The sequence below is a fragment of the Rhopalosiphum maidis genome, chromosome 1 (assembly GCF_003676215.2).
Source record: "Rhopalosiphum maidis isolate BTI-1 chromosome 1, ASM367621v3, whole genome shotgun sequence".
Lineage (NCBI taxonomy): Eukaryota > Metazoa > Arthropoda > Insecta > Hemiptera > Aphididae > Rhopalosiphum > Rhopalosiphum maidis.
Window position 1 is genome coordinate 14,694,818 of NC_040877.1, and position 144,179 is coordinate 14,838,996.

Genomic DNA, 144,179 nt, shown 5'->3' on the forward strand with positions numbered 1-144,179 from the left:
TCATTAATCTCCTGATTTTTAATATTTTTTCTAGTTTCGAAAAAAACTGTGAATTATTTAGTACGATAGTGGTGTTGTTGTATCAAACATATGGCCCACGTACTCGTACGGCCGGCGAACGCTTTCAATGTAACTCGTAATACAATTCTCAGTTTTTCTCAAAACTAGAAAAAATATTAATGCATTATACGTTATACTTTTATTATATATATTATTTTGTACTAAAATTTGTAATGCTGCAATTTACGCGATTATTTTACAATAGCTTATATACTTACTGACATCATTATAAACATAATTCTCAAATATTATCTTATACATATTTTGTCACAGGGGCGTGAAACCCGTGAATATTGTATTAATATGTAACCTGCATAACGTGACTATACATTCCTCTTTTGAGCTTTGTGTCCCGCTGTCCCTAAAGGACTAAAGAACCCATAAATGTCCTGCTCTGAAAAATATTCACAACTAAAAACATAAAGTATACTATACACGTATACTGTATAGTGAACACTGATATACTTATTATATATTTTTTTACTGTAAACAATGTAAACTCTCATAGGTATAGGGCACGGATGTTGTAGTACTAAAAAACTAATAAAATGTATTGCAATATTGCACTAAAATATACCATAATACTTAAAATATTAAAAATTGTATTAAAAATAACAACGTTTTGTTATAATAAATTTAGGTTTATTTTTATTTATCATTAATTCATTAACTTATTGTATACGTTATATATCACTGACTCATTAGTAAAAAAATAATAAATAATATATATTGCTTAAAATATATTGTTGCATTGAACCGTAAATTATTTTTGTGTTAAATGTATAATCTTATCTGTACGCATTGCAAATACAAAAATCGCAGTATAACGAAACAGATACGGCTCTAAAATTAATCAAACTATCGTTTCGACTATACATATACAATAATATCAATAGACAATAAGTCATTTAAACTGCAATATACATCAATACATTATATACTTCAGAATTAAAGCAATTCGACAATTTTATTTCATGAAATTTTTATAAAACCGTTTAAAAAGTATTAAAAAAGTAAAATTATGAAAAAAAACTTAAAAAATTGTTAATTTTTTTTTATAAATAAGAATTCTATAAAATTGCAATAAAAATCCAAAAATTCCAAAAATTGCAGAAAATTGCACAACTTTTAGATTTTAGTTCGTACTTGTATGTACGTATAATATACTTATTCGTACAATTGTTCAAAATATAAATTATTTAACGGAAAAATTGGTTCAGATCCATATGATATAATGAATTTGTTCGACCGGCTTATCGCTGACTACGATTAAGCGGTTATATTAAGTGCGATGCCCAACTTTTTTTCCTCAGCGGGCCACATTGGTAAACAATTATCTTCGAGCGAGCCACCAAGTATAAAAGAACAAATAATTTCAATCTTAATCTAAGAATACAATTTGTAACAGCCCACATAAAATTTCTTCGTGGGTTAGGCATCACTGGGCTATAACGTACTCTGCCACAGCCTTCGGGCCAATCAGTCGGCCTAAAAGATTGTACAGTTTAAGCAAACAAACCTTCTGCTACATCCGTGCGCACGCATATGATGTCGTGATAATGCGTACGAAATGTAAAAGGATACTCGTTCTGCTGGAATTTCGTCAAATTGTGTATCTCTATGGCTCGATGACTTTATTAATAATAAAATAAGGAGGTACACGCACAGACGACGATGCAAAAACTGTTTGAAATGTTTGAAAATCAGTTTTCGCATGTGGTGTTGAAAAAACGATTGGTGATTACTGTTTCATTCACTCCGACAACGGCGACAGTGGAAAGTAATTTTGTGACTACTCATTCGCAAGTATCATTAACGAAAAGTATAACTCGACACCGGTTTATATTGTAAACCAAATTTACCAAATTTAATCTTCAGCTGAGGCGAAACTGTTAAAAAATCTATATAATATCGTGGTGATAAATTTTATACCGCGACCGTCGTACTGCAATATATTTTTCGTAGGTCAGTATTGATAGGAAACAGTGGCTGTCACCGGCTGATGACCGATTTCCACGCGTTCTCGGTGCAATCCCAATAACAATCCGATTCTTAATGAAATCGTTTTCACGCACTATTGCGTACCGACAAAACGTGTCTTGCATTGGTTTACCATATATAGTACATTCCGGCGTTGGGCAAGTTGTTTTACTCATTACTCAAGCACAATTTATTGTAATGAAATTATTTTAATTTATTTAAAAATAAATTTATTAGTTTCAACATAGAGTTTTTACTTAGTGAAGTGAGTGGTTCAGTAGAATTTTTTTTTAAGTCCTTATAAGAACTGTACAGACTCCATGGGTATGTTTATTAAACATATCCTATTTCCTCACTCAAATTTGGAGTCACGCGCTGGGTTTATAATTTTATGTGATTAAAACATGTTCTGTAGTGCGCTCATATATATAAAAAAAAAAAAATTGGTGAATGGATGAGTGGGTTCATTCTTATGACCGAAATATCCATTTAAACTTGAGAATAATAAATGAATGGGGACTTTCTTACTTGTGACAACCAAATTAAATAATAATAAGTATTAAACTGTTTTTTTTCTTTAGTGTAACTCATAGCAACCAAAAATAAGCAAAAAATTTCAATTTAAGTATTTTAAGATAAAATACACGTGTGATTCATTTTATATAGGGCTTAAATTTCAAGATGCAAAATATATCGATGACACGGGTCCTAACGAATTTATTGGTATGGACCTATTTCAGTAAAATAGGTTCAGTAGTTTCAAAGATTAACTGCTGACAAAAACTATTAATTTCACATTGATATGGTTACTGAGAATACGACATAATATCTTTAAAATGAATTGTTTTATCTAAAATGTACGTTTACGTTGATTAGGGGTAGAAAAATTGGCACTAGCGGAACGAAAATTCTACGGCAGCCCTTGTATTTCACATTCTTCTTTTTTCTTTCAACACGATCATCATCGCCATCATTAAATATGATAATATGTTCTTCTTGTCAAATCGTAATTATTAATGTATAACCTTTCGAGGAAATCATATATAATATACTTTATATCAATACGCGTACACGTTTTCTATGGTTTTTGAGGGTGACTCGCGGTGTAGCCCTTCTGCGGGTTACACCTACACAGTGCACATTCACATAGCAACTGTTTTAAGCACACTTTGTTGTCGCCGACACCGAAGACGGTCACACATAGTCGCGGTCAACGTCTTCGGTATCGATTGTATCAACCGCTGTAGCAGTCGTCAGCGGCAACAGTTGTCGATGGCCACGTTACGCACACGTGCGCGGTCCGTGATCTACGCCGACGACGATCACAGGTAAAGTATAACAATCGGGAGGCCGCTCTTATCGCTCAAACACTTGTACGCGCACACATAAGCCCAAATAAACGCGCGTAATATCAGTGCTGTGACCGCCATCCCCGCCAAAGCGGCCCCGGGGGATCGCGAAATGACGGTGGCGGGGGAAACGCCACTGCGTGCGCTCTACCGTCTTCGCCGCGTCTGTCGTTCGCGTTATCATTATTATTAGTAGTGTTATCATCATCATCATCATCATCATCATCATCAATCATCACCATCAGCATCACCATCACCGTCGTTATATAGCCCCAAACGGTGGTGCCGGGGGACCGCTGATAACCGGAACGATTTTTCCGCCAGACGTTTGCCGTCGCGGCCGATCGCATTCGCGCGCAGCGTTTCAAAGCATTCAATAACGATCGACGACGAAGACTGCTACAATAAAGGCGCGCGTACAAGGAGAAGTATATTCATTTGGATACGCGACGACGATAGTTCGTTATAAGCGGCTGCCCGGGGATCCTGTATATCGACTTCTGCTGCTACGACTTCCGAAGTCTAAAAAAATAAATCGAGTGATCTCGCACCGAAATGGGATTCTTCAAAGGTAAGTCTGCAGACCCATGATAGTTGTTACGAAAATTATAACGCCTATATATTATTGTGTGGATATTATTTTACGTGTCTTGCCACTCACTCGACGGGTTTGTTTGTTCGTTTCTGTCATAAAACATATATTAAATGTTAATAGAGGTTTTTAATTTCTATTGTTTTGATTTTGATAATCACGATCTAAAGGAAAACCTACGTATTATTAAGTATAGTATATGAAAAAATATAGACTTCCACGGTTAGTGGTGTGTATTGGAAAGGTTGTTGTGGGTCTTCATAATGGACTATTAGTATCTAATTTTCTAAGATTTTTAGTTGAATACACATTTTTAGTATTATTATAATATAATATAATTTAGTAAATGTATTCTATATACCTGCTAGCCATTAATCTTAAATTTTGAATTCACTAAAACTTGACTGGGGATAAATTACACGTTCGACGAGGGAGCTCATGTCTTCTATACACGCCCAAGTCCAGAGCCTGGTTATGAAAAAATATAACAATAATATTATTAAACACGTAATTCATACTATGATACAACATATTATAGTACAATAACATAGTTTTATAGCCTCCTCGCCGATAGCTTTGGATTTATAAGCAAATGTCTATATTGACTATTTAGCTTACAATAATCCATGTATATTTGCGAGATAATCAGTATTAATTAGTTCAAATATAATGAATTTATCATCGTTCATCAATATGCATGGCTATACTAATTACAAGTACATCGATGTAGAATAAAAATATTTCGTAATTAAAATATACCATATTTTATTTCCGTATCTGTATTTCAATCAACACATATTTCATTTGGTAAAACGTATATTTTATAGTTATATATAGTCAGGTCCAATATTCGTTAAACGCGCCTATATCATTGTTATTGTTAGCTTTATAACCGTTCTTTTTCAATTTGCAAACAGCAGATAAATAGATAGAACGTTTAATATTATTATGTTGCTATTAACTTTTAACATTTCCCTTGATCAGCTGTGAAATTGCGATAGACCTTGGTACTGTTTTGATACGAAACGTTAGTACACGTATTATTTATGCGCGCATTATATATACGTCTATATACATAGACATAATAGACTACAATTATACTTTTAGGTCATAAACAATAAACAAAGTAATAATTATTAATATCATGATATGATATTGTTTTTTTTATGTTGTAAAAAAATAATAATGAAACCGGAACATCGAGTGTTTAGCAATATTATTATGATGTTTACTCCAAAACATTATGTCTTGTAAAAGATTATTATGTATATATTGTATATAATATATATATATATATTAAATAGCTGATATATCTAAACCTACTACGCATACACTAAACATTATAAATATTATACACACGAGCTGCAAAATATTTTAATTTCGAATACTTATAATTCTCCAAATTGTTTCAACGTTAATTAACGAAAATATATTTATTGTTCGGACAACCAACGAATTTCGACTGATGATTTATAATTTGACCTTATAATAATGTAATGCACACAGGTAGGTATAGTTTGTAGTAGGTATAAATAGGTATACTTATAAATGCATTTTTTCTTTCGAACATTAACATCTCATTAATTGCATATAGTTAATATATTATACAGGTACATAAAAATATAAAAACACATATTGTCCTATATACACATAATACGAGTAAATATATCTAAACTGTTCTAATGACATCATTAGAACACAGGTTACCCGTGTTTTTGAAATAATTTCTGATTACAGCAAGTTATTCTATAGCGGTTTTAGAATAAACGTACGTATTGTAAATTATGTTTCATTTTCATATTCATTTAGTCCAGTATAATAATTAATATTTAAACGCGTTGATTTGTGACATATGTGCGTGGATTGAGTATTTGAGTATATTGTTAGTTTGGACTGTTTGGAGAGTTGAAGTAATAAACATTAACCACATTACATGTATTTCATATTTCAGTAATGATAGCTAGATGATATTATTATATTAAAACTTAAAAACCTCTAAATACTATTTAAAATTTAAATAATTTACCAATTTATTTGTAAATACCTTATAAAATAATATAAACAATATTATTAACCGGTTATTTCCGAATATTTAAAATCGTTGACCTTAACTCCTTCCTTGTTTCATTGTTATGGATATTTTGAATTATTTAGATTATACATAAAACAACATATTCAAGGGCTGTACACTACTTGAAATTTATGTTTTAATGACGCACTTTTATATCGATTATATGGTACAGAATTGAAAATTGTAAACACAAAAGTTCATTAATCGCAATTTACAATTCAAGTGATTTGTTATTTTTAAATACTTTTTGTTTTGTTTACTTGGCACTTTGGATACCTACTTATTGACATTTCTCGTATTAATATGTAAATACACGTATTCATAAATATTAGATAGGTAGGTAATAAACAAAATACTTTGTCATATCTTTTGCCCGCTGATTCAATTGTACACGTCAAAAGAAAGTGTTATTCGTAGTGTTATCATAGTTATTATATTTCAAAACAACTAGGTACACCAGTAATCGGTATTCACATTTCGAAACTAACACATAAAGTATTCAATACAGTAATCAGTATGAACTCAGTTGGAAGTAAAAATTAAGTGTACCCCCCCCACCACTTTTGTGTTTTTAATAATGTTGTCTAATACAGAGATCCAGATCTACAGAGGAAAAGTAGTCATAAATAATGTTTTGTTTATAAGCATCAACAGTTTGTTATGTAGTGCCGATTTTGATTCCTACGCCTTATTGAAAACTTCATACTTTAAAGTTGAAAAGATTAAAAGGTTGAAAATAAAAACTATTCAAGTACTTATTTATGTAAATAACAGATATTTTATATAATCATTAATCAGTCTTTGGGATTTTATTAAAAAAAATCAGTCTTTCTATTACATTTTGATGAAATGAATAAAAAATACATCGATTAATTAATGACAACCTTGTAAGTACGTATTTCATAGAATTAAAAAATAATTTTCCTATTTCCAAACGCGTTTTAGAATATCGGGATTAAAGCACTAAACTCATAATAATAGCTATAACACTGTAGATTAATTATTTGTTTGCTATCAATCAATCACAAGGAGCCACGTGGAGTTCGATAATATTGTAATTTTGTAATTGTTGCAGTATCTACTAACAATATAATAATAGTTGTTTTATTAGTCGTCGATAATTGTACCTACATGATAATTGTACACTAAAACAATATTATTGCAAATAATCACATTTTAACACTAGAATACTAGATACACGATAATATATTAATATGACATATACATTTGAAAACACGTCGGGTTTGTATTTAATACAATATAAATTATTGGTATGTTTAATATGTGGCATAATAGATAGTACGTATAATGGTATACTGCGTATTACCGTGTTATTGTTATTGTAATGAGATCGAAGTTCGTCTGATAATCAAACATTATTACTTATTAGATAATATGGTTGACGGTTGTATAATGTATACGTTATACATCTATCATACTCGTATATTAAAATTTATAATAAGTACAATAATTATTATGCGGATCATAATTTGTCAATAACGACCATAAAATATATTATGATTATATTTTATTAGTAAATTTGAAATTTGTCAGAGTGGCTTTATCTATCGTTGGGATGAACGTCCTGCCAGTGATCGGTTAATTTCTACACAATAATTCATATTTTTGTTTTACACAGAAAGTAGTTTTTCTCTAGAAATTTAATAAATTATAAACGAAATAATTATTTGATTGGCGTTGACGGAACGAAACCACGAATGCTGGAATTTATTTTACCGAATAGCGCTATATTTTTGGTGAAAAGGATACCTTAAAAAAATCAGTGTTAACCTCGAGCATTTGATGAAAATATTAATTTTAGAAATCTAATTGGATATGCAAATTATTATTGTTCGCAAAGTTCAGTGTATAGTACCTTCCAACACGCATTTTAATGTATTAATATAAAACATTACATTATAGCAACAAAAAAATATGTGCATTTTTCAATTAATGGCAAATTCGCCTGCAATGTTCAATCGTTGGATTCGCGATTATTAAAAAAAATTGCTTGCACAATGTACTATAATTTATGGTAGTACTGTATTCTACTTATATGTTAAATAAAAGTTATTTATAGTGTATTGTTTTAGGAATAAGGTTTGTTTTCGTTTTAATTTCATAACACTTTCGATATTTTTCGAAACTTAAAAACCCGTTGAGACGGAATTGACATAGCAACATAATATACAGGAATCGTATTCAACGTAATTCCTGTCAAATTTGTAGGAAACTCAAAACTTAGACGACTGCAGTATACTACGCAGTATACGTACGTCATTACATCATATAAGTATTATATGTATTAGTTTATTATTTTTTCGTTTTTATAATTCGTATTTTGAATAGAATACTTAATATTATACCTAATATTCTTAACTATCAGACATGCATGATGTGTATACACATACATATATAATGCAATTATACAAGTAGTAAGATATTTATAAACAAATAATAATAGTATTTATATGCTTGTAAAATCATGTTTTTAATTTTTTATACATATAACGTGTCACTTTTAATCCGTCAATGCGTTAATTCGGTGTCCGTTAAATTATCGATTAATATACGGGACTTTTGATGATTTATGTAATTCGTTATCACGACATGGCGCCACGGGCCACAAAAAATGACGGTCATTCAGGTATTATCATTTGAACATAATATAATACCTTATAATATATTATATTGTCTGCTAAACCGCTGTGTATAAAATACAAAGGTAAAGACTGTTCAGTGATAATCATGTGTCCCTCTCCTCTTCTCTGCAAGTGTGACAAATAATTGAAAGTGCCGCAATTCGTTATTTTCAAACAGTCGTAGAATTAACACTATGGAATAATTTTTGGTGGGAAGAAGGGTGGTTAGTGGTTACATCCCCTATATATGTGCGTAGACCGCATATGTTAATTTAAATCTTCTTAGGCTAAATGACATATACAAGTCGCTTTAGTTATTGTATTATTATTTTCGAACGCGCGTGCCGGACAGAGTACGTAGGTAGGTAGTTTGGACCTCCTCTCCTCCCACCATTAATAAAATTATTAAACGATCGTGTAGGCTTGTCGACCGAGTGTCACAGCAGTGGCGTTACCACAAATTATACGTTCATAGATTCGCGAACGAATCCGTCGGACGGTACATTATCGCTACACACACGATTAACGTGTTTTATTATCGAAAATCCGTATTGAACTCGTACATGCATAATAATAATGTTCAATAATACCTATCATAAATTAGTGAATCTGATAATACGAAACGGTAATGATCGAATTTTCCCAACCCACGCAGCATAACATTAATCGCGCATACGATTTGTGTGCGTTATAATGAATGATATTAAGTTTTCTTGGTTCCGATTTATGATAAGAACGCGTTTTACTTATATATAACCCGAGTCGTTCAGACAGATAGTCTACAGTCAACACTCGAACGGTCGATCGTTCGCATTGTCTCAACAGTCTGATCGATTAATCGATTTCATATAATAAATTAATAAATAAAATAATTTTATCATCCGCGTCACCACCATGGCCAGTCGCCGTGTAAGCATCAACGACTATGACTCCAACGCGCCTAGCAACTTATTCCGGACCAATGGCCAAAGTAAGACACAACTAAGACAACGATTGAATAACAATAATATCTTTTAAAAAAAATTTTAATTCAATTATTATTTTATTGACGTGAGTTAGATTAGCCGTATAAGTGTTCTATTTTGTAAAACATTGTTCATAAAATTTTAATTCGTGTGAAATCATTTATATACTCGTAATATAATATGTATATAGATGTATAAAAGTATATTATAGGTACCTCCCGATAATACCTGTACGGCTTGCGCAGTTACTTGTCGTTTGAACGGTTTTGCACACGATACGCGCGTGTAGAATTTAATTCTTTTTTTTTTTTATCACGTTTACCACTTGTAAATATTTCAAATCTGCTCGGCGATAAAATAGCACACACATTGCACAAAATATAGGCTTGTAGAGAGATAGGAGGGTGTCTACCGGCGTGTACCGCGTAACCTGATCACTTCAGAGGCTCGGCTATCGAGCGTTGCAATATACATTTTTTAATTTAATGTTTTCGTGATTGGAGTGAAAAAAAAATACTATTTCCTAGAGTCTCCTTTCGTCGAGTTATTTGACTTTTGTTTTTTGTTTTCATCGACCAAGTGTGGAGATATAAAAACACGTATTGATTACGAAATTGTTTTTTGTTCAAAAATATTTTCGTATACGATAAATTGTATGCGACGCACGACCATTCGTTGATGAGTTATTGGACGAGAATACATTTTCGAAACGCGCCTTTCATATAAATACCGGTAATTAAAATAATTTCTCGTCAGAAACTATTGTTGTTGTAAATTAATGCTATTAAAATGTATTCAAACTTGAAAACAAGTACAAGAAATAAACGACAGTAAACTTTTCGCGCGTTACGGTCTTAAATTTAAATACAATATATATTATAATGGAGTTATATATGCCGGGTATTATGGTAATATGACCCATCCATTACTCGTAATTATCGCATCATAGTTAAAATAATTGTTATTTTCGAAAATAGCTTACATCGTATTCAATATTTTAGATTTTTAATCGTTTTTCGTACCCAATACGTCTCGGTCGCACCTGTTGTTGATGTGTTTTTTTATGGTCATAAATACATATTCCGAAACTGTTGTGATTTACGTACATGTAATCGATGGTTTATAGACAACACAAATAAGTATATTTATATTAAGATTTTTATGACAGAACTTAAAAAAAATAATAATAATCGCGGTACATCATGACGCATAGTTAATAGGTATATTAAATTGTTTTACAAATAATTGTTCGTAAACTATCACCTTTTTATTTAATATAAAATGATTTGTACATTGTTATAATAATCATGCATTTGTTTATTTATTTAATTAATCATGTGGATAATCGTATAGCGAGAAAACTAGAAGTCCTCGTACTGCGCGTGGTTTAAGTTTCACGTAACAGTTTTATAGCTTATCACATTTTCCGTAATATTCAAATAATTTATTACCTTCTGTTTTAGTACCCAAGGTTATCAAATGACGTCACGAGCCTCCTTACACTATAAAAAAAATTGATATTTAAATTAATCTCTTTGTGTACTGCTCGATATGATTTCAAAATAATTGGTTTCAAACGAATTATTAAAAACGGTTAATTATTATTAATTTAACAATATATTTTGAGAGTGGAACATAATTTATTTCTATATATTGTGATCATTTTATTTTTCATAAGTGATTCATTATGACATTAAGATTTATAAATCGTATACAACATAATTTGCCATATAGATATTATTTTATAGTCACGCAATTAAATGAATGTATTTACTAGTTTGATTATTACTTATTATAAATAATTATATTACTATCTACAAAAAAAGCGGTAAACGTATGCTACTTAGCAATGTACAGAAGTTCAAGTCGATAAATATTAACTTAATAGTTATTCATATTGACTACAATATAGGATTATATCTTGAAATTAATAATAAATATTTGATCGTAACAGATTCGTTTTGAAATTGAAAACTAAACGTATGCTGTGCTCTATGATATCAATTGAAAATTCAATGCCTTACAAAATATTTTATACATATATGTTTTGCTATTCTCATTTTAAATGAACACACTAATTCTATATTAAGAGAAAATACATTTAAAATATAGCTACTATTTTAAGTAGATATATTAATGTGTTATAATTTATATATTATACCTACACACATTTTTATGCACGTTATGTTAAAATTGTGTGGTATCTCATCCTCTAGTACTTGTCAAATATAACTTTCATGTAAATTTGTTATTATTAATTTTATTAAATTTGAACGGGAAATCGAATATGAGTTAAACGCGTAGGTAGTATAAAACTATTCGTATTTTATAAAAAAAAAACATGCAATGTATTTAAATTTAAACAATATAAATTGAAAAATTATTCTCTATTTCGAGATCTCGTGTATAAGACCCTATAAAAGTATAAACAATATAAAATGTGCGTGTGTGTTATACTGCACTACACTACAGGACGCGCGAAACATTGTAGATCTTAATTACTCTTTTATTATTCAAATTAGTGGACTGTTGTGGTGGCTGCTAGTATGTACACCTTGCAATTCGCAGTCGTACATATATATATATATATATTTATTATATTTAATATATGTATAATTTAAGATACGTACATGTATGTGTGCGTAAGAATTCAATTCCACTTTGAACAACGAAACCAAAACGCTGTCTTTGAAAGGCTTCGTCGCAATTTCGATTATAAGAAAAAAAAAATAATAATAATAAATTTCCATTCGACAGGATAAAATGAGGATAAAAGAGCAATGCAATTTCACTCCGTTTTTGTTCGTTTGACTTAAAAGGTGTTTTTCTCAACGGATTTCCCTAAAACTAAGTTCGAAAAATTTATTTGTTACACAGATTTATCCGGCATGGGAAATAAAAAGAGAGAAATCAACGCTCCTCTCATCGTCGTTTCCAATCGACTTCCATTCGTGTTGGGTAAAAACGCAGACGGAGACTTAGTACGGAAACAAAGGTAAGCAATACATTTGGTTATGATCTTCTAGTATTCTCAAAAATAAATAGAATTACAATAATATAAATAATATAATACATATTTGATTATACTATATTATAATAATCGAAAAAATGCCTGCCTATAATATTACCTATTACATTTCTTTAATTTTAGCTAGCTACTTTTTCGTGATTTAAAAAATTATTTTTAAATGCTTACAAATATTAATTTATTTTAATAATATCATAATGATAATCTGTTTAATTTATAGTGCCGGTGGTCTTGTAACGGCCGTCGCACCAGTTGTTGTCGAATGTAATGGCACATGGATTGGATGGTCCGGTTCCTTCGATTTAAAACCAAATGATCCAATTCCGGAATCTGATCCGGAAGACAAAGCTCCAACAGCTGGACTCAAATCTAGTCAAGTACGAACATTTTAATATAAAACAATAATTTATGTATACATTTTATTTAAATAGTATAACAAATACTAGATATAATATCAAATATATTTGATACTTTTTTAAAACCAGTTTTGACATTTTCGAAGGACTGCTTATATCCTTAATAACTGATGTAGTATTATACGTAATGTATAACAATTAATAAACGATGTTTTCTTGTTTCACATCCCCGAACGGATATAGAGTTTTCGCATATTTGTTATAAATCATGTACTGTATTACGTAACTCTTACGAGTTTTTATAGTGATTACTATTGTACTATATTTTATTATTACAGATTATTCCGGTACACTTAGATAAAAGTGAAATCGAAGAATTTTACAACGGTTGTTGTAATGGCACGTTTTGGCCATTATTTCACTCGATGCCCGATCGTGCAAATTTCGTATCTAGGGACTGGAAAGTAATAATTTGTTGACCTTGAGTGTGTAAATTGACAGATTAAAATTTATTTTTATTTTTATTGTTCACTTTAGACATACTGTAAAGTCAACGACAAGTTTGCCGATTGCACGCTGGACGCCCTGCGGGATGCTATAAAAACCCTAGACAACGCCGGAGATTACCATACGGCTCCCTTGGTGTGGATCCATGATTATCAGCTACTGACAACCGCGACTAAAATTCGTCAAGTGTGCGAAGCAGAAAATTTGAGGTGTAAACTGGGATTCTTCTTACATATACCGTTTCCATCGTGGGACATTATGAGACTGTTGCCTTGGGACGATCAAGTTCTCCAGGGAATGTTGGGTAAGTCAACATAATCTATATCAGTGTTTTTTAACCGATAAGTCGTGACCCAGCTTTAGATTACGTAAATTTCGGAAACTCGTCACAATAGGTAGTAAAAATATATTTCATTAAAAAGTACGTAGGTAAAAAAATTGAAAAAATTATTTTAAAAATGGTTAGTTTTTACGCACGTAAAACATTATTTATGTATCCATCATCTTTTTCTTTTGGACATGATATGGGTCGTACAAAGTAAATACTACCTAACTAAAATGGTTCGTCAGTTCAATAGTAGTATTAAAAACTATATGATTTATATCAGATCAGTATCAAATCTTGGATTTTTTTGGGGGTGGGGGAGAGCAAAATTGTTTATGTTACTATATTCATATCATATCATTATTAAGTACAATATTTTGAATTTTATTTTAGGCCTTATATATATAATATAGGGTCAAGGGGATAACCCAGGTGCCCTCCATGAGTTCGCCACTGATCTATATAATAATATAATTAATAAGTACACATACGATGTAATACCTATAGGATAACTGTCAGTGGTGTACTGGTGTTAAGTTTCAATTTTAAAACTGAAACTTTTAGCAGTTCTTCTTTCTATTAACATTTAATGATTGAGAGCTTTAGCGCGTTTATGATATATAATATATAAGACGTACCAAAGTTTTAATTGAGGCTGTGAATTAAGCGTATTCATGAGTATTTTCGTTACTTTATGTTCATAGAAAGTGAAATATAGTTAAAATTTTATAATTGGTTAAATGTTTTTTTATATATTTTCTGTAGAATATATACGAAAATGCTCGTTTTTCTACGCTATGTATGTTTGAGGCTTTGAGCGGTATATTTTAAAATTTGTATAATTTAATAATTTATTGTTTTTATGGCAATGTGGAATAATCGTGATTAGTGAACAACTGTGTTTTATTTCATAAGTATATATTTTTTTGTGAATATTGATTGAAATCGTAAGTTGTCAGTTTGGTTTGAACACTTTGAATTACTTTTTGGTGGCTTTAATAATATTTGTTAATTAATATAAGTTATTACGCACTACATTTAATTATTCTATCTTGTACAAATAGAAATAAAAACATATGCAATTTCGACAAAGATTTATTAAAGTGGTTTTTTAATTTTATTTAATAGCGATAATTTTGTACGTTTATAGTATTTTATAAGCTAAATTAACTTTTTTGAAGTATATATTTTTACTTATTATGGATTTTTAAATAATATCTTACCAATTTTTAATGTATACATTATAATAAATTAAAAATGTACCTAATTGATTCAATAAAATATAGATTAATGTAGATTCATCTTATATACATGCATATTATTAATGTTTCCGAAAAATTATAATTAACACTGATTTCGACTAGCCCACCATCACGATAGGCTTAACTTATATACGATTATACAAAAGTAAATACAAAAAACGGCAGGTTACTCAGTATACGTAAATTATATTATAAATTATAATTAATAATAATAACAATATCTGACATCATATTACTTACAGCTTACGATTTCACCGCGTTCCATATCGAGGACTACTGCTTGAACTTCATTGACTGCTGCTGTCGGCGGCTAGGATGCCGCGTGGACCGGACCAACATGTTGGTGGAGTTGGCCGGTAGGACCATACAGGTGAAAGCGCTGCCGATTGGAATACCGTTCGACCGTTTCGTCCAATTGTCGGAGAAGGCCCCGGCGTTCCTGAACCTGTCGGACGATGTCAAGGTAATACTGGGTGTGGACAGACTGGACTACACCAAGGGTCTGGTGCACCGGATCTTGGCGTTCGAGAAGTTCCTGGACAAGTACCCGGAGCACCGGGAGAAGGTGGTGCTGCTGCAGATCTCAGTGCCATCCAGGACGGACGTTAAGGAGTACAAACAGCTCAAGGACGAGACAGAACTGCTGATCGGCCGCATCAACGGCCGGTTCTCGATGCCCAACTGGTCGCCGATCCGGTACATCTACGGGTGCCTGAGCCAAGAGCAGTTGGCCGCCCTGTACCGGGACTGCGCGGTGGCCCTGGTGACGCCACTCCGGGACGGTATGAACCTGGTGGCGAAGGAGTTCGTGGCGTGCCAGATCCGGACGCCGGGTGTGTTGATCCTGTCGCCGTTCGCCGGTGCCGGGGGCACCATGCACGAGGCGCTGCTGGTCAACCCGTACGAGCTGGACGAGATGGCCAACGTGCTGCACCGGGCCCTGCGGATGCCGCTGGACGAGCGCGAGTTGCGCATGACGCAGCTCAGGCACCGCGAACAGCTGCTGGACGTCAACTACTGGATGACGTCGTTCTTCTCGTCGATGGGCGCGTTGGGCGACGACTCGGGTGACGGCAAAGCCGACGACGGTACCGGACTGCCGTCCAAGAGCATGCAACTGCAGCTGGACGACTTCGACATGTACCTGAGCAACCACATCGCGGGCGCGGGCAAGCTGAGCTTGATCCTGGACTACGACGGCACACTCACGCACCTCACGTCGCACCCCGACCTGGCCGTCATGTCCGAGGAGACGGTCAAGGTGCTGCAGCGGCTCAGCCGCATGCCGGACGTGAACATCGCCATCATATCGGGCCGGACGCTGGACAACGTCAAGTCCATGGTGGGCATCGAGAACGTGACGTACGCGGGCAGCCACGGCATCGAGATCCTGCACCCGGACGGCACCAACTTCGTGCACCCGGTGCCCAGGCAGTACGAGCAAAAGGTGGCCGAGCTGCAGAAGGTGCTCAGGGACGAGGTGTGCGGCGACGGCGCTTGGGTGGAGAACAAGGGCGTGATGCTGACGTACCACTACCGGGAGGTGCCGGCCGCCCGGCGCGAACACCTGGAACGCCGAGCTGTGGAGATATTCGAGGCGGCCGGTTTCGAGCCGCACCGCGGGTTCCTGGCCATCGAGGGCAAGCCGCCGGTCACGTGGGACCAGGGCCGCGCGTCCATTTACATACTGCGCACCACGTACGGCGTCGACTGGTCCGAGCGAGTGCGCGTCGTGTACGCGGGCAACGAGGACGCCATGTTGGCGCTGCAGGGCATAGCGTGCACGTTCCGCGTCGACCCGTCGCCGATGGTCCAGACGGCCGCCGACTTCCGGTTGTCCGGTCCCGACGCCGTGCTCACTATGCTCAAGTGGGTGGAGAAGGAGATGCACAAGCGGCTGCCGACGCTCGGCGGCCGGACGGTCAGCAACAGCCGGTTGCAGAACGCGGCGCTGGCGCACAGCATCCGGTCACAGATGAGCATCGACCAGAAGGAGGAGGAGAAGGAGAAGATGATCCTACTTGCCCGGAGGTCCAAACTCACCACCACTTGAGCGACCGGTCGAAACGACGACTAGCGCCGCCGCACGCAACACCGCTACCGCGTTAAGGACTTTAATTATTAATGATATAATATTGTATAAGTTGTACTCGACGGAATGACTGCGCGTCATACGCGTCATAATAATATAACGGTTAGGAGGCGCCTGTTCCGAGGACGCCGTCGCGTTTCGTTGTAAGTTTATTGTTTAGATTCTATATAGATTTAGGAATATGATATTATATGTGTATTTGAATAATTTTTTGACTATTTGTTTTATTTTTTTATATATGTATTGTTTTTATTATATTATTGAATACGATTATATTATTGTTTGTGATGTACGACATGCCGGTTAAACACTATACATAAGTATAATATATTTTACAGCTATAGACTATATAATATAGTGATTATGATTTACATGTAAACATTATATATATATATATTATACGATATACCGTTGTTGTGCATAATTGTCGACTTAAATATTAAAATTCTTCCGGGAACATAATAGTTAAAAGCTAGCTGGAGTGATGTCGATTTCAGCCGATTATTGTTGTGCGTTGACGTTTCTCATCGTGTTGGCCAAACCTGCTGGAATAGCGCCGTGTCCGTATTTTTCATAGGCAGAGTTCAATACTTGCAAGATCGGTTTGACGTACTCGATGGATCTGAAAATAAAAATAAAATACTTTATTATGCAGGCCGCTGATTTTTTTTAAAACTGATTTTTAGTTCAGTATTTAGTACGTATAGTTCACAAACTATTGATGCACTATTTAAATTATTTTCATATCTAGTAAAAGTAAATAAAAACAATTACAGGGGCCGTTAATGTTTGCATGTAGAGAAGAGAAATTGTATAAAAAAAATCTCTCCAATAATGTGTAAGCGGGTCAACGAATGAAAATTGCGGTTCGACTAAACAGAAAAGTTTGTCGATGTTGGTTTCTCGACTTAAATATAAGTGAATAGTGACGCATAAAAAAAAAACCCGAAAGTTTCGCAAAATTAAAATCGCGTGGCGAAAAATGGTTTATAAAATAAAAGATCATATTGTTATACACAGCGACAAGTGTACTTATATGTATTGAATACAGAATAATACGGTATTATGAGCGGAGGCGAAGTGCTTACCTCTTGTTGTAAGTCGGTGGGTATGATTGGTATGCGTCTGCGCTGTACCCTGTTCCTGCTGCTGGGACATCGCAGGTGCTGAATATCTGGCAAAGTCTGTAGCCGAACAACGGGCTGACAATGGCTGAGATCGCAAGCAACACGACGACTCCGATCACGACCGCTCCGCCAGCTGCCAGAGCCGCGCCATAGCTACTCGGGATTAATGACCAAGTTTCATCTGAAAAAAATTGTTACTTAAAAAGCACCTCAGCCACTATATTCGCTAGTTTTGATGAATGTTATGTGTAAATCACCCACAGAACTGATACTATAATTTTACGTAAATAAAATGTAGTATGGTGGTTATTATATACGAGTACGCATTGTATAATTCATTACAAGTAATGCGATTCGATTTCGAAAAAATATTTTATTTAGGTTTAAATTTTTTCAGCTGAAAAATACCCGTCGCTCATTAATGTTTGTATCTACAGTCTACACCTATTAAAAATCACAACGAATTTATTTTCGATTAAGTTTAGTTACTGTAGCTGTTTAATTATAATAAAATGGCATTTGTAAACAAGCACTAAGTCATGCATTTTATAAAATATGTTTATGGTTATTTTAGTATCTTATGAAATTTTTGTGTATAAAATTATTTTGAAATTTTCATTATTTATTGAAAGTACTCATGAAAATATATAGAATATAAGTAGTCAAGTAAATATTTTAGGCATCAAAACATTTTTTTAAAAACAGAAATTTTTAACTTTTCAAGAGAAATATTAAATTTTTTATTTTTAGATTTATTTATTATTTATTTGATAAAATACTAATTTTATAAATGTATTATATTTTTTAAATAGGTAATGTAAAATGTTTTAAATTTGTAAAAAGGGACCGACGTCACTAAAATGATTACGATATTTATAAAAAAACCTAATACAAATTTTTGTTACCGTTATTTAATCAAAACGTTGATGATAAGTCTATGTTTTACGTCTACAACAATAGTGTTAAATTTATACATATTGCAGTTCACTCTAACAAATATCCATTCAAGTATTTTATAAAAAATCGATTTGAGACGAATCGTTTTATTCTATCATTTTCAGTGTTATAAAACGTAAATCGTCAGATTATAAAAAAATTATAACAAATTTTTTTTTTTAAAAAAAAAACGTATCGAAAAAATGCTAATATTTTAATCACTAAAACTATACTTACTAGTATCGCTTGCAATGGTAGCTTTCGTAACGGCTGTAGCCCGATCGATGGCCGACGAGACTGTTGCCGGGATGCTATCTTTGGTTTCATCGGCGAGAGCGTTCAGAGCCAAAGCTGCCAAGACACCGAAAACTGCGTAGAATTTCATTGTTGTACAGTAGATTTTCGATAGAGATTTGACTAAAAAATTAAAAATATTAATCGTACAATATGATGTTATTAAGATATAAATTAAATAATATGCGAGTGCAAACAATAAACACGACAACGTTCAAAATAGTGTTTATTCGGGTTTATTATTAATATATATAAGTAATATATTAAACTCATGGACAAATCGTATAATAATTATTAATTAATAACAGTATGTTTAGCTTTTAAAAAATTAATTTTACATAGAATATAGTTCTCTCGGACGATAATATAATATTGTAAGAAGTAGGTTCTATAATTGTAAAAGCTTTTAGGACGCGGTATCATATTCCTAACTTGTTGAACAAAATGTATGATGTGCCTTATATGTTTTTATTATTCGATTATTTACTATAGTAATCTATAAATAGGTAAATCCAATAATATTTTAGTATACAACGCGGACTATACCACAATTTTTACTCGTATAAAGTAGCTAGAAGTTGCTAGAATAATAATAAAACTAAAGAAATTTACGAAAAAATGAAGTATAGAATTGTATACTTTAGTTTGCGCAGAATTATATCATAAAAACATCCCCTTAATTTCAGAACTAACGACTGCCAAAGTAGTCAGTGTTCACTGTTACACGGTTTAGTATTAATCCAATAAAATGTCGAATAAACAAATAAATATAATATTACAAACATCATATTAAATATTATTTAAACGAATCAAATATGATATAATAATTAGAACTCGAATGGTAAAATAAATTTAAATAACGTTGTGCACATTTATGATAATAATATACCTAGCGCTCAAGTATAGCTCTAAGTAGATACTTTGTATTTATCGCTGATGCGCAGTTATTATGATATTATAAGCACGTACATAGTACTACTTTGAACGAGAAAAAAGAAAGAATGAAAAAAAAAATCGACTGCAATATAATAGCACACGGAAGATTAAAAAAAACGAACAGTATAAAAAAAAAATGTGCAGATTTACCTCGAGTGTACTTCTGCTACAGTTGTAGTGTCGTCTTCAAAGTCAGGCTGCTCACTGGTGTTCTTGGGGTGGCGAAGTAGCCCTTATATACGGATGTCGGACACGGCCGCCGTCGGCATCGTGTACACACACCGGGGTAGGGTAGTCGACGAGGGAGATGGTATACAACGAAAAGAACATGTAGGTGGTAAGTATGTAATTGTATATTGCTATCTCCGTTGGAATGCGTGTACGGCATCGCGGTGACCAGCAGGGTGATTCGTGGCGGCAAATCCATTAGGACCGTCTCGTCTGCCGCAATGATATTAATATGATAGGATACGACATTATATTATGATAAATGGATAATAATCGATTCGTATACGGTTTTTTTGTTTTCGTGGCGCGAGCGAATGGGGAGAAAAAACTAAACTTCTACGCCGTACGCTGGAAATCGTACAGGTACTTGACACTTGTTAGCGGCGGGCAAATTCGCCCGACTGCAGTTGTGTTATAAGACCTAAAGGTGCCTACATAGAATAATTATAGTGCTTGAATGTTTCGTAACTGTTTAAATACATTTTAAATGCGGTATACTATGATAATCCGATGACGATATAGTATATACGTAGATATATTATATATTATACAATTCAATTGAGTAGGTAATAACGTGTATAGTAATTTTTTGGCTCGTTTTTTGCACAATTGTACCACCATGATCTTAGTGTGTATGATATCGTAAAAAACAAGTGTTTATTAGTTTCTAACTTGAAATAAAATTTAGAAGCAAGCAAATACTTCCGATATAAATTTTTCAGTCTTAAATAATTATGAGGAGCTCCATGATATATATATGTGTGTGATTAATAATAACCAATATGACTACATAAAGGCTTACAAATACCAACAGTTAACTAATTAGTGACTTTAAAATACATAAGACTCAATTCTAAACTTAGCACCTACCATACCTATCATAGAATCATACCTTTATCAATCTATCGAAAAGACTTTTAAGAAAATTACATTGAGATGGTTTTGAATAAAAATGCAAAAAAATATATATCTAAATAATAGTTGATTCTATTGATGAGAAGGTTTCTCACTCGCCATATATACATTATAATCGATCTGTTGTTATCAGTATTATCACATTTAATTATTTTCGTATAGATTGTAAATAAAGTTATATTATAAAAATTAAAAATACAATTTAAACTAACCGTATAACTACAGGCAACCAAACTTGCTTTAGTCATATATAAGTATATAACATATAACACACTCATACCTACTTGTATACGTCTAAATCATTCGTTCGTTAACCATAACTAATGTTATCACAGTATCAAAAACTATACATATTTAAAAGAAAGAAAGAACAATATTTCTTTAAAAAAAATTAAGTTGGATACAGTTAAATAAACAATTTAAAGACATATTAATTATTTGATTATCAATATTATTTATAACTATAAATTATAATTTGATTTGTAATATTTTCCAACTTGAATTGTCGTTTATTTTATGAATACATTTAAAGATTTATACGGCTCTATAAGTAGTTTTAGTTTACTCAATTATGTAGTATACCTACTTGATCAATTTATGTTACATATAATTTCTTTACAAGATTTAAATGACTTACCTTTAGTATATTTTTAATAATAAGTAGTAAAACAATTAAATATTGACTATTGCATAATTTTAAATCATTAAATTAACTAAATTATTTTTTTTTAAATAATAAAGAATAAAAAATAGTGACAAACATATACATTTTTTTAGAAAATTAATTACTTCATATTATTAAAAAAAATTATTTTCATAAACATTAATAGTTTTTTTTACGTTAATCAAGCGGTATATTGTAGCCATATTATTTGTAGTTAAATTTTAAATAGTGGGCTCTTGATATTTACCCCTATATTGAATATTGATCTAAGCAGCTAATAATATAACTTATAAAAATGTATTTCATTGAGGACATGATTATTAATTTATATTATATACTTGATTAAAATACCAAAGAGGCTTCAATAACTTAATCAGTTTTATTTATTTATTGAATATTTTCTAATACAATGTTTCTATTCGTGAGTAATTTAATTAAACAAAATAACTATTTTTTGTTAGCGTAAATATAGGTGGGTACATCATACGCTGTATTTTATGCGTAATATCTTCTATTTAAGCACTTCAACTACACAAATATCAGAGAACGAGTATGCAACAACAGCGATTTATAAATCATAAAAATAGATAGATACATAATATAGAAGTTACCTTCTATATAAATCTATGTAAATGTTCTCGATTATAGTAGCTGCAAAAATTACAATGCCTGTATAATTAAATTGAACAGTATTAGCAATAATCTTATTACTAAAAAAAAGTTACGAAACATATTATATTATAATGTACTATTAAGAATTCCTTACTAATGCACAAATGCAATTAAGTGCCTACGAAGATGTAGCTAAATTATTGACAATCAGATACGTATAGGCTTAAAAATATTTTATAATCTGCTACGTCAATCGAACAGCAGATTTATACGTATATAATGCATTTAGACGAAATCGCGATTAGGCCTTTTATACATTTTGGAATTTTTGTTTTATTATTGTTTTACAAAAAAAATCCATTTAGATGACCCTTACACGCGAGTCTAGACGATGGCAAATAACGATAGTGCTTACCAATATGGTATATTCATTAAACACTGTATATATATGTATCATATAATATCATAATACACTGTACAGTGTACACATGTACTGGTTGACCACCAGTTTTTTCTTCGTCAATAATATTTTTCTAAATAATATTTTTAAGCTATTTTTTTAGTTTATAAATCCTGTAATTACTGTCCAAATGTATAAATCACTAAATCAATCTCCAAAATCACTGTATACCTACATATAATTAGTATACAGGGATATTGCTGAAATTTAAAATTTTAAAACAAATAAAAATTTATTGGAAACGGGCAGGAAAAATCAGTTAAATTTGATAAAATTGTCTTATACGAAAAATGATTCTGATCGAAAACAGTCTATCAGCCTACATAACCAAGTGATTATGTTATTTTGATATTGCTATTTAAGTCATTTATTTTACTTTTATTATTATAATAGGTTGATATAATTTTTTTTGAAAATATTCTATTTATTATTTTATTAGTATTTAATTATTAAAACAATAATATACAACCTTTATATCAACTTGCAACAATAAAATAGATTCATAGTACCTAAATATATATATATTAAAATAAATAAAAAATTGTATTACCTATAATAAAATTCATAATAATATAAAATAAGTACATAAAAATTTAAGTTCCTACGAATGTTTTTAAATTATAAAAGAATAATTAACCTATCGTTAGTAATTTCGTCAATTTGAAACTTAAAATGTCTACAAAAAAAAATTGTCTATATATATTTTTTAGATTTTATGGTTCCATTATAAACTATCTATTAACAGAAGCAAAAATAAAAGTTTTTATAAATTTTTAATTACAAAATCGTTTGTAATTAATTGCGATGATTTTGACGAATTTCATTAAAATTCTAACTTCAGATGTATATAAAAAAGTGTGCCTATGTATTTTTAATATTTTTATACAAATATAAAATTATTGTTTGTGGGATTTTTTTTTAAATTTTAAAGAATTTCGACACAGTGAATAATTTTTTATCGACATTTATAGAAAAAAAATTTAATAAAAATGAAAATTCCTCATGCCTAAAAATAACCAAAAAAAGTTTAAATGATAAAATCAATACATCGCTTCGCTCAGAATGATACGAAAAACGCATTATGTATATAGTTATTAGTTGCTAAACAACTAGTTTTAGGGAAAAAATATTAATAAAATGAATTTCTACATCGAAGAATATGGATACAAGGGCCAATACTGGCACTACATATTATTATATAGGTAAAATAAATAATCATAACTTTTAAAAAGTGTTAACGATAAACATATAATATTATAAAGTATTATCGGTACTGTTAGAAACTGTATAGTATAGTGTTTATACTAAATATAATCAAAGTTTAGTTAGCTTACTAATTCTTACGAGCAAGAACCATTGAAATAGGATCCAAGGGGATGGCTTCATTCCCCTTAATCACCCCTACTTGTATAGACCACTGTGTAATATAATATATTGGTATGCATATAGCGCAATAACGCTTACTGTGGAACACATTTATACCACAGAATGTAACCATGTATAGATACACTATAGCTATAATATATTTGCTAATACTATATATACATATATTTAGATATTTTATGATTAGTTATTGAATGTGTTGCGTAATATATGTATACAGTATACCTTCTTTCATCAATATTAAGTAGCACGCGTTTTAAATGTTAAATTTTGTTCAAACGCCAACGACTAAAATTATTATTATTATAAATTTATAACAATAACTTATTTTAGTCATATTTTTGTTTATCGCAAAAAAAAATTATACAACGGTGTATCGCGTTTAAGTGTTAATAATTTCAGAATTACAGGATACAAGAATTTATTAATGCAGTATATAATAAACGCATAATAATGTATATAAAATAGTAATATAATATAATTATAAACATAGTATTTAATTGTTTTTGCATAAGACTTTACCTATTTTTAGTCAATGTCTATGTTTGGAATAAATAAATGTTATACATTTATTAATTTATAATAATTTCTACATACCTACCTACCAATACAAGAAAAAATCTAAATCCTTAAAGTGAAATGAGTATGTCAACAACAGACGCCATCGCCATACCGATATTCAGATACGAATCATTCCGTGTTTGATAGTCTCGATGTAGTAGTCGTATGTTGAAAAAAACTGACCTTTTTTATCTTTCGGCATACGAAACCGTAAGTATAAGACTAATAATAACATTGTCGCGACGTATTTATTGCATTTTCGTGTTTATATTTTTCGTGAAATGCTTGTTGCATGTATTTGTTTGTCTGTAGGTCAGGGTTCTTGTCTTTAAGGGGCTAACCCGCACTGTGTAATAATTAACAATTACGTACACAAGTATTTTAAGTTGTTTCCCGTGTTCGAACGTCTTTAAATAAAGAACATTGTAACATATCTAGAGTATTATGCAGTAGACGTTAGTATAAAACGGAGGATTGCTTAATGGTTGTACATTTTTACAATACACGTACAACATTAATGATTTTTGTAGCCTAATATTGTTCCTACGTTTTTCTATATTATATAATTACTATTTTCTAATAAATCTGATGAAATAAAATGTTTACGGATTGCGATTAAAAATATATTTTATACTATGCACATAATTATTATAATATGTATTTTTCCTTCGCAGGTATAAAATAGTATTAAATGTTTTAGATATATTTGATTTAATGTTTTCTGATATTCACGAATACAAATAATATTCAATTCCTATAATAGGTACTCGCTGTTCTATAAATTCGTGTTAGTGATATTTGTTAATATATTTAAATAGTATTATATAGTAGTGTCGTAAATAGAATGGAGGGCAACTATACTAATTAATAACAATACAAATAACATTATATCATTAAATATAATTTATTTTAATTATTTGCAAATAAATATATATTTATGTTTAGTGTAGCTTTATATTATAAGAATCAGAACTAAGAAGGGTGGGCAAGTGGGTATCGCTCTTTTATTTATTTTTTACTTTTCACCTCCCAAAGTACCAACTAGATTAATTTTCCTTTTCAAAGAGGGACTGAAGTAAAAAATCAAAGCATTATTTCTACTCCAAAACGTGATGACAGACACAAAAAAAACATACATTATTGTAAAATTAATACATTTCTCACTTCGTTCAGAATCTAAAAATATCATACCATATTTAAACATGTATTCTAAATTACTAAAAACCTAAATTTATTGACATTAAAATTGCTATATAAATTAACTAAACAGATTTGCTTTTTAAAAGATCCAAGGTCATTTTTGATAAGGAAAAAAATAATGTTTACCATAATAAACTAATAAATAATAATCACATGCGACATTTGACTTTTGATTAATGTTTTCCAAATTATATATTGAATAGAATATCATAATAGAATATATAAAGATTATAAATGTTAATGATTGTTTTGTTTTCACAAGTGTTGAAGTTCAATGTTCCGTTTAAACATATATATTATTATGTTTAAATAAAACATTTAGGTAATAACAACTTGAATTAATATTTTAATGAAATAAACATTTTGAATTTAATGTTATTATTATAATTTAATTGGTAGGTATATTATTATTATTTTTTACAGTTCTCAATAACAATAATAAACAATGTATACTGTATTGTCATAACTCATAAATAATAATTCATAATAAAGTAGACATTAACATAAAATATCTATGTAAGTATTTGGGAGTTTAATATATTAAATGGGATACTAAGTAATTATAAAAAAAAAAATTAAATAAATAGGTATCTAAATATCTTGTTTTAAAATTTCAAATAACTTAATTATCATTATTGTTAAAAGTACAAAGTAACAAATTAATCAGAAAAGTTTACCTACCTATAAAAATATATGATGTTTGTAATATTACATTTTGTCTGAGTACAATACCATAGGCGGATGAATTTTATTTTACTATATATTTTGCCTTAATTTTAATTTACTTAAATACATATAATATTTCATATTACATATCTATTATTGAATACATTTAAAAATTCTGATAAAAAAATTAAAATTGTAATACATAGGTATACATATTATAAATATTATTACATATTAATAAAAAATTATAAAAGATGTATGATGTATTTATTATTTATGAAAAAAAATTGTAATTTTGGTTTGAGTTGAGTACTAAAGTTTCGAAAATTTATTTCTTGTACTCTAATTACAATAACCATAATTGCAAAAAATGCGATAAAATTTGTTGTAAACACACACATTGAAAAGCATGAATTAAAACCAAAAATATGTAATTTTTAAAAACCAATTTATTTCTAAATTTTAACCAAAAATGTTTATTTCTTACGAAATTTGAGACTTATAAACGAAGTGGTGAGCCTTATAACCGAATTTTTTTATAATGTATTTGGATAAGTCCGGATCGTTTCAGACGATGTTGAGTCCAATAAGCGACTGAACCTTATATCCGTGAGTCTTATTAATGGCGTCCTCTATATATATTGATATTAGTGAGAGGGTGTGGGGGCTAAGCCCTCACGGCTTATTTTGCAAAGAAATATTTAAGCCCCCTCTAAAATTCAATCAAATCTCCGCCTATGTACAATACTCTACACTCATAAAGACCTTATGATGATAAGGTAAAAATATTTTTTAAAACTTAATTTTAGGTGAAAAATAAATTTCATGATAATTAGTTATGTATATTTTTCAACAATATTTCAAAACAGATAAAGCTTATTTATTATAATAATTTAATCATTCATCCAAAAAAAACTAAAATCAAAATTATCACCAAACTAAACATTTGTAACACATTCTCAAACGCTTATACACGAATTTTATCATTAAATGAATAATTTTAAAACGTATTCAGAAATATGAATAATAGACAATACATACAATATGATATTATATTGTTAATTAAATAATGACACTATGATTTAGTATATCAATCATGTACAATGTACTTTTTAGTTGTATGAAAATATATCACAATAATAATATTATAACAGCTATAGATAACAGTTATTAGGCATTATCTGATAAATAATAATTACCTATATTTCGCGTGAGTTAAAAAAATAAAAGTTTCCAAATATTTATTTTACAAAATATACAGATAGCTTATCTACATGTAATACGTTATGGATTGCTATACATTAAATATTAAAATATAGAGAATAATAATTTATATTACCTAAAAAAAAAAACATTTTTTTGCTCAAATCAAATGGTGTGCAACGGCATTATTTTCTTACACATCTACCTACAATAAGAAAGTTAAATCTTATTATAATCACCGTATTACCTACAATAGTAAGAATGTTTTTTTTTTTTTTGGACAACGTTTATAATTATTGCAATTTTACTTATTCATTCAACACGAAATCAAATATAATTGTTGTTTTTTTCGATATAGTTTTAAATGATTTTCATAATTTACACAGCTTTAATGTCTTACTACGTATAATATATACGCATGCAGCAATATTATCTATTATATTTTTACTTATTTCGTTAGATAAATCCGCGAGGTAATAAATATAATATACCTACGCGATATAATATATGCAATTAATAATATATTTTTGTTATAACTTACAATGAATGAACATAAGTAACTAAAAAAATGTTATACCTATTTAAATATTTAATAAACGAGTTACATTTGTAGGTATTAGGTATGTTTATAAACATTTAACACGTATATATATATACATTATATAATATTTATTTATATACCTATAATAATAAATTATAATACCTGTGCAATGTATTGCTTCGTTATTGTCCTTGACCACGCCTAATTCCGTTGAACACATTTTTATCGGCACATTGGATTCCGCACAAAAACTCAACCGGAGAATACAATGTACAAAATGCGCATGGCACATTGTAGTAGGTAGGTATTTTAATGTACTATAATGTGCAATATTATTAAATCTAATCGTATCTAATTTTAATTAATCAAAACCTCGAAATCGTGAACAATTTAGTTTGACCAACTGTATGTATATTTTAAGGGATCTTTCAAGGTGCCATAATATTATAATTTACAAGATGTTTCTTTCTTTACCTTTACGGTAATAAGACATTGTACTATGTGTAATATAGTATGAAATTTCACTATGTATATAACTATACAAAAATAAAAATGTATTTATTTATATTTATCTATTTTCTAATTAAAAATTATTAACTTTGAAAGTACGCATTTGCAGTAGCACCAGTAGCACATTCTTAAATTATATAGTTAACTTTTAATTTTTTATTGTGCATGTATATTAAACTAATTCTGAGTGATTTTTATTCAAAACACTGTTAAAATTATAAAAAAGAGTTCCCATAACTACTCGTAGTATGTAGGTAAATGCTAATGTTCAGTATCAATTTTTAAGTTATGCAATAATTTAATTAACTATATAGATTTAACTAATGAGACTGTCTATCCAATAAACATAATTATTAAACACCGTCATCGACCAACGGTAATTAGGTTTTAGGTAGAAAGATAGAAGGATTGGATGTTAAGTGTTAAATTTAACGCAGTTACGATAGTTACGTATGGACTGTACGATATTTTAGAAAACATATAATATTCAACTATATAATAATACGTAGGTATACAATAGGTAGTACATTTATATTATCAGATTTTATAATCAACAATAAACTATAATTATTTATGACTATAAAAATCATTTTATTACTTTAGCAGGGTATAATTTAAAGACGGTCGTCATTATTGCAGGGTTTTAAATATTTGAAGGGTTGATAAGTACTATGTAACATATTATTGAACCTATTATTTTCTGGGCACGTTCACTAATATATATATATATATATATATATATATTATATTAGAAACCCCGGGTGTAAAATGCTAAATGTAAATTGGTTTTGATTTTTATATGTCAATGTCATGCATTCTCATCGAAACAATCGAAACTTTCATACCTTTATACTTTAAAACGTTTGACCAGTCACCTTAATATCTATATAACGTACATAAATTCTTAAAGTATATAATAGGTTCAAGAGAAATAAAAAAATTCAGGAAAATTGAAAATATTTTCACAAGAATTCATACATTTATATAAACTAAAAAATAGGATAATATTAATAATGCGTGGTTTAATTAATAATAGCCACTCCTACTAACCCATTTGTCTGGTGTATTATATTATAGCATTAGTAATCTTCCTTTAGAAAAATTCATTGCATAAAGTTTACTGCTGAGACGTCAACTCATAGTGTTTTCATACTATATAGAGAACAATATAGAACGGGCATTAAATCTCAATAAGTATTATTTTTACTATTCTTTGTATTAAAATTAAAATGTGATTATCATTATTGTATTTTTAATTTTTTTTTATTATTATTAAGTTTCCCTGACAGTCATCTAACTTATTGATTACAGTTTTTTTTTTTTACATTGTCATTAAAGGGGTATCTATTTTTCTTGATTTTTGAGACATCGATAATTTCTCCGGGATCAATAACTACTTTTCTATGAATGGTCAACAATCAACAATGTTTATCCATTTGGATGGTTCTAAAAAATGACGTTAAATTAAGAAAAATAATTAGTCAAAATATTAAATTTATACTCCTATATCTTATAACTTCTTACATATCGTTTATGACAATATTCTCTTAGAAGTCGATGTAGTTTTTATTCAGTTTTACCTGTTATATTCTTATAAGTTATAAATGATTAATAATAATGATTAAATTTCTGAGTCAAGGTAAAATTTAACAAGTTTTTTAAGCAGATGCAAAAGTATTATAAAAATAAAATTTTTCATATTACAAAATAATATGGAAATAAACAACGAGCCAAACATTATTTATAACAAAATACTTATTTATTTGTTTGTTACATATAAATGTACGAAAAAAACTTCAATACCAAAAACGCCAATTATTTAGAATTATAAAAATAAAGGTCATATGGGATCTATCCGCCAACGGCCTAACAAGAAAACGTCTATGCCTTGATGAGTGGTACTAAAAAAATTATTAAAAACGATGACTGAAGTGTAAATATTTATTATAAATTATAGTATATATATATATATATTGGTAAAAATGGTTTCAATGGTTTTAATTTTCGAAAAACGTAATAAAAAAAAAACTTACGAGATCAATTATGTATATTTAATAAATATAGCTATTATCTATACATTCTACTCGTCACATATTAGCTTAAAAATCGTATATTCTCTCTGAAATCTGTAAATTTGTTATCCGTTAACGGCGACCACATTGTAACAGTAATACTATTTAATATTATGGGTAGGTAATTAGTATACCACCTACACACGTTTCCTGCTGTGAGTACCTATCTATTTGCTGTACTATTATATATTGTATATTTTATGAAATATGCTTGTTCAAGAAAACACGTAAGACACCGTTTGCTTTTCTTGCATAATCATTAAATACTTATAGATATCATTCTCTCCTCGTAATCAAAAATACACCTATTGGTGTATTTAGATTTTCGACATATTAACAAATAAATTTCCTAATATGGTCTTTATAGGTACGATAGTACCTACTGTGATAGTCGTGGGTGGGTTGTCTGCTGTATCGGTTTATTGTTTATATATACTATAAGTTATTGTCTATTAGCTTATACTACTAAACATAATTATTCTGCTAACGCGGTGGCGTTTAACGATATCGTATAATAATAACAATACAATATAATATATTTTTTACGATCGCGTTTCGATTTATTAATTCACATACGATAAACTGCTGTAGGTAGTTTAGGTGCCATAAAGCCGATAAAATAACAAAAAATAAGACGCGCGTGCAGGAATACACCTAGCTAACCTTGCTACACGGCTAGCTATCTAATATCGCGTTCGGAGACGTTTTAGGTCGTCGCCGACGTAGCTGTATAATCATGACATTGTTATTTCACGCAGACACTTTCTACACAAAGTGTATGCCGGTGCCCACCTATACCGACTAGGTGTACGGTAATACGGCGTACACTGGTGTACTGCGAGAGGTAGGTGCTGCATTTGGTTGTCTGTCCATTACCTACGTACAGAGAGCTGTACGCCCATTTACCGTTTTTTAAATCGTACCTATTGCATAGTCACTGCAGCGTACCTAGTCCGGGCGGCTAGTCGCGCGTCGTTCGATCGTAAGTACCTATACTACATATAATGTATACGTGACGAGAAACTCGAATCGACCAAATTTCGTGATCTACATAGTTTTTTTTTCGTTTTTTCACTTAGATTATTTGTGTCGTAATATTGTTTACCGCGGTCTCACGATTTTCGTTCGGATCACAAACACATATCACTTGCACATCATATTATAATGGAATGTATAATATGTAGGTACTAGGTAGGTAGGTAGGTCGTATCAGTGTATCGCGGCCGTAGTGCGCGGCGATCTCGAAAAATTGTCGATCGTTTCGCTTTCATGTCATACATAGCAAGTACGTATCTACTATATATATATGAAAACGTAGGCGCAACTGAAAATCTATTGAGTTCTTTCGAAATGCATTTATTTTTACATTTTTTTTTTTTTTGTTTTAGAATTTGCAAACGTAAAAAAGAATTCGTTCGACGTATACATAACATTAATATGTTATTATAATATTCACCTATTCGAGGCGGAATGAAATAAATATATTAATGCTGTGCGAAGTGGGACGGATATGCGCGAGTGTACATGAAATCTGGCTGAATCCGCGCAGTCCGGCGGTGGCGGCGACAGACGGTGTTTTCAAAAGAGAAATAAATGGAAAATGGTTCATCATCGATCGTCGCTAACTTCAACAACCGAAACCGTTCCTATTATCAACACCTGTGATTCATGAAGACTAGTGATAATTTTTCGGGTTCTGTTATTATTTTGTAGATATTTAGTCATTGTATAATATTATTATTATTATTATGTGTTTTTTAAATGTCGCGAAAATGTTCTGTTATAGAATTCACTCGACGAGTTTTTTCTTGTGTTAAAACGGATGGTACAACCGTTCCCGCCCTTTCCTTTAGATTACCTGGTCGACCTTTGAACAAAACACCCACCCGTAAGTTATTTTGCCCTATCCAAAAATTCTTCTTAGATCAAATTTACCAGATCTGTTGTGTGCATCCCAATACACAAACGATTTGCCTAGCTTTCGACCGCCTTTTATTATTTTTGATTCTGGTTTGGCCGTCGTTTATATAATTGTATGTATCTAATATTCAAGCCGTTTGCGTCCTTCAACTTAAAACATTTTTTTTTAGGTTAGGCTAAACATTGTTAACCTTGGCTTAAACTGGTTCATCTTGATTGTTGTTACCAAGACGTTAATGAGTTTTTTGTATATATTTCAGGTGAATCACTTACATGGAAAAGCCACTTGATTGGTACACTGAAGCAAAGTCTGTGATTGAGAGCGAGTTATCCCTGTTGAATCACATTAGTATATCGCCCTTGATAGTTACTGACGGTGTATACTTGAATATTGAAACACTTGAAAATCAACAGTTTTGTGTGCTCTTGAACAAACAAGGATTCCGAGTTGTCGCCAAAGCTTTTGATCAAGACACTAATAACTCGCAACTCTGTTACGAAACTCACTTTGCGCTATTGTCTAATATCAGCAAAGGCTATTGTCAACGATTCAATGAGTTAGTAGCTGTTAAATTGAATGAAGTAGCTGGGTCATGCAAAGATAAAGATAATCAAATAGAAAAATCTTAAGCAAAATGGCTACTAATGATATCAGACCCGCTGTTGAAGAACAGATTGAATCAGCACTTGAAAAGGGTGAGTTAAATATTATTGATATGTATAATAATATATTGTTCTTGTATTTAAAATAATTAATTTTAACATTCAATAAGTGACAATTGTTTTTAGTAATTGAGTGATAATGGTATTGGTTGTAATGATTATTACCAAATTTCACATAATTTTATATTTATATGCAGTAATATTTTAATATTATTGTTAGTAACGGTGTCGTAAGTAATCTATTTATTATACTGACAAATATTTACAAATAATTTTACAAAAAAATTAAAAATGTATTAATTATATTAACTGTATTAAATATATAATTAATAAAAATTAATTTAAAAAAAATATTGTTATCTATAATCTATATTAAAATAATAATACCAAATTAATTACTCAAAAGCTTGTTTTCATGTCATTAAGAAAATCTTTGGCTATTGATTCATTTAACAAATGTATAATGCATAGATTTTCAACTGCTTCAGATATGAAGTGTTGTATTAACTCATTAATCATGATTTTGTTTTATAATACTCCATACAATTTCAATGTGCTGGGTATGGGTTCTAGTTTGTTGATCTACATAATTTATACTGTGGTAAATAGTTGTATGGATTAATAAAGTCGATTCAAAATGATGTATGCTTTTCATTTATCCCTGCAGTAGGTGGGCAGACCCTAGTTCTACTTATCTTATCTTACAATGGGAAAAAAGGCTTACTAAATCACATGATTATCGTAGTGGGAGATTACCAATAGATCAATAAAGAACATTCGTGGCAATTATAATAGATCACTTATTACATCTGTTCTCCATTGACCTTTATTTAGTATTAATAAAATTATTTGTATAATTTATTTATAAACAAAATCATAAACGAAGTAGATATTAATTTAGTTTTCCTAGACTACACTTGGTAATTATAATAAGATCGGTAGGCATAAACTAACACAATATAAGCCATTGCCAACAATATTAAATGACCTTACTTTTAAATGTTTATATTATTATACCTATAGGTAAATAAAAAAAATGTTTTATTAAACATAAATCATTAATAGCATTGATTAAACTTATGTGCAACCATGTTTAATCAATTGTTAGATTTTAATAATAGATATTTACTTTTCTCAATTACCTGTATGTCTATACTTATACATATTTTTTTAGCACTTACTATGGGGAATTTGTCAAATTAATAATTGTATACAAAATATTAACTTTATTATTATTTACTATTTGATATAATATTATGATTTATTAAAGTTTTTAATACTAAGCTATATGTTTTCTTTCATATATACGTTATGGGATTGGATATTAAGCTGTTCTTATTATTGCTTTTTCTCATATTGATCAATGGATCATGGATTATTGCCTGGCATTATAGATTAATTAAGATTTCAAAATTTGTATGGTAAAATAAATATAGTGATATATTTTATGGAAATTAGTTGACATTACCACATTTATAATTGAGTTTACATTGTAGGTATCAAATGTTTATTTATAATAAATAGATTAAATTTATTAAACTATAATATACATTTAGAAAATATAAATTAAAATTGAGCTTCAAAATTACAAAGTTCAAATATTATATATTTAAATTTAAAAGTTAATTCAAATTCTAATGACTATTAATAGTAAGTTAATAAATAATAATTTACTAAATTGTTTGTACAAGTTTCATTTATTAACACCTATTAGAGATGAATGAATAAACATTTTAAGACAAATTGTATGCCTATTTTAATATGAAACATAGGTACAACTTAGTAGAAAAAGAGTTTGGTGTTACATATTTTTGTTTTAATTAATCAATTCATAAATTCATCTTGACATAATCTTGTTTGTATTGAAATTGGGGTTTGTGAAAATAATCTTGATCTCTTTGTCATAAATGACTTTTTAATCCTGGAATAGATTTTTTTAATGTATAGGTATTATGTGGGTTGCACTCCTGGTTATAACTACTGGGCATAGAGTTTTGTAAAAAAAAAAAATTCCAACCCCTAAAATATCTATATTTTAATTTTTTCTTAAAAGATGACACTTGTGTTTTATTATTAAAATATTTATGAATAATGGATGTCCTTGAGGATTGATTTTTCTTAATTTTGAGGTATTATGATACATTATAAATATTTTAGATAAATGATTAATTATTATATTTAAAAATGTTAGTGCATTTGAGATAATATAATACTTAAATTATAGATGTATATAGGCCTTTTTTTCAGGGTGTACATAACACCAACATAAAACGTTATTTTAAGAGTTAAATATTCCGATAAAATATATGTGTTTTGGCAATTCTTTTATTATTTCACTTCTCACTTTTTTTTTTATATTTTAGTGTATAGTCTTATTTGTTTATTCCCTTTTTGTATAAACTTAGACCATTCAGTGACATATTGATATCTTTTCTGAGCAACATTTTTTGAGCATAAATTTAATAGTATGTCAGTCAAATTTAATTTTAATGTTTACCATTTCATAGCTTAAAAAAAGCTAAAAAGCTTCACTCTTTTAATACATTTATGTACAGTAGTTTATTTTTATCCAGACTGCCATGTAGCACCAATAAATTGTTTAGACTGATTCAAAAGTTATCCCTAAATACATCTCTTTTTGGGATTTTGCCTTGTATCCTTTGATCTGGACAAACACTTCTACCCAAATTTCTCAGCATACATGGGGATTAATGCATTTTTTGGTACATATTTCATAGATTTTTAAAATGCATGTAAAAGTTGTATTTTCAAAAAATATGATCAAATGTTAAAAGACATGTAACATTTTATACTAATATTAGCACTAAGTATTTTTTTTGTTTTAAACATATCTTTTTAACTTTAATTATGTACAATGTACATATAAAAAATCATTTATAACATATTTTTTATAAATATTAATTATACTTAATGAAAGTCTATACATATTTGTCTTCGAGTCTATTTTCCCAAAAGTAATAGTTTGAAAAAATATTGTATGGGATAATTTATTAATGGTTTAAAATGGTCTCGTGCGTTTCGTATTTTCAAGGTTTAATGGAGGGTAATTGTAATATACTGAATAGTAAGAAAGCTTGAAACTATCATACATTACCTCTTTTATTGTTAAGAAATATTAATCGTTGCGTTGTATTGTTGTATACTTGAAAGCTCGTGTTAACCGGCGCATTTTTCAAAGACAAATTTAGCACATTTTATATTGTTATACTGATCGTTTAGCGTTCTACACCAATACAAGTTGTGTCTTAACACGCATAATATGTGTAGTCTTGAGTTACAAGTATGTGGGTAAGACCGTATTTTTAGAATTTTCCTATAAACCATTATTAATAACAATTTTTGCCATTACTAGATAGTGATTCATTTATATTCGTAGTTAAAATATAATTTTTAAACACTCTTAAAGTGTTAGTGTAAACGTTAAACCAAACAAAACGGTTTTCCTTCAGAGTAGGTAATTGACAGAAGTATTGTAGAAAAAATCTCGTCTTTAATTTCAACTAGGGTCTTATTTTCATGACTGGTATGATTTTAACTATTATTATCAAACGTCTATGACGTAGTATTACTCCCAAATACAGTGTAGAAATATCATGTAATAATAGTTCAGGAATCAGGTTAAACTAAACTATATGATTGATATTTATGATCCTACTTACATACGCATCGTCTTATCTGTCTATGACTACACTAAAAACGACAAGTAATTATTTTCAATTTTATCGAATTTATAAATGATAATTCAGATAAGTCGTTCTGCGGCGTCGAATGACATTTAATCATTTCGACTTCACTGTGTGCTCGTGACCGTCAGTCAACTTTTCTAAGACATAGTTTTTCATTCATAAATCATAAAATGTATTTAAAACTATTACTTCGACTATGATTAATTTCTTTAAATGTCTAATTTTTTTTGTAAGATGCCATAAAATTTCGGGTAAGGCTTTAATTGTACGAGTAGTTTGATACTGTACCTACGAATTATATGTTTATACATATAATATGTTAGCACGCAACACGGCTTTAGAGACACATATAGTATACCGCAGTTGTGTCAGCTATATTCGTCAATTGACATTCGACCTATTGCCATGTTTTCGAGAACGTGGACGGCGCTATACAATTTTCTTTGTTGGGACAGTTGGTCGATGATTGTTTTTTCAACGAGGTATTTATTAATGATGTTTTGGAATGAAATTTACTCTAGTCCAAAAGCACGTAATAATAACGAAAAATTAAGACCGTGTGTTGCATAGTGTTATAAATCACAGACTAAGACTGCAAATTATAATGTGAAACTTGATTGTTTGTGTAATAGAATTACAGTTTTAAATTTTTATTTAGATTTTATACAGTTAGGGGAAGTGAGTAAAGTGAAACAGTCTTATGTGCCGTCCTCGTTTAGAAATTATGAAAACTATTTATATTATTCATTTATGTATAGAACATTTAAACTATTTTGGATATATTAGAACCTTAGAAAAATAGAAATAAAACATGTTTAGAATAGATTATTAAATAATTATAATTTGTATGAGTTCATATTGTACATACCTATGTTTGTTATTTATTATATAATATTTATTTTGTTATAGGTTTTTGACAATTTCTTAATACTGATTTTATTTTATGACTTTTATAGATGTTGCTACTGAAAAAGACATCTCAATTGCTGAACAAGATGATCTCCAAGCCAAAGAAAAAGAAAAGAAACTTGGACATAGAAGAGTGGGTGTTGATGGAGAAATCACCTATAAGAAAATTCAAACTGGTCAAATTATGGGTTCAATACAACTGGGAATACAGCATGCAGTAGGAGGCCTTGCTTCAAAGCCTGAACGCGATTTGCTTATGCAAGATTTTATGACTGTTGAAACGACAGTGTTTCCAAGTGATGGAACTAATCACACTCCAGCTCACCACTATCCAGAGTTTATTTTTAAGACATACGCTCCAATTGCATTCCGTTATTTCAGAGACTTATTCGGTATTCAGCCAGATGATTATCTTATATCGTTTTGTAACTCGCCACTTCGTGAACTGTCCAACCCGGGTGCTAGTGGATCAATATTTTACCTCACACGAGATGATGAATTTATCATGAAAACTGTACAGCACAAGGAAGGTGAATTTTTACAAAAACTACTTCCTGGATACTACATGAATTTGAATCAGAATCCAAGAACTTTGTTGCCAAAATTTTTCGGTCTTTATTGTTATCAATGCAATTCAAAAAACATTAGATTAGTAGCTATGAACAATTTACTACCTTCTAACATAAAAATGCACCAAAAGTATGATCTGAAAGGTTCAACTTACAAAAGAAAAGCTTCCAAAGATGAAAGACAAAAATCATCGCCTACATTTAAAGATTTAGACTTTAAAGAACATCATCCCGATGGTATTTTTTTGGAGCCAGATACCCACTCAGCTCTTCTCAAAACTATGCAAAGAGATTGTCGAGTACTAGAAAGTTTTAAAATAATGGATTACAGTCTTTTAGTGGGTGTTCATAATGTTGATCTTGCTCAGAGAGAGAAAGAAGAACGACGTGTGGCACGGTTACGCAAGGCTGTGGAAACTGATGCAGATACTTTATCAGAAACGTCTACTCTAAGTCGAACAGCTGAAGCCAACCGGCAGCGTTTGATGGCTCATTCAACAGCAATGGAAAGTATTCAGGCAGACACTGGAACTTCGTCAGATGAAGATTGTGCCTCGCCTAGAGGAGGCATACCTGCTAGAAGTGGTAGTGGTGATAGCTTATTACTATTTGTTGGAATTATTGATATATTACAAAGTTATCGACTAAAGAAAAAACTAGAGCATACGTTCAAAGCCATCATTCACGATGGTGACTCTGTTTCTGTACATAGACCTGATTTCTATGCCACTAGATTTTTGGACTTTATGACCAAGTATGTAAAATGTGTATTTAATTATTTATCGACTCATTGAATTCAATTTTTTTTTAATTTTAGATCCGTGTTCAAGAAACTTTTGTGTCCTCTTAAACGTTCACCATCTAAGCGACGTAGTATGTCGCGTACACGTACGCGTGATCAAACCGATGCGGAAGGCACATTTTCTACATGTTCAACACCACCTCCAGCATTTGAGGATGCTATTCGTCGTGACTTTGTATACGACAAACGTTCCAGCATGACTCGCATACGTCGTCCATCTCCAGGAATGCGCAATGATGGTCCTTCTGGCTCGTCGCACGCCGGCGAGAGTAAGTCGTCTACATTGAGTGTGGGATCGGGCAGCACTACATCCGGCATCGGGGGTTCAGCAGGCAGACAATCTGTGGAAGCCACATGGACGGAAGGTACACCTAGCTACACGGAGTCTTCAAGCAGCGCCGACATGGCTTCGGATACCATACAAATGGCAATTCTGGGGGGTGATCTTAAATCATTAGAAATGACACACTTATAAGTTATAGAATGTTACTTATAGTCTAATCGGAACAGATTTTATTGGATTTAAACCTTATAGTTATTTATCTAGATTGAATTAAACCTGAATAGTCAGTATACCAAGATTTAATTAACTATTACTAGTGTAGGATATTTTTCATTTGGATATATATATTTTTACATAAAAATTTTAATTTTTCTTTCGTTGTGAGATGCACTTTGATGATTGCTTATCAGAATTAGAACAGTATTATTATATTACTCATTTGGTATATGCTATTAGATAGTATTGTGCTGACAAGCATTAATGTGATTAATAAACTTGCCAATTTCGAACAAAGATCTGCTAAAGTCATATGATCCGATTGGACTGTGAAATTTGACAAATTGTTTTTATTTATTTTTTAAAAAATTGTATAGCTGCTGAGCCCCTTTTGTTGGATCTCTTAATAATAAGTCCTAAACCCTAAAATATAATTATAAAAGACAATTTTAAACGCTTCTGAATAGAATATTATTTAGCAACAGCACAAAATTCTCACTTTTCAACATAAAAATTAAAAAGAAAAAATTTGTATTAGTTATTATTATTTATATAATGACTAAAAAAAATTCAATATTTTATACACTTATATTGTTTATTATAGATGGTACCACTTTGGTTGAGAACCGCTTCCAGCGGATGAAACTCAATGTGATGGCTCGTGTATTTAGGTTATCACAAACTGAAAAATAACCTAACTTAGGTTTAAATAATAAATGATTATAAATAAATGTTATTTATTACTATTATTACTACTATTATTATAATTATAATTATTATTATTATTATTATTATTATTAAATATTATTATAATTATAAATTACGCCTACCGCCTACGTAATAACATAAGTATACCTAAAAGAATAAACAATTTTCCATTGTGTTCGTATCAACCGCCTAAACGGATTTAGTACAGTATTCATAATTTTAAACAATTTTAGACTCATGTATGATCTTTTGAGAATTAAATGTTTTCAAAAAAAAATAAAAACGCAAAAAAAAAATCATCTTTAATTTTTATTTCCAGAATCTGCAAATTGTTTCCTGATGTTTACTAGACACTGTATGATGAAAACATGTTCAAATACTGTTTCAGCATCATTGGATGGAAATTCAATGATGATTATGATGTAATGGTTGTTTTAAGTTGAAATATTTTGCTGTAAGATATGGTTAGTTGATTTTATTAATGTTTTTGTATTATTTCTGGGAAGATGAAAGTCTGATGTCGATCTCATTTCTTTTAATCTCATTTTTTATTTTGTTTTATTTCTTTTTCATCAATATTGAACTATAATTGAGAATTTTGAATTTTGTTGGATATAATGATTAGAAGTCTTGGTTAAAAAAATAACTTCCATTGTTATTGCCTTTTTCATTTACATACTATATAATATAATTACTGTTATTTATAAACATTACACAGTATAGAAAAATTATTTTTTATAAATGTTTATGAAGACTTTAATTATGTAATAATTAATTTACTATCACTATTATTGGAATAGAATAAAGTTTGATCCATACTCAACCTAACCCTTGACTCTTGAGGTAAGTACAACATTGGAAGTTAAAAATATATTATGCTTTTAGAAAAATTCTTTCAATATATTGTTTCGTGAAAATAAGTGAACTTTCTATTATAAAGAAGAATATTCTTTTTGAAATAAATCAGTTAAAATTACTTATATATAAAATAATCACTTTTTTTATAATTTTAAAGTCATTTTACAAATTTATAAGTATGAGTGAATGTTCTTTTATACTGTTTAAAAACACTAAGTATAATTTTTGTTATAAATGTATGTTGGTTGTCAAAATTTTTTGTTCTTTTTATTAAACTATTTGAATATTTGTAAATGTTATTTTTGTTTTAATCATTTAAAAATAATATGTTTAACTACAGTTCGATTTTGTTGCTACTACAAAGTATGAACTGTAAGCAAAATTTTGTTGAGTTTTTATAACTATTTGGTTCTATTGATATCAGCTCATGTTATAGATACTCAAATTTAAAATAATTAAAAATACTAGTGTTTTATTTCAAAAAATTTACTTATTTTTTAAATATTTTATAAAAAAAGTACTAGTATTTTTGATAATACTACAAAAATATAATATGTAATAATCTTTTAAATTATATTAACCTAAACTCTAGTCTTTAGGTATAAATTGTATTCTCATGATTGTATCAGTATTCGTGTGGAGTTTTTATAAAAAGCATAATATAGGTAATTTTACAGTCTAATATTTGCCAACAATTATAGCTTATTAGCTTATAGGTTTTTTAGTATTTTACTTCTTAATTCATACCACGTTTTCTATGCAAGTTGGATTATGATGTCTTGCTGCTTGTCAAAAAGGTGACTGAATTAATAGTGCTAGTATATAAAGACAGTGGACACATATAATATTAGCATGCAAAATATGCTAGATAAATAGGTTGTCTATCATTTAAATTATTAAACAAAATATTCTAATTACTAATTATTTACTTTTTAGTTTTTTTATGTATAAAAAGTAAAAACCAGAAAAAAAAATTCTTATACATTTTACACTTGAAGTAGGTATGTATAAAATTAAAAATACTGTAATTTGAATAAATAAAATGTTAATAGTTTAATATTTTTATTAATAATTATTATCTATTAATACATATATATATATATTATATACTAATAATATTATAATACATATTTATTGTGTGTAGTAGCTACTACTGTCTTGGTCAAATTCAAATACTTCAATACAATATACAGAATCCACTTTGTTTTTATAAATTTCAAAATATTCATTGGAAATTATATACAGTAATTAATTTTTATACTAGTGTTTTAAATATAAATAATTTTAGTAGATTCATTTGGTGTTAAATAAAAATAAGGAAAGGTAATATTTACATTATTTTTTAATCAACTAACGAATAGTTTTTGAAACATTATGGTTTAAAATTTAATATGATGCAATATTCTAAATCAGGAATGGAAAATGATTTTAATTTTTAGGGTTTCGCATTGTTTATTGATTTAAAAATATATAGTTTTTGTTTAAACTTTTTGATAATTTCGTTTTCATCTTTTTTTATATTATTATAACTTATAAGACATAATTTATTATAGTATCATTAGTATCGCGCAATATAGGTAGATACAATAAATAAAATAATTAAAATGTATTGTTCTTAATAGGTATTTTAATTTAAATTCAAAAATTCAAAATTTCAAATTATAATCCTTTTAAATTTTAAAAGTGTATGTGAGTACCTAAATAATAAATAATAAAAATAATCCTGAATTTAGTAGTTTAACATACAGTTTTAGGTATAAAATACATATAACCATCATAATTAAAAATTTGGTCTTGCGCATTGAAAAAAAAAATACTAAATAGTAAATAGTAAGTACAAAACATTTTAAATACAGTAAACTTTGTAGGTACTTCTATAAAAAATATGAATTTAAGCAGAATATCTTAGTGAACTTTTTCGCGATTACTATTTTAACCCAAAGTACAATCAACTAAAATGCACTTAGTTCTTACTCATAATTAATACAGGTAATTTTTATTTTATCTTTTTTCTAGTTTTTAGGGTTTCCTCTATTTTATAATTGTAATTTAGCGGTTTATTCAGAGTGATTCTTTTATCAAACTACGCGCATTATTTAAAAATTATCAGCGTTTTTCAAATAATGAGTGTTGTTTGATTAAAAAATATTTTAATACAAGAAACTGTTGATCAAGAAAAGTTTGTGATTATATTATTTCAGAATAAATAAATATACCTATCATTTTTATTTTTCTATTATTATTATATTATAATTTTAGCTGTATGTTATTTATTTATAAAGTTGTATTTTCCTCAATATGTTACAAAAACTAACGTAACTTACTACATGCAATATCTCAAATAAATAATAATCAATCGGGTATGTGATGACCTGATGACGCGTGGACCTTCAATGCCATTTGTTTACACAGTACATAGTCGTCACTTCGACAATATTTATGCCGAGAATTTTTATAAGAATTTTTTATTAAGGAAATAATAATAATAATTATGTGCCCTGAGACTTGGGGCATGACCGCATGGGCACAAGGAACACTCATTAACCATAAGTTAACACTAATTTTTCACTTGGTAGCACTTATGTTAAAATATGCTCTGGCTTATGCATGACGGCATGAGTATAGTATAATAGTATAGCATGCTCCTATCTATGTAGCACAATTTTTTCGAAATTTAAAGTTATCAGTTTCTCTCCCACGATCCACTCAAATACCTAGTTATTGTTTTTAAGCCGTGACATTATTAATGTTTTTAAAAGAAGTGCCAAATTTTCTTCATCATAGTACAGAGTGTACCAAAAATAACGCTTTTTTTTTTAAAATCGGTAACCATTTTTTGTTTTGTTTTTATGTTCACTCACAATATTGTTCTTATCATTTTTTTAATCTACCATCATTCCGAACATTCCGGTTTATTGTTGTGTAATCAGTTTTTGCTAAGTGTCACCATGGTTAGGTCAATTGAAATACGTATGCTGGTCATTAAGATGTTTTACCAATCTAATGAAAGTGGTGCGAAGAATGTTCGATGACTTTGTATCTTACTCTGATGGGACGTTGCTCTCAGTGTGTTATCGATTCGCCGACTAATGCAAAATTCGAAAAAACTGATTCAACTATTGATCTCAAAAGCCGCGGTTAGGTTAAGGCGTGCTCGTGAAACTCACCAGAGAAAACTGATAGGCAGTTACTGTTCATTTTCTCGACTGGAATACCGGCTTATCAACAAGCTACTGGAAGACAATCGAATAATGTTGTTCATACATAAACCGGTTGTTATATTGAAACTGCAATGCGTATATTTTTTATAATTTTTTGAAAAATAAAATTTATATTTTGGTTGATTCAAAAAAACGTGTATTTTGGGACACCCAGTAATTAAAGTATTCTATGTATGTATGGGATTGAATTCAATATTATTAAAAAAAAAAGCAGAAAGTTGGAAATAGCTATAGGTATTCGCTATTGTCATGTGCATTGTGTAAACCTATACTATAATATTATAACAATATACTAATACTATATAATACATAATAATTATTCCTACACATATTGTTTTTCATGATTTGTTTTAACTTTTATCGACCGCCAGTGCGCTTGTTAATTACTTGGAAGGCCAATAAGACGCAGAAAAAATATGGATGCCAAAGTACACCCTGCCACATTAAAGATGTTTACACATAATAGTACAACAACTAGCAGTGCGTTGCTTACATTTTCTAATGTACCTACCTAGTAGGTGCCTAATTATATCTTATATCGTAACATATATACATGTTAATAATAAATAAATGGATAAGACTTAAGACTTTGAACCAATTAAACGAATATATGCTAAAATATTAAGCTATAAATCCATGCGTACTATAATAATAGTTTTTAAATGTCCATTTAATGGTGATCGGGCAAATGAAACAGCTTGGTTGCTCCAAAAGTCCAAAAGAAAAAAAATTAAATGAAACATAATTTTCTTTTATAGGTACTTTTATCAAAACTATAGAAATGATTTATATTCACTATTAAGAATATCAAAATAGGTTAAGTGATGTATACCTACGTCTTGTGACCTACTAACGATGTCGTGCAATCGTGGAAATACGATCATAATCTTGTTAAATTTTTAAAACGCATAACTTGTATAAATTATTTTTTCCAAATGGATGAGCTTAAATACATACTAGTCAATATAAATAATATAAAATAATGAAATAGAGTTAAGATTAAGTATTGTATGCACATTGCATGTGAAACATATATAGTTCACTGTACAGAGGTAGGTTAGATAGGGTGATTACTTCCCTTCAAAAAAAAAGCTTTACGATTAATTCACGGGTTTGTATAAAACCACACTGAGGATTACGATGATAAATAAAAAATGACACGTTTTGTATGATATTGTACAACAATAAGATAAATATCAGATTGTTTCTATAACGACTTGAATGGGTTAGCCACGTTTGAATACTAAATTATTTTTCCAAGAAAAAATATGTCCTAACCAAAAACCTAAAAACGACTATGGGGAAGACTTTACCAGTGGTGATTAGACAGAGCGAGACATTAAGGTTAGCCTAGATGTCGACGAATCAGCAGAACTGGATACCTAATGTAATTGACCGAAATAGATAGAGAAGTTTGATAGAAACGCTTAATAGGCCTGTGTAGTAAGTATCTACAAAAAAAAAATTATCATTTTTTTCTAGGCTATATTGTATAATACGTAGGTATTATGTATTCAAATGTGTTATCATATAGTACTTGTTATTATATTTGTTCATCTTTATGTCCTTGAGTAACAATGATTGATTTTTTTTTTTTTTTACAATTTTAATTGAAAAAAATACAATTATACGAACTTAAAACAATACGTTATTACAAGGTTCTGTATAGGTACATTATTAACACTTAATCATTGTTACCTTTTTTGGAATATATTATATAATACATTAATGCATAACTATTTTCTACTTTGTGGTTCTCGAGGTTAAAAATTTACATACAGTATAATTACGAGTAGTTTGTTTTGCTCAATGTGACTTCACACATTTTTGTTCCGCAAGTGCAGTTTCGGGATTTCGCGCGACAATCCTACTTCTTTGCGAAATCGATTTGTTTGCGGATGGGATGGTTAGCATTTCGATGATAATAATAAATAATTATTATTTTTTGGTCGTTAAACAAAATTTAAATTTATAGATCGCATTTTTGCAATATTTTATGTTGAATTATTACTTTATAAACGTATGGTCCGTATGGATAATTGTAGATTATACCGGCTTATTATTTAAGTTGTATAAGATTGTACACTTTTATATATTATACCTACCGAGTACCGAGCGTGATGGCGCTGTTATAAAATTTTATTATTTTACAATACAAGCCAAAGTTGCGATATAGGTATTTGGTGCCTATACTATAGGCAGTAAGTAGTAGAATTAGTTTATTGTTCATACAATTTATATATTTAATATAGGTAACGAACAACAATAGTCAGGACTCAGGAATTACATAAAATCATAAATTAGCATATGAAATATAGGTATAGTTAATGTCGTTGTATACAATAATATAATATTATATAATTTAGGTAAACAAATGTAAACTTATGTAATTTTAAAAATCGGCGAATGCTGTAATAATTAATAAATGTATCCATCAATTTACACGGTTGTCGACTAGGAAAAAAATTTTAAAAGATTTTCGCCATAATATGTAGGTACAATATACTAGTAGTATATTTAATCTATGGTATAAGGTATATACTAATCAACTAATTACAGGTGTCTCGTTCCAATGTATTCAATGTTTTGACATACAAAACACTTGAAATAATTAATTGTAGGTCTACATACGTGAACATTGTACATTGTTTTTGCGTGTATATGGTCCGTGTTTATAGTGTATATAATGTATGGCTTTCGATGCGACGTAATCGCAATCTTATACATATTTTACGAAGGAATAATAGTAACACTGTATACATTATATATATATATATATAAATACACATGTGATATACACACATACACACTCACACTCACTCACAATCTGATGCTATTAGTGTAAAAAAAACACTCGTTCGCAACTTGTTATCGTAACAAACGTACCTACGTACGTACTTATAATATATATATATATATGAGTAGGTGAGCATATTAGGTATATACAGACGTACAGTCGTTATATCCGTGTCCGTGCATAATATATATTATATTTAATTATTGTACGGTCATACATATAATATAAGTAGTTCCTATATCCAAACGTGCTTATCGAAAACAAACAGAAATTTTAAACGGCGGGCGGCATGGCTATCTGAATAATATAGGTATACTGATTGTGCTAATCAAAGGTTATAATAAATAATAATATATTTTTTCACACACACACACACACCACACATATAGGCTCTACCGGCGTTTTATTCGTCGTCGTAGTCACGCGTTTAGGCCGCAGTTCACGTTTAGTAGTCGAGTACCGCTGAAACGACGCCGAGTGACAAAGTAACAAAAAAAAAAATAAATTGTACATTTTCTGCGAACATGTTGAAAATCGGATTTTTCGGTGCCGGCAAAATGGCCCAGGCGTTGGCCAAAGGTTTCTTGACGGCCGGTGAGTTTCGGAAAATCGGATGTTGTTTTCTTTTCTTTGTTTTGATGCCCATCAGTTATTTCATCATTTTTCGTACTCACCCATATATATTGAAATATTTTTTTACTTAGGTCTCGTCAAAGGAGAAAACATCACGGCCAGCTGCGCTCCACAAGACACGCAGTGCGTTAAAGCTTTCGAGGTGAGTCGCGCGCGGGAATTCGGTAACCCATAGGTATACCCGCGTAAGTGAATATTATAATACTAACTAATCACCGGTATCGGTCGAATTCGACATTGATCGATGATAGGGATTCGGATCGACGGTGACTTTCGACAACCGGTCGGTGGCCGACAACGCGGACGTCCTACTGTTGGCCGTCAAACCGTCCGTGGTCAAGACGGTACTGGACCAGATCCGTCCGAATTTCACGTCCAGCAAACACCTGCTGCTGTCCGTCGCCATGGGCGTCACCGTAAATCAGCTGGAAGAGGTGCGTATTATTATATTGCTTTTATTTATTCTTTAAATCGTCGCGATCGTACCTACATATTACGTATATTATCGCGCAAAATGCAAATCAAGACAATTGATTTCCTATAACGGAGTCGACGTTACTGCAGCAGAGATTTCTAGGACTGAGGATATGTCGCGTCCAGGATAAAATTTCGTTTTAAGAGGCGCAAAAGTCTTAATCGAATCTGACGCACGAACAATCAGGTGCAGTCGCATTGGGTAAGACGATCGATGATCGTTCAGAACTTGCCGTTTATTTCTCAGCGATCATTCCGCCGTTTGACTGCGTATACTCGCACTTAAACGCATATAATATTGTTATTATGCGTTGTAGGATTTACATAAGTGTTTTCCGGGACAAATCAGTATTGCGGATGTCGATGTTTGAAAGTCTAGGAGGGAGTGCGCCCAAACTGTTTATAACGTCCCGATTTCAATTAAAATATTATTGTTTATCATATTTGTGCTTGCACGCGTACGAGAGTACTTTAATTCGATAAAACTGAGGGTGACTAATTGTGAACGATAAACTTACAATATACGTCGCATGTGGCACGCGATGGATAGTGATTGTCGTTGTTGATATTATTAATGTCATATATTTTCGACGATGTCGAGACACGTAATTACATATTAGACTGCCAAGAGTGGATTTATAGATGTTCGAAAGTTTTTCTTTCGGTAGAAAACTGAAAAACATCATGTACCAGTAATTACTATAACGATATAGAGATGTAATATTAAATAATATAAATATACCGATAATTATCAAAATATTTATATTTTATTCTGTAAACGAAATCATCTCCAGAGCGTCGACGGTCACGAGCAGTGCACGATGAAAAGTTATATTGTTTTCTAATAGTAAAAAAATAATAATAATATCGACATTAATATTATTGAGATTTAAAAAAAACTAATTCTCGTGGCATGTATTTTATGTTGTAGTAACTTAGTTTAAAATAAACATTTAGTTCGATTTCTGACGGCAAATCCCATAATAATAGTTTGTTATTTGTATTTGTTTTTACAGTTATAATTATTTTGTAAATAAAGTCGATTGACGTCAGTCTTATGGTCGATTGAGTTTAAAATCGATAACGTTAATCGAAAGGTTTAGGTTACGGAATCAAGACAAAAGTGGAACACGTTAAAAAAATAATACTAACAATACGTAGGTCCTCGATAAGTTTACACAAGTCAGTGGGTATCGTTAATGAAATTTAATTAGTTATAAACAGGGCTGCGAATTTCACGCACTAATAAATTGTTGAATAATTTGCGTAGACACATTTATACGTAGGTATTAAAAATTAGATTTTAAGACCTAAAATTAATTGTTTCAAAATAAAATAATATTGGTTATTATTACATAAATTATAATTAAATATTATAGTAAATTTGTCAAGGCTATTGCTATTGTTACTATAGGTATACCTACCTCTTCTAATTTATTATTCATAGAATTATTCTGTGTTTAAAGATACCAACCATTAGTACATACAAGTAGTACGTGATATTTTATCAGTTTTTATTCGCCAACAAGCGCTATTTTCAACAACAATTGAAAAAAATATATTTATTTTCGTAAATAAAATTTCATTTAGATATTATTAAAATAAAAAATAAAATCACAAACAACATACCAATAATTATTATAGACAAATAAGAAAAAAATTAAATTTTAATCGAATTTAATTTTATAAGTACCTACTACCTATGTAGTAACGAACAAAATATGCGAATGCATTTAATTCACACTCACGATGTAGGTAACTATTTTTGAAATATTTAAATTGCATGTAAATATTTACAAACATAATGCTTATTGAAGCCGTGACTTATGAATTTTCTTGTTATCCATAATATGGTTGTATACCTAATAGCTTTATTATTGGTTATTAATACTAATTATAATAGGTCTTAATCATGTACTCGAGTATTCAAATTTAAAATTTATTTTGCTTTTTTTAAATAGTATTAATTATTCATTTATTTGTTTTATAAATATTTGTCTTAGTAGGCAATAGAAAAAAAGTATACAAATAAGTTTATATTAAATTAATTATCGTACTACTTCCCTAGTAGTAGATATCTAATGCGTAAAAATAATATGACTAATTTTTAATATGTTTTACTTAAAAACATATTATTTGTTACATATTGTTATATGTTACTAAATACTTACTAAACTATTTCACCGCATAATACACTAATTGTAATGCTTGAGAGGACGCGGCGTGTAAAAGAAACGATTAGTTTTTTAATTATTTCTATATATTCCTATAGGCTATAATGATAATACAGCGTGCAATAACTGTTGGTCGAGATTATAATATATAGACTATCTGCTATAAACAGTGATTTTATTTGTGATTATGAATTATTAACATTATTATGTATAGTCGCCCGGAGGGGGAGGCCGGGGAATTTTCCCTTTGATTTTCTCAAAATATTTTTTAAGATAAACTACTATTTACTATATAACAAATTAAAAGCGGTTTAGTGGTTACATGAATAATAGGTAACCTATTATAAGTTAACTTTACCTATTATACATTTATACCTATGTATCTATACTTGTAAGTTGTAACTTAAAATAATATATATACGAGTATTATAAAAAATGTTGTTGTTTAAGGTAAAATTATAATATTTCTCTTCAAATCCTAACATTGACACCTCCTCTAGAAACATTTTCGCGGGCGCCTATGTTAGTATGTATCGTCCACAATTTTAATCGTCCAGACCATACTTTTCGCTGATATCTTTAAATTACCGTACATACAATTTGTGGGGGGTAATGAGTTTAAAGAGCTTAGCTTTTCAAACATTTTATAGAAATATCTATGGATAATATCTTATAAATTATATGGATAATAACTTTAAATCTCTTATATTATATTATACTAGCATAGGGTGAACATTTAAAAAAAAATAAAAACGGGACAGTTGTTACACCTCCCCCACTTAAAAAATTATTATTGTTACTTTACCCTTTTGAGTTAATAAACCTAACCTAAATAATAAAAATGTTCGAAAATGTTTAGGAATATTTATTTTTTTATTATCATAATCAACACAATAATGTTGCATTTAAAAACTAATACAATTTTTATAAATAATTAGGAAAGTTTTCTTTTTATTAACTAAACTAAACTAAACTATTTTAGATTTGTTTCATAGATCGATTTATTTTAAAAATATAATGTAAATACGTAATAATATGTAAAAACGGGATTAAAACAAGACCATTTTCTAAAAACGGGATAAAAAGCATTCGAAGTTTGTTGGGATAACAGGACACAATGATCAAAAAAGGGACAATCCCGTTTTAAACGGGACGTCTGGTCACCCTATACTAGCATAAAATAGGTATATCGAACAAGACGAAAACAAATTGTTATTGAATAAAGAGTATCTATCTATCAATGTTTTATATTATTCGTGCGTCAATCACTAATTGACTAATTGTATTTTTGTGTTATCTAAAATTATATCATAACGTTCACACAATTTGATTATTTGTATTTTAAGGTCATAATTTTTTAATGATTTTTTTCAGCTCTTACCGGAAGGCTCAAGGGTGATGCGAGTGATGCCCAACACGCCTGCATTGGTTCAGTGCGGCGCTTCCGTGTATGTGCCAGGCAAACGGGCGACGGACGAAGACGAGAAGCTGACGGCAAAACTTTTGTCGTCCGTGGGCACGGCGGAGCGCGTGCAAGAGTACTTGATGGATCCGATCACAGCGCTCAGCGGTTCCGGTCCGGCATACGTAAGTCCAACGTGTGAATCTGCATTATAAGCGTGTCCATGAACGGCATGACGAAAACGATTTCCGGGGTAGTAAAGTCTGTCAAATCTTCCGGTTACATCCTCATCGTATTATAATGTAATATGTGTATGGTTCGTCGGACTCTTTCATATATTTTGTCATGTAATGTCGAAAAATTATTAGGTGGAACTATTTTATAATATTATGTATTATTACAACAATAATATTATTGTTATACATATTATATATCGATTTGTTCGAAGTGAATCAATTGTGTATATAGGTAGGTAATTGTAATGATTATGTGGCGAGTGAGAACTGAGAAGAGCTATATGCATGTGATATTATAATATCTCGTAAGTTCCTACGTTCTATAGGTATATATAGTATACCATTTTATAACGCAGCGAAACGTTCTATATAGTGACTATATAATATACATACGCATATTCCTCCTAAAATTATATTAAATCACTATTTAATCTGTCCGTTTGTGATTTTGTGCATTCTGTATTAAGTATATATAATAATAATATTTCTGTAAAACGTTTCAATCGTCATTCTTATGACTTGCCAAATCATTTGACTTGACATTTTAAAATAATACTTTAATATTTCTAAATACTTATTGACATCATAACAAATTTGAAAAGTATAACTAACTTTTGATATTCATGCTTATGCGACATGTAGGTTTACATAATACGCATAATATGATTGGAATTTGAATTTTACAATATAGACAAGAAGGGAGAAAACCACAGGAAAAAATCGCTGTTTGTGATACGCTCAGTATGATTTTGGACTCTTACGCCAAAATCAGTATTGATTTAACAATACTACCTACTTGAGTAACTGTATTTGATCAAAAATAATTACATTGTAAACGATACATTTACTTATTTGAGTATTTGACATACGTGAAATCGTGTCATAGTGTCATATAATGTCTAGGATATACAAATAAAAGCATACCGTTTTTTTCTCACACACATATTTTAACTAAATTAAAATATATTATTGGAAAGAAAATACGTTTTAAAGATTGTTTTATTATTATAAAATGTAAATACAGGACGCATTGAAATCCGTTGTTGCTCGTTTGGCGATGCTCCGAAACATAATCGATTGCGCGGGTTCGATAATATTTAGTTACGCGATTATAAAATCAGTTATCAAAAAATGATTTATTACATCAGAGTACCGAAAATTTCAGCACGGGTTCCTATATAATTATAATTCATAACGAATTCAATATACAATAGCTGTCTCTATGCATATTATGTGATTTTATTATTGAGGTAGCAAATGATCCGTAAGTCTAACGCACGGACTCCAACATAATAACATGCAGGTTTATTATGACGTGTACAGCAATAATTTAAATATATTTGTGTGATATAGGTACAGATAATATATACTGAGTGATACATTTATAATTGGCAACACTATAATAACTTTTTCCTACAATTTTACGATTTTTTAAATTTATTATACTTAATTTTAATGAAAATAATAACCTGAGTAATTTTTAAAAATTTTTTGATTTGTTGGTTTAAGTATTTATGTTATAACTAAATAATATCGTATGTTTTTTAACTTCGTACATCGAAAACAATACTTATCTAAACACTGTTGATACCGATATCGAATACCAAACAAATGGGTTTTATCTGACGAACCTCGTGTGACGTGATTTAATATAATATATATATATATTTATTGTCATTATTGTTATACTTACAGGTATACGTTATTATCGAAGCGCTGGCCGACGGTGCCGTTCGCATGGGCATGCCTAGAGACATGGCCTATAGATTAGCGTCACAGACAGTCCTGGGCGCGGGGACCATGGTTCGAGATACACAAGAACATCCGGGAAAACTCAAGGATGACGTTACCTCACCAGCGGGTAAGTCAAGTTTTACACACCGAATGCGATTCTGTTTACGGCCAATAATCGTTATTATTTTAATAGAGAGTATTACAATTTGAAACACGCACAGTTATTAAATAATGACATTTTTATGTTTCGACATAAAGGTAGAAACTAGACGGGTATCTGGCGTATATAAAAGTAGGCTGTTTGTAATCGTGCATGAGGATAAACTCATCAAAACACCCTGTACACTGTACGTACAGTGTGATCTATATTATTATTATTATTAAATAATATTCTATTATTCCTATATAGATATATGTAGGTAGTGTAAAAAAATATGCCTATACGCAGGTATGTATATCATGTGTATGTATATGATATAATTCAGCTAGTGCATGCTACCACAAAAGCATATTATATCACCAAATATTTCGCGTCAGAAATTATATAATTTCCAGACACACGATAATTGCACCGTTTTGACACGCATTTACTGTCATTTTTAGAAAGTATAATAGGAATAGCTAAATATCTGAATAGGATTTATAATAAATTTAGCGCTCTGAAAGTTTTATATAAGAAATGTATTTTTTGTAATAAGTACATACATAAATATCTGATTAGTTACGCCTGTAAAATAATAAAATAATTAAGTTCTGATTAATATTTCATAGTTAATTATATTTTATTTATACATTTGATATATATATATATAAATATATTAACGTTTTAATGCAATTGTTTCAATTCATATATTAAATTTAATTCAAAAAATTTAATGTCGGTGAATAACATATTATGTGTTTTCCCGTTTACAACTATAATAAAATATAATAAATTGTAAAATGTGATCATATAAAAATTCGTTGGCTTTAAATCGGTGTATTGATATTTTTCATGTTATTTTTACTAGGTAGTCATATATTTTCCATATTGTGTTCAGTGTTGAAACACTTTAAGGTTATTCGTTGTGTTTTATATTCATTTATTTTGGTTGAAAATCTAAATTATTTTGTTCCCTATGTATTTAACGAGGACGATAGGCCGATGGATTTACAAGTCTTAACAATTATAATAATAAGAATTTGGAAAACTAGGGAAATTAAATTAATTTATAATTTTACAACATTTTATTTTGAATCCTTTAAATCATGATTATATAATCGAACAACTATTAAAAAATACTGAATAAAATAGGAACAAGTTATTTAAACACACAAACTGAAAATCAAAGACGCTTCTTATGTATTATAAAAATTTTAAAACCGATATTTACAAAGAATTTTATTAAAATAATTCGACTATGTTTCTTGCAGGTTCTACGGCGGCCGGTCTCTGTGCTCTGGAAAATGGCGGTCTAAGGTATACGATCATCGACGCTTTGGAAAAAGCTACGGAAAAATGTAAGGAAACATCAAAGGCACTTTAAAAGATTTGTTAGTCGATTTGACCATGATCGTGAACATTCATATTCACTGTAATATATAGACTAATTGACAGGTTTTTTTTAAAAATGATTTAACTGTTTAAATTTGTATTATACATGTTTTATATTTTGTTATTAATTTTATTTATTTTTTATAACTGTGTTCAAAGTACATTTGTACTTATATCTATAATGTTTATTATTTATTGTATATTTTCTTGATTAAGTAAATTACCTAATTAAATAGTTCAAGTTTTATGAAGATTTATTTTACAAAAACTTCAGAGATATATTAAGTTTTAAGTATTTCTCACCCGTCCCATTATTTGTCATTCGCATAAAATTTATTTTATCAATACAGTCCATACAGAAAGTTATTATCATCAATTTATGTTATATCTGTTTATTTTCTGCAACCAAATTCTATCTGCCATTCTTCTATACGGCGGTTTTTATAGGTTTTTTGGTTCTATCCTGCGTTTATACAAAACTAGGAAGGTCACTTCCGCACAGTGCTAATACTAGTTATTATCTTATCATCGATAAATTATCATACATCTATTTATTGTTTAATATTTATTCGTAACTTAACTTATATGACTATATAATATAAATATATATATATTGCATATATTTCATTAAAATATACCTACAATAATAAATATCTTACATACATAAATAAATATATACATATGTGTATATATCGGAAATATTAAGATCAAATAATTAAACGACAATACGATAGTAACAGAACAGATGTATAATAATAATATGGAGTGTACACAATGTAATAACACCGAAAAATGTTTAATCGCAAAGTAGGTATATAACAATATATTTGTTTCAAATAAGTAGGTACCTAATAGATAACATTATTTTGATGTATTTATTAAATGATTAAGATATCTAAATTATAGTATTTTCTCGTATATAAAATTTAAAATGTCTCTGTCTTAACGAAGAAATATTATTAGACAGTACATCTAATTATTTTACAAAATATTTTCTGCAATTATTTACTATTCATGGTTTTAAAAATCAAAATTATATAATACATACCATAAGTTTTTGTTTTGCTTTTTGACAAAATAGTCATTTTTTATGATTACCTAAATTTGTAGGAGTTTACCATTTTCAGTTTAAATTCACTTCACTGCTTATGTCACAATTTAATGTATACTCAATACATATAAGATTTTACCTATTCACCTACAATGTTTACGATTCGACGCAATCGGATTGCTTACCTATTAGGTTTAGTTGCGTATATAAATTGATTTTCAAAGTTGATTACTGCTCACTTAACACTAAATACATTCTTAAATTTACTTCCACATAGGTATATTGTTTGTATTTTTGTAAATCAATGAAGTAAATTTAAAATATTTTTAATAATACTTAACTATCTACTTAAGCGTCTTAAGCATCTCGGTGTGTGCGTTGTATACCTACTTAACTATTAAGATAAATACGATATATCTTAAATTTAATCCGTGCACCCACATTGTGTGCGATCCGACGTAGTCAAATTGCCTGCCGGAGAGGTTTAGTTGCCTGTACAATTTTCGATGATTATTGATTACTTAACACTCAAACACCGTGTTCGATTTCAACTTTTTCTTCTATAATACAGCATAATCAGACTTTCGACGTTAGGATAGGTATGACAATCTACCTGTGAATAAAAAATTAATTTTGAACAGTATAATTAATAATAATAATATTATTTGTGAATTGTTGCTTCTTAATGAAGAAATTGAAAATGACCTTACTTCCATAAAAAAGTTTTAAAAGTTTGTTTTCCACAAAGAATACTGAAATATTCTTTAAAAGTTTGATTACTTAGTGAATGTCTTATTAACGACGATGAAAAATTTTCTTTATTTAATTAATTTATCACGGTGATAATATCACCTATATATGATTCAAATTCAATATTTGAAAAATCTGAATATTCATATGATCAAAATCATTGATGTCCAAAAATTTTAATTGTTAGAATTGGACATTTAATTTCATCTATTAAGTATAATAGATGTAAAGAAGGTATAGCAATAAAAATAAGAATAATAGGTGGAGTTGTAGTTCAAATAAATTCAATTATTTGATTTTCAGAAATTTTAATATTAATAAATTTATTTTTTATAATAAAAATTATTATATAAGTAATTGTTGTTATAATTATAATAATAATAAAAATTGTATGATCATGAAAAAAAATTAATTGTTCTATTAATGGTGAATTTCTATTTTGAAATCTTAGTTTTAATCAAGTTATGATTTCTAAAAAAAGATTATTCTTTATAAATTAATTTTAAGTTCATATTATTAAATATTTAAATGTTTAAGTGTAACAAAAAAAAAAAAAAAATAAAGTAAAGAAGTCATTTTGTATATGATGTCGAGTAAGTAATGGTTAAAGTGGTTAAGTACTTTTGACAGGATATTATACTTGTGAGTGAACAAGTATTTACTATTATCCAACTATTATTATAGCTTGTAGCTATAATATTTAGATTTAAGTGAATTTTATTAAATATAATATAACTAATAACTATAGATAAATAGATATGTTAGATATGTAAGTAATAATGTTTCATTACTTCATTTACCTAATTAAGTGCTTTGTGTAGGTTATGAGTTATAGCATACAATTATTTAATTAGGTACCTATTTATATTATATAAATGATATATATAGGTAACAATTTTATCCACAAACAATTTTAATTACATCAACAATTTTATAAAAATTCAATAAATTGTTAATGTAATAAATAGGTAGATATATAATATTTCAGTACTTAATATGTATAATATTACTGTTTAATATTTAATAACCTTATACGTTATTATAAAACTTAAAATGGTTAAAAAAATTTTTTTATTAATTAGGCTAATAATTTTTGGAAATTAATGATTTTAAACTGTGTTGTTAAATCATATAACATAAATAAACAATAAATGAAAAATAAAGATAAAAATATACCTATTATTATCTATCATAATGCAAACAAAACAAAAATATTGAACAATTAAGTATTTTTTAGTAAATGTTCGATAAAATTTATTACAAAATTCGTCAAAAAAAAAAAAATAAATATAGCACTTGGCATCAGATTCTGCTTGGCGACTTTCAAAATTTAGCGCTTTGGCAACTGTCTATCTGCCTAATCTTTAATCCGGCCTCGAGAAGATCACTATGATTTTTATGATTTTGATCCAGCAACACAAAATTATAGAACAGATACATCCACGTCTGGTGAGTTTGAAGTATGTATACAAAATTAAATGTTTTGATTGAAAAATGATTAATCTAACTATGGTTTTAAATGTATGTTCATGGTATTAAAATATTTTGAGGATGTAAATCAACGTCTTAAACTCATATATCCTGCTATTTGCTTTGTTCTGAATATCATATTTTCATCATAATTTTGTTACACGAAAATTAGGTATTATTCACTATTTATATAATTTATTTATTTAGAATAATAAATTTATGCACAACTAAAACTATTTAAAAAAAAATATTATTCTTTATTCATAAATAATAATTAGTTATTCATGCTTTTATTTATTTTAACTCTGGTTAATGATTTCCATTTTTTCTGAATTTTTTAAAATATGCAGAATTGCAGACATTAATTGTATAAAATATTTACTTACAATGATGTTGGTTTATGGAAATTATTTTTTCTCAACTTGGGGTTTTGTCCAATTATTTTATAATATTGAGAAATTCGTTGTACATGGCAATATGATATTTATAACTGTAAATATTTACAGCATTGAACTAAAATATTAATATTATTATTATTATTATTATTACTCACTTAGTTATGAACAATTCAAATATAAAGGAATACGGATTGTATAAAGTTAGATACTAATTGTATTGTAATTTTTAAGATAAATATTTAAAAATGTGTGCTTTAATCAATCAATAGCAATTAAATCAACAATAAATTTAGTATACTAAACAGTTTATTATCTATATCTGTGGTAACACATGATTTTTTTTTATATTGTGATATAAGTAAACAATAAACAAAAACGTATTATTTTAATAACTTGTTTTCAAATGTTCTACTCATATTTCATTTTAGGTAAGCTTGAGTGGCTAAAGTGTAGGCTAAGCTTACACAAGCCCTCACAGGCTACTTACGCCTATGCATGAGTTTTCACAGCAGAAAATGTTGATAGTCGAAAATTCAAAATATTGTATTGATAATCGCGTAACAAGATATTAGTGTTTTTCGTTTTCCATAAGATTAATACAAGAAAATGGAAAAATACGATCTAGTATCTAGTATCTACATCCTACAATTTATATATATCAGGGTTACTCATCCAACATACACACACAAATTTTTCCTTTAGTCGTTCATTATATTTATTTTAATGAGTAAACTAAAAGAATATTTTTCTATTATGTGGATTTATTTCTATCATTTTATGAGCGCCCTGTGGTGATAAAAAGGAATACATTTCTTTTTTTTAAGCAAGAACCATTTTTTCTTTTTTTACTATTTATCATTTAAAGGATGATTCATATGAAGTATATTATAAATGTTTCGATGAATATTAATCGAAATACGGACGAGCGATCAAGTGCGTAGTCACAACAATACGAAATTCATTTATAAACTCGTCGAGACGTTGTTCACTATTGCGTCACGGAAAAAATTGGACGCGGTCAATATCATCGCGACAAACTGTAACAATTCCGTCAGTCGTGTACGCCATGCGTGATATTATATTATATTATTATCTGTATTGTATGTGTGTGTGTAATATGTTAATTACGTCGTTTATTCGGCAGGTAATGGCGAACGTCACGGGAAAATAGTAAAATCGAAATGAATTATTATTACAATATAATTGCTTATTTTTAAAGCGACGTTTTCACGCGCTTATACTCGCACAAACACACGCACATATACAAAATTTGACAACATTTTTATACTGTCGGCGTACCTCCACAATGGCATAATGATAATATTACAGTTCGATGTCGACACACGTCGTCTCGTAACGACACAGCGTCGGGCGTATATATGTATCATTATAATACAACGAAAATATATTATCACCACGATGAATATATTTATATATTATATATAATAACAATATAACCGTCGGTTAGTGCAACAGTGGTGTAGTATAATAGTAGGTATATATAACAATATTATGTTATCTATTATTATATATTATTGATCGGTCTTATAACCCGAATTGAGAAATCCTACATATAGCCGTTATGCAATCGACTCGGATTTACGCGGACGTGGAAAAAAAAACTATCGAAAAAACCAAACGGATTTTACGGACTACTTGGCAAATCAACTGAAATCGGGTGACGCGTTTCACGTGTCGTCCAATGGAAACGAGACGCGTATTGCGAAAGGGCCGTCAGAATGTGAGACGGTGTAAAAAAACAAAAATTAAATTAAAAAGTTTTTCGTATATTTGTTATTCTCTCTACCGATGACCTATTATTTTATGCACACCTGTGTTATTGTACGTCCTACCCAACCACATAAAATCTCTTTCGGACACTTCACTATATCATATAGTATTATAGTGGATAGGTGTTTGCTATTTTACAACTTAATGGTCTTGTATATATGAGTTAAAAATCAAAAGATTCCAACACAACGTGAAACGTAACCGTGCAAGGATTAGTAAAGATTTTATCCAGTTAAATTTATCTACTACCTGTCATTTTAGTCTAGACACTTTTGGATCAGGTCAGATACATTAAAAACAATTCAAAAGTAAATTAAAATAATTATCACTATTGATTGATCGTTAAAATCTTAAACAAATATAGGTTTACCTTTAAGAATGTAATTTAGGGAAATAATTTATGTATATAATTTTAATGAAATATTAATATAATTTAAAATTTGGATAACATTTAATTTCGACAAAAATATTGTATTGAACAGATTTAAGTTTGGATTATCTTTTCTGGATGAAAAATAATTGTTCAAAATTGATTGGAAAATAGTATAATATTGTCAAAATTATATTTTATATTATATAATAATGTATAAAACATCATATCTTGTAATTTCTGCAAAATGATGGTACTACTGTCAATTTTCAACCACATCCGAATATTGACAACTTCGCAAGTTCGGGAGTATGGGATAGGTATGAATGTTTTATTGTGAAATTTTTTATCGATTTATCATCGATCGTGTTTTGTTACGAATGGAAGAGAGAGCAATAAAATGAAAATGCGTACATGATTCATAGAAAGTACGGGAACTATATATATATATATATTATAATATTATACTAAAGATTTGTATTTATTTAAAACATTATGATTTATAATATTCCTTTGATAAACGTTTCGCGATTTAAAAACACACACTTGTAAATTATAATATTATAAACAGGAGAAACGATTTGGTTTGTATTAATATATTTCGTGTACAATTTCTAGTGTTTAATATTTTATTATTGCACTATATACGTAAGTATACTTAATATATTATTATAATAAGCATCATAATATTATTATAATGCCAACGTGATTATTTTCTTCCAGAAATGAACGATAATAATGCGGAACATTTATCGATTCGTATATTTATTATATACCTACTCTTATTTATTATTACTCTGCCGTTGCGAGATTTCTATTCATGGATGAAATCATCATTAATATAATGATAATATAATATTAATATTAACGACAAAAATATAATGATATTGACAACAATAATAATAATACCGCGATTATTTCGATCAGTGTTTGTCGGATATTTTAAATCATTACAATACGATTTAAATATTATAACATGTTTTAGGCATCATAAAATATAACAAGATACCTATACCAGCGCTAAGAAAATAATCTACAATAATATATTAATATTTTGTAAATTTATAAGCGAGTACATAGTTTTATCAAACGCAATAGCTTACGTTTGTAAAATTAATGGAAATTACTTAATTATTATACACTATCACTTAGCAGCATATTGTAGTGCTTTTAAGCACGAATGACTTATTCGTGTTACTTTACTTATTAAATACAGCTAATACGTATATGACGTATATTATTAACTTTTAATGAATACATTTTCAAATTAACCGGAAAAAGTTAAGTAGTTGTAATCAATACTTTAAATAATTTAGTTGTTATTTTAATTAGTAAATTAACTAACTAGTTAAGTTAAAAATTAATCTTTCAACTAGTTATCTACTATAGGTCATACTTGACACTTTTACACCACGAGACATAAAAATAATCATTTGCTGTGAAACGAGTAACTTAATTAAAGCACTGTAATGTATAGATCATTTTTTTTAGAGTGGTAAATGGTTTATGACCACCAAATATTGAAAAAACTTTTTATTGTTATAACTTGTAACATATAATTATTAATTATCATCTAATCATTTTTATAAACAAATTATTTATTTGTATTTATATGCTTACTTATAATTTAGTGTAAGCACTATTAATTCTACTTTATATTTATCTACTATAAATTGGCATTCAATATACTCATGCCGTCATGCGTGATATATATTGTAATAGAAGGACGTTAATGTTAGAAATGATTGTTTAAAAATTAAGTTATTGTTGAAAGTATGATTTAGCCACCAGACTGCAGATTAAATCCTTACGTATTTAACTGAATTTTCTTATGCTCTAGCCTATATTATCACACCTACACAAACTATAAATGGTATATGTAAAACGTGATTTAAATATTTTGTGAGTCAACGGGGTTGTGCGAATTGTGCGATACATACTATTATGCATTTATATTCAATTGATACGTCATAAAACATAAGTCATAATGATATTATGTAGTTTTCGTAATATTGACACTATATGTATGCGTATCTATACATAATATATGTATGATATATACATATATATATATATATATATCGCGCCACGCTCGGCCAATCAACCAGACCGACTGATTGGCAAGCTATATAACTGCATTACTCGGACTTGGTCGTATATACATTTTCTATAGTATAATAGATAATAATATATTAATATGAAGTTATATTGCTAAACATCTGTCGAAAACAATGGGCTTTTGTAATTTATCTAAAATCTGAACTAGCAAAAACCACATCTGACACAAGCAATTCCAATATGTTTTCATGAGGACCGATAAAGCGAAAATTTAGGGTCTAAGCGACATAGTATAATAATATACTATATTTAATAAAGGCAGTGGGAAATATGTATCTTACCTAGTGGTCAAACGATAACTATGTAATGATTATTCTATAAAGATATGTTAAATTTTAAAATTTAGGATATAGTATGATAGGATACTTTTTTGATAGTTAATTATAAAATTTGTGTATAAAATTGGAAATTAAGTTCACTGAAATTAATTTGACTTGGTTTTATCAACACTCTTGGACCTTTTTTCATAAATTTCTTAATTTGTACCAGTATTTCATTTGCATTTTTCAAAAAAAAATGTGGTAAAAAAATAAATAATATAAATAAATTCCGTGTTATTACATAATGAAGCGTGGCACCTACAGTACTTTACATTTGCATGTAAAAACTAAAAACTATTGTCTATAGCAGAAGAAATGAACTATGACTCAAAACTGTTTGAAATCACTAATTCTACTAAGTGTATTTGTAGAATAATTAATGGCTTCAAGTGTTGAATTAGATTTTGTAATAAATATTAGTCGCAAAACATTTTTATATCATATATTATTGTTATTGTCATTTTAATTATTGAGCGTAGTGATGAACGCATGGATTTTACAATGACATGTGTGAATGTATGTTTTTTGTGTACGTGTGAAGTTTTATCTTGATAATTAACATTGAAAATGGTTTCTGATAGAAAATTAGATCTAGTTGGTACTTTTGTGAGGTCGACATTGAAAATTCCAATAAAAAAAAATATAAAGGTAGAGTTTTTATTTTTTTTACAAAAAATCAGTTCTAGACAAAATTGATTTACTTATTTTGTTGTAAATAAAATACGAATATCCGTAAAAGCTCAATTTGTTGTGATTATTTATAATTTATATTATCATTTTTTATACATGGTATAATTAAAAAAACATTTTTAACACTTTTTAAGTTTTGTGATATTTGAATATTTCTGTAAATCTCTGTAAAAGTTTTAAAATATAATACAAACTTTGTCATTTCTTATTATTAGGGTTAGGATGTTTATGCACTAAAATATGTATGAATATGTGTTCACTTATGCACTACAAAAACAGATAAATATGCATGAAAAAATAAATAAATAAATGCAATAAGTAGAGACAAATAATTTAATTATTAATAGAATACAAACAAATTGGGTCGGTGCTATTTTTATGCGCTCGTTATATTAACTATTGCCTATTACATTTTTGAATTTCCTTATTTATTACCTATATGTATATAAAAATATATTTTAAAAACAGTTGCATTGAATAAAATTATTATTTATTTTAAATGTTCCGTTGTAAATCTTCGTCTATTAGTGATAATACGTATAAGTAGGTTTCTTTACTCTGTATAATCATATTAAATTATCAATAATAAATAAGCGTTTATAATTAAAATACAGATAATCTAACTTAATTCAGATTCGGTTAATAAAATATAAAATTATTACAGTATTTTTCAACATTTTGCATAGGAAACCGTCAAATATGCGCTTAAAACAGGAACAATACAAATAATGCACTTATAAATAAAAAAATATATGCAAAATAAAATTTTAATATTTTTAATATAAAGATATAGATATCATGAAACACATTTCTATATATAATATAAGAATGGGAGCTATTGGACAAACCAAGGTGTACACCTCGGGACAACCTAAAACAAAAAATGCAAAATCATAAACGTTCTAACCTTACTTATTATTATAGCTATTTATAAAGATTGACATAGACACAATTATTTTTTTTATAGGAATTTGAAGTTCACACTTTCACGAAATTTGTCAACATTACGAAAATTTGTAAATTATTTTGTATAGTTAATATTTTATAAAATGTTCGATTTTTCTATCCTAGAATTGACAATTCAGTACTAGATTCCTCATAAATAGTTTATAATGAATATAATATGGAAGCTCATGTAATAAGTTAGTTTACCACAAAAACATTATTTTTAAACGATATCTATATTGCCTATTATGATTATTACTTTTACTAATGGTGCCTAATTATAAGATTCTTTTTCTTTTTCCCAGTCCCTTTCTCGCGATAATAAATGAAAATATATTCACAGCAGATTTTCCCACTCTACCGTCCCCCCTTTTCGCACTGGGGTGTACGTATCGAAATCAGACGCGAGAAGTACGGGAGGCGCGTGCTGTACAGCCACCAGTGTAGGGTCACCGCCGCACCGAATATCACGACCGTCTCGCTGCCATCAATCTGTAAACGATCTTTCAACCAATCAATCGTTCAATCGTTTTTCACTGACTGTACGTTTGTACGCATATTTTTAAATTATTTAATACCATATTATATACACGATCGGACAATCACCTTTACCGGTTTTATATATACATCGCTGCATTCGCGGACATTAATTACGTCAACCGTGCGCACAACCAGAATCGTTCGGGGAAAATTCCATAGGCGATTACGTTCCGAGCGGACGGTCGCCATCATGGGGCTGCGGTAAGTTGATTAATATTATAAATTGTTACTCTTTATTATTAATTTATCATGGTCTTCCGTGATAAATTGCTTAGAGAAGTGCTTGAGATTGTAGCACTAGAAAAAAATTAAACGTTTACTTAAAAAAATATAGTATTATGCTCTTGAAAATTTCAAAATTTTAAGTTAAAAATAGTATTTAGATAGAATTAAAATGGTAAAAGTATATCAAATATAATATATTGAAGTCAAAATATGTAAAAAAATATATATTATAATATGTAATAACATTCTTGAACGCTCACTGGACTTGGAAAGTTAAACCTTAAACGGAATAAAATTTAAAACAATGATTATAAGAGTGTTATTAGTTTTTGAATTTTAAATTAACCTATACGATAGTTCTATCTGTAGTTATTGAATACTATTGTGATAACTTTTAAATACGTCTAATAAAACAAAAAAAAACAATAACGCTTTGTGTTTGGTGGTTAGGTAGTAAAATATATGTATTAAAATATTGTAGCATTATTGAGTTCAAAAATATAAGTGGTTTGAGAATTTCTTGATAAAAAAAAAAGTGATTAAACACATATGTATATCATAACCCATTAAAAAAAAAAATTTCTGAAAATGTCAATTTTAGCTTTTTAATAGTTTTTTAAAATTATTTGGAAATAATCATAGGAAATTTGAAATGTTACTTTCTAAAAACTTATAATTTTATCAGCGCACTTAATAAATAATTTTCTTAATGAATAGTTGAAAAAATATTTATTTTTGCTATAATGCTATATATAGGTTAAGACACCTCTAGTATATAAAAAGAACCTCCTGTTTTAAAATTGTATTCTAATCTCTTGAAAATAAATTCTATACATTTTTGATCTTATCGGATGAACGTTCACACTTGAAAAATACGTTTCATTAATTTAATTATTAACCACGAACTATGTATCATTAACAAATTGTATATATTATATGCCTAAGCTAATAAAAATGAAAAAACAACTATGTTAAATTAACAGCAATCATATTCATATTATGTGATTAATTTGTGATCTAACAAGAGTTTAATTCTCAAATTAACTAATGTCTCTATTTTTGATCGGAGCTATGTTCACTTGTCAACTCTGCGGAGGTTTTTCGTTCTGTATACAGACGTTTTATGAGTTTGTGTGTATGTCACTATTATTAAAATAATAATAATTGTACAAATTAATTGCTTAATACAACATAATTTAAATTATAGGTACATCTTAATATTTGAAGTCTTAAGTTTTTAATTTTGTCTCACTAATATGTATCTCTTATAGATCCAAAATTACTTGTTCAAATTGTACAATATCTCTTAAAAAAATTGTTGACATGTACACAGAAAACAATTTAATCATAAAATTAATCATATATTGGTATTGTGATTTGTGAAACCATACTGTGAACGTTGAGCTTCATAAAACGAAATTCGAATAATGTCACTTATACTCCATGTGTTCTATGAATCTCATTTATTATGAACTATAGTATTTTGTGACATATTGTTTATTTTTTCAATAAACATAAGCATCCAATAAGTAATTGGTATAATTTAGTAAACATCTGTTTTGATTTTATTTTTGTAAATAACTTGATACGAATCACGAATATGCACATTGTTTACAGACGATCAAACGATCGTAAATAATACATAATACGTATTATTTTACAGTTTCTATATGATATATATAATGTTGTTATGATAAAATTGTACAATAATTTGGTATTGTCAAAGTACGAGTATAATGCAGATGATATGGTGTGCATAATATCGTGGGTGAATATAAAATAACAGTAATATTGGAAATCGACTATATTTTAATATTTATGTCATACGGTGGTTGGAACTTGGAACGTTTAATCGTTGCGGATTCGTCATCTATTTGTCGTGTGTGCGCACGTCAAGCCGTAATAAATACAAGAATATTATCATATTATTATTTATTATAAGAGAAAAAATGCAGAGCGATTTTAGAAAACTTTATATTATATCAAATGTACAATCGTATCACTATATAGTCGTGGCGGAGAGAGAAATTTGAAACGTATATTATGAAAACAAACACTCGAATAAGTGAACGCTGCGAATTTCCATCGGTTCATTTTCCACGTGCCAGGAGAAAAAAAACGTATTTTTTTTTCACGGCTGAATGACTGGAAGAAATTAATATTTCGCGTGTGCGCGTACATACACTCAGGTGCGAGCGTATTTGATCGGTTACGCTTGTGATGCGTGTATGACTGCAGTCTGCAGATATACCATTATTATAGTATATGTATAAAATATTACAGCAAAAGAAAATTAATATGATATATTATAACACGCGCGAATTTGTTGCGAACCGATACATAATAATAATATTTGAACGATGATAATGTTTGTGTGTGTATTGTGCGCACTGTAACGTTTTGTAAGACTATATGATATAATCGTAGCGGTTAAAATATTAAAATATATTAAATACCATATTTTTAATATCATATTTTCTTGTGATATGTTATTATTATATAAATAAAAGCGATTTACAAAAATATAATAAAAAAAATCGCAAGAATAATTATTTTCATCTGTAGCGTTATTTTAACACTATTATACATTATATCTCATAAATAATTATTATAATTATAATAATAATTATTCGTAGGCGAATCGTCTATAAATAAATTACGTAATAATGATGACAATTGATAACAGCTGGTGTTGAATATAGAAATAATGCTCAAAATAAAGTTCACGTATAAAGTTAATCTAATTATATTTTTAAGCTAATATTATGAATACAATTGTGGATGACTTTTGTTGGATGAATGAGTATTAAAATAAGAAAAGTTTAAATTAAAAGAAGAAACTAGCGGTAATATATAGATGAATTCTTTTTTTTCCGAATTGTTACATGATTTCATCATGTAGTTGCATTATCATAATGTAAAATACATTTTAAGAGAAAACGTATGAATCCTACATTTAAATTAATTATAATCTTTTATTACTGTTTACAGAACATTTGTGCTGTGTTCGTTTGTTTGGTGTTTCGGACACGCCGCACAATACGCGCCGATCGAAGGCGTGGACAGTAACGATTGCGCTGTAGTGCTCGAAGGATCGAAGCATTTCATTTATAACAGCGGAAAAGGTTCACCGTGAGTTTCGATAATTACGTGAAAAAAAATTAAATGTTCACACACGAGTTTTATTACGGGTAGATTATTTTGATGTGCAAAATCGGTGACATTAGTCTTTGAACTTTAAGTGAATTTTATTTAGGATTTTATTTTATACACACATATTGTACAATTTTGCTATTTGAATTTTAATATGTCTCAATAGTTCGACATTCGATATCCATATAAAATGTTATGTTGGAATATGAAATAGTTTTTATTTATTTTTAAACTAATCGTAAAAACTAATAATGATATCTCCAATAATTTACCGATTCACGTTGAAAGAAGCGCAGCTATTATAGGGTTTAATACATTACCATCATTGTTAGTAAAAAAATTTATGATTATTGTTTATAAACAATATATTTAACTATAATTTAAATAAACATAAAAACATAATGTATATTCATTATTCAATATGAATAAAAATTAATTTAAAACTATATATTTTATTTTATAATTAATAAAAATAATGTTAAATTACAAAACAAAATGAATCAATTTTCATGGATTATGTTTGAATTTTAATTATTTTATCTAATTATTATAGTTTTTAGTGTTTTACTGCCTACATATTATTTTAACAACAATACGTATAATCTCAATTCTTTAATATTTATTTAACAAAAAATATTGTATTTATTGAAATTTTTGAGTTTTAAATACATTTAGGTAGATACTATAATAATACAATTTAATCATCAATTAATCATAGACTTTTTTATCCTACACTAATCATTGTACGTTATGTATAAAACGAATGTTTACTCAATAGGCATCGTTCGGCGGCTCACATGTGCATCACGTACGACACGGTCAACAGAGCTTTTCTAGATGTCCAAAACCGTCACAGTGAGTAAAATATACACGAAAGAAGTATTCGTTTTACTCTGTCAGGAATTTTGACGATGAACTTTTTAATAAAAATAATTATTGTTCACAATGCATATTTTAATATAATAATATGTTATAGCGCTGCTAGAACCCAACGACCAATGGGGCCCGGTGCATTTTGCCAGACTCGGGGAGTTGCTGCTGGATGTGTCACAAGTGCTCGCAAAAATGTAAAGTTCGAAACGACCTACATGATATTAAATATATCAATTTTTATACTATATAATATACTTTTAATATAATATAGAAACAAATTGTCTTGTGCTTATAACCGTTTTTTAATCGGTCACAGGTATGACTTGAACGCCGACGACGTGAACAAATTCTTGCCTGCTATAGACACGTCCAAGACGCTCATCAGAAACGTGTGCCCGTCGTGTTTGACGAGGGTGGTATGCAAACCCGGAAAGTACCGTAGACCCGACGGGCTGTGCAACAATGAAGACAATCCCACATGGGGCGCGACTATGTCAACGTTCAACAGGTATAGTTATAAATTACCATATTTTCGATTTTATACCCGTTTTAACGGACTGCTGTCTTTGTTTTTTAGGTTGATGTCACCACGGTTTTCCGACAAGTTATCCGCGCCCAAGATGTCGGCTTCCGGTCAACCACTACCCATGGCCAGGGTTGTGTCTCGAACCATTCACCCTGACGAGGGGTTGCATGAGCACGCTGGAACTGTAATGTTAGTTGCTTGGGGACAGTTTATGGACCATGATTTAACCCTGACGGCTACCCCATTAGGTAAGCATTAAGATTATGAATTTTTTTAATTTTTAGGTTTTACTAACGATTTATATTATTTTTCACGTGTTTATGCAGATCCGGTAAACAGAAATGAACCTGAGGAGTGTTGTGGCCGCCCAGACCACTTGAAGAACAAATACTGCTATGAGATCAAAATACCAGAAGACGACAATTTTTATAGGAATCACAACGTCAGGTGTCAGGATTTCGTGCGAGCGTTTCCAGGCGTTAAGCCCGACTGTAGATTGGGTAGGTGTATTCTTACATTTGAAATGAACAACCCACTGCAACGGGCTGATTACGTTTTTATATTATATTTTATCTCTGCTCTATTTTCTATTGCAGGGCCAAGGTCCCAGTTCAATTTACTCACCCCGGTGATCGACGGCAATACTATTTATGGAGTAGATGAAACGTTTTCCCGATATCTTAGGTCTGGATACACAGGACAGCTAAGGATGAACCCAGCATTCGCAAATTTGGGACTTAAAGAACTGTTGCCCATGAAGTTAAACATCCCTGACGAAGGTTGTATTAGGTCAAATGCTTCTCAGTACTGTTTTGAATCAGGTTTGTAACGTTAATTGTTTCATATACTTTCACTAAATAATTTAATTTATTAATTGGACGTTCGCGTTAGATGTTTACTATAGCATAATAGAATTATATTTATACAAATCAGGGGCACGGATAAAAGAAATGTAGGAGTCTGATATTTATAAATATTTTAAAACGTCTATGCGTAATATATGTAATACACTCATACAAAAACGTATATAACTTAAGTAAAAACAATTAATACCACACAAATAATATTGTGTATAGTATATATGAGTATTATAATATATACTTTTGTTTTTAAAGATAAAATATATTGTTAGAAATAAAATTACGATTTTATTGTGTGATTAAAAATACGAAAAATGCACATACTTAATATTCTTATATCTATATAAAAAAAAAATTGGTGATTCGTCTATATAGCAAGTAATTTTTTTTGTAAGCTATTTTTAACTATTTTTTAGTAAGTACATTAACTTTTAACTTTTTTAATTATGTGGCAACCTGTTTCTAAAGAAATCAAATTTTTCCTCGTCGGTTAACTTATGAACAATTTTATTACGTAGGTGAAATTAGAGTGAACGAACAGCTCGTTCTCACGTGCATCCATACACTGATGGCCAGAGAACATAACCGGGTGGCTAAGGAGCTTTCGCAAATAAATCCGCACTGGAATGACGAAATGCTTTATCAGGTAAGCGGTTTGACATGACGTATATGTGGTGGACATTTGATAACATAACTTTAATTTTAGGAAGCCAAGAGAATTGTTGTAGCTGAAATACAACACATAACATACAACGAATTTCTGCCCATACTTTTAGGGAAAGACATGATGGATAAGCATAGCTTGACGAATAAAAAAAAAGTAATTATTATTTAAATAAAATTGTATTATCAATAAAATACGATATTATAATATAATACGTATATAATATATTCATTATATTATTCTAATACTGTTGTTGACGGTATACAAAATGTTTCAAATTTTAGGGACATTGGAACGGATACGATTCAAGAGCAAATCCTAATATATTGGCTTCGTTTTCGGCGGCGGCTTTTCGTTTTGGCCATTCCTTGTTGCCGAATGTTATTGAACGGTGGAGCAAAGCGCACGGTTTTATCGGTATATAAACCATAATAATTTAAACCTGTAACATCGTTTTTACATGATGTGTTATACACTGTTACAGCTTCCAAAAAACTTTCGGACTTGATTCGGCGGCCATTCGATTTATATAGAGCTGGAGCCATAGACGAGTACCTAATGGGTCTTATGAACCAAGTCGCACAGGCCATGGACGATTCAATAACGCAAGAAGTCACTAATAATTTGATCAAAAAGCCGGGCAAAGGGTTTGGTTTCGATCTGGTGTCGTTCAATATACAGAGGGGCAGGGACTTTGGATTGCCCGGTTATATGGAGTACAGACGTCATTGTGGGTTAACCGTGGCCAACCGATTTGAAGACATGGCGGGTTTTATGCCTAATTCCACCATACAACGTTATAAAACGATATACTCGTTAGTTAAAATTAAATATAATAATTTTCTTTTATAGTTTCGGTCTACCAAAATAGATGTTTAGTAGGTAAACAAAATTACAACTCGATTGTGCGTCAATCGATTAATTATAATTTTTAAATTTTTCTTCCTAAATAATATATATTAAATTTTTAAACTTAAAAATTCGTTTTTTCTTTTATATTGCTAAGCTACTGTAATCTGATTTTAACTTCAACATAGTTAAAAAAAAAAAACATTTTGGTAAACCGCATAATAAAGTACACCCATAACGTTATATTGCGTGTGCACGTATATTATTATACTATATTTAATTATTATACTATTATTATTATAAGATCACCGTTTGACATCGACTTGTGGTCAGGCGGAGTGTCGGAAAAACCAGCGCAAGGTAGTGTCGTCGGACCAACTTTCAGTTGCATAATTGCATCACAATTCAGCCTGTTGAAGAGGGGCGATCGGTTTTGGTACGAATTGCCCAATCAACCATCTTCATTCTCATCGGGTAAATATAACTAAAAAACCTACGTCACATGTGATGAGTATTTTACAGTGATCATAATATCGCTGACATTTAATATTATAGATCAATTACAAGAGATCAGAAACGTCCGACTGGCGCGTTTGGTTTGCGATAATACGGACATCATTGACACGGTTCAAATGTATCCAATGGTGTTGTCAGATCACGAACTGTACGTATATTGTAAATAGTGTAACACTAAATTATTATACGCCAGTCTAATTATTAAATCGATGACTATAACTGTGTTTTAGGAATCCGAGGGTCCCGTGTAGGAGCGGCGTCATACCTAGGATGGATCTGAGCAAATGGGCCGACACAACACTAGATACGGCCGAACCCAACACCAGACTCGTTAGTATACTAAGAATACTTATGTTAAATTTATTTTTCCATACCATACTTTATGATAGACGTCGTCGATATTTAATATGAAACTTCATCAGCCAACTTAATTCGATTCATAATGATATAATAATAATAATAATATAATATTATGTATAATAATTTCTTTTTGTTTTTACAAAACATCCCTTTTTTTAGTTATATTACTCGAAGGTACTTTCTAAAATTTTAGAATCACATATAAAACAAATTATTTATTTACGTGAATAAAAATTATTATTATAATTAATAACCATAAATTAAATTTTTACGTTTGGTTAAAATCCAAAATAATAATTTTAATTGTTATTTAAAATTAATTGACAACTATTTGGCATATTTTGGATTAATTTAACTACATGTTCGATTCATATACGTAGATTTACATGAGATACCTAGTTAAGAACTTATTTTTTTACAATTATACAGCTATACGTTGTAATGTGTACATTGATTTAAACCGGAATCAACATAGGTACGGATGTGTTGTTTTATCATTATGATACAGACACAAGAAACTAAAAATGGGCGTTCTATAATCTTGAAATATATTTTTAATTTATGAAAATTGAGAATATTTTAATTTATTGAAATCTATATAATCAAAACATTAGTACGTCGAATAATATTTAGTTTTTAAATTATTATACCTATCTTGAAAAAAAAACAACTTTTAGTGCTACTGTTTTATCTATTATTATTTTCTAGAATTTCATAGAGTTAAAAAACCTATATTACGTTTAGTCATTTACCTACCTAATTATAATGCTGTATACTATACTTTGTTTTTTTTGCATTCTTTTCCGATGTTTTACAGTCGAACGTGGAGAAAAATCTCAAATCCGGTATGACGGAAGCTAAGATACAGTACTGTGACAACTGTAACTCGACGGTCACGGACACCGGGATTGGGTTAGCGGATACAGGAACGCGGGTAATCACGATCATCGAAGCGACAGATGAGCTGGACGGCAACGCAGTGATGAATTCGAATTCCATATTCAGTGGCAACGACAAGAGGATGAAACGGGGTGTCGAAGCCGCTTCGTTAGCCGGCAATGAGACGGTGGACGGGAACAACGACCCGTCGTTGTTGGACGAGATGGTGTTGACCGGGCTGGACGTGCCCAAGGCGACGCCAATCAAGCGGGACACTGTAGACGGACTACCAGACATGACACAGGCGATCATGGAGCAGCGTGTAGACTACGACGTGGACGAGGAGTTCCAGGCAGCAAACGGACACGGGTTCGAAGCGCCCAGAACCAAACCGGTGAACAACTACCGCGGTTACAGCAGCCGCCGTCCTGTCGAACACTTGGACGATGATAGCGATGACTTCGACGACGGCGACCACAATTCGCACTACGAATACGTGCCGATGGAGTTCGACGATGAGGGCAACCACAGGTACGTGAGGCGTCGGCCAAAAAAAATAATTGATTACACGGTTAAGATGATATTGATATTGATATTGATCTCGATAAAATTTAATAAATATTTTTTCAAACGACATTCGACTTTTACCGCCATGCTTATTAGAAATAGGCCCTTTGCCTTATGCCATACAATTGAATTTTAAATCCCTACATTCTACAAGTCCTTGAAAAAAGTAGATACATGCGTATTATTCGCGCATCGGTCAATATTCCAAATAAAATTACCTATATTGTAGTTGTAACTATTTTATTAATAAATCAGTCGTTTTAAATACCAACATTCCAGACTATAAATATAAATTTAAAACGTAACGTATGAAGATACAAACAATAGTATGTTATACATACACATATTATATAATAATAATAATTATTGCGTTACCTGTATTGACGTTATTTTTTCCTTTGCTACAGACCGTTAACTTTGCCAAACTTCTTGGATTCTAAGAAACCTGTCAAGTCTAGCAAATACGGTGCGTCCAAGGCACCGAAGTATCATCCACCACGGCCGTCTAGCTATAAAAGTTACGGGAGCGGTAGCAGCACTGGTGCTTCGCCGCTGTTACACGGTCATGACTTTGTACCATTGCGTGGTGGAAGCGGGGGAGGCAGTCCGGCGGCTGGATATTCGTATGGCGTGGGCGGCAGTAAACAGTATGATGGCGAATTTGACGATTATCGTGACGTACCGTCGCCATACTCCGGTCACTCGTCATCGGTTAGTGGTGGTGGACCCAAGTCGTTCGTGTCAATGACGCGTAGCAATTCCGACGAGACTGATCCCAGAGACATAATCAATATCAATCACGGGCAAGGATCTTATGACGTGGTCGAGGGACCGTCACGTGATTACCGCGGATACGATTACGAGGACGATACTTACCATGGTCACGGAACCACAAAATCGTTACCAAAATCGCCGTACTTCTACCGGGGTGGTGATTTCGCGTACGAACCGTCATCGACCTCGGTTCAGTCCAGGTTACACGACACAGATGACAAGTCGCCGAAGTCGAAAGCATACTGGAGGATGTCGTACGTGCAGGACGTCTAGAAACCGGCACGCGATCATCACCATCATCGACTACCACCAATAACCTGTATACCAGTACTACCACTACCGTTTTCGACCACCGCCACTAGTTGGAGGCTTAACCCACGATATTCAATGATTTTACGAATATTTGTTTATGAGCTACTATTAGTACTGAAAATTAATTATTTAAATCCCGACGCCAAAACAAAATGTAATGTGCTATCATAATATCATTGAACAAAACATTTTTAATTAGAGGATTGGGCCGAAAACATTTTTACGGGTTGAGTCGTTCATCTAGAACGAACCACGTGCTTCATATTATATTATATTATACCGTAAATAATCAATACGACTTTATTCTACTCGTAACGAATGATTTATTTCTCGAATATTTCAATAACCATAAACCGCATACACGTCATAAACGAACCATACATTATTATACTATCGACTATACATAAATCAATTTATTGTTTAACTACTATATATATACTCGAATCCTGGGAATCACTCGAGCTTGTTGAGGAACGGTGATATGGATTCGATGTTCTCGCAGTCCGGTATCATCTTGCCTTTGAACTTGACGCACGTGTCCGCGCACAGCGACCCCTCGAAATAGTCGCCCAACATTTTCTTGCACTGCGCGCAGTTTCTGATGCATATGGCCACGTTCGCCATGTCCGCAGCCGTGTAACCGACAATCGCGATTAAAACTAGTGCGGCGGCCAGGAAGGCGATTTTCTTGGACGAAGTGTTCATCGTTTAAGTTCGTTTAAGACAATTTAAGTTTATTTCCTTTGAAAAAAAAAATAATAATGATATACGGTCAACGTCGATAATTAATGTTGCTCCGGCAAAACCGTCGCCCAACTCACCTTTGAGATAGTAAGAGCTTATGTGCTAGTCGTAGATCCTCGTAAGTCTGAACTTATAACACTGATGAAATCAACACCGGTGCCGGTCATTTTATACTCACAATTTATATAATTTAATCGAATTTTTCGTTTTGAAAATGCCCACTGCCCGCTACGCACTAGCCCGTGGTTAATTCGATGTATTATATCTGTCTGACGAAGTATCATTAATATATTATATCGTCAAAATAGAGACAACTTAATTATTATGGTGCGTTAGACACGTTATTCATTACCGAAAGTTCCGTTAGCAATGGTTTTTATTAAATATAGAAGTGTTGTATGAGTATAATTCAAATTATAATATAGATAAGTTATATACTTGTAGTGATAATACATCGCAACAGCATTTTTATTTAGATTCACTGTAGAACACAAATTAATTTTTAACTGGTATTAACACATATCTTAAAATAATCGATAAGTAATATTTATTATTATTATTAAAATGATGCAACATAAGTATTAATATATTTTTATTTTGTTAAAAGCTTTTATATTTTTTATATTATTCTTTATATTATATAAATATATGATGTACATTTTATTTTATATTTGTCAATGAAAATGTGATATTTGTTGATGTTAATCTAAAAATAGATAAATGTTTCTAGTTTCCATCAAGATAAATTGAAAATTTCGACTATCGATGTCAATGTAGTATGAAATTTGTATTTTTTTAGTCCGTCTTGGCAATTAATACATAAATAAATAAATTAATTAAATATATGTTACTGAGATTATTGTAAATTTATTTGTAAAGTGACGATTAAGTTTTCAAAACAATAACAATGTAATCAAAGGGATTGTTTTTTTTTTTTAATTGTCTATGTAGGTAATTGTGCAATTTACAATATATTATATAGGTATGGCCGTTTATAATATACTTATATACTTAAATGCGGTTCTGCAATACCTATGGCAACGGTAATTCAAATGAATATAATAATTATTACTGATTGTCATAACTTTAAAACCAGTATTAATGTTATTATTAACGTTTTTATTTTATTAATATTAATAATATAAATATAGTATTAATATTGTCCTTACTAAAACAGTTTAATAAAAACAAAACTGATTAAGCTGAAATATTTTTTTTAAACCAATTGACGATTATCCCAATAATAAAGAATTTCTATCGAATTTAACTATACGCGTAAGCTAATAGTGATAAACTAAGGATTATTTAGTAAATATCAAATTTGATTTTTTTATGTTTATATAACATTCTTAAAGTTTATATATTATATAAAAAAATATTATGAACACTCAAAATATATTTTAATAATGAAATAAATTGTTTGTTTCTAAGCTGGTATCTATTATAAAAATGGGTAGAATTAGAATTATTTAAAATTATATTTACTACTTGTAATTTAATGAATATTTTTCCTACCAGAGCTCTAACATTAGTTATAACAAAATGAATTCTCTACCAGAAGAATATACTTCAAATGTAGACATGTCAAATGTTCACAAAACTATTCAAGAATACACAGAAAATCATGAAAATTTAAACGAGTACATCAAAAAACCAAAAAGTAAATTTTTGTTAAAATATTATTAGTATTAATAAAATCACTCACACACAAATATATATATATATATAATGTGTTAAATTATTTCATATAGTGTTAGAGATTTTTATTGCAATGAATAAAACCTTAATTTAAAATTGGTATATATAGATTAAGTTAGGCTTATAATATAGGTAAAGCTATGAAAGTTTGTATTGTTTGTAAATTACACCACCGTAGGTAGCGGAAATTAATATTTATAATTAGTACTAAAATTAGTATCTATGTAATCGATTATTTTGTCTGCACCCTCGTCGATATGGGCATGGTGAACGAGAATCAACTCAAATGTCATAAGTAATTTTTTGAAATTTCTAACTACTCACCGCCTTATCTGGCAATCATTATAAAGTTTGACGTCCGATCTGTCGTAATCGCATTATTACATAGTATTATTAATGGACAGCAAACAAAACTCGTAAATCCCATCTATCTATGACATATCAATTTATTACTTTGATCAAATATTTTAGTCTGTAGTTTTTTAATTAATTTGTCACTGTATGGAAGTTCAAATAATAAAAAGTAATCGAGGATAAAAATACAATAAACATTCTTTTTATTTTGCATACAAAACAAAAAATACAAAAATAATTCGTTAGCATTATACGCAATAAAAATGTTCTACAAAAGTATTTACTAGCGATAAAAATATGATGATTGTCTTAAACGAAAGTTCATACTTAAATCACGATGAGAAAAACTGTTTAGTTTATTAATTAAATCAATAGTGTAAAAATGATATAGAAATATTATATGAATCAGCCAACATTTTAAGAAATAGAATAAAAAACAGTTTTCGATGTTTGTACGACAAAGAATTTTTTGGTAAAAACGTAACATATACCAGTATACAGCATGTAATAGATAATATAACTGACTTTTGGAATAACTATTGTTCAAATAATTAATATTTTAATTTTGTTTTTATTTGTCATTAAAAGATAGCGTTATATGTGTAATTTAATTTTTTTATGTTTATCTTTTAGTACTGACAATTTTAAATAGCCAATTTGTCAATCTGATTATAAGAACAATTTTGATTGTAAAAATATTTATTTAAGTCAAGTAGTTTATTTTTTAGAATTTATTTAAAATATCAATATTTTTTGATTAAATTAATTGAGAACGTAATAACTTATAAAAATATAATTTTTGAGAATTTGCTGATATGAGTAGGATATGTATACTTATATATTTCTTAAATTATTTACTCATCATATAATATTAACAATTTTTGTCATACGTTTAAGTAGCATATTTTTTTTTTTTTTTTTGTCATATCTATCTGTTATACTCTGTATAATACTGATTACCAAAATATTGTCAACATTTCCAAAATCACTGAAAGAAGTTCATTTAATTAATGCTTTCTATTAAATAATATTAAGATTAATCGTTTGTTTTATCAAATTATGCTAAAATAAAATATAAACTGTATTTTCTTGCAAATCAAATATTGATTTATTATGTAAAAGTGGAATAGTATATTTTATCGATGAAACATTATTGGATTATTGTCTGAAATTATTTACTCAACTTTTTGTCAGGCAATTGCCTAACTAATAAAGCAAAACAAGCGTACACATATATTTTTAATATTTTGGTTATTGAATGTCAAAATGTTAGTTTTAAACCTAATCTATAACCTAACCTTGTCTATTTCCTGATGAGATGATGCAAATTGCAAATGTTATGTATATTCTTTTTTGATTTCGGTGGCAAATTGACTACATCTTTTACTACTTATTATATTTTTCCTTTTAGAGGTAAAAAGTAACTCAAACTAATATTTGCAGGTTTATTATCAACTAATCACGAGAATAAGCCACTAGAATTAATTGAAAAGGAGTTCGAGGATTTAATGGTAAGAGTGGTTTACTCGATAAGTGTATAAGTAATTCGTTAAATTTAGATAGTTATTAATATTTAATAATTTTAAAAGTATACTTTATAATATCTAAGTGTAGATAAAACAAGAAATTATCACTGATAATGTTCAGATGATCGTCGATAGGAATAATTTAAGCAATGATCAGATAACGACCATAAAAACTGAAATGAACAAGTATGCACAATCATATTATAGTCACACCTATAAATTTTATATTCATAAATAAAATGATTATTGTTTTTGTTTTTGTGGTATTACTTTTTTTATAGGATTCAGAACAAAATGGAAAATATGCAGGATATAAAAATAACTAATGAACTTGAAAGTGCTGGTTATTTTAATGCCATCGTAGATAAAATGGTAGAAATCGATAACCATATCGAACAGTTTATAGTGGAAGTAGACGATTTAAAACTCGCGGTTGAAGACGCATATGAGAATAAAAAAACAATTACTGAGATAATGGAAGTGTCAGAGTATTTGAGGGCCCAGTATGTTATGCAGGTAACTGAAAATCAAAGAAATTTTACTGAACAGATAAATAAACATGTCAGCGAGATCGACCGGTTAAAAGCGTACGCCAATATTAAAGTTAAAGAAATAGATACGTTGAAAAAACGAGCCAACATTCAAAAACTTAGCATAGATTCTTACGAAAAGTCGATGGAAATCATCACTCATAAGGTAATAATATTTTGTTCTATATTTTTTGATATCTATATAATTCACACATTTTTTGTCTAAATATAATTTGTATGCATATATGTGTAGTTAGTAGTTACATAATATTATGTAGAAAGGTAACCTTAAATCAGTATTTTTATTAACAACTACATTGAAAAAGAAAATAATAAATAATAATTATTTATAAGCTAATAAAATTTGATATATTATATAATATATATATATAATTTTAAACCGACGACACTAATGTACGTTAATAGAACAATTTTATATTTAATTATTTACTATGTTTTATGAATAAAAAAAATTATATACACGGTGATTTTTTTATCATAAAACACTCATTATTTCAGAAAGTATTCATGAAAACATTTTTTTACATAGTTTCAAGTTGTTAAAAAGACTACGTTTTTATTAAAAAATTACATTTTTAAATATTTTTTATCCTTATATTTTTTTAAGTTTTTGAGTGATAACATAGAGTTTTAATTTCATATTCCATAGTAGAATAATTTTCTGATTATTTTGATACATAAAAATCGAATTTAAGGCGAGTAGTTTATGAGTTATACGTATTTAAAGTAAAGACAAGCGGAGTAGTGGACTAACATTTTGCGAGGGTAACCCCGTACCATTCCATTCCGCTGGTCTAAACTTTAAATACGTATAACTCATAAACCACTCGCCTTGAATTCGATTTTTATGTATCAAAATAATTAGAAAATTATTCTACTATGGAATATGAAATTAAAACTCTATGTTGTCACTCAAAAACTTAAAAAAATATAAGGATAAAAAATATTTAAAAATGTAATTTTTTAATAAAAACGTAGTCTTTTTAACAACTTGAAACTATGTAAAAAAATGTTTTCAAAAACATGAATACTTTCTGAAATAATGAATATTTAATGATAAAAGAATCACTCTGTATATTCAAAAACACGTAGGTTTATAACATGACGAAGAAATAATATAATGGCAATTTAAGATAAATTATTCAACTAAAAAAACAGTTTTGATGAAAAATTATTATACAAATAGAGGAAATACAATTATTTAATCATAGCAGCTATGACATAGCTATACCTAACAATAATAAAATATATATTTATACTAAGATACAAATTAATTTAATAATTAAATAAATTATGGTTGTTTGATTAGCATCCCATTATTGTCATTAATATAATAATTAATGTTAACATTTAAGTATTGAAAAAGTATGTTAAAATGCAATATCGACTATTCCATTTTATTGTCTAAAATATTTAAAATTATAAAATTGCAGTTATCAAATTTCTTCATGTATATAAAGCAGTTGCAAAATGAAAATGATCAATTAATGGTACCAAACAAAAACCAAAACAATTTTTTTTTGCTATTAACTGTGAGTAAATCTACATAACTTATAGAGTGATTGTATTCTTTTTATTCATCAAGTATACTCACCTAACTTTTTTCATTAATAATGCGTTTATTCAAAATTTTGTTTTTGGAATTTTTATATATACTTAAAATCTATATTTTAGAATACTTGATATTTTTGTATAATTTAAATATTGTTCTGTATAATAATATAAACTAATATTTTATATATACAAGAATTTCATATTTGTTTATTTGTATGTATATCATGTTATTACGCAGACAGTTAAAACAATTTGAAAACATGGTAATTAATATTGTTTGCCAATTATAATTAATTGTAGATAAATTAAAAATCTAAACATAATACTCTTCGGTTTTATCAAATATTTTATTTTACTTTTTCTTAAATATTAATCAATAATCATAGTAGTACTCTATGAAATAAACAAATAAATATTAAATTTAATAATATATTTCATATTATGTGCATTAGAATATTATTTATTATTCCTAGAATACGATGCTTAATAGCTTGGAAATTACCAACTTCTATACAATTTGATTTTGGTAGGTATATCAACTACATTAAAAAATAAATTTCTGCTGAATATTTTTTTAAGTAAAAAAACGTGATTCTTATTTAACAAATAAAAGTTTATATTGCCACCAAGACACTTATTATTTTTATTATTATAAAGTTTTTCTGACAAAGTTATTCTTATTATTTATTATAGTTTTTTTTTTAACGACACTCCTTAAATTACACGAAAAATCTCAAGTATTCGAAAATATGGTTTTTAAGTATATTTAAAAATTCCAAATCTCAGATTATGAATAACCACGTTATTAATTAAAACAGGAAACATCTTTGACGAATCGCTTTTTATAGTATTGTTATTATAATGTTCCTACTCCCTACAATACGAGTAGTACATTGTATAGTGTTATTTTTTAATTATTGGATGTACATCAATTTTTAAAAGATATATACAATACATACCTAATTACGAGTTACCTAAATAGTCTCGTTAAGGAAAAATTAACAAATGTAATTAATTTTAGTAATTTATAGAAACAATTGGAAGAAATGGACGAGATATTGAAGACGACAAAGAAGAAAGATAGGTGTATGAAAGATTACCCACGCAATGAATTTGAAGAACACATAAATAATCTTGACGAGGAAAAAGAATTATCCATCGATTGAATATTATTAAAAACAATTAAGTCCTAACGGACGCATTATGAATCATAGTTTTAACATTTTTATTTTACTAGCAATATGTATGATATTGCTATAGTTTACACAAGTACGTTAGTAATATTTTAAGCTGCAATCGAAGTTACATAGTATATACCAGGGGTCACCAATTAATATTTTTAAAGGGCCATCAAGATCCTGAGTAACATATTTACATTATTTAAAAACTAATAATATTTAACAAAAATAATAGTTTACAATCATAACACATATAATTTTGTTGTAATATGTGTTATTTATTCTTTGTCTGCGGGCCGGATAAAATGTATTGGCGAGCCGTATGTGGTCCACGGGCCGCCTTTTGGTGACCCATGGTATATAACGTTTCGCGTGTCTGAAATTTGAGCTCCTAGCAACTCTATAGACATTTCTTGGTAGATCATGATTAGTAACTAAATGGTTAATCAGAATACGGTAAAAAGTACACGATACCACGACAGTGAACTCGACTTTAAAACTTTTTTAGTCATAATAAATATTTTAATTCTAGATATAGCAAGTGTTTATACATTTTTTCTCACGACTTAATATTTTATAGGATTCTATAACCTAAAACGAAATTACATCGAAGATTAGATATAGGTATTCTAAACATTATACTTTCATAATATATCAGTGTATATTGTATAATGCATATTGTGATATTTTTTCGTACATATTGTTTTTTTATTTAAAACGTTTTATAATATACTTAACCTTTATCGTACTTATACAGCTATACATTTTATATTGTGCTAGAGTCTTCTCGCATTTGACTGGTTACACAATATTGGATACGTCATGTATTATATCTACAACATACATAGAGCTAAAATGTAATATCATGGACAATGTTGAACGGGGCAGTATTGTACCTATTTTGCCTATATAATACGCCGATCAACACTTATGTTGACATGACGTATGTATTATTAATCAATAATAATGTATTATTGTTAATAAATATATGTATATGTGATATCGCTCATTTTTATCAGTAAAATACGACAACTTTTTAGCATAGTTCCACTATAGTATCATCACCTAGTTAGGTATTGAATAGTTTACAATAGATATTATCGTTTATTATATTTATTACTTTATTAGTCATAATATTATAACAATAAATTTGAATAAAAAATGGTTTCATTATAGTGCATCACTGTATTGCTCGATTCAATTTGAACAGCAAATAAAAAATATGTTTAATACTTCTTGATACTCATACTTTAACATAATTTTGTTAGAAGAAGTATGCCGTTTATTAGATCTATTTGGCAACTCGTAAAAATTGTATTATATAATAGATTTGAAATTGTTCTACTTCATAATAAAATAAGAATTTTTCTTAAATAAACATATTTTTCACTTCTTAATTTAACTGATAATTTAAAATTATTTGATAATATGTATTTTATACTTGTTTGAGTGTGTCTATATTAGAATAATACGTCAATAGATTAATAATCATTTTCTAACATAACTCTTTGTTAATAAATAAGCCTTAAATCATCACGTCAATAGGCCTCGCCAATTATTTGAGACCAGAAATAATAATCACTATAAACATTTTTTAATATTAATAAAAATCGTGTAATAGTAATATCTGTTCATTATATTAATATTTTAGTCGCTGATTACAATGTAGTACAATAGTGTTATGGATTAATATGTTTGATTTTAAACGAATACATAAAATAATTTCACAATAATTCATTATTAACACTAAATATTTACTAAAAGTCGGAAGTATGGCTGCAGCCCGTATATAGCGTGTATAATCGTGGTGTGTATAATAATATAATAATTAATTTTGAAAATACATAATATTAATAATAATGTAATCGGCCTAGTTAGGGTGACGGGTGTGAGGCGTAAATCACTCGAGCTTGTTGAGGAACGGTGCCACGGATTCGATGTTCTCGCAGTCCGGTATCATCTTGCCCTTGAACTTGACGCACGCGTCCGCGCACAGCGGCCCTTCGAAGTAGGCGCCCAACATCTTCTTGCACTGCGCGCAGTTCCTGATGCACAAGCCGACGTCCGCCATGTCCGCCGACGTATAACCGACGATCGCGATCAATGTCAGCGCGGCGGCCAGGAAGACGATTTTCTTGGTTGAAGCGTTCATCGTTCAAGTTTTCGAGACGAAGTTTTTCTCTGTAAATCACGTCAAAGACTTGTATTATCGTCGAAACTGACGATATCTATCTGAGAACACTTACACTGCTTTCTGTACTGTAGACCCTGTGAAAGATCGGACGAACATACACTGACGATAACAGCAATGGTCCCGTAGGTTTTATACCGATGAAAATGCTTAATCGAGTTTTTCGTTTAGCCAGCGACGGCTCATAATGCTCCTCATCACTATAACTAATGTAATACGCGTTATTGGCGCCGATCACAAATTTCCCGCCGACGCGGGTTCGTGGTCAATTTGATATGATTGTTCAGCAGACGAGCAATAAGACGCACAGTGTTCATTATACAATTATACAAATCAATTGTGGGTTTTATTATCGAAAAACAATAATGTAGGGAAATAAATTTGTATGGATAATTGTATAAATTATTATATTCTGCGTTGTATACGACTGTCCGCGTATGTATTTCGTCGCAGTAATTTAATAACAATCATATTATTATTCAATCAAAATGAAACAACGAAACAATATGTAAGTGTTAGTATTATACTGCCGACTGCAGCTTTAATTCTAACTATTCGGTGCATAGGTTAAGATAATTACACTAAAATATATTGTCAAGAGGAATGCATCAGGCGATTTTTAGCCTATGTCTTGTGTGACTTAGAATAGGTAGGTTTCTTTGAAAAGGTTCGATTTGACGATTATGCCTTACGGGATTTTTTATTGGTTCTCAAACAACAGAATAGTGGTGTCATTTTAATTTTTTTTTAAAAGGTCACCAAAATTTAAGCGAGCCATTTTTTTTTACTACTATTCACTATTTTCTCATCATATACTAAATATATATATTTATATGTAAGTAATAAAAGTCTGTCTCACGTGAGTAGTTTTTGAGGGAGTCTAAGTGATGCCTTTAATTTTTTCGCATTTTGTTAACCTACTATAAAATGTTCAAACGCACGCGATGGTCTTACTTATCTATCTAAAGATATACAGTATTTTTCTATGTATTTTTTAAAATAAATATTTATTTATGATGATTTTTAAATAATATATTATATTCGTTGTATCTGCCTATTTTTGCCTTAACCTTTCTGATTAGAATGAATGTAATAAATAAATAAAATTAAAAAATATAATGCATTAAACTCTAAAACAGTAAAAAAAGAATAAAATACTAAATTAAATTGATTTTCATTGAGACGTACTAAAACTAAAGTAAAATAAAAAAAATTAATTATGAAATAGCATGAATAACATATATTTCGCATGATAATTTTTCAAGTAGTTTGTTCATATATTTTATATATATATATATATATATATCAAGTGTAAGTCAATTTTTATGAACATTTTAAACTTGTAATATTTTACATAGTTATAACTCAATTTAAAATTTTATAACGATAATATTATTAAAAACATAGATAACATTCTTACCTTTAACTTTGATAATAGGTAAATTTAAAATATTAAAGCTAACATCACAAAATGTAGTCTGCTGAACGCAAATTTCCTATGATGTACGTTAGTAAGACAAAGACAACACATGCGAGTATAACGTCCTCTTACACGTCATATTTATTGAAAGAGTTGCAGTGTTTAGTAGAAAAAATATTCCTTTCTACTTCTACAAAGGTACAGTTATTTCCTTTGAAGCCTTTAAATAATAAATGTATTTTATATATATTTTTATATTTGTGATACATAAATATAATATTAACTAAATAATTTATCACTAATCACTATACATATTAAATTTTACTATAATATGATTCCTAGTGCTTACGAATGTATTTCAAAAAGCGAAAAATATAATAGTAATCAAAATGCATAAATAACTAGACATTAACACACTTAAAATAAAATTGAAAGATGTCATGGCCCATGGGAACTCACAAGTAAATATATTTTTAAAATAAAATTATTTTATTAAATATAAAATTGCATTATTATATATTTATGTAGTCAAATATAGGTTTAATGCAGTTTATTTGTATTTACTATAATATCTTATATTACTCATTTGAATTTTTTTAGTTTAATTAAGTTATTAGAATTGTTAATATTCTTTTCGACGATTGTTATTATTGCAATAGACTATAGAACAGGCTCTGCTCAGCACGGTTGTCCAATCTTTTGTGACGACTGGGCCACATCATGAGAGTACAAATTTTCGTGGGCCAGTAGGCCACATATATTTTAATATATTATGTACAATTAATTGATGATTTTAAATTTTTGCAGTGAAAGCCGTATTAATATCTACCGTGGGTCGGACAGCCATGCAATAGACTATAAAGCATACATAATATGATATATCTTAGTGTAATAAACAGCGTTCACCAATGATAGGTTTCGTGCAATTTTCAACGCGTGTAATATATTTTCATTTAAAAATTATAAGCAAATTATTGTTGTTCCATTTGGTAAATGTTACGAAGTATATCAAATCACTTTGGAAAATAGCATTATTTGTCATGTAATTTTAAAAATATAAATTGTATAAAAATTATGAAACAAATCACTATGTGTATTTCATACACAATTAATTTTTCAAAATGTTTAGAGCAATTTTAAACTTTTTATAGGCAATTAATACTTTTTAATTTTACAAAAATTAACCAAAGTAAAACCAATACAAAATAATATATTTACATATATTATTATATATAATAATACCCATGTCGTAACATTTTTTGTATAATAGCTAATAGATTGAACATCATTTAAACTATTAGATTTTTTAATATTTGTATTTTATAACAGTTATATTTAATACCGGTGTACCTATGACATTTTTTTGGTAAGTTCAAAATCTAAATACCATGTGTTACAAAATATTCAAGGAAATGGTTAGTATAAAAAAATAATTATAAAATTACAGGAAGGAATAAATTTATTTTTAAATTACAAAACATTCATACAAAAATCAAATGTATTTATTATTTTAAATATTAATTAACAATAATATGTTGTAAGGCTAATTTTTACAATGACACTCTATACGAATGAAATAATTATAAAAATTTTAAGTTTGTTCTTATACAAAGCAGATATTTTTAATTTAATTTTAATACCGCTTAATTATAGATGTTGCTGAAATTTAATGATTAATTATAAATAATAATACATAGGTATTATAAAAGTTTGTCAGCTTCTGCTGTTGCACGATGACTTTTTATTTTTCTTAAATATTTACTGCATTTTTTTCATAGTTTTCTACTTTAATTTAGTTCGAATTTTTTGTTTTTTTTTCCATTGTCCAAGAGAATACGATAAAAATAATATTTTGTTCCAAATCAATAAAATAAGTTAACAGTCATTTGAAATATATATATACATATATTCTGATTTTCGAAAAAAAAAACAATAAAAAGGTAACATTTATCGTACCGCTACCAATTTTACTGCCGGATCTGTACATAGGTACGTTTGATTGTAAGCTGATAGCTGGATGCAGTGATAGTGAAACACCCGATACTACAGTATACCTGCCGGAACATACATAAGTACTGTAATTGGCACTTGAATGATTACCGGTAGTTCACGAAGGTCTTGTGAAGTAGTGCGAATACTTTCACAAGACTTGCTGGGATTCATGGAAGTTGTTCTGTCAAACTCCCCAAGTCTGCTCGAAACCTACGTTTAACCGACATGTCGTCGTATAACGACATTATAGAATTGATTGGCACTGAAGAATTTTCATCGCGTGGTCGAAAAATATATACGATTAAAACGTAATTTTATTTTAAATTTTATAATATTATAATATATTAGACGTAAATCTACGATTTATTTACAAAAAACTTACACATTAAAGGCTTTTGAAAGTTTGTTGGGGGGGACATATTTTATAATTTGCTTAAAAGTTTTTCGAGTTGTTAATTCTGGAAAAGTCTTCGGGCACCACGTCGGTGTAATCGTTATGATTGCTGTCGTCGTAGTACTGCATAATCGTACGACGAGTCCTTGTCTTTGGTGACGGCCTTTTTAGCATTGCTGCTTGGCCCTGCGGTCACGAAAGCCGTGGTTGAACTGACTGTGACAAACTGCGTCGTCGACGAGGGCTGTTGAGTGGTGAAAGGCCTCGGTTTTTGCGTGGTTGGTGCCGGTACGACAACAGTGGACTTGGCCACTCCACCGTCCAACTTGTTAAAACTAAATCCAACTGACAATGTTGCGTTTATCGATTTAGGTTTTGGCTGGATAAGGGCATTAAGTTCACTCGGCCTCAGGTTCGTACTAGGCGCTGTCTTTAGAGTCTCGCCAGCTTCCTCGTTCGTACTCTGGTGGTAGCTGTTGTATGGGTCAAACTTTGCTTTAAAGTCTTTAGAGAAGTGCTCAGTGGTGGATTGGAACAGTGGTTGCTGGGATGACTGTTGTTGTTGCTGTTGGAACGAGTTGCCCGCGTTGTACGGTGTCGACGACTGGAACACGTTTGTGGTCTGTTGATATGCGGTCGGTGACGATGGCTGATATGAGTTGTACTTTTGCGTTGTAGGAGTCACGGTTTGAAAATTATTAGCCGGTTGGAAAGTGTTGGGTTGCTGGAAATTGTTGGCCGGTTGGAAAGCGTTAGGTTGCTGGAAATTATTGGCTTGCTGGAAGTTATTAGGTTGCTGGAAGTTATTGGGTTGCTGGAAGTTATTGGGTTGCTGGAAGTTATTAGATTGCTGGAAATTATTGGCTTGCTGGAAGTTATTGGGTTGTTGAAAATTATTGGCTTGCTGGAAGTTATTGGATTGCTGGAAATTGTTGGGTTGTTGGAAATTATTTACAGGCTGGAAAGTACTTCCTGGCTGGAACGTGTTACTACCTTGTTGTTGGAAAGTGTTAGTTGTTGGGTTTTGGATATATTTTTGTGTCGTCGTGTAGATCTTGTCGGACTGGAAGTTTATTGGGTTTAAGTTCTGCGCGGTTGTGGAGTAAGTAGTTTTGTCTGATTGGAAGCCTTGATTGTAGTTGACGACATTTTGTTGGAAATTTTGAGCCTGATCGTTTGCTGGACGGAACGCGTTATTCGTCTGGAAGTTGCTGATTGAAGGCGTCACGTTGATCCTAGCTGACTGGAAACCGCCGTTGTTGTTGTTGTTGTTGTTTGCTGGTGCAATGCGCAGGAAATCGTTATTTTTTGGCCGATTATTTTGTTGTACGGCGTTAGATAATTGTGTGGTTTGATAAGTGTTTTCAACAGCAGCAACAGTCACGGTCGGTTGTCCACGGTATGTATTACCGGTTGATGGAGCAAACGTTGTGGATTGGATGGAGGTTGCGGGCTTAGCCAATTTTTGATTGTCGAACTCATCCGCTTTGGTTTGTTTATCTAAGTACGTCTTGTAATTCACACGACCGCGGTCCTTGCTGCGGTACGTGGTGGGCTTGTAATTAGACTGTCTTGCCGTGGTTGTGCTAGTGATAGTGGTTGCGGCGGCGGTGGTTCCGGTGATACCCGAAGTGGTGCTCGGAGCACCTGTAGTGGATTCGGCAACCGGTTTCTTGCCTGTTAAAAGTTTTCTGAACGGCGCTTTAGTGTTTTTCTTCGGTACGTCTTTAGATGAAACAACTATCCGGCTATCGTCGTAGTCGTCTGGGTTCTCGATGCCTCTGTTCTTATTGCTGAAGAAATTGCCTGAGCTGCTGCCTCGCAAGAGGTCATGTTGCAGTCGACTATCTGTAGCATCGCTTCTCTGCAAGTAGTAGTCGTCGTCGTTCTCAGACACAGCGTTGTTTACAGGAGCGGATAGTGAAGGCCTCCTGGGACTGGATTGTGATCGGGTCGCTGCGTTCGGTGACGCGCTGGATGGGCCCAACGGTATTGGTGTAGCTTTACCCGATGTGGCTGGAGCTCCGCTGAAACCTGTGCGAAAATCCGTAGATTAGTATTCTAATTTAATTTTTTTCAGTTAGAACTGCTATTATTTAAGTATTTTAATATTTTATAGTTTTTAAAAACAATTTCTTAAGTTTTTAAATTACATTATAAATAAACGCAAATAAACAGTGTAATTTATTTTGTTTAGACAAAATTTTAATTGTTATATTATAACATAATATTATGTTATAGTTGTATTATCAATTTAAAATTAATTTCAATGTATGAAGTATTGTATAAATATACTAAGTTGATTATCGATTTTTATGTACCAATGGTAACTTACCGAGTTTATACAAGTCAAAATTGTCGCTGTAATACAACGTGGCCGCTTCACAGTCGATGTTATACCAATCGTCGCAGATCTGGTTCTCTTGATCAAATGCCGTGTTGTTTGGGCATAAGAACCGGAAATCTTGAACCTAATAACAAGATATTATAGTTTATCAATTTTTTGTAAGCCACAATAGCGTTAGTGTTGACAAGAGTACATAGAAAATCTACTTTTATCTACTCACCCCACTTCCGACGACATTCACGCAGACGTGGAACATTTGACAAGATGTTTCGGGGTCTGCGTAGTATCCACCCACGATTTTGTCTTTGCAGCTGAAACTGGTCGGCGGCATTTCATTTTGCTGGTAATTTGGTGGTTTTCTCTGACCATACACCATACCTATGTATAAAAAATTAATACACCGACGTATTTTAATAAAAAATATTTGATATTACGTGACAATAGACGAAAACGTCATAATTAGTATCTATGTCTAATATTATATTATCATAAAAATAATAATAATTACAGGTGAACAGTGTGAGGAACGTCCAGATCTTGATGGCCGTCATCGTATTATCGGACAACATGATGTATATATATTTCTATATTATCAATATATAGTATCTGAAACACGTAAAAATATAACAACAGATTAATTATCAATACAATTAAAAAGGTGAAAGGTAAAGCGCCACCGCTGCGTCCGCGTAACATATTATTATTATACGACACCGCCAACGGGTTGAGGATGTAATTTTTTATTATTATTTAAACGTTTACTCATATTATAACCATAATGTGACTTGCGCTGAACCCTGATAGTGATTTTCAGTGTCGTAATATTATATTACACGGTACACTGTACGACGCACGAGACGAATTGCCGCCGTAATTCTTAATTCTCGTTTATGAATATAATTACGTATAAATAAATAATATAATATGTTTCATTTTCAGAGAGGATCGAACAGCCGTCGATTATAATTGCATAACAATAGAACCGGAGTGGCTGCCATTACATAACATACCAGCGCGCGTCTTCTTTGGTATGCGCAGCATCGACGTGTGACTGTCGTGTCGTATGAGAGCAAGGCGTATGAAAATACTCCTACGTTTTTAGTATTGTTTTTATCTGTTACGATTGCATCATCGATCGTTAATCGTTGTGGTGGTCGTCGTTATAGTCATCGGAGCTTTCACCTTTTGAACAATATTACATCCGTACCGAAAGTTCGCGAGTGTACGTCAGGCGATGAATTGAAAAATGTAAAAAAAAAATCAAATAGGTACGCTGTCGGAAATATTTCGTTTTAAATGTCACGGCCGTCCGGTGAATACCTTTAAATACATAATACATGTTATATATAGGTACGCATGATAATCGTCGCGAAACTGGTTTATGAAGATTATGAATAGACGGAGCATGGAGAAGAAACTAAAACGCGAATAAGAAATTAGTAAAAATAACACGCGATCATTGATCGCGTGATCCGAGTCAAGTCATTGTTTCCGGCAGATTTACTTACTATATCCGCTATAGTCTGCGTATGGTTAGTTTCTAGTACGATCAATAAAGGCTCTTCTGCCTTTAATGAAACCACCTCTTCTGGTCGATTCGTTTAAATCCTGCTCAAAACTTCCCGAATAAAATCGCGAATGGAATGTATAGTATCGTCGTCGCGATTAATATTATATAATAATGTACGTAGCCTGGAGATCTAGTTATCGATCGGATAGCACCCGTCGTCGTCGTCGACAGAGAGAAGAAAAGATCGTCACGACGAGTGGATCGCGGGCGGGCGCCTTCTATATAGTACCGTGAGAACGTTCGCGTCAGTCACGAACCCGACCCCCCAGGGTCACCGAGCTCAGGACCCGCCGCGGGAATGAAATCCTTCGCGGTAATATTTTACAATAATAACTCCCACAATGGTATTTTTATGTTATTTCGTCGTCTTAAGTCCCGGACGATTATAAATGGGCCAGTGCCGGACTAGTGGATTTCACACCACTCTGGCTATTTGTCCATAATTATACTATAAAATAGGTAAAAATAATATTATTTTCATTATCAGATTTTAACGATTTTTAGTCAGATCGAGTATAATTTATTCAGACGAAATATAAATATGTGACGATCAGATAATTATTTCTCAATAACTGTATATATTATTATAATTGCAATGTGTAGGTACATTAAATTTAATACGTATTTGCACAACTACCAACGAATCAGAAAGTGCGCTTTTATATAGGCATTTGGAAAATGATTTAAAGGAGATTGAAAGGTTTCCTAGCTACATAATTTCATATGTTACCTAGCAAAATGAAATTGTATAGATTATAGTTGTAGGAATAAATAGTAATAATATTGTACATTAAACCATTTGAAATCAAACGGTTTTGTAGCTCATGTGCCATTTGTTGTTCATTGTTGAACTCTGAGTATATTATTATGTACATTATATTAATATATTTAATTATAAATGTAATTTATTTTTTATTTTACTCAAAAATAAAATAAAACGTGATCAGATCGTGGTATTAAAATAGTAAACACGCATTATTGCGATGAAAAATTTTACTGAAAAGGGAAAAAACAGAAAAACATTCCCTCGCATAACCTTCATGTTTACATTTTATACACGAGATATAGTCGTTGGTTGTTGAAATAAAATAATATAATAATTGGCCAACTCGATTACAATAACTGCTATAGAGTCAAGAATAAAATATATATTAATATATTATAATAACGTTTCGACAAAAGTCACCTTCTATTATGATGAACTTAAAAGCGTGCCTAAAAAAATAATATCAATGCGTTTAAACATCAACATATATATATATATATATATATATTATATACATAAACATTATAACTATACTAGCTACAATGATATATATATATTGACTTGTGATACTGAGTGTCAGTATGACAAGGATGTAATTGATGGTCGTTTTATGTGGGTATATATTATAATAAACGATGAAAGAGACTCTCTGATTTACTCGTGATCGTATAGCTACGATTGTAAATATACTCGTATTATTACAAGTATTACCTATTTAAATAAATAGGAACGATCTGCCGTACAAGCAAATGTATCAACAAAACTCCACTTGACGTGTTATAATTAATGTAGGTATATACTTTATAATTCGATATAGATTAATATCTTACTATATGTTGTCACTTCAACATAGATATGTATATCTGTATCATGTTCAATATAATATAATATAGCTAATATTATATGTATTTTGTAAGGAGATGCTGCATCATGATGCATATACTATAAGACGATCGTCTGAGTAGATCGGCGGAAGACGAAAGAATGTCTATATGGGATTTTATCGATAGACCATAACGAGCACAACGACAATAGCATTGTCGTTTTAGATCAGACGGTATTAAATGATTTAAGGAATTATTATGATCGTTGCCACAATCGAGAACTTCTAAAAACGATAATTTATTATAGGGGTATAATCTCCATGAACCTATAAATATAGTTCGAACGCGATTCTTGAATAGATATTTCCTCCAAATAGCCAAATATTACGTGTGTACTTATGTATATTATAATTTTATACAATCATTATAGTTCAATACTTTAATAGGCATATATAAGCATAATATAGCCAATGTATTTTTATCGTTGGTTGTACAAAGTTTGTTAATTTATATCGTCGTATGTTCTTGTTCTATCGTACAAGAATTTGATTTTAATTTTTTTTGGCTTTATAGATGATTTTTCACTTACGAGACGCGCATGTATTATTATTATTTTATATCATATATGTGATATATATATATATATATACAGGTAAACCTATTGCCGCAATATCTGCAGTTTGCCACCGTCACAGATGCACTTTCACCTGCCTTGCGTCGCCGTGTCTAATGATGCTATAATAATATTATAATATACAGTGGTCGCTCGAATAATATATAATTTATTTTTTATTTTTATCAGCGCCTTGTAGGAGTCAATAAATTTTGAACTATCAGAGCGCCCACGTTTATGAGATTAAAATAAAGAGTATAATAAAATGAAATTATACGACACGGCTATAATAATAATGTGTGGCGGTGGTGTTTGGTAATTATTATTATTCGGTTTTGCGATTAGTTATGGTATAGGACCGCATCGATCCGCAAGCATATATAGCCGTATATAATAACGTAAATATTAGTATAAATATATAATATTATTATACGAGCTACTATTAGGATAAGAGTTTTTTATTTCGTGCCTAGGCAATGAACATTATACATATACTATATACAAATTTACAAATAGTAATAGTAAGGAATAGCCGGAATATAGTGATCCTAATGCATTTTGAATGTTTTATTTATCAAATAAATATACACGGTTTGGAATATTATACTTTATACCTATAACCTATATAGTGCGATGCAGTCATCAGAGACGGGTCAACCGTTTTGTATTTATAATTATGGCGATGACCGATGGTGACTTTAACGCGTGTATTGTTACTTAAGTGTATGTATATTAAACATTTCGTCACGTAGTTAAAGAAATAAAAACGTGTTGTTAACGTACGTTTTTTTCCGAATAATTGACAAATTTGATTTTATAATTCTATAATAGGTATTCACCGTAACAGTATTATGTATACACAGTTGATTTCATCTGTGTATGGACTATACGATTATATAGCGCGTCTGCAATAGAACGAGTATGATGGCTTATGAAATAAATCGTGAAGTGTTAGGTATATTTGTTTTTTTTAATTTCGTAATTCCACGAATGTGGTTTTATTCGATAATAGTTATCTTATTGAATCACTTTAATAGAATAATTAATGTAAAATAAAAAAAATGCTGCAATATTTGTCAATAAAATAAAATAGGTCCCAACGATTAAAGTTTATGGTTAGTACATGGATATTAATTCTAAGATACAGATAAACATAACTATTATTTTTAAATTGATATAATAATCTTTATATATATATATATATATATATATACCAATGTTAATTTAATAATACATTAACATACACTGTACGCTCGTTATCGACGATTTTGTTATGAAATAATTATACTTGAATAAGTTACAAACTAATAAAAAAAATACATTTCGCGTGTTAATATTTGCAGTTTTGTTCACAAATAAATTGGATCAAGCCAAACGTGATATAAATATACAATATGTATGCATCGTATTCATCGTATTATTGAATTTCTGTATACTATATAGTATCAACGAAAACAGATCTAGAAAGATTATTATACAATTATACTATTACTATTAATTTCTATAGACAATATCTCACTCATATGAGTCATATCAAACGGACAGGCAGACTTAATAAGAAATAACTGACTGTGATTGATAGTTGTCGACCTGCACGCGGCATAGATAATTTTAACCTTTCTCCAAAAAATAACGTCTAGAGTGTACTTGCGTCTTAGAGCATAGTCCGATTGTTCATTAATTCTATACGTCATATAAGTGTGTTTACACACACTGCACAAACAAAAAATAATATTGTAGTAGTATAAAAATAACAAGTATTTTATAATGATAAGCAAACATAATTTATTGTCTGACTGAGATAAATCATAAAAACTAATCATCTGTATCAAAAATAGGCATATTAAAAAAATCTATAATTAACAGAATCTATATATATATATATATATTACGTGAATTTTATAATATTCAATAATTTAAGTAATTAAAATAGGAGATTCCAATTCATTATTAAAATTTAACCAATTATTATTAGTATTATAACATTGTATATATTATATATTACACAAATTAAATATTGTAAAATAATATAATATACAAATCAATTTCTAAATTTGTCTTAATTTGCAGATACATTCAAAATCAGCCGATTTTTCGAAAATTTTCAGGATAAACATTGGGTACTTGATATGATAAAAGGTCAAAAAAAATAAAACTAACTACGATCGAGAAAAACTAAAATCGTCGATGATCCAATTTAGAGTAGAGTATCACGGTAGTGTGGGATGGGTTGGTTAAAAGGCTAGAAGTTCTTCCGCTACTTTGGAAGTTCACTCAGAAACGCATTCTGGGATATTATACAGCTATAAAGAATAAAGTTAGGTACGACTTGTTAGCTGTGCAGGATCACCAAAGCACGACGGCCGGTGGCGCTCGAACTAGCACGAAAACTCGTCACTTTCACCGCAACAATAAGCGCTGGGCGCGCGCGTGTGTGAACCGTTCTGCGGAAGATGGAAAACGGATGGCACTTTAAACGAGCGCAAATTGCGAAATCCTCTGGGTCCGATTACCCAACTACGAGTTCCCACATTAAAAACGGAGATGATCCGACCGGCGGCGGTGCAAGGACTCGGCCGTGCTTTAAGTAGGCCGCATACCTGCAGCTATAATATATATATAAGTACAATATAACATACCTATTTGGTATTAATATTATTGTAATAATATACACCATAGCCTTCGTATACCGCGGGGCCGCCGTCGCGGGTTTTAGATATCGTTCTGATAACATTATTTTTTTTCTTATCACAATCGGAACGTCGCGAGTCGTTATAAATGTTATAATACACATTATATTATACTATATTATGTTTCAAAAACAATATATATTTATATATTATACTAATAATAATACAACGTTATTGTTATACAATCGTTCCGCGCGCGCGCACTTTATTTTGTGTACGCGTCTTAACTCTTAACCTTTTCCGCCCGAAATCACGACTAAGACGAACGACGACGACACCGTGTAATTATTACAATAATGTGTAATAGTATTTTATATAATATGTATATTATATGCCCGTGCGCATCTGTATCAAGGCCGGTCACGTGCAACGATAACGCGCCCGAAACCAGTGAAACGCATTATCATCGTCATTATTGACGACGAACACGGTACAAATGTTCGGTGGTCCATTGTTTCGTCCGTCTCTCTTACTAGCGCATTATAATATCGTCTCGCATTTTTTTCGTGTACACAACATACTTTAATATTTAGCATTCATCAAATCCGCTGCCTCGGTCGCGTATACATACTAATATTATACGGTAATGTGATCATTGTTGAATGCATCGAGATGATTCGGGAATACCTTGGTATATACAGGATAGGTATCAGATAGTTAGTGTTGATATAATATTTTTATTTATTTTCGAGAATTTTAAACTCGAATTGGCACGAGAACTTACAAACACTACGTATTCCTGTACTATATATTGTTTATATTATACAGCGCATATGTCAATGATTGCAGAAGGTTGTCCCTGTATATTTTGCCTGCGGCCGAGGTCGTCCGCTTCAAAAACGCTGTCATAATGCAAATACCTCGAATATGATATATAAACTACACCTAAGTATATATCTTCATTTTATAACACTCACCTAACCTATATCTTATTATTACTGTTATTATAATTATTATTATATTCGATAATGATGGTGCCGGTGGGCGGAGGTTCACGAACGCGGCTTTCGGGTCGGCGGCGCGTGTGATGCAGTGCAGATGCGTTCTTAAAATTGAAAAAAAAAATAATAAACTCGTTTGAATTTTCACAAGGACTTGTGTTTCTCTGATGCTGCGACCTCTGATCTCGGACCTCGGGTGATACGTTTTTCGATCCCGAGCACGCGTCGTAATTATATCACGATATAAACGCCGCGTTATAAATACACATACACGGCACATTGACTAGGGTTTGTGTTGTATTCTATTATATCTATTTTTATTCATACAGCGAATGCGCATTTTTTTATCCCTTGTTATTATTGTATAGTTATTGTAGTGATTGTTGTGTATCAGTAACTTATTAATAAATTATAATGTATAGCTGCGTAAATAAATGCAATTATTATTCAAATTCGAAACAATTGTGTTACCTTTTTTAGAGACAACCGTTGTATGTATTTGTAGGTCTCAAAATTTCTAAGAATATAAAAAGTTGTACAGATGTATGTGCGCACGTATATACTTTAAAACCCAATCTACACGTGTGTTGGAAATCATTTCAAAACTATTTTTTCAATATTACGAGTATTGTATTAGTATTTTTGATTCGAATCGTGCGTTGCATCGTCACGCTATCAGTTACCGTCTCAAACCGAATATTTTCCGGCTCTTATTGTTGTGGAATTTGAAAAAAAATGTTGGTGTATATAAATTACCAAGCGACAGTTAACGATAATTTATACTCGATGTCTCGATGTTTAAACTGTAGTCCGATTTCCGTTCGTCACGCGGAATCGCGCCGTAATGACGTTGTTATACATTGTTATCGTTTCCGATCGGAAATGCCAGTCGCGAGTTAAACGGTCACTGTTTTGCTTTGGTCGCCTTTTACGTGCAGATAGGCGTGTTTGGTGAGAGGGAAAGTCTGTGCGTGGTTTTTTTCATTGTCGTTGTACTCTTTTACTGTATACATTTAAAAGCATAATATTTATGTAGATACCCATAAAATCTAATGTTCAATGGTGGTGTAAAATGCGCGCATTTTCCTTGCGATTCGTAAAAAACTATATTTGGTGAACACAAGAATAGAAATGTTTTATTTAATTAGATACATTTTTTACAATAATACAATTATTTTTACTTGTTCCTGTTTTGTCATATATAATTCGTATTTATATTATTCTTATAAATATTTTATGTATATGAAAATTAGACAAGTAATAGGCACTTTATCTATATGTACATATATATACACAGTGGAACCTTGATAACTCGAATCCGTTAAGGGCGAAAATAAAATTCGAGTTATCGAAAATTCGACTCATAGATGTTTAAGTTATCATAAATTGAAATTTAGAGGCCATGGCATTCCTTCAACTTATAGAGATTTGAGTTATCGATGTTCCACTGTATATCATAACTGTTGCTAGCGCTGAGAAGTAAAATTCTTCAAAGTTTCTTGTTGAATGTTGTCACATAAACATACTTTGCTAGTTTAATAATATCGGATAAAAGTGAACCGTTTTATATTTCAGTGAATGGAAGGATCAAGGGAGGGATCAACTGCAAAAATTCTGTCGCAAGTCATGGTTGGTAGTGGTGGTGATAGTGTCAGTGACTGGGGAGAAAGGAAGGTCAAAAAAATCCCGTCGTCGTTTACGGATACGGCCGCGATGATGACACACGACCCGACAGTCACGAAGATGACAATCGGTCTTCCAATTAGCGTTCACTAACGAACCACCGAAGGTTTGGATGCGCGACGTTAATATGACTAGTAAAAAGTTTTGATATGCAGGTATTTTATGTGTAATATTATTATGGTTTATGATAAACTGATAATTAAAATTAAAATATCTGCAAATGTTCATGAATAATTTTAAAACCTAAAAACTTATCCTGTATGACGTGCATAGGATAACAATAATTGTTATATTATTATCCTGTTACTATTACAAGAATCTAATTTCTTTTTAAATCTAGTTTCCAAGAGACATAAGAATTAACATAGGTTATATAGTACATATAGTACTGAAGACCCAGGAGAGTTTATATATGTTTCCATCGGGTAGTACAGGAGGAGTAGTAGACTCGGGAGAGTTTACAATCGCCCTATATTATTGTTACAATTTCAAACGTGAGAAGAGATACGCGATTGGACTTCGGGATGCGCGATAAGTCGTCAACGGCACAAGTTAAACATGATATTTAATCATAGTATGAAACAATATTATCCTAAAAAATTATAATATAATAATATATGCAATTCCTATGCAACCTTTTATATGTAATATACGTCAATTTATATTTGATATGTCGTATAGTTGCGTAATACAAAATAACGTTTTATAATAGGCACACTAATTTTGGAAATCTATTCCGAACTCCCGGTGTATTCGTATAGATCGTACAATATGATATACGTATACTTTGCTGTAGTGAGTGGGATTAGTGATTGTATATTACATTATTGCTGATTACGTACATTTCGAAACGACGATGGTCGGATATATGAAAAATTAAAATGACGACGGATTTGACACAGTATTTATATACATAATATATAGGTATATTATTATATTCGATTTTTATCTGGACGTGCGCGTTGGATAGTGGTTGGTTGGTAGTTGAAGAGAATTGTTGATGGCATTATAGCTACTTTAACACGCGGCTGTGGTTTTCTAAGTCGCAGAAAGGTTAATGCCGTCGTAAATTCATCATTTTTTATATTTATATTTTCCTTTTCGTTATTAATGATTATTTGATTTGTATTCGATTATAAATTGTACATAAATATATATTTCCTTCTAGTAGCAGCGCATATTACATAAATCACGGTTATTCGTAATTCAAAAGTATACTCACTTTACTAAAACGAAAGCGACATCGATATTATTCGAGCATTAACAGTGGTGTTAAATAATAAAATAAGTATACATACTTGCATTTTGTATTAATAAAAGGCAAGTTTAAAAGTATATCATTATTCGTTACGCTCAACATTTAACACTCTGTAATATACATTATGGAGTCTGTTCAAATACTTTTTTGAATTTCCATATTACCATACGATCACAAACATCGTTTATGAAAATTTAACTATACCAAAAAATTGTCTATAACATAATATAGTCTACATATTATACTTAAAGTTTTATTGTGTGATTTTTATTGTTACTATATACAAGTATATTATATTATTATGTTGTAGGCATACAGTTCTCACGGTTGGTCGTGTCGCGTTGTAAAGACAAACTATACATAATATATTGTTTCGTTAACACTCGTTATCGTACATAAAATATAAGTGGGCATTACGTAGACTGGTCATAAAAAGCAAAAAATATATATATTATGTGGGTGCTTTGAGATGATCGGTGAAACTATGGTTGTACCGCGTGTCCGCGTATTATATTATACTGATCGCATTAGCGTTGCCGCTGCACAGATTACACGTTGCCAAGCTAGTTTATCGTAACGACAGTCGAACGGGACTTGCTACAAGTCTAACGATCTCTACTATACGACGATACTAGAGTCCTGTATATGTAGGAAGAGCAAAAAACAAACGAAAAACTCATGCCAAAAACACTTGAACGGTTGTTATAATTTAGTATCACGAGCGTGATTATGTCGTGTCCCTTCTATATGTGAGAGATACAACCTTGAAAAATTCTCAGTTTTTTATATCTATTTCGAACGTTTTACATGTAGTAATTCAAAAAATGTTAAAACACAATGTTTTTTAATATAGGTATATACTATATATTATTTAAAATACCAATACAAAGTAGGTACACAGGTCGTGTTGTGACGCTGCTATTATTGCTCTCTAATCGTGAACTTCCAACCACCGACGCTGTTTCCCGACCCACCATGTCCGGATGCCGATCGAAATGTTTTGAACCTACTCGCTTACGTAATAATAAAAACGGACGCGAGCGTACACACAGGTATATATTATGCAGTTACAATCATCGTCGTTGTCGTCGTCTTCTTCATTCTCCTTCTGCGCGGTTACGACCTTTGCCCCGGTGACTTTCGATTTCGTCTCTCACTCTGATGTGATTTGGCTCCTCCGGCAAAAACGTGTGATCGACGAGTTACACACCAACAACGCGCATATAAAATAATAATTTTTTCGCTAGTACAGTATATTACAATAATAATAATATGTAACCTACAGGTGACGAACCGCGATATTAATAGCAACCGCGCGTTTGACCCCGAACCGTGACCCTTCCCCCCTACAAATCTGGCTAACCGACACCGTCAGCCACCCGACAACTAGTGTATACATACGTAATATTATAAACACCTCGAATACGCACTCACGGTTTGCATATATATATATATATATGTGTGTATGTAAAAATATAAAGGTTCACAATAATAATGTAGGAGACTCGCTTTCTCTTATTTTCCTCTAATGACTGCCGTCCGCGCGCGTCTTTCCGGAAGAAAGTACCTATATGTACAATATTATTATTATTATGCGTATACGGCACACGTGTGTTCCGATGTAACACGAAAAACACGGACGGACTAAAAAAAAAAAATAAAAAAACCGTCGAGTCACCTGCTGCCGCCGCCACCATTAACGCGTAATTAATAATGCTTTCGGACGAGTCATTTTAGAGAATTCCACTACGTTTCACCAAACTGATGATAATATTATTATTATGTACCATATACGTATGTTCAACGGTGGCTGGTATATTATGGAGCTTTGAAATAAGACGAATGTTTCGCGCGTATTTAGCTTTAAAAAAAAATAATTAACTACATATACAATATTGTTTGTATTTCGCGAATCAGATTTGAAAGTCAGACGGAAATGCGTACAAATTCCTGTACACTATATATATTATATATATATAAACTATAAATATATACTATATATATATATAAAATATATGATAATAATTTGTTCATTATTACGCGGAAACGCGTTTTACTGTTTTTTTTTTTATATAAAAGGAGACGTCGCCACGTCGGGATCGTTGCAGCAGTATGTAATACGTAATATAAATGATAACACGGCGTCCTTTTCGGTTGAGTAATAATATTAACTTTTGGCCGTGCGTTGTCTTTTCACACGCTTTCCGTGTGATTTACGATCTCAAGACTGTTTGTTTAATATTCGTGTATATTAATGGCTTATATTATTTTAATAATTAATAATTTTATCCGTATGTTTTATAATATATTATCTGTATAACAGTATATCCAATATACCCCCTGCGTGTTTCTTTCGAGACGATGGCGCGTATTAAATATTTATAAATAGTTAAATAAACTAATAACTATGCACTCTTTGAATTTCTCATTTTGCAGCCCAACTGAAGTCTTATTTGAACTAGGTGAACATAATACCGATTACAAATTTTAATAGATAGACAGTTTAGACTAAATATGTGATAAAAAATAGCAACATATCGGACGTACTCTTTCTCAATAATGTTTTAATAAATTAGTTATATCGGTTATATAAAATACATTATAAAATTTAAATGTTATTTGGCCTCAATAATAGGAACACTAAATGAAAAAATACGAGATGAGCAGTTTTTTGACTATTTTATCATAAATCTATCATGGACAGAGACGACAAAACGTTTAATGCTGACATCCACTTAAATAAGCATATAATAATTTATACCTCACACATGTTTAAGCGTTTCGTATATTATTATAATATTATTTATAACGTTCACGCTTACCCACCCATCCGTCTGTTTGTTGCAAGGACGACACCGCGAACTCTTACCGTCTTTTTGACAGCGCTGGTCGTACCTGGTACAACACTGTGCACTGTGCTGTGTACTCATAATGATAATATATTAATATCATCATATACACATTCGTTATACCCATACCTTAACAACGATAATGTATTTTGGATTTGCATTCCTTAGTTTCGTTATACGTGGGTCAAATGTGTTATATTATTATTAAAGAAGCAATGGGATTCGCAGCACTCGTCGAATTTTTGAGCGCGCGTGGATCCAACGAAGAGAAAGTATAAACGAATAATATTAGTTGTAATCAGACGTCAACGATTATAACAATTTTTGTTATGCAAACAAGACTGTACATTAATTTAGGCATTCCAGTGTTTTTTCTTTAAATTTTCTTATCCAAAGTACAAACACATAATCTGTTTGCTTCTTATAATTTAATAAAATATAGCTTTTTTGCATATTGTTTATCGCGACGAATTATGAGTTGTTTTTATACATATTGAATTTCCAAAAAAACATGATTTTGATGGTAGGTTTTATACAAAATATTCTTTATAAATTTTCATTGATTGTGATCGTATAATTTAATATAGACCTTTCAAATTTTAAAGTGCGCGTTTATGTGTATAATGTAAGTAGGTATATTCATTTAATTTTTAATTATTCTTGTATGACCAATATAATTATTAAAAATGTTTACTTAGATATTAGATTGAATACCTACTGAAACACTGCGAATTCGGCCCTTAAATGGAAGGGGACCTGCACTACTAAGTCAACACGATTTTGCAGACTATTTTACCACGAATCCACTAGTACAATATTATATTAGTGTTACAAATCGCGTTGATTTTGACAATTATTATAATGTATACAATGAATTCTACTCGATGATGAATTCAGCTGTGATATTACTGATATTATTCAAATATTCATAACCAAAAATCAAACGAACGTATTTGCAACATTTGTACTAGGACACTAGGTATTGTTAAAGCTGCAGGGAAATTACAACACGTGAATATTAAAATAATATTTAGGTGAAATTATCTCTACAGACTACAGTCATATATGTATAAAATGTACCTATGAGCTGGTATGTACACACGGGTACATGATGCGTAAAATATAATATGGTTTCTGCCGTTCGAATTCAAACAATATAATATAATATAATATTATTATATTGTATAGAAAAAGACCCAACTTGCAGGTTGCGATTGAAGAAAATAATTTATTATTGTCTTAATTCAGTCTGACGAAATTACTATATGATGCGTTCGTTCATTGTTCGTTTTAAATACACACACGGTCGCTCACACATTTAAATACGAACAACCGCGACGCCTCGATCGTATTATGTAAACGCGTGATCACCTAGATGTTTGGGTAATCTTCAAACTAGTTCCATTATATTCGAATTCATCGAACAGGAAACGATTGCGCGAACCAATATAACGACCATTGCTATTGAAATATTACACACAAACATAATAATATTATATTTTACATAATATTTTATCTCGCGAATCAAATATCGATAAAACGACTATGAAAAATAAATTAGCTGAAATCATAAATAATAATATATACCAAGTACAACATGGTATAACCAAATCCAGATACTAGTTTAGATAATCTATATAGTATATATGTATTTACCGTGGTGACATGTCAAAATATTAAAATGTAAACCTTTTTATAAAAGTTACATAGATATTATTACAATACAATTATTGTTATAGGATACGAAAAAAATAACTAAAAAAATGTTAAAAAAAATATTAAAATTATATTTTAATATTATATTATATATTATTATATATAAAATCATTATAAAGAGTGTTAATTAAATAATTTAATTTAAGACTGTTAGCTCAGAATATGCGTTGTAGGTACCTAATGATATAAAATGACACACTATAGTACTATACCATTATCAAAATAACGAATAACATATATTCACTTTAGATAAAGTTCGAATATTACTTCTAATCGCAACTTTAATAATAAAGGTTAGGTTGGGATATATTGTTGGGTAATTTTGTCGTGGAACCATTTATTGTAGCTCAAACTCTTTAAAGTCTTGACGATATATAAGAAATTCGAAAAGAAAGTACTCGTTTAAAGAAAATTAACAGTCGTGTAAAATCGTAGTCTTGAATATCTTAAAGATTTAAAAAAAAAAAAAACGTGTATTTGTTGAAAATGTATTTTTATAACTATCGAAAATTACTAATTTTTTTTATAAACGTATCAAAGCGAATATTCTAACTGCGTACATATATATATAGGTAAGTATATAGTTATGCATAATGTAATAATAAATGCACATCGTGTGCCGTTCTACAGGGATACTGAAATGCGAACGATAAAAAATTAATCAAATACCATGAATTTCACGGTAAAATTAAATAATTAGTGAATAATAGTATTATTATAAAAACGCGACGAAATGAAGAATTCTCTATACGTTCTCACGTGACGATGGTTTTTAAAAATTCGAGCCTTCAAAAACTAAGAATCGTGTTTTTTCGTCATCTTTATACTGCTACAGCCGAGTAGAGAACGCCTGGCATCATATTATAATATTATTATAGTGCACTGTCATCTGGTTCAGATTTATAGTTGACATTTGTACGGAATCGAATTACGTATTCTCATCATGCTGATGAGCCGTCGAACCGGTATACGCATATTAACGTAATTTTTACAATATATTGTTTATCGTACCCATCCATACACCACATGCAATATAAAATAGTAATATATAATATTATATTATGGTGTCATCAGAAATATTATTCACGGGGGACACCATCAGTGACCACTGACCAGTATCCTACAGTTTATCACGGTACATATTAATTAAAGTTATTGGTTATATTACGTGATGCTCTCGTAATTTTCCTGTATTATATTAAATTAAATTATTTTGTACATACTCGTATATGTATATATATAAAAATTATATTTGAGCTACGCGCCCCGTAATAATAATATACGACTACAACTATTGTGGCCATCGATAAAAAATTATGCAACAAGTCTCCTGCTACGTCGCAATAATAACAGTCGCGTACACAAATGCGGTGGATGTTGTGTACAAAAAAAAATATACTAAAACGATGAATTATGTGTACAAAATGATTCATGTTTGTTATATTAAACGAACAGGTTATTTTTTTACGACAAGTACCTATACCCATACTGATGTACAAACCGATAAGACGCTCGCGCAGACCGAACGAATTTTACCTATATGGTAGGTACATATTATTGTCAGTTATTGTTTGTTAACGCAGAGTTCAGAATCGAAAAAACGTAAAAAAAAAGATTAAATGGCGATCATTTGAATAATTTTTACGACGACGTTGTATGAATCGTATACCAAATAATGTATTTGTATTAGGTTCGAAAACAATATATTATACAATTATTTTAATATAATATTATTGGAAAAATTTTATAAATAGAATGTTATGTTATTATATATTTTGTTTAAGTTGTTTATACTTGAAAATATGTTTTTCCAATATTATATAATAAAGTTTAAACATATTTATTGTTTTTAAAATTTAAAAAGGTTTTATTTAAAAAAATATATATATATAAATCGATAATAATAAAAATAATATTAGTAGTGTATAATAATGTTGTCTGAATTCGATTTACCTGTGTGATTCCTTTTAGTGTGTGCAGCAGTGCATTTGTAAACTCACCCGGCAGCGCGCACGTACTGAGGATCGTTCGGGTAAAAGTGATGATGAGTAGCAGCAAAGGGTTCCTTCTGCTTCTTCTTCTTCTTCTTCTTCTTCTTCTCCTCCTCGCCGACGGTCACTATATGGTCCCACCACTCTAAGCGGCGGCGGCGATGATGGAAGCGGCGTGGCGGGGTCGAGTTCTCGTGCCGCGACCTATCTCAAAACACGACCGTCGCCGATATCGTAACGATTGTGTTGAACGTTATTAAAATAATTTCGTTTTCGTTTTTTCTCATATGCCAACAGGCGGGCGCCCGTTACCTAATAACAATAATAGTAATAATAATCGTATAATATTATATGGACGTCGTCTGCAGCCGATGAACTATCGGAAGAATGTGTGAACGCGTCTAATCACCGTAGATCAATACTGAGGTATATGCTGCACTACTATTGCCTGTTAGGTATGGACCTGTACATAAGCACTATCAATTTGTGCGCCGATTGTTGTTGTACACGCGTACTTTCGTATGGGAAATCGTAAAAGTTCAGTCCGCGATCGCACGCGAATGTCGCCGCCGTCGTCATTATCGCTTCACTATATAATAATATCACATCGTGTTGTAGAAATCCGATAATTTATTATTTCGAATCGAATCGGCTATACACAAAGTGTATAATTATGCATGTTATTCTTATTATAAATTATATATAGTTTTGTCAGCGAGAACTTGTATTATATATATATATTTAATAATATCTGTGTTCGCATTACCGGTGATGAGTTCGCAGTCTTGATCGGACGCACTTTCCAAACAGCACGATTCGCGTATATTGTATATATACTACGCTCAACGCTGTGAGCTTTTTTTACACTTTATATTATTATTGTATTTAACGTAGCGGAATAAAAACATCATGACGGTCGCACTTTTACACGACAGGCGTATATGGTTTTCGTTCAAAAATCTTAAACTATATTTTTGTTTTTTAACTCTTAAAATTGATTTATGTGCACATGAGTCACATAACTTAATTGCACATAGAGAATTATGAGAACAAAAATGCCTACACGATTTTATGTAGTATATACTTAATATACATGATGACGATATATTTTTACGTACCAATAGCATTCCAGTTGTATTTCGTCGAGACCGAAAATAAGTTCACATATGAAATGTATGTAGAAGAAGTCTTGTATTAATCTAAATTTTGTAATAGACTGTTTTCAATTGAAAAAGTGAATGAATAAGAGTTTTCTGATGCTTTTGATGAGATTTAAAGTTTACGTGTGCTTATTTTTGCCACACTGCATGATAATTGGTTTTATTACTATTGTTGACTGGACAGTTTTTGGTAATTTATTGAAAATATAGGTTTTTTAACAATACGTATAAAAATAATGATATATATACATATTATATATATAAGTATATAAATATATATGTAATAGCCTGTAGGTATTATGTATTTTATTAAAACTATATAGAATGTATTTAACATTGTTTCTTTAAGTTATAGATAGGTACGCATTACAGTAAAGGCCAATCAATCGAGTAGTATATTTACAAAATGTATATACTATATACATTATACATATTATGAAAAGTATTAATTTAAGCGATACGAAAGAAACTAACGTCAAAATAATGCTAGTCTAATAATAATACAATTTTTTTATATGAGACGATCTTTGATTCGAATATATCTCTCATCATTACCATCATACTATATTATAGTCATTCATATACTGTGCAAACCTACACCCACGTTATGTATTATGTACAGAATAGAAATTTTTTTTTATGAATATTCCTAGGCTATTTTATATTTTTATTGTTGTCGCCACTCGCCATTATATTGAAATTAATTTCATATTGAACACTATATAATAGAATCTACAGGCGAATATGTCGAGATTTCGCATATGTTAAATCAATTAGTCTATAATACTAAAACTAGAAAAATATGGGCTTGAGTTAACCACGTTATTTTTAGTTTTTAACAAATATAGTTATTAAAATCTGACAGTTACACAATTTATAGTTGATTGGAATAAAATAATTACAAAAGGTATATTGAGCTTATTAGAAGATTTGTAACCGACCAAACCACATCTCAGTAAATAAGTTGCAAAAAATAATGTCAATTTAAAACCGATTGAACAAAAAGTTGTCAAGTTTACGTAGCTTTTTTATTAGAAACGTTAAGTTATAAGTTAGTTGTATCTTATTTATATACCTATTTAACTTTAAAAAAATAGCCCATATTATTAAAAATGTATCGTACTGTTCTTTTTTATTGTCTATTGCAAAATGTAATGGTATAAGTAATTATAATAATATGTTTGTATACATACTAAGTTATTAAATCAAGATATATTTATTTTATTTTATTCAACAAAAAACATTTTATTTTTATTATTTTTAACCAGTTATTTATTCTTCAGTAGACTTGATCGAAAGATGGACAACATAAAAATAGATTTGTACAATCATGATTTCAATAATACATAAATTGTTGTAAGTATTATATATTATGCATAATGCATATTTTATTGACGGATCACAGAAGCTAAGTTCGAGTTTTTTATAGAATAAAACATGCATAATGTCTGTGCATTTGCAGTTGCAGTGTGGGTTTTCTCCGTATACCATACACATATACCAATGTATTTTATACGTTATAAAACAACGAGTATAGCGATTTATTATACAAGGAACTTGGGAGTTGTAATAGAAAATAATTAATTTGCTTATTATTCTACGGTACATAAAATCTCATCGTGTATATAGCTAATAACATCATAGTGAAAATGCAAATAATTATTCGACAAAATCAATAGATAAGCGCCGCACATAAATATATCGTCATCGGGTGACGACCACGTTTCTTCGAGAATTTATTAATATATAATACATGTACCTACATAACTTGCGGCACCATAATATATATACATGTTACCGGTATACATAACAATGTACACGTTACATCGTTCCATTGCGAAAATTTCGAAATGTCCGTTTTGCTCCGGGAGTGCATCCAATATAATATCGTTGCATTTATAAAATTGTTTGTGCATAAGTAATTTTGCGTATCCAAACGATTTATCGAATTATAAAAAACTTATTCGTTATGTTATACTCTCATAGTCCAAACAGACACGCTCTCAAAACTAATCATTATACTCATATTATATTATATCTCCGTTTTATTGTATATAAACGTATATTTTATTATTAAATCTTTATAGATGTTTACATATGCTCTATGTGCTGCGATTATCGATGCAAACTTCTATATTATTGTATTAATATACCGTCGTATACTCGTATATTAACTTCTCATATTTACTGGTGTCGTCTTTTTTTAAGTTCAAAATATTATAAAAGTCTATACACGCGCGACAACGCACTCTTGTCTTTGGATCAACGTTGAATTAGAATGGGTGTGCTTAATCGAACTTTTTACGCTGTATAAATACATATTATGTAAATTACGTCAAAATATAATACGTTGTCATTCAAAAATATGAAAAAATTATAACGATAAAAAAAATAAATACATTTTTACTGTAAATTAAGTATAAACATTTTTTGAATAATATTAATAGATTCTGTAATGAGTGTTTGATAATGAATGTATCACACTATATATTATTGTGTGGGTTACCTTATAGTGAAAGAAAATGCGTATTAAACAATGGTCTATATATGAAAATATTTATTTATTTTTCGTATAAATAATAATATAATATATAATATTAATTCATGTTTTGTACAGATAGAAAGAAAAGGGTTTAGCACATACACGATTCGATCGTAAAATGAAATTTAAGAGAACAATCGCAATGGTATTTAACACGGAAATGCGTTCGCCGTATGTATTATTTTAATAATATGTAGGTAAAAGTGATGTGTAACTTACCTATCCCATTCCCATATACGAGAATAAGTATATGTATATGTGTGTGTGTGTGATGTGTAAATACACACACACACACACACACACACACACACACATACATATATATATATATATATAATATTATTATTATATGTTAATATTATACGTGCAATCGGTGGTTTTGTTTTCACACAAAAATATAAATAATTTTAAAACCTAACCTACGCTGCACCGTCAGTACACGTGATATTATATTATTATAATTATATTAGCTGTATAATGCAGTTGTTATACAATATATAGGTGATTGCCGCGTTATTAGATTTTTGGATTCACATGCATATGGTATTATGGTCGAGTGTTTGTGCATTTTATATATATTATTAGACCATGATTACACATAGGTATAGAACACCATATAATAAATATATTTTAGAATAATGTATAGATATAAAATAAAAATTTACATGTTGTATTACGTTGTGAAAAACCACGTGTAGCGTGCTTACATATAATTCGTTACCGCCTACCAGTTTTGTAATATTATATAATATAGGGAATTTTATTAATTAATTAAAATTTTATTTTGAACATCCGATGACGAAACCGGGTCCTTTAAGCTACAGTTACAATTATTGAAAATAGAAAAAAATACATAAATAGGAACTTATATTACAACAACATAGTAGTATTTAAAATAAAAGTATAGTATGGAAATATGCAATGCTCAATGCGTAGAAATTAATGATGTCAAAAATCTTTTAATTTTTGAATATTCAAATCCAAACTTTAAAACCCGAATAATCCGAATAATTCTAATAATTTGATTAATTAATTCATAAACATATAAATTAAATTAAACTTACATTGTAAAAACGTATTTAAGTTGAAGATGTTTAAGATAATATAATATTCTCATTGATAAATAATTGCATATTTTAATAAACTGATATAGCTTTACTAACATTTTTGGGTCAAACAATTATTTTTTATTTAAAGTCTCACTAACTTAAATGAGACACAGTCTAAAACCTATAAATTCAATAACAATTATTTAAAATTTAAATTTTAAATAATTAAGCAACAAGTTTAAAATATCTGGATTATTCGGATAATTCAGATTTTATCCGTCATATGAGTCGAATTCAGATATTCGGATTAACCGAATAGTATTGGAATCCGGTTACTAGTGACACCAGTACACCACTACTTAACTACTAGAAACTTACGGGAATGGGACGAGTAATAGCAAATAATAATAATAATAATATAGAGTATATAGACATATAGTTATTAATATTACAATAGTATTGGAAACATTTTAAGATAGGTACCTAAATAAATCAGAAATTGACGAATTTTTGCAGTAATATTATTTTTTTTCTTATAAATGTTATAAAATTATTATTTAAGTACCATGTATAATATAAAATATATTAAAGTTATACATTTATAATACTATATATGCTTAAAATTCTAATATATTATTTTCAGTCAATACGTAAAAAATAATTATAATAATATTAATAATAATGCAATATTACATTCCACAAATATTTATAATCACAATTAGATTAAAGTGTATTTAATTTTACTTTGAAATGTTTAAATTACGTGTAGCGTTAGAAATCATGATTATTCATTTATCGACACGCTTACAGTAATACATTCCCGCCCATCATTTATATTATGTATCCGTGTATGAATGACCACGGTTTATTAAATAAGTATTTTATCCATGGGAGATGAGACCAAAACTGATCAGCAATCTAATACATTATATAATATAATAGATATATAGACGACGTCGACGGAGAATAATTTGTGGCAAAATAAATGATAAATTAATAACGATTAAGCTAACGTCTCCGTTTCATCGCCAAGTCGCACAATAACAATGCTAATTGGCCATTTAAACACGGTGTTGTAGGAATGTATGCGATAAAAACTATTATTATTACATTACTGTGCGCCACTGCCCCGGGTGACGATTTAAAAACTGGAGAGGTATCTGTTTGTCCAAATAATACTTTCGCGCCATGATTATTTAGTTATTTTTTGTCTCCATTTTTTTACCAGCTGCTCGACTAATGTTTTTTTCCCGCTAATAACACGTATCAACGACATTGATCATAGGTTCTACTGCCCTAGTGTGCGTTTTCAGAGTCGTATCTTACAGAGTTAGGTAAATTCTTATTTAATTATATATTATGCTAAATATTATTTACTTACGTGAGTAATAATACCATTTCGTTCCAGCCCTATCGAATCCATTTCTTTTATGTATAAATTTCTTATTGACACTTAAATTGTAATTATTTTATTTATATTTTCGAGACAACATTATAATTACAACGGATCAGAAGAAAGATAGCATATAGATATTATTCTTGTGTAAAAATGATAAAAAAAATGGTAATTTTAAGTTTTGTTAGGAGTATAAGAATTACATATATTTTAGATAGGTACTATGTGTATTTTATATATATTTACATGTTATTGTTGAGGGTTAATGAGAACGATCTCCTCATATAGTCGTTCCACAGTATACTGTTTATCATAAATTTTTCTCAAACAATGCACTAATCAGAAAAGTTACGGCTAAATAATGAATAACAAAAATAAAAATATTATTTTTTGGTGCATTCCCGTGAAATATCTACCTTTCAAGATACATTATGTTATTTGTGAACGCAATGGTGTGCATTTTGATACTATTATGATGATTGTATTATATAGTGTGCATACATTTGCAGTGCTAAATTTAAATCTGGTCACACACTTCTATATATTATTATATATGTGTAATATAATATATTATGTTTAACCGCTACGCGTGGGAAAACGATTTGTTGAATATGCGTACAAATGTTTAAAACGATTTTTTTTAATTTAATGATTTTCAGACACGCGCGAGCTTACAATATTATTATATGGGTATGATTTGTGTATATTATAATTTATAACATTTAATATCATCACACGCATAAATCACACGGTGGTAAAACACATTATATCCTTCCTTATATGTATAAAAGAACAGGCCATTTTTATGTACCAATTTTGTGACGACGCTATTTAACTTTTTTCCAATTTTTTTTACAGAGTTGTTCCAAATACCTGTCTGAGTGTCGTTCTGAGTGATCATCGCTCGATTTTCAAAATTTTGATTTTAAAGGGTTGAAATCGGTGAAAATATTCGTATAATAATAACAATAGCAGTCGGCCGATAACGGGATTATGGTACGGCACGGCGTCCAGAGGGTTTCCAGCTTCCAGCAACCTTTTTTTTTGTGTGTATTTTATCGGCGTGTAGATTCATATTAGTATATTAGCATAGATTAGCTCAATTATATAAATTATAAAATAAATGTTTTTCGTCTTTAAAACACAAAAATGTATGTTGATTTAAGAATTTCATTTTGAGAAATCAAAAACTGCTCACGGGCGAAGCCGGGTAATTCAGCTAGTAATATGTATAAGTATATAATTTACGTGTATAGCTTTTCACATGTCTCTTAACCTTCAATAGTCAATATGATATATTGATATACAAATATGCAAATGATTTTTTAATTCGTTTACATGAAATGTATTATTATAATCGTACGTCTTGAACGTTGTGTATACTACTAGATACCGATATTTTTGTCACTCGTTTAATTGTATAAACACGTATCGTATACAAGTGCGTACAAGTTTTGCAATAATATCCGAAAAACTGCACTCCTAGTCAGGACTATGATGAAGGTGATGCAAAAATGGCTTCGATATTATATTAATTATATTATAATATAGTATAAAAATAATTTATTCAACTCAACTTAGGTAGGATACATAAATACAAATTATTTTAAATGATAATATGAGCTGATTACTCCTCTCTTTAAGAATAAAGCTTGTGATAAAAATGGGTATTTTTTTACAAATAATTATTAACAAATTTTTAAAATTTACGAAATTGAAAATCATTACAATAATATAGTACAAAAATAAACAAAAACTGAAAAGTAGGTATTTAAATAATATTGAAAAAGAATAAATGTAAAATGTATTATTTTTGTATTTATTGATATTAATTATTGCTTCTCTCGAACATAGATCTTTTTATACTTTTTTAAAAAACATCTCACCATTTATTAACTAATCTATTTTAGTAACTTATTAAACATATTATAATAGTTTTGTATTGATAATAGTTTAGATAAACCGTAGTGTTACATTTAGGAATCCTAAGAGAATTATCCCTTTAGGAATAATACTATAAGCACTCATTATCCGGGATACACAAATTAGAATTTAGTTGAATTAATGAAGAGTACTCAAGTACTCAAAAACTAAAAGTTTTTTCATATTAAATATTCCTAAGATGTCAAATATTTTTTAGGTATACATTTTATTATAGCTTTTTAATACGATTCTTATAAATATTCTCTGCGTAGTATTTAATTGTTCCATAATAGTCAGATAAGCCGATCCCCATAAAACTATATACCGTAGAGCACTAGGGTGTAGAATAAGATGGTACCAGAACAATATAGATACTTCGCAAAGTGAATGGATCTAAAATAATACTTAATTAGAAATAAATAATACATAGAAAAGCTTTCTTAATCTTTTTATATTTAAATTAATTTGTGTTTTCCGTTTCAAATCCTCATCAAAGTAAATAATTAAGGACCAAAATTATTTTTTGCATTTAAAAACAGCAGTATAATCTGCACTATTTACGTAAAGCTTACTATTTAATAATTAAGCTCAAATAGGTCGTTTATACAAACCATTGTGATCTAAAAATTCCTATTATATATACCTAGGTAACTCAAAATTGTGTGCATAATAAGTGTGTTTATCATTTCTTTATTTTACTTTGTAATAATGTCTCAAAAAGAAAAACAATAGCGTATAATACTTTTAAAATGTGTTAACTGAAAATATCGACCTTTTATCGCATAATAAATATTTTTATCATAATGATTGAAGTTTCTTGACAGCACACAATATTATTTAATATTCAACTAAATAACGATATCACTACCGATACGATAACGCCAATACTCAAATAATATGTTGTAAAATACCAGTTGATGTTTACATACAGTATTTGAATATTATTATTTGTGATAAACAATATAGTAACAAGTCGCTTGGATATAGCGATTCCTAGATACCGTTTAAGCGCTTTTTGTACGAGATTTGTATACGTCTGCAAAGACGTGTACATAACGCGTATTACGCATATAGTTACTGCGTCCGGTATGGTGTTGTATATACGATATATTTTGTGAATTAATATTAATTTTCAACGGGTATTGTACGCGTCTTGAAGAATGTATAGGTTCAAACGTTTTGTATTACGGCACATTCAGTTAAAATTATTATCATGATAATTATGTAGGTGCCGTAATAAAAAATAAAATACAAGGATTAAAAAAAGCATTACAACAAGCAATATTATTACATATTTTTACACAAACGCGCGCGCCGACGGCCAGTTTCGCGTTTATATATCTCGTAATAACGATCGGAAAAAGTACTGTACCTGTATATACATAATACACTTACACTAACCGTCTGTCGGAACTATCACCCATAGCGCCGTATATACTGACATATAACGCAGTAATTTAACATTCATATAAATCATATACAATAATACATATATATATATATATACTATACTCTTATAATATTGAGATATTGAGTCGTATATAACCTATACACTACCTACCTTTCAACCACAGCGTCATTATTAATACGTGTCTGCAGCTGCTGCAATGTACTGTGATAGGTCATAAGGATACACGGCGCGTATATAATTCTATAAAATCAAAACAAATATAAATGATGTGTTAGAAAAAATATGATGTTTCAGCGTATGTTCTCCATCCACTCACTTATATAAGTTGTGATTTTTGATAACAAATTTAATCAAATTCTAATATTTGGAAATTCTAACTTTTAAATATTCAGCCAACAGTTATATTTTTTATATCATTAAAGAAGTGTCATGTAATAATGAAAACTTCTTTTGATTTTTTTTTTTTACACATCTAGTAAATCAAAATTCAAATGGTTATAATTTTTAAGTTATTTAATTTTATGTACTGACAATATCTAATGATTTTATATGAAATATAAAATGGGAATGAAATTACTAAAATTTAGATTAGTACGATTTAGTTCGTACTTATTATAATCAGCCAATTATCCAAACATAAAATGTTAATACATATTAATATTATTAATTATGATTTTGAAATCATCGTAGTCATTATAAATTCAATTCTCGATTAAGGTAATATCAAAAATCTTTTCATAATATGTTTCACCCAATAATATATATTATTATCATTAATTATCTATCCACAGTCGCCGTAATAATTAACAGCAAATATTAATTATTCAAGTGTTACCAAGGAAATGTGTAAAGTAAAAATAAATACTCAACTCTAATAACATAAAATATGATACTTCTATTGTTATAACGAGAATGAGATTTAATGCATTTATGATATTATTCTCTGCCAGTTAATATTCTATAAATATATGAAAATATATTTTTTGAACGTCCTTAAAATGTATTTAATTCAATACTATAAGTCATAACTTATCTGTATGATTTAAAAATTGTGATGCCTGTAGGGATACTACTACCTACATACGACGAATACATTAATAAGTTCGTTGATTAAAAAATGTTTTTATGGCATAACATATTTTAGAAGATAATATAATAAATATTTACGATAAATCATCAATTAGTCACATCAAATTATACTTAAAAAAAATTCGGCTATTTAATTATTTATTTTGTAATCCACTCCCGACTCCCTTGTATTATTATATGTATATTACATACTTGCTTAGTTTGTTAAATAGTCATAATATGAAGAATTTGTGGAATATTATTTGCAACCATATGCTCATAAATCGGCTATAAATATATTTTTCATTAGACTCTGCTCATTTAAATAAATAGATAAAAAACACCCAGTGACCGATTCGCTCTTATTTGGGTTCACTATTTTGAAATGCAAGAACGAAAGAAAAGCTATGAATTATTTATGAAAACACGGAGTATGACTGAATGATTTTGTGTTTTCATATTGTTTTTAAATCATTAGTTAATGCCATTTTAATTCGTTAAAATAAAATAAATAGTAACTGGTTACTCGAGAGTTGAAATATGCTTTAGACACCATGTAACGATTACAAATGTAATTATTATAATAATAATGTAATGATTTTTAATTTAAAATAAACACTGTTACACTACACGTAATTTCAATTTAACGATGACGGGTGTTGTACAGGTGTTATGGATATAATTTGTCTCATATAGCGATATTTTGAACATTTTGTTTAACCAAACCCAAAACTATAATATTCAATAGATACTACAAAAAATAACTTCAATATAAATTGATTAGTAAATTACTACGTATTTTCTTCGTTATATGTTTTAGATTTGGTCCAAATGGGGTAATACATTTTGTTACACGGTGAAACTATTTTTTTGATTTAAATAATGACAAAATACACTTTATGAAGAAGTATTGATCCAAGTTTAGCAAGTTTACCTTGGAAGATGTATTATTACTATACTAACCAACCATATATATATATTTAATATATTATTATACCTCATGAATAATTAAGAACAGTATTTACAAACAACTATCCTAGTGCAATGTTGTTATTGCTATATATATTTATTGCACATTGATTATTTAAGACAAACGACTCCTTTTAAAAAAACCAATTTTATTTTATGCTAAAACGACCCCAGGCATTAAAAAAAAAAAAAAACGTTTTTAAATTATCAGAGTTGTAGAAAAAATATTTTATACTTAAACCATTGCCTAATTTTTAGTTAAAAGTGAAAATAGTATTCTGTTTGTTATAAAATCTAAATCCAAACTGAACACTTTTTAATTACTTAAATATGTAATTATAATTTTTTATTATTATATAAAGATTTAAATTTTTAAATCATGTTGAGTATACTATAAATTATAATATTATATAAAATCTATATGTATATTAAGAACAGTAATTAACACTATCGATAATGAAATACGTATAGTGTGTACCTTCTGCATGCATTTTATTTTTAACCACAATTATTTGCATTCAATATTTACCAATTCATTCTTTTATGTTTGCCATTTTTTCTGACCTATGTTGAAGACACATCACATATTATCATCTGAAGGTATTTTAGTGAATATAAATACTAACAATATTCTCACTAAACTAGTTTGTTAAAAATTTTAAAATTGTAAACAACTACCTGAATAATAATAATTTATCTCATTCGTTAGGTAAATATAAAAAAAGCATATTTAAGTCAAAATACCGGTTACCCAACTAGAAATTCTGCCAAATAGGCGTTCGAACTAAGCTTAGGGCTTACTACCGAAAATAGCGCCATGCGAAAAAAAAGTCAATATAGTAATATATATTCTAAATATTAATTATCATTTATTATTAATATATATTTACAAAAATATCATATAGAATTTAACATGTTATATATTTTTTAAATTTTTCTCTTTTTACTTAAAAATTGCTGACTGACATAAACGATGTACTTACTTATGTATTGAAATAGCTATATAGTATATTATTATAATTGGTATATATATATATATATATATATTGCGTTCCGTGATAAAAATGTATTCCGAATTGCGGCCCGAGATTTTTTGGGATATATAACTAATTTCGGCCCAAGTGTTTTTAATATATTTTGCTTGTAGAAATAGCTCATTTTTTTCTATCAATAACGGCGCTCCATTAACCTAGGAATATACCTTTAATGATCAAGGATTATATAAGGACCATATAATTAAGATTATATTACCATAAAATAAAACATATTATATTAAATGAGTTATCTAATGTAATTTTTTTTTATATCGCATATTATTGTCGATAACTGTGTTATATGATAGATTAATAACCATAATATAGCCATCGCTAAAATAAAATTACAGTCCGATTAATATTGCGTACATTTTTTTAATAATTTTAATCACAAATAATTGTTTTACATCGCTATTATTGTTTAACAATTCCCGATCTTTCAATTCTTCTGCTACCACCAAGTGTAAACCTAACTATATAAATAAAATAAATTATGCATAAAGATAAATCCAGAAATGTAATTAATTATTATACATTGACAATTTATTATTTGTTGTCCAATATGACAATTAGTCGACTATTTGTATTAGCTATATGTACTTTGTTAATTTAAATTAACTTTTCAGACTTGCCTTGAGTATACTAAAATTGACGATCATTATGCCAAATAAACTGTGTTGGAGAAATGAGTATATCATATTATTTATTATATGAATTATACCGTTATACCTATATGAAATAAAACCAGTTGTTTTTTTTTAAACTTTATTCTTCATATTTATTTTTATTAGATTTTAAATGTAATTGCATTTTATAAGTTAATATGATGGATAACTTTTACAAAATTGTTATAAAAAGTGCTATCATATATAGCTTTGGAAACACGAAACTGTATAGTCGCAACATGCAGTTTCCCCTTGAGGTAAATTAATAATAACTATATTTTATTATTTTGACTACTTTTTTACTTCATAACTTGTTCCAATTTCATCAATGTCTAAATTTCCAACTATTTTTTGCTTGTACAGGAATTAGGACAATGAATTACTTAAGTTTATATATTACTTATTTAATTCAAATACTATTTATTAAATTCAACAAGAGCACTAGCTTATTAGGTAATTTTTGGATTTCAATTTATTTGCATTTTTATTTAGAAAATATAAAATTTAAGCTGAATATTTTTCGTAAATTATTTTAATAGGTAGGTAATTTGATTTTTTTTCTTTTTTTGGGTAAATTTTAAATATTTTTAGAAAATAAAAAAATTGATTTGACCTACATTAGATTTAAAATTAAATATATTAATTTATACTATATAATATCACGTAATCTGGCTTTTCAATAAAACGGGTCTTGGATTTATTTTAACGACCGCATCGTCATCACTACACCAGCCGTCAACTATCATTGCATCGTTGTACAGTTTTATATTACTTGTCTTCTCGAACACCAGCACTAATATAATAATTGTCCTATATACACATACACTTTTAAAAACATTTATTGGCTAAGATCTGACCTAAAAATTATATTTTTTTTCATTTTATTTTTTATTTTTTATTTATCCAGCATAAGAAAAAAACAAAAATTTAAATTGAATTTTTTTAAGGAATATAAAATACACGAGTTCTTTAATATGCAGTAAAATCGATGCATTCAATCGTTTAAATCCCGCGTTGTAGTGAGTTAACAAAAATATGTTACTTTAAATAAAATTAAAATATATACATACGTTATATCTTATAACTTATAAGCTTATAACTGTAATACGCATACAAAATAATAGTGTTGTATATTATTATTTATATAGTTTAAAAGAGATTAATAAAAAACGTATTGCAATTTTTAATACGATTTTCAGCTATATATATATATATATGAACTCGTATGTTTACATTATACTGCAAACGCTAATACGATGTATGTAAAATGTAAATACTACATTAAATATAAGTAATATGTATAATATTAAGTATTTAGGTATGTTATATAATGCATGTTCTATATCTCGAAATTTTTCTAAAAAAATTATTTTTTAACTTTCTATTCTCCAAATTAATTTTTTTACTTTGTTTTCCATCACTTTTTATTCCTCCTTCAGGGATCAGAGAAAAAAAATTATTATAAATTTTCACATAGTTTCTATTGTTAACTATACTTTTGATGTGTTTACTAGTAAATTCTATATTTTTTTTTAAATATCTTTTTATGACAATAACATAGACTGTGCCTCACAATAATTGTAATATTAAATGTTAAAATGACCAACGCGCACGCAAACCTTGCGTACCAATTTATGTTATCAAACGTCTGTTGTAGCCGACATGTATGTTTATTGTAATACTTATTATTATTATATGTAACGTTATACACTTGACGGGAATGCGGCTTAATGAGACGTCTCGCGCGGACATTAATCTCGTCATTAAGGCGGCGGTGGCGGCGTAGGTAGCAGGCGGAGACGAGTTCGCCAAGGCGATCGTGCTATCGCACTGTACATACAATACATTATATACTATTATATATTCTTCCCATCGTAGGATTTTTTTCATTCTATTTTCCTTATCTACTTTTAATTCGACGAGTGTCCTTTACCTAATAAAATCGTCCCGCACGCGTGCGTGCATAATTCGATTTGCGCGCTCGCTCGACGAGAATTTATTAAAAATAATACCAAGCGGCGCCGCGGGTATACACCGTATTGAGTGCTATGATATATTATATTAACATTTCAGTCAATTTCTCTGTACACCGCCAACAAATTGTAAATATAATTACACTAATAATATGGTATACGGTTTCATGTTGAAAATCGTATGCGTTAGAAATTGTATTAAAATTGATACGTTTATATAGATAACAGGTATAGTAAGTAACGCACGAATAAAAAATATAATATAATGCAGATTACTGCAGGCAAAACGACGAATGAGGAGTGAGTCGTTTTCTGTGCATCTATCCTGAAATTATATGTGAACTAACGTTCGAAACTATTATTGTAATAATATTTTTCTATAAAATATGTTATTATGCAAGTACGTATATAATATGTTACACGCATATTCAACGTTTTTGTGACCTGCATTATTTTACATTATCAATTTTTTTTTAACCTCGTTTTAATAGGTAGAACTGTAAAACAGGATATATCATTTTAAAACAATATTATCATCCACTCTATGACCTCACTCTACAATATTAAGCACTCTACTACGCACACATTGGTATCTTGATTTCTTTTTTTTTATATATCACGAAAAATTAATTTCATTTATTTTTATACTTCGTAGGTTTCACAACGTAGATTCAACTTGTATACTATATAATAGATGCATTGTACAACCGATAATTTTCGTAAAAATGTAAAAGAGATATTGTAGGATATATCATGAAAAGGGTTGGAGACTTTAAAAGTATATTCAGCAAGACCTACAACGTATTCGTTCAAATATATACGTAGAAATCACATGGCAGCTTTATACCTACTTTTTTAGTATATTTCAGAAATCTGTATATGTTATTTGTATATTTATGATATCTAACGCTTTATATGACGGTATCTGCAATAGTGTAATTACACTTAACATTTTTTTGTAACAATTTTTAACAATATAATATAAACATATTAAATGCTATTTATTTAATCATGAAATTTAGTCTAAGCCAAATACGTTATTTTTTTGATACTAATAAAGAGGAAACACTTCTGTTATTTAGGATTTCGGGTGTACATTTTGAAAACAGGTCACAAAAATTCACGCTAATACGGCACTATGTTGGGAAAATTATCTGCCCCCCTCCCATTATTAACGTCTGTCATGTTTAGTACAATATTAAATTATATTTGTAATGCTTACGCATTATTAAATGTATATGCTACCCAACACTGAAAATAGCTATAACTACAATAATTATCAAAATCCATCTTGTTTTATTGTTGACCATATATATGTGCATGTATACATATTATGTATTAAATCTTTAAATTGCAGAAAAAGGTAATTTCACATAACTTTGAAGATTCAAAATGCTAAATACTAAATAATTTAGAAATTTAAAATGTATGAAAATATTTAAAATATGTTTCTAACATAATTTAATAAGATATAATGCTCATAATACAATTTTGATAGACTTAAATACTGGGAGGGTTAAAATTTTCATCGGGATTTAAGAGAATAATTTGTATAAATCCATACTATATAGCTGTTGATTATATTATTGACGAATACGAGATTCGTGTATACAGTTGCAACGAATATCCAATATAACGATCGTATAATGATATAATAATATGTGTACATACGTAATACGTATGTATGTATGTATGTATAAAATAAAACGATTTTTCAAAAAAGTGTAAATTATATACTAGCGCGTGCGTGATTTGTGTTATAAGCAAGTGCTTTAGTATTACGCTTTGATATTATAGGTATTATTATTTTTATGATTATTGAATAATGTTATAATAGTATATTAAATAACTCGTTTACGATCATGTGTTATCTTAGCGGCTTGGATTAATATCCATATAGGTGTAACATCTATCTGTATATTTCAATAAAATATTATTATGTTGATCGCGTGTGGCCGTGGCGTGCGGTATATAATAAAAATAATAATGATAGTATATAATATACATCATAGCTGGTAGTTATAGGTATATGAAAAATCTTCAAACGCGTGGGGCAGTCATTCACCGTACCTTGCTGATCTGCACGGGACAGATAAACTCTGGTTTTAAAATTGCGTTAATTAATAACAAAATATATAATATTCGTATATTCAATTATTTAGATACGTATCGCGTGTATAATATACAATATTTAGATTTGGAAACGATTTTCTCGTTTTTTTAAACATTTCAAAGTATTGTGTACACGCTGTCAATATGGGAAATGAGTATGCTAAATTGTATATATGACTATTAATATTCAGTAACGGGTAACGTTACTCCTATCGATCAACCGATATGAATAATTTGATAAATCAAAAGCTGTATATTATTATTTTATTGACTTTATACATGCTCTTATTATAATCATATACCTACTCTAGACGATAATCTGACAATTTTACGAGGGAATCAAATTTAAATACGCTAGATATTTATTGTAATTTATATAGTCTGCATTGTAATACAATATAATAATATCATAATATTAAAATATTTTCAACGACAATGCATTATTATCAACTATTATTAAATCTAATTTTACGTATTTTGTATTTACCCTTGTACGTTTGCTTCATAGGAAAATCTCAAAATGTGAGTTGTGTCAAAATAATGAATATAGAGAAACGTGGCCTTCAAAGGGAAATACTTTTTTTATTAAAATAATAATTTAAGGATTTATAAATAATGAATAATCAATGTTTCTATGTAAATGCCATGAAAATTCCGCATTCTCCGAACGCAAAATAATTTTTTTAATTTCACTCATAATGCTAACATAAGCCTATTTTTAAGGTATGTATCAAAACATCGTAAATATTAGAGCATCAAAATATAAATAACAAAGCGCCAAACTACTTATACTTCAGATTTGTAATTTATCCGAATGTATATACCATCTGGTGTAGGTAAATATAAATGCCAATCGGTTATCAAACAATTGCGTTTCAATCAGATTTTTTTTGTGTTGTATGTAATATTTATTAGTCTTGAATTTTAAATCAATTATTGAGTGCAATTCAATATAGAGGTATATAAAGATAGAATAGATATCTATAACCGGCGTTTAAAACTATACCATTGCCCGTCCCGTTATATCTATAATATATCCTAATTCCTAATATATTGAAATCATGGGTGGTATAACGTTTTCGTTGAATCGAAAAAAAAAATTAAAAACCGAAAGTAACGACGTTTTCAAGATATATTATATACTTATATAATTAACAATACGTCGCGTATAATATTGAATAAAAAAGAAGATAAATATAATGCGTACAAATGCGTGTGCATCCACAAACACGCAACTGCTGAGTTTCACATTTTTCGTGGCGCATAATATCGTGTATTATAATAATATATTACATTACAATCACATCGTTTATTATTATTACTTCGTATATTATATCTACTAGAAACACTCCTACGCAACTGCTTCTATGGTATAACAAACATACCTTTGTATATTATTATGCGCTACTAAATTAAAAACTATCATTTTAATAATTATTATTACATAAATCATTTATTATTACTAAATATATTTAATTACACGTAGGCATCATGTTAAAATAATGTAGTATATCGACTTGTTTTTGTATTTACTGTAAATATATATATTTTTTTTTTTTAATCGGGCATTAGTATAAGTAACGCGTGGCGTGTCGCGTATTATAACAAATTATTTAAAACGAGCGTTACATAATTTATTTTAAACTAATTATGCGTGTAAAGACGTTTTAGATACCTATAATTTATAAACTATGATAATTAATTAAAATGACTGCTGCGAAAATGAATGTTACTTAGGTTTAGTAACATATTATTAATAAAATATATCATCTTAGGTGCTTATACATAATATTCGATTATAATATACTAATTTATATAATATAATATACTATCCATACCCAAAATAAAATCACTAATATACAGGATATTGTAAAGTTTAAAAATCTAAATATTATTATTATTGTTGTTGTATAATACGATGCGTACATAATATAATATATTCGATTACTGTTTGATGATAATTAATAATATCCTATACCGTTAAAAAGGTTAATAATCATCAATATAATATATTGTATTAAATTATATTATAGAACCGTATTTATCGTTGAAATTAATATATTTGAGTTTGATTAATTGTATCGTGAAAAAATACTAATACATACACCTATCCTACTATCGATCATCATTCTTAGTACATACCGTGGCGATTTCTGCGTAGAATTTTTCGTAAGATGAGTTCCATCATATTTCTTTACTAAGGCACAAACTTCTTACAACCTGGTGCAAATATACTACACACCTATACACAATTTACACATTTATACAATATATGATATATAATGGTGATCGTAACACGATATTATAAATCGTTTAACGTTTTGTACTCGTACGTACGCGTATTATGCATCATACGACGGAATGCAGTCGTCGTATTCGATGATTTTCTTTTTTCGTATAAAACAAAACGATCAAAAATAAAGTATAACTTTCATGGAAACATAAGAAAAAAACAAGTTTGATGAGAATTAGAAAATTTACAAAGTTGGTACTAATAATATTGGTTTACCTAGAATTTATTCGGTTTGGCCGTCGTGATATTATAATATTAGAAACGCGGGGAAGGGACACCTATATATTATATAATATTCAATATTTATAATTCATACATTAGGTGTATCGTGTATAATATCCCGTGAACTCCGAGGCCGAAAATAATTTTTCCCCGTTACACATTACAGTATCGCATCATGATATACCGGAGTGCACGCAGTTCAAGGAATACGTTCCCAATTAAGTATATTAAATGTATAATAATATAATAGCTAAAATCACGTCGTCCTACATAGGTACGTACGCGTGCGCTAATATTAAATAGAGACGTTCATCGCTCTTATTCGATTCCTACCCCATTCTTTTGATGTAAATAAACCGAATCTAAAAAACACGACACGAATTACAGTTTATCGTCGCGTATAAGGTACTAATATTTTTGTTAAAAAAAAAAAACTAACCCAAATTGTGTCGCAATGTTAGAAAACGAATTATAATACCATGTCTGTATAATATTATTATGATGATATATTATAATATTTCGCTGCGATTTATTTTTTCCGAGATATTTTTGCCTCTTATCATAAATTTTCCATACAAGAATACTATTTTAAAAATATATCAATATACCCGGAAAAAGTGTTTAGATATAATAATTATATAGGTATAACTACAATAGTCTTGTCGAATCAAAAGTTTAATACAAAAGTGTGCCTATACAGCTGTGACCAGTCCATGGCAGTAAACGATCGTCGCGCGCCGTGGAGACTTACATGATCTCGATTGAAATTTCGTTCATAATAAATTAATATATAGTCACGTCGACGTAATGTATTCACCTTCAGACCAGATCTGTAAGAATATACTCCTGACACCAGTTGAATACGGTATATTATGATATTTAAATAATATTAAAGTTCACACTGCACACGTTTTTACAGCTTGATAAAGGTCGAATTTATTGCAATCTAACGTGGAAACCGATTTGCACAAGTACGTATGCAATTTAATCTCGGAAAATAAGATTAATGGTTGATGTCATAAATATTTGCCCACAACTAATAAATTTAAAAAAACAATAAAATTAAGATTTTTAAAACCATGTTTTTTTGTCACGGATTTAATGTTATCTTGTTTTAATAAATTTATAAAAATGTGTTGACGCGTTGTGATTTTGTTTTAGAAATTATCCTAGATTAGTTCATTGTCCATATTAAATCTTCGTAGTCCACCATAATATATCTATTAACAAAATTAATTTTTTTTTATTACGTTAAAACGAAACACACAGGCGCAATAATACCAATAATATTGCAATTTAACGTCAAGATTTTGAATGATCAATCGCTAATATATTTTTTTGAACGTCTAACGTCTATATTTGTTTATTAGTAATCCCTCCAGAGATAATATTATCGAGTTCAACTCTAATAATCTCTTTCCAAAATTATTTATATTTATTTATGTTGTTAAAACATAATAACATTATATTCTTATTGAGCACTTTAAATACACCGATATATTTGACACGTTTTAAATTACTTTTACTTTTTAGGTAATTGTATAAAATCTATATACATAGTGCAATCAATATTCACGATGATTTTTAGTTGATCATCGTCTGTGGTTATCGTTGCCGCTTCAGTAATCGTCTGTCCATGCTTACGGTTATATATTTATGTACATTGTTATGTAAGTCTCGTCATTTTTTAACCATACAAATTTCAAATTTGTTATGAAATAGTTCAAGATAATAATTTTTAAACTATTATAATACTGAGCATTTAGAGTTAATCGTTGAACACCACAGATAATATCAATTGCATATAGATAACTTAACTAATCGCATGTACGTATACCTCATAAATCGCCAATTTGTCGAATTTGTGTCACTATTCCAATATTGGTCGTTAAATGTTTTGATTCGATCAGTTTTACGTACGGAACCATTTTTTTTAGACAAAATTATTTATACACAATAGCCAATAGGATTGAATATAAATAAAAACATTGTATGTTATGTGGACTCGAATAGTAATATTATTCACATCTATAAAACAATTTAAACATCCATTAAAACAAAAAATATAAAATAAAATAAATAAATGAGTATAATATCACAAATATCACAATTTGTGGTAATTATAAGGTCTATTTTTCATCACTTTTGATATTTTTTAAAATCAATGTCCTACGCTATGCGTGTCAATTAATCATAATACACCAGTGCTCCCAGGATATGCATAAGTTAAAACCAATAAACATAATTTTCTAAAAAATTGCTGATAAATATTTTATTTTAGGGATAGTAAATATAGATTTCATTAAGAAATTTTTTTAAAAAGGAATGCCCAATGTTTTTTATTGTATATAACCTATACCGATTATAAGTTAGCATACGCCTAAAATAAATAATGAAATAATTGGTAATCGATTTTAATCCGTTAAACGTTCACACACCACATTTATATAATAATAATAGTATTGATTTACGAAATACGCGTAACGCGTATATATAATAATTAATAATATAATTTATAACTTAATGGTTTTCAATTTAACGCAAGTAAAATATTTACGCTGATGACGACTTAAAAACTAAACTAGACGTTAAAAATAAACCACTGAACATGTGCAAACGTAGTTGACCGTGGTAATAATATGTTAAAAAATAAAGTGCGGTAGTTGACTGTTAATTATTATAAGACGTAAACTGATTAACCGGACTGGGATGGTCTATTGTATATATGTGTATATTATGTATTATTAGTTATAAGTAACACGTGACAAGTGAAATACAGCAATTATTCACATTGTCCATTTCGGCGTTTAAGACGCCGCACCTATATAATACGTGTGTATCAGCTTCATAGCATAAATGCGCATGGTTGTGAATAGTGTACACTAAAAACCTGTTGCGTATGAAATATATATGTATTATGTTTCTATTTATATATCAATGATTGGGAAAATAGGCTTTAAAAACTTCAATATATATACAAATTTTAGATTGCGAAAAATTGATATTATATAAAATAAAATTGTAAAATAATAACAGGTAAAGATAATTATTTAAATTACATCATATTATGGGAGTAGCTAGTCTGTCCAAAAATGACCCTCCCCGTTTCGCTCAGACTAGTTTATATCAATTTAAAAGTAAGTTGGCAATGACTCAATCTTCATTAATGTGAAAATATTAAATGTTATATAGGTAAATATTCCTAAAATATGCATAAATATATTTAACAAATCTTAATCAATGTTGAATGTTATATACATTTTCCTACTATGATGATGTACAACAAAAAACTAAAAATCACATAAATATGTATTACATTAACACCACGGGTTGTAACAAAATATAGGTACTAAATCCAAATCTACGACCTAGACATGAGTTAGGAACAAATTTTAAACGCGTCGTATAGTCATATATTCCGCGCGTGTACAGAATAATACTCGTATATCGTAGACTCTCAATCATTATATCTACAATATTGTTTAGTGGTATTGAGCTATGACATGCTATTAAGTCGTCGTGTGTTTAATGTGTTTATCTTATATTATTATACAGGTGTCTAGTGTGATGTGAATCAATAGTAATAATAATAAATTACTAATTAACTTGGAATAATAAGAGACGCACAACATGGATTGAAAACCTTCATGTCTGCTACACCACGAATAAACGTTAATTTGTGTAGTATAACTGTATATAAGGTTAGGGTCTAGAGTCTAGACGTATGTTACAGAGTGCAATACTGCATTGACTATCACAAGATGTACTTTTTTCAGATAATACTAATAACTCTTACAAATTGCACATAAACTTTAACTCGTACAATATATTTAATCTATAATATTCATTGTCATTAATTGGAACACATCACCATTAATCAAATTTATTAATATATCTTATTTTATACTAAAAACTATTAAATGTGTAATAACAAAATATGTAATATGTTGAAATATCATAAATATATTATATATAAAATTAAAGTAGGTTTTGGATGTGAATTTTATGATACAAATCACTACTAATCGGGTAACTATTTTTTAAAATAGTTTATTTCATACAAAAATATTGAATTTTCGGATACCGAAAAATAGTAAAGACAAACTATTTTTGTTTTGATTAGTTATTGTAAATGATGCTGCGCATATCCCAAAATCAAGTGTCGCATTAAAATAATGGCCAGCGATATAATTCAAAAATAATTGCGTTTTCTATTTTGGCCTATTACCTGCTAATATGACTATGTGTATTATACCTATATAGTTTGACGTTTTAAAGTTACGTAAACGTTGAGCGTAGGTTTATTGTTATTTATCGTTCATAGTCCATACTATTATAAGTAATAATATATGAGAATATGTATTTGCTTTTTTTTTGAAAGTACGTATACAAAAGAAGGAAACGTCTTTATTAGCATCAAATACAGTATATATCAGGTTTAAGACAACGTCCTAATAGGCAATTTCAATCTGTAATCGAAAATTATAATATTAATGTATTATAAATATTGTTATGCTATAAATTTAAAATTTGTATGATGCACTTACAAAGTAATGAGCTAATGATAGCTAGAAAAAATTTTAAAAATAATAAAAAACACAATTATAATGATACAATTTCAAAAACTTAAAGTGGTATCACAGGATATCAACTTCACTCTGTAGATAACATATACGTAATACATATGTATACATTATAAAAATGATATAGTAATACTATCGTCTTTTAATAACAAAATATCGTTTTCCAAAATGAAAAAAAATTCAGTCATCAAACGAACAATAAACCAGAAAAACATCACCTTCACTATATATCCTTGATAACGCAAAATTCGATTAATGTAAAAACACAAATAATAAAGTAAATATGCAATATATTTATTTTTTTTTATTTTAGTGTATCTGAATTCTTATTGTGTATTATTGACGTGATCAATTGAATAAATTTGTAAATACAATCACAGACACCTGGATATAGTTGTTTATTTTAACAATAATTCAACTAGCATAAAGTACCCTCAACACGGAAATATAACACTGATAGTGTTAAAAATACATATAGATTGTGTGAGTATAGTATATAGAATGCGTTTAACCGTGAGGTCAGTTATATGTTGCAACCGTATAATTTTTTACACAATTTAATATTTAATTAATGTGTTTTAACGGCGTTACAGTAAAATGATAAATCACATTGTCGAAAAATATAATAATAATGTTCAAGATATAAACACGTGTTACGTACGTATGCGGATACCTACGCTATCGTTGTGTACACTGCAGTATACATGTACCGATGTACCTATATTATACTTGTATATAACTGTATGTTTGAGTAAGGTAAATAAGTAATAACACACTCACTACGAACAGTACGAACACGTCAACTCATTGGTTTCTATTATGTTATATTATGAATACACGAGTACGCGTACGCGTTACTCATGTGCGTCTAAAACGTGAAATATAACTAATAATAACCATTATAATGTTGAGTTATATTAGTGTACCGTCCAATCGGTATATTTTCAAATTTACATATCACTAAAAAAACGGTAAATACACGTCTAAACAACACGCCGTGATAAATATAACGACTACATGCGGTAATAGTACACACATAATATTGGCTATAATATATAGCATAGGTTTTGTATTTTAATATATTATGTAGTAGATGATTTAATTAATGTCAATTGAACATCACACGTATAAACATAACATCGTACAGACATCGTAACTATCACTGCAGATTGAAGCCAAATGGTATTTGTAGAAGATGTGTAAGTAAAAAATATTGTTCTACTTCTTCTATAATATATATATATATGTATATAGTATACTATTGGTTAACGACTGTACCATGACGGCAAAGTCATTCTACGTAGTTTTAGAATGTATTTCAAAAAAATCTTTTTTTTATTTTATTATTCAAAATCCTCCAACGGTAAACTCTCCTTTTCTAACAGGAGTTCAAAAATAGTAGCCGACCGATTGGTATATATTTAAACCGTACATGAACATTTTACGATAAATTACGTTTCAATTTTAACAATAAAAGTTGTATACCTAGAGGATGTTTTTAGTAATTATTCACCGGGTCTGTAGCCACAGTTACAGTTAGTATTTGATGATTTTTAGGTTGTCAATGAATAATAACAAAATCTCGACAATAAATGAACCCATATTTATTGCGGGAAAGAAATCTGTCATCATATACGTGGGGAGGGATAAGCCATTTGTTGAACTACAGTGTATATTTATTATAATCTTATGCAAAAGGCAAAACCGTTCATCACGATACCACACGAAACTATATAACGATGCACTAATGTAAACTAAAAAATTCCATGCTCGTTTTTAGCACAGACGTTGAAGATGTTATTATCATATAGACGAATAAAATAAGACTCGTATTAATTTGTATTTTTAATACTCGGGCACACGTCATATTACGCGTGAGTATATTATATGCGTGCTTTCTATACGGCTCGGAAAAATTTAAATCCAATTTATTGTCTATGGAATCTATCTCCTTAAAACTCACACGCACATACCTATACACAATATTATTTTATTATATTAGGTATGGTAAACGTACACACACGAAGCATTATATAACTTATCGTTCGACGCGTATTATGCGATGTATGCAACTGCCATACGACTCGATTTTTACTTCGCGTCACTTCGGGCTCTGAAATCTCATGCCATTCGCCTCTATAATAATATTATGATATAATATAATATGTGACTCTGTACCAGCGTCCTGTGTAAAGCAATATTAAAAATATTACGATGAATAATGTTCAACAGGTGACCGCGACGCGCGACGGTGCGATTTCTCGTCGGACAACAGAGCGGCGAGCTGATATCGGCTCGCATATTTATTATTATATATATGATTATAGTAAGTAATAATAATAATAATAATAATAATAATAGTAATTATTATTATTATTATTACGCATAATATAGACGATCGGAATGATAACGCGCGTAACCTCCTCCCCGCGGGCGACTAACGCGGTTTATTATATCACGTCCCCGACTTCGTCGTCGTGAGTATTAATATACCTATATGACATGTGCACGCGCGATATTATAAGACGACATTACGTACGTATACCTTTATAGCCTTATAGGCATACACTATACGGATAGGTATTATAGATAGATACATGTGTGTGTGTATACATGTTGTTAATACTATTATTTTGGCTCGACTATATTATTATATATACATATTATACACGCGGCACCATTGTATGCAAATAATATAATATAATATAATATAATAAACCAAAATTTCAAACGAGACCGAATCTGACGGTTTTTGTTTCGTAGTGTACAGGGTGATCTATTTTGAATGGACTCAAAATCACTACAACATATACGAACCAACTGGATTGAGTCCCGTGAATTTTAAAATATTATTCAAATTGTACCCGTGTTCAAATATTAGTCCAGTCCCGTCAAACTTTAAGCTCAATTAGTATACTTCTAATTTCTCAATCGCGGGCTCGATGTGTTTTTCATTCATATCCAGGACTCAATAACTAAGATATTATTATTTTATTCCCGTTGAAATTTCTTTCAAAATTAGAAACTCAATATTAGTATGCGCCGCTCGAGAGGCGATTTCTCATAGAAAATTGTTGTTAACATAGGTAATATAATCTATACCTATCAGGAATTAACCTAATCTTAACTCATTTTAAACTGAATTCATTTAATTACTTATTTTAAAAATCTTGATATACAACGGGTATTATGTTTTATAAGTATGCATCGATATAATAGTTATATTAATTTATATATTTGTAAGCATTTAATACAATTTAGATGAGCTATATGACGACGGTATTTATCGCTTTATGTTTATGTAATTCATTGTTCATTACAAATTTTAGAAAGTAAATTTTAACGCTAAATACTTACAAATATATTATAAACTCTATATAAATTAATAAACAGTTTGGTATCATTTTTTAATCAAAACATTCATAAAACTATCACTTGCGGGAATGTGCAGTTATAAAAATACATGACTCCATTAAAATATACGATTTACAATATCCATTAAAAATTGTTGTTATTACAACTATTTTTACGTAGTAAAAACATTAAACTAAGTTTTTATGAACTTGGTATACTAAATAATAAATATAGATATTCAGCACTTATATATTGAATAAATAATGAAATTGATGTACTTATTAAAAAAAATTTCGGATAAATATCGATCAAAAAATTACACATTAAACTATTACGTTTATAAAAAATCATCCTGTATATCATATGAAAAAGTTTCACAGTGAATGTGTTCGTGCGCGTTTGTGTGTGTACGATAGGTACGTCTTTCCGCCGCCGCTGGTCGTCTGACGAACAATCTGTCTATTTGTATATTATGTGTATATAAGCTTAAGTATACATTATATATATATATATATATGTGTAAAGGTACGCGTATACAAGAGACCGATTGTGTTACAGATTTGTTTTTCTATTATTATTATTATTATAATCTTCGTTAATATATATACGCGCGTTGTTGTTTGCCGCCGCCAACACAACGTTATACAAAACAAAAAACCGATCGTAATCGCATTTCACGATTAGCATCGTCTGTCTGTGTGCATACACAATAATAATAGTAATAATAATTTATAATATTATAATAGTAGGTCATTGTACGTCATGATACAACACCACAACAGCAACAACAACAAAAAGCACGATAATTGCGTCACATTTTCGCGGATGTGTGTATTAATATATTATTATATTTTCAATGGGACCAACTCGCACACACGCACGCATACACACACACACACCCCGGTCATTGGTTAAAACGAAACAAAGACGAATAAAACATTATAATATTTTAAATTTGAATACTGAAGTGTATATTATAAACTATAATAGGTACCTATAGGTATGTATTATAATAGCAGGGGCCAAACTTGGCTTATCGACGATGCTGTGGGTAAATTCACTAAGTTCTTTGGCCGTAGAACTTAAATTACACAAAATTAGAAACTAAGAGTTGGTAGGTATTATTTGTAATCGAATTCGTACCATATAATAGAACAATATTCGTATTCGTAATATTTACGTATTTACGTACACGAAATACGTCTTGCAATTCAACAGATAAACTTATATTTTGTGATTTATGGTACATCTGAATATAGGTATATTCAATACAGTTTTCAATTTATCGTGTTTTTTTAATAAATGTGATAAATACATTTATTCTGTGATATTTTATGTATCCATTTTAAAACATTTTTTGTCCAAAAACGATCGAGACATTAACGCACGACTGGGTGCGAATAAAATGTTTCGTTTTAATGATACACGACATTGTATTAAATGATTATTAGTCATAAAACATTCGTTCGACATATTTATGTACCTAAAAATGTTATGTAAATGTTTTGTTTATTATTTTAAAAAAAAAGTACTAAGAAATACAATAAGATGAACTAGATTTTTTTGTTAAAAACGTATTATAGGTATAACAATCTCTTTTAAAAACCACAAAAACAATCAATGAAAACGTATAATTAAATAATTAAACGCTATTTTATAAAATGCAAATGACCATATGGGTACATGACATACACCTACCTTAATCATACACGCAGTGTCATAGTGTGTGCTAATACATTTAATAGTCAGTGGCCCTAAAGACTGTCGATTGATGGCTATAGGGTATAGACTATAGTTCTGTCCCTATGTATAGTGCTAATATTTTAGTGCAATTTTGTTATATGTTATGACTATATAGTTAGGTATGTGTGGCTGATGACCTCTCTTTACCATAAAACCATTATGACATATTTATGCCATATATTACATTAAAAAATGCACTAAAATATTTCGCTATCCCAGTATTGGACAACTGACATTCCAATTAATTAACATACTATATCAAATATATATAAATACTATTCTTCTGGACGGGATAACAAATCGTGGTGTATTACAACGTGTCATTAACTCATTAACAACAAATGAATCCAACAACAAACACAAGTTATTACGTAACGATTGTATTATATACTAAAAATCATGACATTTTTTTTTCTTTTTGAAATTATCACGTTACAAGACGACAATAATTATGATATAGTACGATCGAGTGCGCGAATTTTACATATCTTGTACACGAAATACACGCTCGACACTTTTCAACTCAGTCTAAATTAAAACATATATTATTAAAAATAAATTCAACATTGTCAGCCAGCTTGACATTCAGGGCGAACTCAAGTATATACAGTGATTAGCATAGCCGTCTTCCAATTTACAATTAAGTGCCTACTTTAAAAAAAAAATAATAATAATTTTAGAGTTGCATACCAAATGTGTCTATTGGTATTGATAAAAATTTCATTCCAAAGTGATTAATTCATTAAAATCCCTAACCTCTAAAAATTTATCCATAGGAAATAATAATTCTTTTCCAGATAACTGACGTCGAAATTATAGTTTCCCCTCTTCACGGTCCACATAACAGTATAAGTAAATCATTTAATATTACGCAGGTGTACGGCAAACCATCGCGTGAAGGTTTGTCGCGATAAATCGAAATTTTCGAAACATTATAAAAAAACATATACCTAAAAATAATATATGGTATATACCATATAGAAACGTTGTAAATTCCAAAAGTTATTTTCATTTATTGTATATAATACACGCAGTTATAAACCCACGTACATTATTGAAAGATTTCATTTACTGTTATATTTCCTACCTATTATAGTTTTTAGTTATTATATTATTGTTAGGGAATCTAATTTTTTTTTTTAATGTAAAAATAAAATCCAGATATATTTTAATTCATCTAATCGTATTAAATATAATATTTACGTTTTTCACTTAGAAAGGACATTAACGAATTGAGCCTCATGAATGGAGGATACGATAATATGTTTTTGTAAAATTATTAAGTAAATTAATATTATAAATAATAATTTTAATAATAATATTACTTACTCTATAGTATATATTAGATAAACTGTGTGTTTCACAAAATGTTTTTTCAGACACTCAAAAATCCTAGCGCTCCAAAAGTTTCAAAAAGCCTTCCAAGTTCCAACCATCGATAAACACACACACACACACACACACACATATATATATATATATATATATATGTGTGTGTGTGTGTGTGTGTCCTCAGTATTTTTGAATTTTGAGAAAGATTTCAAATATTCAATAATCTCAACGGCTTCTTGAAATTCTGAAAAAACTACCATCTGAAAATTGTTTGAACAAGTCTCCCGTTTATAATATCGTTAATTGGAGATAATAATAATTATTAATATTATTGCTTTAAAATGAAATTACTTATAATAAAAATTACCTTCATATTTACTTACAATATATTATATATAATCCCAAGTTACGGCGATAAACGGAGCAATTCGAATGTTCTCCCCTCACGATCTATGTGGATCCTATTCGAATTCTTTCCATTTTTCCTAGTACAATATTATATATTATATATATATTATGTTTTCTAAAATTTTCAAACCATCCGCTGAACAATGACGAATATATAGAAAATGTGATACTTCAACGCCACCACAGCTGACTATCGTAGATTTATTGTTATCTAACTTAAATGGGTAATAATAATAATAATAATAATAATGATCATTTATTTTTAACGCGTGTAGAAATAGTGAAAGGACCTTACCGAAACGAAAAATATGTAAAAAGTCGGACGTGATAACGTGAATTTTATATTCTTTTTCTTTTACATAAGCCATCGTAAGTTTAATTATAAACTGTATAAATATCTTAAAATTCTACTATTTTCTTTTCTGTCCACGACGTTTAGAGTAATTTTGTAGTTATCAGATCAATATTATTCATACGTAGCAATGTTAGTATAGGAAATGTTCAAAATAAAAATGTTGTGCTATATCCTATCTCATCACAAAAACCTTTTAATTATTGTATTTGTTTACATATATTTTGTTTTGATAAAATAGAAAAAATGTGATTGAAATCATCTCTAATCATGGACTATTAAAATAAATGTACAAGTAATGAGCACTACTAACTGGCTATTATAAGATTAAGTATTTAAGTTTATAAAGATTACTTAAGAACAAAATAAAATTAATGAGACATATTTAAATGTAAAGAATATTTCTAATTTTCATAATACCGGAAAACGTACAAAATTAATAATATATTTAATATTCAGTCTTGTTAAGTATTCGAATACTTATATTTAAATACTTTTCAAATACCCTTCGACCAATATATTTTGGAAATTTTTATATTTTTGAAATTTTATTTGTATTTTTATTCTAGAATACTAAATAATTTTTTTCATTCTAGTGTTTTACTACAAATTCCAATTACCAATATTTAAAAAATGTCGGATCACCCCAAAATATTTTCAGTTACGGCCTTGTGACAAATACTGTATAAGTAATTATCTAATATACATATTGTACCTATTGTATTTATTGACATTTATAAATAAGTTTGCGAATAATGTTAATTATGTATTAATTATAAATAAAAATAAATATTTCAATATAAAATGTATTGAACTATTTAAACTAAAAAAAAGTATTCGCTTAAGTATTTTGAATACTTTTAAGAAGTCTTTGTATTTATACTCAAATACCTTTAAAATGACGTATTTGAATACAAATTACACCAAGTATTTAAATATGTATTCTGAATACATTTGAAAAGTATTTTTAACAAGACTGTTAATAATATTATTTTTTTATACAATTATTTATTTAAAATTCAAAATCAAATTATTAATACATTTAAGGATTTTCAAATATTTCCAAAATGTAACATCATTATTCACATTTCGTTCCTCGTAATTATTGATAAAATATAAAAATACGGTTGCTTTTAAACTTGATAACAAATATAACGACGAATTTACAGATTACTTCGTATTACGCATGTAATTAGCTGGCGTCGTAGCTGTCATACACTCATAAATAAATAAACGCCAACATAGAAATATATTATAAGTATATAGGTTAATAGGTATAGGTATAGGTATAGGTTAGGTAACCTATATCGTTGATTATAAATACTAATATTTAAAATCAATGGTGCTTTACTGCTATATCATTAAATATGTATAGATATAATATATGCTAAATTATACTATGTTTAAACGACATGATAAATAATATAAGTAACAACGTATAAGTAAAACATGCATCGTACAGTTAAAATAATGCCGTAGTACTCGTAGTAATTATTGTGATTTTAAACTAAACACGAAACACCAATGCGCTTGTGAATTTTAGTTGTCTACCCGAAGCGCCCGCAAATAGTGTATAATTAATAGTTAATAATTATATATTATATTTATATTATTATCACAAAAAAGTTAAAAACATAATACGATATAAGACTGACGATAAAGAAACATAAAATATGACATATTATACTGAAATATTGTATCATAGTGACATAGTATCATATTATAGTGTACTCGTATTGTAAAATCAATTTAATAATTTAAAAAAAAAGTCAAATCAAAAATTCTTGTTTATAAATATTTGTTTTTAATGTTTAGACAACTTACCTTTTCTATAATGACTTGTTAAAATTGAGTTTATTTATCAATCATCTGCAACCCGTAAACCATATTGTACAATAATAAATAACACACTATATCAATTCAATAAAGTAGATACGATAAATCGTGCGTTGTAGCCGATTATATTATTTAGTACGATCTATTACAACATAATATAAACTATGGGCACGACTGCGGCCGTTAAATATTGTTGGCCAGAAATATAATGTCAACGAAACTCTTGACACTATACTCAGATATAAAATATACTAAAATATTTTTGATATTTTGACGTATTTTCATTAAATATATATTTTTTTAATTCTCTCGCCTTTTACATTATTTTTTGATACGAAATTGCACAGTTTACTTATCGGCTCCAATCGGCTGCTAATTAGTAATATAGTTGACTTTTCTTAACCTTAAATTACGTGGTTTTTAATTTATCAGACTTATGCGTTTTTCATAAACTATGATCATATAATAAAATACGTTTCAGAAAAATGTTTTAAAATTAAAAAATATTTTACGATACAATATAAAT

General features: G+C 29.2%; 10 protein-coding genes across 15 annotated transcripts; 6 read left to right on the forward strand and 4 right to left on the reverse strand.

The window, feature by feature from the left end:
• The first annotated feature begins 3,641 nt into the window (after positions 1–3,641).
• Positions 3,642–17,502, forward strand: LOC113550030 (alpha,alpha-trehalose-phosphate synthase [UDP-forming]-like). 3 transcript variants are annotated; one of them, XM_026951623.1, is made up of 6 exons: positions 3,642–3,960; positions 12,537–12,654; positions 12,908–13,064; positions 13,382–13,507; positions 13,581–13,854; positions 15,380–17,502. In XM_026951623.1, the coding sequence occupies exons 1-6, from the start codon at positions 3,945–3,947 to the stop codon at positions 17,188–17,190; spliced, it is 2,502 nt and encodes an 833-aa protein (XP_026807424.1). In that variant the 5' UTR covers positions 3,642–3,944; the 3' UTR covers positions 17,191–17,502. The 3 variants fall into 3 exon arrangements, with proteins under 3 accessions (XP_026807424.1, XP_026807423.1, XP_026807426.1); XM_026951622.1 differs by lacking the exon at positions 3,642–3,960 and adding an exon at positions 9,214–9,664; XM_026951625.1 differs by lacking the exon at positions 3,642–3,960 and adding an exon at positions 10,235–10,391.
• Positions 17,503–17,517: 15 nt separating this feature from the next.
• Positions 17,518–20,790, reverse strand: LOC113550031. 2 transcript variants are annotated; one of them, XM_026951627.1, is made up of 4 exons: positions 20,673–20,790; positions 19,530–19,709; positions 18,318–18,534; positions 17,518–17,851 (listed from the first exon to the last, which is right to left on the reverse strand). In XM_026951627.1, exons 2-4 carry the CDS (start codon positions 19,675–19,677, stop codon positions 17,731–17,733), a joined length of 486 nt encoding a protein of 161 aa, XP_026807428.1. In that variant the 5' UTR covers positions 19,678–19,709; positions 20,673–20,790; the 3' UTR covers positions 17,518–17,730. The 2 variants fall into 2 exon arrangements, with proteins under 2 accessions (XP_026807428.1, XP_026807427.1); XM_026951626.1 differs by having other exon boundaries at positions 18,318–18,537.
• A 12,940-nt stretch (positions 20,791–33,730) lies between these two features.
• LOC113558657 (GSK3-beta interaction protein-like) lies at positions 33,731–34,087 on the forward strand. The gene has a single exon (XM_026964187.1). It carries the CDS (start codon positions 33,731–33,733, stop codon positions 34,085–34,087), a length of 357 nt encoding a protein of 118 aa, XP_026819988.1.
• On the forward strand, positions 33,955–41,611 carry LOC113555471 (phosphatidylinositol 4-phosphate 5-kinase type-1 alpha-like). 3 transcript variants are annotated; one of them, XM_026959797.1, is made up of 4 exons: positions 33,955–34,153; positions 38,784–40,059; positions 40,123–40,472; positions 41,211–41,611. In XM_026959797.1, the coding sequence occupies exons 1-4, from the start codon at positions 34,093–34,095 to the stop codon at positions 41,297–41,299; spliced, it is 1,776 nt and encodes a 591-aa protein (XP_026815598.1). In that variant the 5' UTR covers positions 33,955–34,092; the 3' UTR covers positions 41,300–41,611. The 3 variants fall into 3 exon arrangements, with proteins under 3 accessions (XP_026815598.1, XP_026815606.1, XP_026815589.1); XM_026959805.1 differs by having other exon boundaries at positions 40,123–40,376; XM_026959788.1 differs by lacking the exon at positions 41,211–41,611 and having other exon boundaries at positions 40,123–41,065.
• Positions 41,612–48,432: 6,821 nt separating this feature from the next.
• Positions 48,433–56,630, forward strand: LOC113548396 (pyrroline-5-carboxylate reductase 1, mitochondrial). The gene is made up of 7 exons (XM_026949260.1): positions 48,433–48,500; positions 48,580–48,784; positions 48,895–48,965; positions 49,075–49,257; positions 52,846–53,058; positions 54,805–54,970; positions 56,257–56,630. The coding sequence occupies exons 2-7, from the start codon at positions 48,715–48,717 to the stop codon at positions 56,367–56,369; spliced, it is 816 nt and encodes a 271-aa protein (XP_026805061.1). The 5' UTR covers positions 48,433–48,500; positions 48,580–48,714; the 3' UTR covers positions 56,370–56,630.
• A 10,109-nt stretch (positions 56,631–66,739) lies between these two features.
• LOC113559523 (peroxidase-like) lies at positions 66,740–77,838 on the forward strand. Its single transcript, XM_026965329.1, has 17 exons — positions 66,740–67,021; positions 70,037–70,177; positions 70,977–71,053; positions 71,175–71,265; positions 71,388–71,579; positions 71,649–71,845; positions 71,924–72,097; positions 72,194–72,418; positions 72,976–73,103; positions 73,164–73,277; positions 73,406–73,538; positions 73,606–73,936; positions 74,275–74,444; positions 74,526–74,634; positions 74,717–74,816; positions 75,664–76,256; positions 76,700–77,838. The coding sequence occupies exons 1-17, from the start codon at positions 67,011–67,013 to the stop codon at positions 77,337–77,339; spliced, it is 3,426 nt and encodes a 1,141-aa protein (XP_026821130.1). The 5' UTR covers positions 66,740–67,010; the 3' UTR covers positions 77,340–77,838.
• LOC113559539 (eclosion hormone-like) lies at positions 77,693–78,252 on the reverse strand. The gene is made up of 2 exons (XM_026965330.1): positions 78,200–78,252; positions 77,693–78,119 (listed from the first exon to the last, which is right to left on the reverse strand). The coding sequence occupies exon 2, from the start codon at positions 78,081–78,083 to the stop codon at positions 77,832–77,834; it is 252 nt and encodes an 83-aa protein (XP_026821131.1). The 5' UTR covers positions 78,084–78,119; positions 78,200–78,252; the 3' UTR covers positions 77,693–77,831.
• Positions 78,253–79,664: 1,412 nt separating this feature from the next.
• On the forward strand, positions 79,665–84,971 carry LOC113558736. The gene is made up of 7 exons (XM_026964297.1): positions 79,665–79,762; positions 81,586–81,587; positions 81,618–81,685; positions 81,789–81,886; positions 81,982–82,396; positions 83,685–83,783; positions 84,837–84,971. The coding sequence occupies exons 1-7, from the start codon at positions 79,665–79,667 to the stop codon at positions 84,969–84,971; spliced, it is 915 nt and encodes a 304-aa protein (XP_026820098.1).
• Positions 84,972–86,736: 1,765 nt separating this feature from the next.
• Positions 86,737–87,266, reverse strand: LOC113560679 (eclosion hormone-like). The gene has a single exon (XM_026966705.1). The coding sequence runs from the start codon at positions 87,133–87,135 to the stop codon at positions 86,884–86,886; it is 252 nt and encodes an 83-aa protein (XP_026822506.1). The 5' UTR covers positions 87,136–87,266; the 3' UTR covers positions 86,737–86,883.
• A 2,862-nt stretch (positions 87,267–90,128) lies between these two features.
• Positions 90,129–110,311, reverse strand: LOC113560678 (uncharacterized protein DDB_G0292186-like). The gene is made up of 5 exons (XM_026966704.2): positions 110,191–110,311; positions 93,836–93,933; positions 93,548–93,705; positions 93,316–93,451; positions 90,129–93,014 (listed from the first exon to the last, which is right to left on the reverse strand). The coding sequence occupies exons 2-5, from the start codon at positions 93,894–93,896 to the stop codon at positions 91,081–91,083; spliced, it is 2,289 nt and encodes a 762-aa protein (XP_026822505.1). The 5' UTR covers positions 93,897–93,933; positions 110,191–110,311; the 3' UTR covers positions 90,129–91,080.
• Positions 110,312–144,179: the final 33,868 nt, after the last annotated feature.

What these genes read in the sequence shown, in the direction of transcription:
- LOC113550030 (XM_026951622.1), top strand. Translation starts at nt 9,589, where the DNA reads ATGGCCAGTCGCCGTGTAAGCATCAACGACTATGACTCCAACGCGCCT. An exon ending in GACTTAGTACGGAAACAAAG is followed by an intron (nt 12,655 to 12,907) that starts GTAAGCAATACA and finishes TTTAATTTATAG; the next exon opens with TGCCGGTGGTCTTGTAACGG. An exon ending in AGTTCTCCAGGGAATGTTGG is followed by an intron (nt 13,855 to 15,379) that starts GTAAGTCAACAT and finishes TATTACTTACAG; the next exon opens with CTTACGATTTCACCGCGTTC.
- LOC113550031 (XM_026951626.1), bottom strand. Translation starts at nt 19,677, where the DNA reads ATGAAATTCTACGCAGTTTTCGGTGTCTTGGCAGCTTTGGCTCTGAAC. An exon ending in TACCATTGCAAGCGATACTA is followed by an intron (nt 18,538 to 19,529) that starts GTAAGTATAGTT and finishes AATTTTTTTCAG; the next exon opens with ATGAAACTTGGTCATTAATC. An exon ending in CCACCGACTTACAACAAGAG is followed by an intron (nt 17,852 to 18,317) that starts GTAAGCACTTCG and finishes TTTTATTTTCAG; the next exon opens with ATCCATCGAGTACGTCAAAC.
- LOC113558657 (XM_026964187.1), top strand. Translation starts at nt 33,731, where the DNA reads ATGGAAAAGCCACTTGATTGGTACACTGAAGCAAAGTCTGTGATTGAG.
- LOC113555471 (XM_026959788.1), top strand. Translation starts at nt 34,093, where the DNA reads ATGGCTACTAATGATATCAGACCCGCTGTTGAAGAACAGATTGAATCA. An exon ending in TGAATCAGCACTTGAAAAGG is followed by an intron (nt 34,154 to 38,783) that starts GTGAGTTAAATA and finishes TGACTTTTATAG; the next exon opens with ATGTTGCTACTGAAAAAGAC. An exon ending in TTTTTGGACTTTATGACCAA is followed by an intron (nt 40,060 to 40,122) that starts GTATGTAAAATG and finishes TTTTAATTTTAG; the next exon opens with ATCCGTGTTCAAGAAACTTT.
- LOC113548396 (XM_026949260.1), top strand. Translation starts at nt 48,715, where the DNA reads ATGTTGAAAATCGGATTTTTCGGTGCCGGCAAAATGGCCCAGGCGTTG. An exon ending in GCGGTTCCGGTCCGGCATAC is followed by an intron (nt 53,059 to 54,804) that starts GTAAGTCCAACG and finishes TTATACTTACAG; the next exon opens with GTATACGTTATTATCGAAGC. An exon ending in TGACGTTACCTCACCAGCGG is followed by an intron (nt 54,971 to 56,256) that starts GTAAGTCAAGTT and finishes TGTTTCTTGCAG; the next exon opens with GTTCTACGGCGGCCGGTCTC.
- LOC113559523 (XM_026965329.1), top strand. An exon ending in ACTATGTCAACGTTCAACAG is followed by an intron (nt 71,580 to 71,648) that starts GTATAGTTATAA and finishes TTTGTTTTTTAG; the next exon opens with GTTGATGTCACCACGGTTTT. An exon ending in GCTTGACGAATAAAAAAAAA is followed by an intron (nt 73,278 to 73,405) that starts GTAATTATTATT and finishes TTCAAATTTTAG; the next exon opens with GGACATTGGAACGGATACGA.
- LOC113559539 (XM_026965330.1), bottom strand. Translation starts at nt 78,083, where the DNA reads ATGAACACTTCGTCCAAGAAAATCGCCTTCCTGGCCGCCGCACTAGTT.
- LOC113558736 (XM_026964297.1), top strand. Translation starts at nt 79,665, where the DNA reads ATGAATTCTCTACCAGAAGAATATACTTCAAATGTAGACATGTCAAAT. An exon ending in ATAAAAACTGAAATGAACAA is followed by an intron (nt 81,887 to 81,981) that starts GTATGCACAATC and finishes CTTTTTTTATAG; the next exon opens with GATTCAGAACAAAATGGAAA. An exon ending in ATTTTTTTTTGCTATTAACT is followed by an intron (nt 83,784 to 84,836) that starts GTGAGTAAATCT and finishes AGTAATTTATAG; the next exon opens with AAACAATTGGAAGAAATGGA.
- LOC113560679 (XM_026966705.1), bottom strand. Translation starts at nt 87,135, where the DNA reads ATGAACGCTTCAACCAAGAAAATCGTCTTCCTGGCCGCCGCGCTGACA.
- LOC113560678 (XM_026966704.2), bottom strand. Translation starts at nt 93,896, where the DNA reads ATGTTGTCCGATAATACGATGACGGCCATCAAGATCTGGACGTTCCTC. An exon ending in GTTCCTCACACTGTTCACCT is followed by an intron (nt 93,706 to 93,835) that starts GTAATTATTATT and finishes TTTTATACATAG; the next exon opens with GTATGGTGTATGGTCAGAGA. An exon ending in TTTTGACTTGTATAAACTCG is followed by an intron (nt 93,015 to 93,315) that starts GTAAGTTACCAT and finishes ATTTTCGCACAG; the next exon opens with GTTTCAGCGGAGCTCCAGCC.